The sequence below is a fragment of the Mizuhopecten yessoensis genome, unplaced genomic scaffold, assembly GCF_002113885.1.
Source record: "Mizuhopecten yessoensis strain PY_sf001 unplaced genomic scaffold, ASM211388v2 scaffold11183, whole genome shotgun sequence".
NCBI lineage: Eukaryota > Metazoa > Mollusca > Bivalvia > Pectinida > Pectinidae > Mizuhopecten > Mizuhopecten yessoensis.
In genome coordinates this window covers 930,241-1,054,711 of record NW_018408921.1, presented here as the reverse complement: position 1 = coordinate 1,054,711, position 124,471 = coordinate 930,241, and the positions used below count along the sequence as shown (strand labels likewise).

At 38.0% G+C, this 124,471-nt stretch overlaps 4 protein-coding genes and 1 long non-coding RNA gene across 6 annotated transcripts in view; 4 read left to right on the top strand and 1 right to left on the bottom strand.

The window, feature by feature from the left end:
- Positions 1 to 8,237: 8,237 nt before the first annotated feature.
- On the top strand, positions 8,238 to 51,973 carry LOC110440504 (neuropilin-2-like). Its single transcript, XM_021483622.1, has 6 exons — positions 8,238 to 8,304; positions 19,369 to 19,444; positions 44,783 to 44,946; positions 48,247 to 48,387; positions 50,488 to 50,629; positions 51,471 to 51,973. Exons 2-6 carry the CDS (start codon positions 19,390 to 19,392, stop codon positions 51,725 to 51,727), a joined length of 759 nt encoding a protein of 252 aa, XP_021339297.1. The 5' UTR covers positions 8,238 to 8,304; positions 19,369 to 19,389; the 3' UTR covers positions 51,728 to 51,973.
- A 21,971-nt stretch (positions 51,974 to 73,944) lies between these two features.
- Positions 73,945 to 75,890, top strand: LOC110440485. Its single transcript, XR_002461742.1, has 2 exons — positions 73,945 to 74,002; positions 75,802 to 75,890. It is a non-coding gene; the product is annotated as an uncharacterized LOC110440485 (long non-coding RNA).
- Positions 75,891 to 78,608: 2,718 nt separating this feature from the next.
- LOC110440474 lies at positions 78,609 to 86,453 on the top strand. The gene is made up of 7 exons (XM_021483579.1): positions 78,609 to 79,022; positions 79,752 to 80,084; positions 80,358 to 81,140; positions 82,632 to 83,201; positions 84,693 to 84,944; positions 85,293 to 85,781; positions 86,424 to 86,453. Exons 1-7 carry the CDS (start codon positions 78,609 to 78,611, stop codon positions 86,451 to 86,453), a joined length of 2,871 nt encoding a protein of 956 aa, XP_021339254.1.
- A 3,864-nt stretch (positions 86,454 to 90,317) lies between these two features.
- The window catches only part of LOC110440512 (neuropilin-2-like), a 65,595-nt gene continuing 31,441 nt past the window's right edge, over positions 90,318 to 124,471 (bottom strand). For both annotated transcript variants that reach the window (XM_021483634.1, XM_021483633.1), the window contains exons 2-6: positions 122,933 to 123,008; positions 99,909 to 100,075; positions 95,074 to 95,214; positions 92,101 to 92,242; positions 90,318 to 91,081 (exon numbers count right to left, since the gene is read on the bottom strand). In XM_021483634.1, the coding sequence (XP_021339309.1) occupies positions 90,843 to 91,081; positions 92,101 to 92,242; positions 95,074 to 95,214; positions 99,909 to 100,075; positions 122,933 to 122,987 (744 nt within the window). In that variant the 5' untranslated portion in view covers positions 122,988 to 123,008 and the 3' untranslated portion in view covers positions 90,318 to 90,842. The remainder of the gene's footprint in view (positions 91,082 to 92,100; positions 92,243 to 95,073; positions 95,215 to 99,908; positions 100,076 to 122,932; positions 123,009 to 124,471) is intronic.
- LOC110440511 lies at positions 102,545 to 109,616 on the top strand. Its single transcript, XM_021483631.1, has 9 exons — positions 102,545 to 103,123; positions 103,790 to 104,044; positions 104,677 to 104,814; positions 105,471 to 105,861; positions 106,219 to 106,389; positions 107,072 to 107,156; positions 107,500 to 107,631; positions 107,837 to 107,996; positions 108,258 to 109,616. Exons 1-9 carry the CDS (start codon positions 102,646 to 102,648, stop codon positions 109,004 to 109,006), a joined length of 2,559 nt encoding a protein of 852 aa, XP_021339306.1. The 5' UTR covers positions 102,545 to 102,645; the 3' UTR covers positions 109,007 to 109,616.

Genomic DNA, 124,471 nt, shown 5'->3' with positions numbered 1-124,471 from the left:
CTAATTTGAAAGAAAAAACAAAAAAAACAAAATGTTTCCTTGTGGTTTAACGTCATCGCAACAGCCAAGCCTGGGTCATATGCGGACAGGTGCTGAGGAGTCATCGCCTACAAGACATAGCAGATAGAAAGGAAAGAAAGTTGACAGGGAAGGTAAGGAAGGAAAAAGATTCCACGTGTCATTAAAGGACGTGCCTTGATGGCATCAGCTCCGCGCTTTCACAAGGAGGGAAATACACCAACATAACATATCTCCGGCACACATACACAAAACACATGATTGAACGTCCTTAGCTTAACATTAACAAGCAAAACAACCCATGTGTGTAATGTATACGTGTATGTGTATCCTGGATGTGGTATGATGGCATATTTGTCTCCTTACTACAAAAGCTTAGATCTGATGCCAACTTTTAACTTCGCTGAAATACCATGCCGAAGTCACAAACAGGTAAGTTATCTGTTGAGATCAGTCTGAATGCTGAACGTTTAGAAGGGATTAACAACTACTATTATCTAAGGACTTGGTATGTCCCGGCCTAGCACAAAACCCATTGCCTTCCCTACTCGGGCAAAGGTTGAGTCACAATTACAAAAAACAAATTGTCTAGTTTACGAATGCAGAAAAAGATGTATTTACAGAAAAGACGCAACATAGTCCTTTATTAATTCTAAACGTGTCATTAATTATGATTAGTATTTAATTCTTAACGGCCCATCAACACAGAAGGGGTCATTAATGTTAATAATAAGTAGATAGAATTACACCAAACGAATATTAAATACAGTGTCTCCGAACACAAGGCTATACTCATTCATTTGTCTTGCATTCCATTACATGTATCTGACAAAATCACGATTTGCATGTTTGCACATTTAGTGGAGCTATAAACCTTGGCTCACTGGGTGAACCACTAGTAAAGATGGAGTAATAGTTAGTTATTGGATTCTTAATATCAACACAATTCCGTCTTTTCGTATTGCAGAGTTATCTGCTCTTGTGAGCAGGTATTGATTGTAACGTCATTTGTTTGTGAGAGTAACATCATCAATGTTTGAGAAAACGACGTAATTTTCTTACACAATCCAATGACGTAACAATCAATACCTGCTCACAAGAGAGGATAACTCAGCAATACGCAAAGACGGAATAGAATGAGTTGTAAACGGTATACCACACATAAACACTGTATACAAAGGGCGAAATTCACAGTTGGCAAATGCTGATTTTACTTGTAAAAGGCGACGGAATAACGACGAAAATTCACCAGTGTATAAAGTGTGTTGAATACAGAAAGTACTACAAATGTTGAAGGCAGCTGGATGATTGGCTTGGTTTGCTTTTATTTTGTTTAACGTCCAACAGCTAGTCATTTATATACAACTAACACACCGGAAACAGTTAACCTGTTTATTACTCTTGTTAGCAACATATTTACATACAGTAATACATTTGGCGCATCAGGGGCTACTCACTCCAACAGTTTTTACTACCATATATTTATGCTACTATTTTTTGAATAAGCTAGACTCCGGGGGTATTGAGAGAAGCAGCTAGACTCTGAAAATGTCTTCAGAGAAGCACCTACACAGCCCAGAGAAGTGAGCAGCTAGACTCTGAAAATGTCTCCAGAGAAGCGACTAGGCTCTGGTTGTGAACACCCTAGAGAAGCCATGATGAGAGCAGCTAGACTCCTGTAATACAAGAGAAGCAGCATCCCCACACTAATATAAAACTATGTTGAGATTGGGGGTGAATTCTCCTAGAATTTAAAGCTAGATTAGAACTGAAGAGAGAAATATAATAACCTAACTGAAGTGAGTAGCCCAAACAACCTAAAAGAGAGCAATACTACCTGTCACAGGCAAGTATAAATGATACATGTAAAAATGACGTTGCACAAAAATACAATCATGAGAAAAGGAACAGCTGCTAAATACAGGGAAACAACAAAAGATAAGTACTACATTACAATTGGCAGAACTTATATGCATATATGAAACTTGGCATGTAGCTGGGAATGGTGGGTGGGTACACATAAACATCCGTGGTTCACTGTAGCCTTCCCGGATGAAGGGGGCTGCTACCAATTTAGGAGACCCCTATAGGGGACAATATACTGCTCTGTGATTGGTCAATTTCTCATCTATTAATTACCATACATTCATTAACATACTAAACAAACAGCCCATGCCATGATCATGACTGAATAGGGAAACATCATGAGTTGGATATAAACTATACAAAACAACTTATATTATTATAACGGCTAAAACAAAAGAGGAGCTGGCTACATCGTTGTATATAAATTATAATTTAATATATTAAATATCAAATAATCATGTTAATGACATGCCTCCATGTGTGTTATGTATGAATGCTTGTGTGTATATGTGCTGGAGACAGGATATGCTGGTGTTATTGCCTCCTTGTGAGGGCGCGGACCTGGTGCCAACTTTTAAGTGCTACCTTACTGAAATACCATGCCGCTCAGCACTCAGCACAGCATTGAACATATGATAGTTTACATAATAGCTACCTCTTACAAAGATGTAGGCTGATAAAGACGACGGGCAAGTTTTATTGTCACCATCGAGACCATATTGGGACATGCTCTTTTTTGTGTGATATGTTTTTAAACGGACAATTTAGTGAAGTATTTTTTTTTTATATAGTCTAGTTACATTTTTTTTTAAATGAAGCGGCAAGAGAGGGAGAGAGGGAGACATAACCCATGTCACTCCGACAACAATTCGTCACATGGTCATGTTTAAACGACCTGTCATCTCATCGTAGTTTTTTCAAACATTCGGAGAAACTGTCGCCAAATGTCCATTATAATTTTTCTGCAACATTGCCTGGAATAATTTCAATTGATCTAACTCTCCAAAAGGGTCACGTTATTTAACAGAAATATGCATCTTTTCAAAGTCGTTATACAATATGGTATCCGATTGTAGTCGCAAAGGTAATTGTAGGGATTCACCTGACGTATATTTATAATTTAACGTTATTTAAAAAAAAACATTTTAATCAATTGAAAAAGATTTACAGGTAGTATATATATTCATCTTGTATGCGTTGTTTTTTCCAGATGCAAAAATACATATCTGCTTATTTTGTGGAAAAACTGAAGAGCTCTTCCGGCACATATTGTCACGAAAAAAGACATCAAAAGCAAGCCCCATATAAATGCATACCATATACCACCTGATCAACCTGTTTGCTTTGGCATAAATGTAGGTAGCACATGAGTTAAGTATTAATTAGGGATAGGTGACCTTGTCCTGATTATGTAATCAGATTATACACGACGTATGTGCGATATATCGTCCTGATTTACTGGTGCTCCGCCAACGACTCAAATTCACCAATGGCTGCACACGGTAACTGTGTTTGGAACTCAGCTCGGGTACATGCTCAAAGGTGTTCTGGGAGGTGTAAAAACATTAAGGATGCGTAGTCACAGATTCTGTACTTATACGCTTCAATCTCATATTTAATCAAATACACAACAGTATGACAATACACACGTTTCTGTTTTGTCTATAATGCGACGTCAACGTTCCGCACTCCGTACTGATAGGATGTTATGCATGGTCGAGACATAAAGTTGTATAGCTGGCGTGTACGTGTTTTCAATTTGGGTTGGTTTCATTTTGTTTAACGTCCTATTAACAGCTAAGGTCATTTAAGGACGGCCTCCCCTGTGTGCAAGATGCATGCGTGTGGTGTATGCCCCACCCGGTCACATTATACTGACAACAGGCGAACCAGTCTTCCCACTCCTAATTTCCTGAGCGTTAAGCAGGAGTAGAAACAACCATTTTTAAAGACTTTGGTATGTCTCGGCCAGAGGGCAGCCACGAATCTCAACCAACGTTAAAATGTGGCATACTTATGTACAAATTGTCCGTTACAGTTAAATACGATTGTCACACATTATGAATACAACCCGTTACCCAATTATCAAGTCCCCCAAAACAAAGTTTTGGGGACTTATTGTTTTTACTCCGTTTCTTATTATTATTATTAAGTCCCCCAAAACTAAGTTTTGGGGGACTTATTGTTTTTACTCTGTTTCTTCTTCTTCTTCTTCTTCTTATTATTATTATTCTGTGTTCTTCTTCTTCTTATTATTCTTCAGCCATGAACTTGTCCAGAGGTTTTCTCAGAAACTGCTGGGCGTATCATCACGAAACTACACACATATACTCATTAGGGGGTATAGGTGTGCAACAAGCTATTTTTATCTCGACCGGAAGTCCAAGATGGCCGCCATGAATTTTTGAAATTTTTGGGAATTTAAAATTTCTAAAGGTGTTCGCCAAAGATAGCCTATGCCACCTATCCTATTTTACATGTTTTACATATATTTCCCAATGCATTCCAAATTTGGCATGTAGGTGTATGATGGTACCGCGAACTCAACTATGACATCCGTTTTATAATTAAACAAAATGGCTGCCATATACTGGTTCTGATTGGTCGAACTATAGATGTTGTCTGATTCTGCCCGGAATTGGTACATAGGGGTTTTGAGGGATGCCGAACACAATGGTAACAGTTTCGAAAAGTTTAGTTGCCATGGTAATGAAATAGAGGCCTTTGATTGGTCGAAATTTAGCTGTGGTCTAAATCTGCCCAGAATTGGTACATAGGGGATTGAAAGGATGCAGAACACAATATTAACAGATTCGAACAACTCAGTTGCCATGGTAACAAAACGGAGTCCTTTCGTTGATCGCAATTTAGCTGTTGTCTGATTTTGCCTAAGTCCATCAGGGGTCGTTGGGGGACTTCTGTAACGGCCATCCGTTACAATTAGTACTAGTTAAATACTGTTTTTCTTGTGAAAAATGTGTTCGAACTTTCCGCCGACTCTTATAAACGTAAGGTTTACCGCATTTGATCAGAAGCTTATGAAGCTCGACATTATTCGCAATAATAATAACCTTTGTGTATTTGGTAAGTCATATGGGTCTAATGGGAATACATATATACAAAGTCAAACGTTTTCCTCTGAGAAACCAAAAGGTATAGAATCATGATGTTAGGCAAGTAGCTTAATTGGATGAAGTGCAAAAAATTATTGACCTTGACCTGTACTATATTTGCTAAAAAAAATCAAACGACTTCTGAAAAAACACCTTCTAGCATAGGTTTGTGATGTATTGTCAACAGCGTGCTGGGATGAATTGTTAAATTAGTTAAGATAAGTGTCCTTTATCTGCTTTGAAGATCACATATGTAGGATTTGTTAACAGCATTGTAGAAAACAGCTATTCAGGCCTAGAACGAATGCATTAAGAACCATAAATGTCTTTGATAAAATGGTGTAATTACAGTGCTTTATTTCCCGTATTGATCCTTGTGCATTCTCCCTTATATAAAGATCGTCTGATATGAATATCATATCTGTGTTACTGATCGGGTTTTAGATAAGCACAATAATCCGATTGGCTACTTTCTTCAATAACCGTAGTTACATTAATTCGTATTTATTCTTCAGATGCAACATTCATAAGGAGAGAGCTTCATTCATTTGCTGCACCTTCCAAAAACTATATGTCACTCAGGAGGACCTGGACAAGCACGAGCAGTTTCATAGTGATCCGTAGCACAAATGTGACATTTGCTGTGCTGCATGTCACTTAAAGAGTAGACTGCAAGGACATTTAGACACAAACACACCTGGTGATAGACGACAAGAATGTGACTGTGGAAAAACTTTACCGACACGAAAGTAACTGGTATAGACACTGGTAATAAGTTGTGCAAGCTAGTTCAGCCACAGTTGTGTTTTCTCTGGTAGAAAATATACCAAATTAGTACAAAACCATTTCCACATAATTTGAAAGTATGTTTTATTTGATGACAGTGCTTGACATTTTGCTATATGTAATTAATGCAGGAACATTAGACAGTGCTTGACATTTTGCTATATGTAATTAATGCAGGAACATTAAAATACATTGTAGGCGTGTATCGTCATGACATGTCTTTCGTCTTTAGTGACAGGCTGTTGAAATCACGTAGCAAATAATAAAGATGAAAACATAGTCATACCTTGTCAGTTGAATAGATTACCAAATATTTGCTTCTATAGTAAATCACTTTACAATGCGGCATTTTTAAGTATGAGGATTATCAGATTTCAATGATATTGATATGTTAACATGAAATCAATTTCCACAATACGTGTAAAAATCAATCAAAATTTTGTTTATTGTTATAGAAATGATGGATCTCGATATTAGTGATTTTTTGTTCACCGAGGAACGAGAAATAAATGTATTCTTAGCCGTATTCTAATTTCTTTTGAACATTTATATTATTGACTGCATTCATTTTTTTTACATTTCTTACATTAAAATGTTGTTACACTTTTCGTCTTCGTTGGTTTACTGTTGGCATATGTCTTGTCTTAAACGTCTCTCAATCCCATGTTTTTGTCTGGTAATATTTTTGACTCATTGGTTCTGGCTTTTACCCACCGGACACCCAAAGACCGTTTTTGCAATGTATTTCTGTTAGACGATACAGTGTCTTCTTTACGTCGTTCTGAAAGCCACCTCCTTTCTGCTGTGTCAAATGTGTGGTCGCTGAAATATAGAAGGAGCTTTTAGAACAATAATTGGAGAGCATGATTTTTCTACAACTTACCATATCAGACGCTAGACTGTTGCTTTGATGCAAGCACACGCGACAGGATATTTCATGGTTGTCGTTGGCTTCGATCGACTCCGTTTCATCCACCCTGTGTTGAACAGAAAAAACGATAATGTTATACATGTACGAGTCTTTGCAAAGTATCAATAATATCAACAACTATTTTTGAGTGGTCAGCTGTCGCAGTGGAAAAACTTGCCTTTCACCAAGGCGGCCAGGGTTCGATTTCCTGATTGGACGAAAAAATGTATGGTGTCACCTGGGTTTATGGGTTTTCCCCGGCCACTCCGGTTTATCCCAAATTAAGACCCCTGCATGCCCACATACGGGCTAATAAGAGTGATTTTTGATATGAGTTGTAATAACTTGTTTCATAATTGGTGTAAAATAAATAAAGTATGAAAAAATATTTTTGAAAACATAAAATGGATTAACAAGAGTATATATCCCCGTTCCCTTTTACTGCGTTGCCCGATCATGTCCCTGCAGGTAAGGGGTAACAATTGTACCTGCTGCCGCCATTGCATGATCGTAAGAGGCGACTAAATTTGGGATCTTATCTTTTCTCTTCTTTCCAAACAACTTTCTTCTTCCTAATGTAGTCTCGGCAGGTACATGTAGGGCGTAAGAATTGTACCTGCTGCCCCCATTGCATGATCGTAAGAGGCGACTAAATTTGGGGTCTTATCTTTTCTCTTCTTTCCAAACAACTTTCTTCTTCCTAATGTAGTCTCTGCAGGTACATGTAGGGCGTAAGAATTGTACCTGCTGCCCCCATTGCATGATCGTAAGAGGCCACTAAATTTGGGATCTTATCTTTTCTCTTCTTTCTTAACAACTTTCTTCTTCCTATTGTCTCTCTTGACAATGCCTCACTTTTAGCATTTAGTTGAGCAGTCGCCCCTGTGAGGAAGGCTTTGAGTTCTGTCCCCTGGCCGAGACATACCAGAGTCTGTAAAATGGTAGTTTCTACGTATACTCCTGCTTAACGCTCAGCAATTTAGGAGTGGAAAGACTGGTTCGCCCGTTGTCATTATAATATGACCGGGTGAGGTGTCCTGCTGGGTGTCGTTGGCAGTATGTTTCAGTGAGGTAGCACTATAAAGTCACAAGGACACAGACGCGAACATATCGCAGCCTCTCAAAACACACGCATGCACTACACGCAGGTATCTTATACACAGGGGAGGCTGTCCCTAAATGACCATGCAAATGTAGCTGTTGATAGGACGTAAAACAATACTAAACCAACCTAACCAAACATAAGAGTTGTAACAGGACGAGTTGATAGATTATTAATAATTTCACTTAAAATAAACCATATAGTACATTACTCGTGCTGATTACTTTTTTCGTACGTCGTCTCTATTTGTGAGCCTTTTTACTTTTTCATTTGGTTGACGTTATTTCCTGTTTTTATTGCATCGACCATTTATTGGCCCTGCTATGTTGGTGTGCTGTTAAGCATATAATTAACAAAATTTATGTATTCATGAACAGTACATGTCAAATTGCCTTAGGTTTGAAAGTTTGTTTGTGGTTTAACGTCCTGGCAACAGCCAGGATCATGAGGACGGGAGCCTAGGAAGACATCTCCTGAAACAGAAAGAAGATAGAAAACAACGAAGACAGGTAAGAAATGAAACGACAAATATGCCAAGTGTTGCAATGGGGGCAGCAGATCAATTTTGATCTGTTCAATGTCCTCTAATTAGGAGACAAGGAAGACACCATTCCCGGTTCTGTAGGGGGGTATGCAACTTAAAATCGATGAGTTGTCTTCTAGTTGTAGCGAAAAAAACTCAGTAACGAGGTTGTCGATACATTGCGCATTATCATTCATTGGAACACAAGGTTACAGAATTGTCCATCATAAAGGTTTTCATCGAACTCAACCAGATTTTAGCTTTAAAACCTGTCTGTGAACAAGAGTACCGCTATGGCAGAATGAGTTTTAAGCAGCATTTTATTTTCTTGACAATGGAAGATCCAGTTGAATCATGAATTATATGCGCATGATTGATTTAATCACATCATGAATTTAACAAAACAAATTATATTAAATCATTACACTTAGGTTCACTTGGGAAATCATTACGCCTAGGTTCACTTGGTAAATCATTACGCCTAGGTTCACTTAGGACATCGATATACCCTGCTTCTAGCAAAAAAGAACACAATATCGCATTCATCCTAAAATGACCTAAGCTGTTAATAGGGCGTTTAACAAAATCAAACTCAAAGCATGCAGGTTTATTATGCGCTCGTCGTTTTAAGTCGTGGGAGTATTCATGAAATGTTTACATTTAAGGTTTGAAATGCATCTTTGCAACATTGATGAGGGTATGCAACACAGTTCCGTTCAAACATATTCCATGATGCGCGTTAAATGTTAAAAAGATGCATTTCAAACCTTCTATTATTGTTCTATTATGTTTACTTTCATTATTTGAAATTCAGAAAAAGTAGGGGTTTTCACGTAAAACAGAAAAACGCCGTCCTGAAAACAATATTAATTGAACAGCCTTTTTCGCGGGAAAAATGATGCGTTGTCAATAGTGACAAAATAAACAGTTGAGCAATAAACAAATAGTTCCACTTTGCACATTTTAAATACCAGCATGTTTGAAAGCAATGATTATCTTTAAAATTGACAATAGACCTTAATTTGAAACAAAAATACCCTGTAAAATATTTTAGTTACAAAAAGTCAATCCGTACTGTTCGCGAAGTTAGCTGATCGATAAACAACGGCTGTGCAGCGGCTAAGCTCATCAGGTCACGATGCGGTTGGAATGTCAACGGGCTGGGTGAATTCAGAATTAGACGAGCAAGACTTGGAGAGTAGAACTTTATTTAAATGGAGGAATGGATATAAATATCAGTTTATGAAAGCTATAAGAGTTCATTCAGATAGCTTGAACAACTCGGTTGTTATTACTGAAGAATTAAATCAAGACTCTATTGATACCTGTGTTGATAATTTTACAAAAATATTGAAAGGTATTATGGAACCCTTCTTTCTAAAGAAACCACCTGATATTCGTATGACCAAAGCCACGCCCCCTGTTAATGTAAATGTTACTGTTGCCAGTAGAGATAATAAACCCTGGTTTAATGATCATGTAAACAAATTGCGTAAGCAGTATTTGGATGCATTGCATAGTTTTAATAGTAACAAATGTCATACTAAGTTTACATGCTGGAACATATGAGAAAACACGATCCTAGGTATTTTTACAGAAAGTTTGCCAAGAAAAAAGGTAATTCGCCATTATTGACAGGCGAGCAACTATATGATCATTTTAAAAATGTGTCAAATATACAAAACGATGATGACTCAATTCAACAGGACAACATTTTCATTGATAAAGATACTGTGTATGATGAACTAGATGCACCGATTCTTTTCCATGAAGTAAGATCTGTTATTCGAAATTTGAAATGTGGCAAAGCGCATGGACTGGATGGATTGTTAAATGAATGCTTTATTAACTGTGAAGAATTACTCCTTCCCAATATGTGTATGTTGTTTAACAATATTTTAGAAAACGTGTGTTTTCCTGCAAATTGGTCATCTGCTATTATTATTCCTGTTTTTTCGGGGCATCAGTTTAATAAGCTGTCTTAGTAAAATGTTAACTGGTATTGTATATATTTTTATGTTTAATACATGTATAAACATCTGCTGAGCATGAAGATTTGGATACAGATGGATATAAAAAATGAAATATATTTGTACTTCATAATTATATTCTGTATAGTACCTTTATATACTGTGTATACATAATCCTATCTTAACATTTTCTGTACACTACATTTTGTATTTTTTAATTATCTATGTATATGAAGTATCTCTTAGGACTATTTTCAATTATATATCATCTAATTGCTGTTGATTTTACTGCAAATAAACTTACACTATTTGATTTACCTCATAAAGAGTCATCACTTATTGAGTATGAGTATCCTCTATATACAACAAAATATATTTGTTCCTGTTACATGTTTGAAAAAATACGGGTAGGTATAGATAGGTAAAAAAACAACATTTTTCATATATTTTTATTGAGCCTATACATGGCCCAATATAGAGCAAAATAAGACAATTTCAGCTTAAAAAACTACCCTTTCTTAATGACTTTACAGATTGTAGCATATCTCAAGTCTAAAAAACTGGGACAAAGCAGTCATAGAGGAATTTTTGGTGTAAAGCTTTATGTACTTTAAATGATTTCCAGGCATAGCCTGAATACATCCATGCTAACAAGATTGGCTCCAGTGTCCTGCCTTGCCCATGATGGCTTATTCCCCAGGTCTTAACAGGAAATCAGTTCAGATCCCTTTCATATGTTGCTTGCCATCGGAGAAAAAACACTCATGCTATCAAGTCCTTAATAGAGCCCAACCAATCCCTGAGTACTTCCTCCCTGGGTCATAGCATGGAAATTGTTGAGATCCCCAAGCTCAAATTTCTTGTATGGTAAGAGGTAATCTTAACAACCAATAAGACAACTCTTATATATGTGAGGTATAATAATCACTTACCTACAGTGAATAGGGACCTGAAATGCCCTGGTGTATAGGAGTTGTACACCTGATGTAAAGGAGGTTTATACCTGATGTATAGGAGGTGATACCTGATGTATGGGAGATAGTGGAGGTGGTGTATAGGAGGTGATACCTGATGTATGGGAGATAGTGGAGGTGGTGTATAGGTGGTGATACCTGATGTATAGATGGTGTATACCTGATGTATGGGAGGTGTATACCTGATGTATGGGAGGTGTGTTCCTGATGTAAAGAAGGTGTTTACCTGATGTATAGGAGGTGTATACCTGATGTATAGTTGGTGTATACCTGATGTATGGGAGGTGTTTAACTGAAGTAAAGGTGTATACCTGAAGAATGGGAGTTGTATACCTGATGTATAGGTGGTGTATACCTGATGCATGGGAGGTGTATACCTGATGTATAGGTGGTGTATACTTGATGTATGCGAGGTGTTTAACTGAGGTAAAGATGTATACCTGAAGAATGGGAGGTGTATACCTGATGTATAGGTGGTGTATACCTGATGTATGGGAGGTGTATACCTGATGTATAGGAGGTGATACCTGGTGTATTGGAGGTGTACAGTGTACATCTGATTTATAGAAAGTTTACATCTGATGTATAGGTGTATATCATATGTTACTCATTCACCGGTATTTCTTTTTTCATTTGCAATTGAAAATAATTCAAACTTGTCATCATGTGCATCACCAGGGCCTGAGGGGTGGAGCCCAAAGGGATCAAATTAGATAAAACTTCAACAATTTTCTTCTTCATAACCTGATTTGCTAGTATCAAAGCCTCAATGGTGTAAATTTCCTAATGTGCTGCATCAAAATGTGAATTTCACAACCCCTGGGACACCCATTATTCCATGGGGAGGGTTAAAGTTTGCTTACTACATTATTTCCCTTTTATCTGACAATTACCTGATATACATATGTAATATTTGTTTTTGTCAAATCACAACAAATAGCATTTGTATTACAGTTCAGGTGACTGTTAAGGCCCATGGGGATTTTGTTTTAATGTACTGTAGTGAACCCCTACTGACCTATTAGATGTGGGTTACAGGAACTTGTCACATGCTAAAGATGCATCGCAGTATATATTTAAAGTACTATATATATATATATATAAATATACACCGTGATGCCCAATTATTTTACATCGACATGTCCTATGATGTAGGTCATGGATTTATGTACTATAGAAAGATTCAAATGTCAAAATGTTCATATCAGTATTGATTGAATGTCTTTGTTTTAAAAAGACTTTAAAAAAGAACTTAAAAAGAAGATATGACCAGACAATATCAAATTTGGAGTCTCGACAAACTGGATTAAATTTAGGTACAATTAATTATATTTCGTTATAAATGTTCTCCATATCTGTTAGATTTAGTAAATTGCAAGATTCTTTATCACCAGGTCTAAATTAACAAAGGACAATCCTCGGAAAAAGGGACACAATCTAAGCACTAAACTGCTTGGGATGGGTGGGGAGGTAAACTTAATTTGATTAGTGTTGGGGGAACACTGAACAGTTGTGCATGTCCTTTATTTGTTAACTCACAAAATACTCACAAAATACATGAGCAAAAACTTTAAGAAATGAATTTATACAGGCAGACACATTTCATGTCACGGAAACCAGGCAAACTTGTTAATAACTAACAAATCACTTTATATTTGAGTATTTGGTGACTCTAATTATATAAAGTCTGCGCTCTTATCGAGTTTGGCATCATCATCACAGCTGCACTAGGCCTACTGGACACACAACATGAAAGTACTAAGAAAACTACTTTAATTTTGTTCACTCTGTTGAAACAAACGTGCGAAAATCTGATGAATAATAGTTATCCTCGCCAACAAGAACAACTTCTTTAAGGCCTGTTTGAATAAATGAATCCAGCAACTTCACAAATATTTTATAAGTCCAAAGGCACCTTCTGAATACTCGAGTTCATTCGGAAAAGTTTATAACTCGGGATTATTACAGCTATTTTAGTATATAGTTATATGTGCTTTCTAATACTGTATCGCTCATCTGGATAATAAAGCAAACATGGGAAATTAGTCTTATTATTTATCCCTCCAATGGTGCAGAAGAGGAAAGATTTTAAACTTTTAAACCTCTAATTTCCCTATTTGGCCCCGCAACTCTCAGCCCCCAGGGAGTCCAAATCCAACGTTTATACGTAGAAGGATTTCAAAGGTTTTACCTCTATTTCCCCTATTGGACCCCACCTCTCTGTCCCGAAGGGGGGGGGGGGGGGGGCACATCCATCGTTTATATAACATTAAGCCCCCTTGACCCAACAATGCTCTAGATCAAATAAGGATAAAATCCCTTTTATTTTCCTTTCCCTCTCGGGCCCTTCAACTCTGTCCCCAGGGCGTTCAAAACCACCATTTATACAAAATTGAGTCCCATTGGCACAATAATGCTCCAGACAAAATTAGGATAAAATCCTGTAATCTCTTTGGTTGGAAAAGGAACTTAAAAGTTTACCTCTATTTCCCAAATTCGGTCCTACCTCTCTGCACACTCACCATTTATACAAAATTGAGTTCCATTTGCCCAAGGGTGCTGCACACCAAATAAGGATAAAACCATTTAATCCCTATGGTAGAAGACTTTTACTTTTATGCCCTTGACTAACATCCTTAAATGACCTTAGCTGTTAATAGGATTTAAACACAATTAACCCAAACCAAGCGTGGGACCACAGTTAACAGTTACTGTACGACGTTGAAACGTTTTCATAAATGTTTTACCATGACTGTAAAAGACCATATGGGACTCTACCGCGAGATGAAAACATAGCAGATTAAATACACCCGTGGCGTACATATCCGTATGCATTTAATTAACTTAACAAAAATCATAAGTAACCTGCCGAAGCATAGGTAGCGTGAAGCGATGTAGGTATACGTAGCAGACAAGTGTTTTTTTTATCAGGACACTGGTTGGAAGAGTTTCTTATTTGTTGGGCCCCAACCATTGTTCATACGAGTATTTCATGTATATTTATTAGCGATTTAATTGGTATTATTTTCGAGAACAATACATGACTGTAATAGACATTATGGGACTCTACTGCGAGATGAAAACATACCCGTAGCGTACATATTCGTGTGCATTTAAATAAATTAACAAAACACATACGTAAACTGCCGAAGCATAGGTAGCGTGAAGCGATGTAGGTATACGTAGCAGATAACGGAATATTGATTAACACTATGATAGTATATCGTTGATTATTCATGTAAGACTAGCAAGGGATTCCAAATAATCATATGGAGAGAAAAAATACCGTGTTTTTGTTCGGAATTTAAGTGCCCCGCAACAGTGATTGTCACACTAACACAGGTCGAAGGGAGCCACAGCATGAAACAAGAGGCCCATGGGCCTTAACGGTCACCTGAGTCATACAGTATTTATTTTTGTTGTTGAAATATGTACCAATTTGAGTTTGTCAGGACCATGAGCTGATCTTTTCTAGACCGATTTTCAGTTAGATCGGCCTATTAGAACTTGTTTTTAAGTATGAAATAGGTATTTTCAAAATAGTGTCCATGGCAGCCAAATTGTATTTCTGATCGACCCAAAAAATAACAAAACGTTGTCAGGACCACGAGTCGATCATTCCTACAAAGTTTCAGTTCAATAGGCCTAGCAGCACTTGACTTTAAGTTTGAAACAGTTTTTCAAAATGGCGGCCGTGTCAGCAATATTGAATTTCTGATAAACCCGCAAAATAACAACACTTTGTCAGGACCATGAGTCGATCATTCCTACAAGGTTTCAGTTCAATCGGCCTAGCAGAACTTGACTTTTAAGTTTAAAATAGTTTTTCAAAATGGCGGCCGTGGTGGCCATATTGGATTTCTGATCGTCCCGAAAATTAACAACACTTTGTCAGGAGCATGAGTCGATCATTCCAACAAAGTTTCAGATCAATTGGCCTAGCAGAACTTGACTTTTAAGTTTGAGATAGTTTTTCAAAATGGCGGCCGTGGTGGCCATATTGGATATCTGATCGACCCGAAAAATAACAACACTTTGTCAGGAGCATGAGTCGATCATTCCAACAAAGTTTCAGATCAATTGGCCTAGCAGAACTTGACTAAGTTTGAAATAGTTTTTCAAAATGGCGGCCGGGGCGGCCATATTTGATTTTTGATCGACCCGCAAATTAACAACACCTTGTCAGGACCATGAGTTGATCATTTCTACAAAGTTTCAGTGCAATCGGCACAGCAGAACTTGTCTTGAAGTTTGAAATAGTTTTTCGAAATGGCTGCCGTGGGGGCCATATTGGATTTCTGATCGACCCGAAAATTAACAACACTTTGTCAGGAGCATGAGTCGATCATTCCAACAAAGTTTCAGTTCAATTGGCCTAGCAGAACTTGACTTTTAAGTTTGAAATAGTTTTTCAAAATGGCGGCCGTGGTGGCCATATTGGATATCTGATCGACCCGAAAAATAACAACACTTTGTCAGGACCATGAGTCGATCATTCCTACAAAGTTTCAGTTCAATCGGCCCAGCAGAACTTGACTTTAAGTTTGAAATAGTTTTTCAAAATGGCGGCCGTGGCCCACGGCCATATTGGATTTCTGATTGACCCGAAAAATAACACTTTGTCAGGACCATGAGTCAATCATTCCTACCAAGTTTCAGTTCAATCTGCCCAGCAGAACTTGACTTTAAGTTTGAAATGTAAAATGAAATGTTAACGGACGACGCACGACGTACGACGGACGACGCACGGCGACGGACGAAGACGGATAGCAATAGGTCACTTGAGCTAAAGCTCAGGTGACCTAAAAATGAAGAAATATACACTTTCCTTTTCGTTTTCTGATTGGCTAACCCGAGGCAGACATTGGTGCATGTTGATACTTACATTATGTCAGGTGTTGTTTATAAATAACTATAGTTGGACATACATTGGTTATAGCGATAGCTGGGCACACATTGCCAGATAACAGTATCGAAGGTAGGCATAGTGTAAAAGTATCTAAATGTTATTTAGTGTAAGTTCTGTATACTTATAATCCTGTGTGTGAAGCTATTGTGTTTCTATCTTGCCAATTATTGCTTTGATAACTCAATTGTGAACAAATTCAATTATTTGCATTTATAATTACACGTTAATAATAAACGGATTCTAAGCCAATCGTCATCAGATGGTGTTGTATTCATATTGCACTTCGTTCGTGGTCCGTATTGGTAGCGCTATTTTACAGATTGGTTTGGTTTTATACTGTTTAACGTCCTATTAACAGCTAAGGTTATTTAAGGACGTACCTCCATGTGTGTTGTGTATGTGCTGGTTTATTTGCCTCCTTGTGATAGCGCGGTTCTACTGAAGACTTTAGAGTGCTTTTCACTGCAATACCATGGCGAAGGCACCCAGCCCACCATTCCGCCCGGTTACATTATACGGACAACGGGTGAACCCTGAACGTTTATTAGGGAATGTGTGTGCAAAATGCATGCGTGTAGTGTATGCATGAGTGTTTTGGGAGGCTGCGATATGTTCGTGTTTTTCTCCTTGTGATAGCGCGGAACTGATGCCGATTTTATATTGTTACCTCACTGAAACATACTGTCAAAGACACACAGCAGGACCTGGCCACATTATACTGACAACGGGCGAACCAGTCGTCCCATTCCTAAATTGCTGAGCGTTAAGCAGGAGTAGAAACTACCATTTGTATACGCCCGTCAAATTTTACGGAAGTATAATGGTATGGGGTTGTCCGTCCGATCTTTTTGAAACTTGGTATACATTATAATCATATGAAGTTGTGTCTCCCCTAAAATAATTTTTATTCGACAATTTTTCCAAAGGTTAATTCCCTTTGTTCTTTTCAGTATTTTATTTTTTGTCCGGAGATCTTCTCCTAATTTATTAAACGGATTTCTTGGAAACTTAGCAATCTAAATATTCATGATATGCTGTTGTGTTTCCTTGATAAGAATTTTGATTCAACAACTTTTGCAAAAGTTATTGCCCTTTGTTTATTTCAATATTTGATTTTTGTCCGGCAACCTCCTCCTACATTTTTCAACGGATCTCTTTGAAACTTGGTAAACATTATAATCATGAAATGATGAAGTTGTGTCTACCCTAAAATAATTTTGATTCGATAATTTTTGCAAAGGTTATTGCCCTTTGTTCTTTTCAGTATTTGATTTTTTTGTCCGGAGATCTCCTCCTACATTTTTTGACGGATTTCTTTGAAACTTAGCAATCTAAATAATCATGATATGCTGTTGGGTTTCCTTGAAAAGAATTTTGATTCAACTACTTTTGCAAAAGTTATTGCCCTTTGTTCATTTTAGTATTTGATTTTTTGTCCGGAGATTTTCTCCTACTTTTTTATAGCATGTCAGCTAGCCACTCTTAGAATGATGCAGATCTTATTTCAATGTAAGAAAGGATATAACACTATATGGCATTCGACGGGCGTATATTGTTCCGCCCCGCGGTACTCTTGTTAAATACTCTAGTATGTCTCGGCCAGGGTACAGAACCCAAAGCCTTCCTCACAGGGGCAAACGCTCAACTAAAGACCAAAAGTGAGGCATTGTCAAGGGAAATATTAGGAAGAAGAAAGTTGTTAAGAAAGAAGAGAAAGATAATATCCCCAATGTAGTCGCCTTTTACGATCATAAAATGGGGGCAGCAGGTACAAGTATTACGCCGTACCTGCAGGGGTATCTTGTAGATCTTCTCTTATTTACAATGTTAAAAACTTAGTTTTGGGATCATCCAACNTTCCCCCCCCCCCCCCCCCCCTACACACACCCGAAATTACAATCAACCTCGGTCTTTTATGGTGCATGTTTACTTTTGAGAGTGATGGAATTCACAAAAAGGTTGACAGCCGGATTGTTTGGATTTGCTTATTCTCAGAAAGTACTGGACTGTTGAGGGATCTTAATCTCGTAGGTTCGCCAATTTTGAGAGTGGTCATAAAAACAAGATGGCTGAAGTAAGAACTTAACAGTGAGGTAGCACTATAAAGTCGGTTTCAGTTCCGTGCTGTCACAAGGAGAAAAACACGAACATATCGCAGCCTCCCAAACACACACGCATACACTACACGCATGCATCTTGCACACAGGGAAGGCCCTCCTTAAATGAGCATAGCTGTTGATAGGACGTTAAACAATACTAAACCAAACCAAACTGGGATTTTTTGTCAACAATGAAAGACATATCGTGCTCGAAAATTTGAAAGCTTGGCATGTTGATTTCAATTAAGAACTACTTTTTGTGTTAACGCACAATCTTCGTTAGACCTCAACACAAACATTTTCTAGACATATGCATCAAATCCAGCAATAGGTATTAATTACTTGATTCATTTTTCCTCATTTTTAAGAAATTGCACTTCATTATTTTGCCCGATTTCTTTGTTACATTGCTTCCGTTCATTTTGAAACATTTTCAAATTGCCAATTACACACTTTATATGATATCTTTTTAGTTACTATCCCCAACCCTCACCGCCTAATCCTTCTACCGTTCTCAAACCCCACCCGCCTATCATATTTATTAGGTCTCTTTAACGAACATGTATGTACATTATTTGTACAATATGTAATTGACAGAGAACTAAAGTAAGTTGAAATTACTTGTCGTCCTATCTCTTGGTATCATTGAACAATACGATATGTTTAAACTTAACCTCCTTCGATGACTGTCTGTTGATGGAACTTCATCCCAATTAATTCAAACTACATATTGAAAAAAAAGCAAATGAGTATCGTAAAGGGCGACTAATGTTGGGCACCCTGCAGAAATTATTTTTGCCTGTCTGCTGCGTGAGGGAATTCGAAGAGCCCAAAATTGATCTGACGGTTAACAAACACAGAATCGATACTATCGTGTTGACTCCTTGGTTCATGCATTCTTAATAATGTGTGCTTATTTACTAAATAGTATTTCTCTTTACACAGAGACAATATATAAGGACTTCAGCATAATTATGAACTATATAAGTGCAGGGTTCACCCGTTGTAGATATATATAGATATATATTAGTGAAACATAATTATGATTTTTTTTATAGTTTCAATCCTTAGGTGGATAATACGTTTCGTTTGTTTAAGGTGCAGCTAGAAAGAGGCGATATGAAGATACAACTGTGGATTGTCGTATATACACTGATGCATATCAAGAAAGGAGGTAATGTGTAAATTTGCTTTCAACATATAACTTTGTTATTTGCAAGACCCTTTTCAGTATTTCTAGTTTTCCTTTTCTATTATTTACAAGCTTTGTGTTCTGTCTGCCAACAAATGGTTCACTCGTAAGTATAATGCGACCGGGCGGAGTGGTGTGCTGGGTGCCGTCGCCATGGTACTTCGGTGATATAGCACCACAAAGATCAGATCCGCGCTACCACAAAGCGGCACATACACCCCATACCCCACTTCCGTCACACATACACATCTGCGAGCATACACAATATACACGAAGGCGCGTCCTTAACTTATCTTAGCTGCTGGCAGGACGTGTGTATATTAACACAATATAACTAAACCGATTCCGAGTCGAACATCTGCAATATTTTCTAAGCTCATTTGGCCCAAAGGACAAAGTGAGCGTATGCCGTGGCGCGGCGTCCGTTGTCTGTTCTGTGTCATTTTTTTTTTATCTTGAAGCGATTTCTAAATAAACTAGAATTATGTCAGTGTGACATTAAAGCCGCTCACCACTTTAAATTTAATTACTTCAGTAACACGTTGAGCATCAATATCTACTATAATACCTCAGATATGTGTTTTGTTTACTGCTAATTGAAAATCAGGTCATGTGACGATGCTGCCTTTGGAATTTCCAAAATCTATCACCTCTTAAATGATGCCTTAAAAACATTCTCCCTCTCCTCTTTTTTCACCTTCTTTAGGTGTGACGCATTGTTGTAATTTTCATTAATTAGCATCCTCCGATGATGTGACATGAGCATTTACGTGCATAATGGCAATCGGTGAATGGATAAAAAAGAAAAGGTGCATTTTGTGCTTGTGAAATGAAGGACAATTAACAGTAGTGGGAAAAGATGCATGGAGAAAAGAGACGTACTCCTTTTATTTATTTTTTATTCATATTGATAATAATTATTAATATATGTAGTGACTTTATTAACTGTCATTGAATTATTCAAAATCTCACAATTGTTCTTGGAATATATTTGAATTATATTTCTCAACTTTACCAAAGTAAGAACTATTTCCCTTACACTGGATTGGATAATATTTTGACACGGCGCGAATTCTTGTCAAACAGCAGCGGCAGTTGTTTTGTGTTCTTAAATTGTTACATTTTCATAAATAAATACACCAGAAAAAGCATACTGTGTTACAGAAATGTTTGATAAGCATGTATGCGGTTCACATATTGTCTCGTCTCAGAGCCATTACCGTTATGAACCTAACTTCCTAAGCACGATATGTCCCGTTTGAAACCTCAAAATAAAGGTTATACTTCATCACTCACACGGTTTATAAGTATATAGACAGTGCTTGACAGTCTTCACATGTGCTTTCTCGAATCATATGTGTTTCACACGCGTAAACCTCCTCAGACCTCAATCCGAGATGCTAAAACGCTCAAACCCAGTGCACGAATTTCACCACCACAATACTCGTAGAATGCACCGGAGATAAACATTTTTTCCCCAGCAATTATTTAAAGTATGGATCATTATTTAGAGAAGAGTATCAGACGACTTTATTTCATTATCTGGACAGAATTAATAAGCCGCTCGGCTCTCGCCAAGAGCGGCTTAACAAAAGGTCTAGGGTTATGAAATTTGGCCAATAGTAAGCTTGGATGAAGGGCTACAAAGTTTGGTCAAATGAAAAACCTTCACCCACTTTCAAGGTCAATGGGTTAAAAAATGTAAAAACAAATATTTAAGCATCTTTTTCCGACTTTCCAATAGACGACATTTGGTCAGTAGCATTCAAGGATGTGTAAATGATTGAACATCGATCATATTAAAGGTCACCAGGGGTCAATTGCCCTTAAGAAACATTTTTTTTTTAATAACAACAATGCACAAAGTGATGATACTTGGCCAGTAGAATGCTTCGATAATGGGCTATCAAGTTTGTTCAAATGAATGCTCTTCTGCTCTATTCAAGGCCACATATGTCAATTGTCTTAGAAAACATTTGAACAACTTCTTCTGGATAACGTTTAAGTAAAGGGTGATGATATCTGACCAGACACATGCTTGGAAAAGGGCTACCAAATTTGTTCAAATGAATTGCCTTCTCCCACATTCAAGGCCACAGGAGGCATTTGTCTTAAAGAATCTTCATAGAACTTCTTTTGAATAACCAAAAGGCCAACGATGTTAATGTTGGCCAGAAGCATGCAGGGATGAATGACCATATCCTATATTCCAGGTCACAATGTTCAATTGTCTGAATAAAATCTCAAAACTACTTTTTGTGAATAACCAAATGGTACAGGGAAATGGTATTTGACAAGTAACGTGCATGGATGAAAGGCTACCAAGTTCACATGAATTACCTTTACCCATTGTCAAGGTCGTTATATTTAAAACGTTTAACAACTTCTTAGAATAACCAGAAGTTATAGGGTGATGAAATTGGCCAGTGGTATGCGGGGAGCAAAGGCTAACAAGTCTGTTTAAATAAATGACCTTTAACCATATTCAAGGTCACATTGGTCATCTATAAAGGTTCAAGCGACCTCTTCTGACAATTAAACTTTTAGCATGCTCAGTTAAAGGGATAATTAAGTGCTCCTTATGAACAATTCATGTCGAGAAAGTGACAAGTCGAGAAAGTGACAAGAGACAATATATTCTTGTCGTTTTTAATCAGTAATGGAGAAATCCTTATCTATGCAGCCGTACGTTTTAGTGGCAGCTGTTGGTGAATTTCTAGCAAACAAAAATGTCTTTCCAGCCGAGGAGAGAAGGTACTTTCTCGCTTTATTCACCTAGCTTCTCTGGAGTACATGCATTTATTCTGAATCAAAAATCATCTTCCAACATCATCTAAATCTCAAACCTCTTTATAAATGATCGAGTGATCTATTGATATCGTACTTTCTGCAACTTGAAATTCTGTGGCACCCTCTCATTGCGTGTATGCTATAATTTAACCTGTTCGTTTTTATTCAAATCCAAATATGAACAGAAATATCTTATTAGAGGTATCTATTATGATACTTATACTACTTACTTGCTATGTATTGTGTAAATTCAAGAATGCGTTATGTGTGAACTCAGACTAGCAACTGGCTCTGTGTTGTCGATCGACAGCGTAGTGCTGTGCATGTTTACTTCTCACTAAAAGGCCTGGATATTGCGCTATTTCTGTCGTAGTTATTTTTATCACAGGCTTTCCCAAAAGATGAAACTGACCACACTGGACGTTGGCGTCATGTCAGGTCATAATCAACTACGTTAACTGTCGTTAGGAGATACATATTTTCAGTATCGACTCGATTTTCAGGTTTGTTCAGGTGTTTATTTTAAGGTTTCAAAAAGGAAAGTAGTACCAGGTGAGCGATGCAGGACCATTGGGCCTCCTATGCAAGTAATGTAATTTGTTCCTTGGCAGGGACAAAAACGTTCTGGAGGGCTTTCATCACATGGGTTGGCAGAAACTATTTTGAGAGTTTAATTTTATCTAGCAAGCTACATGTAACCACAAACAACGTTATCAATAAAGTGACTGGGGATAAAATGTCTGATCTGCACGCGACATTGTATGTTTGTCATGGTTCCAAAGATTTACGAAAGTACAAAGGTAAAAACTCCAAATATGTCTGCAGGACAATCAATACACACGCAGATCTTCAAATTATCAATATTCTAAATGTTTGGATTGTTTTCATTTTGTTTAACGTCCAATTAACAGTTAAGGACGTGCCTCCATGTGTGCAGTGCATGTGTGTTTGAGGCAAGGTACATGTATGTATGAAATACTATACCGAAAGCAACCACCACAGTATTCCATTCGGTCACATTATACTGCCAACGGGTAAAGCAAGTGTTGCGAAAACACTTAATGATGGACTATAAACAGGGTATAACAATTACTATGTTAAAAGAATTTTGATAGGTCCCTTGCCTACTTCACGTGGGCGAACGCTAAAGAGGAACGAAAAAAGTGAGGTATTGCCTAGCAAGACACTAGGAAAAAAGGTTCCAGAAATCAAATATTGATTGATAAGGGTTAAACGTCCTATTAATATCTAAGGTCATTTGGAGACGTGCTAGAGAGGCAAGGCATGTTTGCGTATTTGCCTCCTCGTCATAGCGCGGATCTGATTCTAACTTTTTAGTGCCATCTCATTAAAATGCCCTGCTTAAGACACCCGACACAGCATTCCGGCTTGTCACATTATACTGACAACGGGTGAACCAGTTGTTGCCATTTCCCTTAATACTGAACGTTAAGCAGGTTATTCGAAACTACCAATTTAAAGGAATTCGGTATGTCCCGGCCAGGTGACATACATTATTAATATATTGCCTTCTATCTGGGCGAACGTTCAACTATAAAGCTAAAAGCGAGGTATTGCCAAGAAAGTCGCTAGGGAGTATAAGATAGTAAAAGGTAGAGATGTAAAGATACTAAATATTGTAGTGGTTGCGCAAACATCCAATTTTGAATGGGTTCCCACATTAATCCCTTCTTACGAGACATGCCGTGGGTGATTGCAGGTCTATTTTTTCCTCGAATTCCAAGCTTCAGCGAGGCAGCAGCATAATGTCGTCATCAGATCCGCGCTTTAGCGGGGGGCAAATACATCAACATACCCTGTCTCCAGCACACATGCACGCATACAAAACACATGTAGGCATGTACGTCCAGGGACATCACGGTGAAGCATTTTTGTTTTCAAATACTACATAAAGATATTAAGTGAGTCTCATTATGGAAAATAACGGTCGGATTTGCTGATAAATATTCATTAAAATAAATAATTTTAAGATATTGATCAGGATATCTACCCGTCTGACCATCGATTTATTCAGGGATTCCTCTGCATCAAAGCTTCTAATGCATGCGAATAACACGCTATTTCATTGTAAACAAAATGACTGACCTTAGGAAGTGTAAACGAGTGAAAACCTTTACCGCATTAGTTACGTAGCGACAAGTTGCCAAGTGGTCAAAACATATCGCAAGAATGACGTTACGGAAGCATGATTGCAGATGGGAAGCATTCAAAGGAGAAAATAACTGCCCTTGTATTTAGTACGGTGCAGGTATTCTTTCGAATAGCCGATTCAAAGTTAGATAAAGCTGAAATGGAATCGACAGAAATGCTGTTATGTAATGAATAAATATTTTAAAATATTGATCTTTTTAGTATATTTGTCTAAGTTTTTATGTATCGGAGAGAGTTTACTTTGCGTTTTTGTATACTAGTACAGTAGTTTATGCGAAAGGCATGGATAGGTGACTGGTTAGTTTGATTTTGCTTTGGGGCCCTCCAAGCGATAACTGTTGTGATGTTGTACAGTTAACTACCGCGTCAAGCAAAAGGGCCTGTTTCAAGTAATGTTAATTCTCCATAGGAGCCTGCCCCCGTATAATTTCTTATCTAGCTCAACTACTGTTTTTTTCTTTTCCGAAGAATAATTTTACACCTTTCCGACACCCAGATTTCATAATTTCAGTGAAAATGTATTTTTATAAAGTTGTCAATTTCAGCATCAAAGACATAAGTTCGTAAATAAAAGAAGGTTATCTCGAAATTGTAATTCGCAACATAGTATAAATTTCTTTTGATAAATATTTCCAAAACATCGTGTTTATTCATAAAACATAAAAAAAAAAATTTCTCGGATGAAAATGCACTTGCAGAGACACAATTATGAAGAAAAATGCCATAAAATTGCAATTTTCTCCCGTTATATAGTTTTGGATGCAAATTTCCATCAGAAAATCGGATAGAGCTTTACTTGTTTCATATGTGTACCAAAAATCAGCTAATTCCATGTGGTGGAACGTTCTCATATCGCCGCCTGAATGTGGTTGTAAATTGAAAGAAAAGGGGAAATGAGTAACAACCTTGTCTGAAACCCTATTATATAGCTTATTATATACAAACTTTTATATTGAATATCAGAGCGGATATTTTCATGACAGTTTTATGATGTGTAACGACTAAATAAACAGTATCGATATAAAGATTTACACTGAGGACACCCTGATACATGAATACTGTTCTATCTCAAGTTGTCCTCTTCTGAATTTTCTGATCGTGTGGCCTTGTACATTTATCCGTATCTTCTTGTCTTTGTCTATACGTTTACGGAATCATTGACTCGACGCTAGCTATTCTTGTCTCACTTTCCTTGTTTTATTGTCCCATCTCCAAAGCGTTGTGGCTCTGTCAGGGTTGGGACCCTGACTTGTCTCACTTTCTTTGTGCCTGCCGACCACGCCACATCGAATAGATAGATTATCCATATGAAATACTTTATTTTGTTCTAAGTAATCAATCAATTCTGCGCTTCTTGGAGGTATTGAATGTGATTTATTATATTGTCTTGTTATTTTGTGTAATTAGTTGTTCGTTATTTATCACACATTTTCGCATAATTGTACCAAACTACTAAGTATTAGCTGTTTACAGCAATCATCGGTGGCTTGCTATTTTGTTACTTTATCGACGCTTCATAAACCAATCGTTATTGTTTCAAGATGGAGGGTAAATGTGTTGGAGAAGGGTGTCAAGTATACTTCAAGAAACGTAGTGGCAATAAGAACAGAAGTGCACGCAATGTAAATAGTCCACAATATAAATGGCTCCTAGATACGCTGGTGCAACAAGGATTGATGTCAGCAAAGGAACAAGCACTTATTTGCCAGAAGTGCTACATGAAGTATCTTCGGAACAAAAATCAGCCTGAACCTGAACCCGAGCAGAACCAGGAAATAGAGGAAGAAGACGACTCCCCGTCCCATATCCTGCCGTTGCTGACCCTTCATGATCTTTTGAATGGATCATCTTCACACAAAAAATGCTGTCTCTGTCTTGTTACCTTTGCAAGAAATGGAACAAAATCATCAGTCTTACCAAAACGTGCAAGACATCACCTGATCTATTCACACAAACTGTGGTGTCCCACCTCATCCCGCGTCTGCTCCATTCACCTTATTGGTAACGACTTAGATCCGTCTACAGAGGTTGTCCTTGATGGTAGAGGTTCCTTGGAATCTCAGTTACCATCAAAATCGTCCGAAATCATTAATGACCTCCTAGAGGTGTCGCACGTCCTTTCACAGAACCAGTCTGCGTTTACAATAAGCTTTTCTTCTCTTGATGACTCGGCATGCATGGCCTGGACAGGTTGGTCCAAAGATCAGTTCCTCGAAATCCACTCGCACTGTTCCCCATATCTTTCATCTGGTATATATACCAAGACTACACACGATGCTCTATTACTGTTCTGGGTAAAACTGAAAACCGACATTTCCTGGAGTCAGTGTTCTTCTCTTTTTGGAATTTCCAAGTCAAGTGTGTCCAAAACTTTCCACTCCATAGTACAGGCATTAGACACATCGATAGTCCCACAATTTCTAGGTCCGGATCACTTGACAAGAGAACAGTTGCTCGGGCACAATACTGTCTTTTCAGAAGCATTTTTTGGAGATAAAGCCACTGCCATATTAGATGGCACCTATATTTATATCCAGAAAAGCTCCGACCACAAGCTCCAGAGAATGTCCTACTGTGGCCAGAAGAAGAGAAACTATCTCAAATTCATGAGCATCGCCTTACCAGATGGCTACATTCTGGACACAGTAGGACCATTCACTGGCAGCGAAAATGATGCTACAATTACAAAAAAAGTCATGGACAAGCTAGTTACTTGGCTACAACCAGACGACAACGTTGTCGTTGACCGAGGTTTTAGAGATGTCCTACCAGTTCTCGAAGCCTCTGGCCTCAATGCTAGCATGCCGTCATACCTGAAACCCGGTCAAAGTCAACATTCTGACGTCCAAGCAAATCTTGACAGAACTATCACCAAATCGAGGTGGATTGTGGAATCCTATCATGGTCGTCTGAAACACTGGACGTTCTTCCGAACGCAATTGGTGTCTAACAGCTTTATCAATGTCATCGAGGCTTTGCTTCGAACCGTCACAGCCTGTCTGAATGGTATTAGAGGACCGATCTACCAGAGATCTCCAGAGAGAGATGCCAAAGATAGGCTAATGGCTGAACGTATGAAGGACCGTTTGACAACACCGAATGGTTTAGCTCAGAGAGTCAAGACAGATCCGGATCTATCTAGACGGGCAAGGTCCGAGTTTGTCAAGATGGATGCATCTTCCGTACTGTTTCCCCGTCTCGATCTTGATTACTTGAGAACCATTACGTGTGGAACGTATCAGATATCTCTGGCTCCTGGTTACATCGCCGAACATTTAAGTGATGACGGAGACTATGAGGTGTGGCTTTACCAGCACTCCCCAGACCTTCTCCGATGTCAAATACATTCTCGACACAAAAGCCAAACGAAATATAACGTTTGGATACGGTTCACCGTTTCACCCGATGTTGAGGCCCCAATAAAGGACTACTACTGCCAGTGCCCAGTTGGAGAGAGAACGATGGGAATGTGTGCGCACATCTCCAGTATCTTGTACTACCTTGGGTATTACAGGACGCTGGAAAACCCTCGACCATTACAACCACAGGTAAAGAAATTCCGACAAAACTTGAAATAGTTTTCCATGCGGCAACGGAGTGCATATGTCGAAAGTATGTTTGGGGCTCGATATGAAAGATCCCCGTTACCATGTGACTAACCAAACTTATAAATATAGGTATTATACAATCGCCCGTAGCTATGAACACTCCCGTAAATGCGAAAACCAACCAAAATCATAAGGAACACGTTTTGTTTGTTGTTCTGTCTATTTGTCAGCCAATGTCTTCAACCACGGGGACTTGTGAAGTAGCCATCTTGGATTTTTTTTATGAAAAAGTGTTTCTCTCACTTTTTTTCATATCTGTGTACATATTCTCAACATACCGAGCAAATACTCTCGTTTTTTTGTTAATTATCTAAAGAAAGTCGAAAATCGGCAATTCAACCATAGGCTAATTCAACCCAACATTTGAAAATGTTCCACCACTTACATTTTGATGATTTTTCCTCTCATCAATAGCATATTACGTACTGTTTAATAGGATAAAAATTGGTTTGCATCCAACGCCCATAAAAGGGTGTATTCTCTAAAAAACACAGTTTTTGTGTCTAAAATGTTATCATCGAAAATGGCATTTTTGAGATTGTTTCTTCCATAAAACAGCCAAATGGCGCGATGGAAACATGATTTTTTGTCACAATCATGCCATGAATGTATTCTTTACGGTGACCATCATTTGATTAGATTTTCATTAATATTTTACATAACATGCACATTTTATCAACACTTAGACAGCTTCTAAAAGGTACAACTTTGAGGAGCCATAACAAACAAACCAAGTGACCTTAATCTTTATACTTTATACATTTGTGACCACAACGGCATGGGCAATGCACCACCAACAGGAAATTTGAATCAGAGAAGGGGCCGTTTTGGAAACCGGCCCTTTCTGTTCTCTCCTCTGTCGAAACTCGGGTCGCATGAGATGCGTGCGCTATTAGATTTACAATTATGTTTTATAATATTCACGGGTCCAATAAAAGTGTATGATTGAATTATATTGCTGCAGTAAAAGTGCTTTTTTATTCACATGCAAGATGTAAATATATCAAAATGACGGTTCAGGTTTATAACAACTGAGGAGGAACAACTTAAATGGGTCGAATAACAAAAATACTTTTAAATCTTAATTGTATCACAAGTTCATGTTTTCACATGAAGTTGACTAAGAATGTGTGATTGTGCAATAATTTTTTGGTCTATAAAAAAATCAATTTTCGACTTCAAATAGAATCGGAATGCGTTTTGAAAAAGGAGGAAAAAGTATTTTTTTACGTTGTAAAATTGGCGCGTGCGGCCGAGTACTACAGCTTTTGTTTCGGACAAAAGTAATAAGTTGATACAAACATGCATAGATAAGCTTCTATTTATACCAATTCCAGAGATTAGTGACGAGACAATATGTATTAACGGGATGCGACCGGTACTGAATCTGTTACTAAAAATAATTGTCCTGGGGTCCTTAACAAAAATAGAGAATTATACTTGCCCATGCCTGCAGTTGTGTTAAAAAATCTATTTCACAAGAGAATAAAAAATTGCCACAAAGAAATGGTATCTCGACATAAAAAAGTTTATTTAAAGAAATTTGGGAAGAGAGTGTACAAGAATATATAATGAATAGTCTGGACAAAATTGACACCGAATTGTAATAAGAAATTTCACAAACATTTCTCTTTATATACATGTACTTGTCAATACATACATACAATTATGAAACATCTAAAAACAAAAGGGTATTCATCTCGTGAATATTCCTTTTTTACAGAGAAGGTTGGTCCGATGGTTGAAGGGAGGTGTTAGCACCGTACCCATTTGTACCGGTCTCATTCCGGTAATAGATATTTCCTGGTGTCTATAAACAATGGAGAGATGCCAACAAATATTTCTGCATTTTAATATTGGCATGTGTGCAATTAACTTCTGACGAAGAATAATAACTGCATAGCTGACTCATTAAGTTTCAACACGGACTTCGAATCTTATTTCATGGTTTTCATAGTGCGGTAAGAAGTTACTGCCTCGTTTCAACACCTTTACGAGACGCTATCGGCGCTATTTTAGACAGGGCTTTCCCAAACAATTCGAGTGGTCAAACTGGTCATTTGAAACGGACTATGAATATGGGGATAGCAAGGGAACATAATTGGTGGTACAGACAACACCTACATTCAATAAATGATCTTATATATGTTGATAGGCAATACAATTGTACACAACCAACGAACTAAAATGTTGCATTGATTGGGAAGCAGATCAATTATAGTTTCGTCGCTTATAATCCTCTCCCAACGAAAGTTCGAGGGGATATAGGATTCCGCCCGTACTTACGTACGTATGTTACACTCTTTGGCATCGCTCTAGCGACTTTATTTCTCAACGGAATATCAAGATACTACAAACAATTGTTTGGTATGACAATACCTGCGTTGAAGTTCAAGGTCACTATTACGGTTTTTGGAAAAACAACTTTGTCATCGCTGTATCGACTTCATTCCTCAAAGGAACTTTATGAAACTTCATACAATTATTTGCCATGACAATGTTTTCAACGGATGCAGTCGCTAGAGCAGTAACTGTTACATCATTGAACTTTCTATTCGTTTCCAGCACGTCCTTAAATGACCTTAGCTCTTAATAAGACATTAAACAAAATTAAACCAAACCAAAACCAATCCTCATATATATGATACACAAGTGTGAATGCGAGATGTTTTGTATCATTTTTGTTCTCTTTTGAAACATGGAGTGTGATTGGGACTGCAACGATACATCGTGCGACGATATATCGCGATATTTTGAATACGGTACGGTTCACAATGTGTTTTTGGGTCATGATACAACTACGATATTTTCTAGATTTTGTGTTGTCTGAATTTAGGTTACTCATGAGTTCCAACATGGTGAGTGAAGTTCCAGCTCGGCATGCATGTCGGAAGGTGTAAATTGTATGAAACATTTAAAGTCATGCCCATTTTGATCAACTGTATTTCCAGTAGTAATATTGCCATTCAAATTTTGCAACATACCTTTTTGCTTCGCTTCTACTGTTACTATGTGTATCGTGAAACGTATCGTTAGCGTGACTACAGCATCGTGATCCGTATCGTGTCGTCATGTTAATGCATCGATGCAGCCGTAAGTTGGATACTTTCATACATTAGGCATATTATTTCTCAGAACAAGCTCGGTAGCTTCTTGGTACCCCTGCTGGTCAGAGATCGAGAACAATATGCCGGAGATTAGATGGGATGTTCGGGTAGCGTAGTTAATAGCGCACTCGACTTTAAGCAGACTCCCCTCTAGGCCGTGAAGAGTTACTGGGTAACATGCCCGACCACGATTGTTTTCTTAGGGTACTCCAACAATTAGACGCCCTGCGCCTCATCCTAGCCATCAAGCTGAGGGTGATCAACAGAATGTAATAAACCTTATTTCATAATTGTTGAAAAATAAAATTGATATGCAAATCCATATTAAAACTTATATAACATAGATATATAAGTGCAGTTTATGAACTAAGACAAGTTTAGTTTTTGTCATGCGCTCTACTGGTTCTATATATATATATGCAAGTAAATATACGAGCGCTGATTGGTCAGTCTTGTCACGTGAGTGGTCACAGTTTTCAGCAACTTTCAGCATCTCGGGAGTTTATTTTTGCGCCAAGAATATTTGCTATTTTATTTGGATTTTCTGACGTTCTTTCAACTACTTAACCGCTCCCATGGATGTTTTATAAACGGGGACATATTAGTGTTTAACTTTTAGTTGTTTTGTGAGTCTTTACATAAGACAAACTGGATTGATTCGTGATGAAGAGACAGTGTCTACTTTTCTGATTTCGGACAATGGCTACTCGGGAAAAACGATCGAGATCGATCAGTACATCGTACGACATGGAAAACCCAGGTAACTGGACAGTTGGCATTTACAGACAGAAATTACAGGAAATTGGAATATGGATACCGGCATCAAGGCAAATTTAAAAGTGTTGTATTGTGAGAACGTGAAGCGACAGGCCCAAACAGTTCAGACGGACCAAGTCCAAGGCGAGACCGATATTTCGGGATCTATTGACGGAAATGGGGAAAGTATGCAACGAGGTAGATCTCGGAAACGACGCACAAGGTCGACTAGAACTTGAGTACCTAATGCTGGGGACGTTTCCAGTACGGACTTGGCCAGGTCTACAAACGCGGGATTCAGCGAGACGTGGGCGGAAACGGATCGGGAAGCTTCGCCAGACAGAGCTGCGCGCGCACCGCCATCAAACATGGCCGCCGCCAGACATCAACAAATCAATGTGGTGGATCAGTTGCAGACGACATTAAATTTGTTGCTGCAGCGCGCGATCGAGCGTAGCTTACAATCTGCTACCACTCCCACAGAAACAAACAAGTTGGAAACGGCCATGGCGGAACTGTCACGAAATCAAATGGCGGCCAGTAACCAAGTTCACACAGCAACAGGTGCGTACACAAACTTGTCTTCCGTAATGAAATGGTATCTCGCCCGACAGTTTTCCCCGACTCGATCTCGTGTCGGAGCCTTTAAAAAGATAGATACTCGAGGGAAGAGATGTGAATTTGGCCGCCCTATTGATCCCCGATTACGAGGTGGCTAGAGACAGAAAAGTTTATACAGAGGGGGTACAATTTAACATCAAGACCCCAGTTGACCCACGATTAAACAAAACACTCACAATCAGTGAGTCTATCACCGCTTTTGGGAAGTTTAGGAGGATTATGTGTTCGAGACACCCAAACCGTCGCGACGAACTAGATCACTATGAGGCGAACATCATAGAGATTCACAACTTGTATGGGGCTAAGTTCTACGAGTACCATAAACTTTTTTCCGTGAGAAGTTCCTTTGCTTTGCACCAGTTGAGCTCGAAGGTGAACTGGTCGTTAAAGGACAACAACCTACTGGCCATGCTCATGGCAGGAGCTAAAACGTACGCCTGCTCGTGCGGGGCGAGTTCTCACACTGCAGATTTCTGCCCCACCCTACTCGGCACACAGCCATACCAAAATAAATATGCGTCAACAAGTAATCGGCAGTATGACAAACTGTATTACAGAGGCAATCAGCAGGCCGTGCAAAACAATAGGGGAGTAGACGACAGATAGTCACAGCCGTCACTACAAAAGGGGGTGATGATAAACACGGAAGGTCAAGAGTGGTAATCGAGGGAATAGAACTGTGCAACAACTACAATAATGGCAGGTGTTTTCGGGCGTCATGTATTTACGGACATGCATGTAAAAACTGTTTAAATGGGGCACACCCGGCAGTGTCTTGTCCAAAAAACAGGAAGTGACTATCTTGTGACGACTTTGATAAGCAAGCCTCAACACCTGTCAATGTGAACAGTTTAAGACAAGAATTAAGCAACCACCCAGATAGAAAATTTGTTGTCTCTGCACAGGGTTAGATCAAGGTTTTGACACTATGTTAAGAACTGACGATATGCCTTATAAATTTAAAGAGTGTAAAAATCTAAGATCAGCCATGGACGAAACCGAGGCTGTTACAGAGTTGGTAGTGAAGGAAGTGAAGACCGTTCAATGTTCGAATAAGTCCAATTGGTCTAGCTACAGAAATACTTATTGCGGATTTATCTGCCCCACACGACGACAGCAATAATCCTAGCGTAAATGAGATGATAGATAAGGAGGAATGTTCTCTCAGCTACGTTAGGATAGAGGATGCAGTCAAAATCATTCAAAGTATTGGACCAGAAACAATTATGTGTAAAACGGACATAACAGACGCATTTAAATTAATACCTATTCATCCATCTCAATGGGATCTGTTTTGCGTCAAGTGGGAAGATCAATATTATTTCTACAAGCGACTAGCGTTTGGATGCCGATCAAGTCCAAACATTTTTGACACTCTTTCTACGGCGGTTTGTTGGATAGCAGAAAATAACTACCATATCGGGAACATTTTACATTTGCTGGATGATTTCCTAACAATCAATCCTCAATGCGTAGATGGACATCATACCATGAAAACTCTGAAATACATTTTCGAACGATTGAACATCCCCCTGGCTGTACATAAAACTGAGGGGCCAAGCCGTGTCATTGAACATTTAGGAATTATTTTGGATTCCAAAAACATGGAAGTCAGATTGCCTAGGAATAAACTAGAGAGAATGTTAGGTATGATCCAGGAGTTTCAAGGTAAAAAGTCATAACAAAATTGTCAATCGCGTTCAAGTAACTTTATCCCATAGTGGTAGATTGTATGCTATGGGGTAGTTACTGGGCAAGAAAAAGGGTGCTATTTTGGTGTGACAATGAGGCTACCGTTGAAATCCTCAATAAAGGCAGGTCTAAAACGTTAAACATGATGCCGTTAAGGAGGAAATTGACATTATGCGCAGGGCAGTACCAATTCACAGTGCTGGCTAGACATGTACCAGGAGTGCAAAATAACATTGCTGATGCGTTATCTCGTTAACAGATAGTGCGATTCCGGAAACTGGCCACCGGAGCGGACCTGGTGCCACACACAGTCCCTCCACAGGGTAGCACAAGGTTTGTGGGGCGTGTCAGTAGCACCCCAAAACGAAAACTTCTTTTTTTTTTTTTTTTTTATTCAAAATTTTTTGTTGTCACATTCAAAACATACAAAAATATGTAATATCAGTAAGAATAATGAAAGGCCACTGTACGTATGTTATCTATATCTTTGAACAGAACTTGCATCCATAAAACTTTATTACAACAAATACAAATTCATACTGCTACATTGCTACATTAATTTTGACATATTTCATGAATGATTTAACTCTGAAGATTGTATACAAAAAATACAAGATACAATCATGTATCCATATTTAGCATTCTGTCAATGAAAATCCATTTTTGATTTACCATAATCTTTTTTTTATTTGAATATGTATCAAGTCCACATTCTTCTACTTTTTTATAAAACAAGAGGCCCAATGGGCCTGCATCGCTCACCTGTTATTAATCTAACACTTGTAATCTTAAGATTTCATAAGAACCTATTAAAAGATTTAAACATATGACGCCTCCGTCCTTGATTGTCGAACAAGGACATTAGGTTGAAAGTGGATCAAGGTCATTCATTTGAACTAACATGGAAGTCCTTCATCCCAGCATGCTACAGGCCCGATTTCAGTACCCTGGCCCTTTTGCCTATTGAAAAGAAGTCGCTTGAAGATTTTACGACATTTGACCCCTCTGACCTTGAAAGTTGGTCAAGGTCATTCAGTTGAACAAACTTGATAGTCTTTCATCCCAGCATGATACAGGCCCAATATCAGTACCCTGGGCCTTTTGGTTATTGAGAAAAAGTTGTTTGAAGATTTTAAGACATCTGACCCCAGTGACCTTGAAAGTGAGTCAATGTCATTCATTTAAACAAACTTGGTAGCCCTTTATCCCAGCATGCTACAGGCCCAATATCAGTATCCTGGGCCATTTGGTTATTGAGAAGAGGTTGTTTGAAGATTTTAAAGACATCTGACAGCAGTGACCTTGAATATAGATGAAGGTCATTTATTTGAACAAACTTTGTACTTTGTAGCAATTTATCTCAGCATGCTACTGGCCAAATATCATTACCTTGGGCATTTTGGTTATTGAGAAGAAGGTGTTTGAAGATTTTAAAGACATCTGACACCAGTGACCTTGAAAGTGAGTCAATGTCATTCATTTAAACAAACTTGGTAGCCCTTTATCCCAGCATGCTACAGGCCCAATATCAGTATCCTAGGCCATTTGGTTATTGAGAAGAAGTTGTTTAAAGTTTTTAACATATTTGACCCGTGTGACCTTGAATATGGGTGAAGGTCATTCATTTTAACAAACTTTGGAGCCCTTCATCTCAGCTAGCTACTGGCCAAATATCATCAGCCTGGGCATTTTGCTTATTCAGTAGAAGTTGTTTAAAGTGTTAAACATATTTGACCCCTGTGACCTTGAATATGGGTGAAGGTCATTCATTTGAACAAACTTGGTAGCCCTTCACCCAAGCATGCTACTGGCCAAATATCATCTCCCTGGGCATTTTGGTTATTGAGAAGAAGATGTTTCAAGTTTTTGACATATTTGACCCCTGTGACCTTGAAAATAGGCGAAGGTCATTAGTTTTAACAAACTTTGTAGCCCTTCATCCAAGTTTGCTTCTGGCCAAATATTGACACCCTAGGCCTTTCGGTTATTAAGAAGAAGTCGTTTAAAGTAAAATATTGACGCCGGACGACCGACGGACGGACGCCGGACGCCGCGCCACGGCATAAGCTCACTTGGTACTTCGTGCCAGGTGAGCTAAAAACATGTAAGTTTTCCATTCAGTAATTGTAGGGGGTTTCCTCCTTAATTTGCACCAATATATGTAATATTTTAATATTAAAATCAAGAAATTTATTTCATTTTCAGTTTCAGTTTCAGTTTCAAAAATACCAATAACATGGTTACTGGGTCTCTTGCTACGTCTATTTCAAATTGTGACCTCAAGAGATACATAAAGGATGACCAAAGAGATTGTACATGACAACATTCCCATAATAAATGTATTAATGTTTCTCTTCCCACACCACAGAATGTGCATCTTTCTGTTTCACTCAATTTACATTGCATTAATTTGGTATTAGTATATAGAATTCTATGAAAGAGTTTGAACTGAAAATTCTGAAGTTTAGTGTCATCTGTAATAAATTTCCTGCCATGCATCTTGACTTTTCTTTGGTATTGTTGTGACTGATTTCAGCATAAATTTATAAAAATAGTTTGCAACCTTTCCATGTTTCTTCAAATACTGAATGAATTTACTTTGTTTTGCCTCAATTGGTTCATTTCTTTGAAATAAAATTAGTTTCCATGACCTTGGTATTGCATTTAAAATTCCCAAAAATTCAATGAAATTAACAGCCAAATTGAATTTCTCACAAAAGTATTTATGTGTTAAAAAACTATTGTTTTCAACAAGATCCCCAATAAAAAAATGTCCTTTTTACACCAATGTTTATAAATAAAAATCTTATTATCAATTTTAATGAAGTTATTATACCAGATCGGCTCAGAAGCAACAGTGTCTGGGGTTGTGGGGAGTTCATCACCAGTTAACTCTGCCCATATAGTGAATATTTCTCTCCAAAAGATATTTAAGAATTTGGAAATTTTTAAAAGCCCTTCTTTTTTCATTTTAAAAACTTTATCTCCCCCATATGGTTCAATTTTATCTAATATCAGTGTCTTCCAAGGTGAAGTATTTAATGGATCCAATATTTTTTAATCCAGCACATTTTTAAGGCATGACAAAAAGATATAATGTGTGGTACACGTAAACTTCCCTCATTATGATCCCAATACATAACTGTACGTTTTACTTTGTCTACCTTTTCGTTTCATAAAAATTCAAAGAAATATTTCTGTAGCTCTTTGACCATTTCTAAGGGTGGGTCTGGTAAGACAGTAAATGTTTGAATAAAAATGGGCAGAGTTTTTATAACAGTTACTTTGCCAATATATGTAAGGTTTCTAAATAACCAATCATTTAGTAGCTTTTTGACAGTGACTAACTTTTGTCTGAAATTATCTTCCAAAATATTTTCCAATTGAAAGTTATAAGAGATACCTAATAATTTAAAATTTCCTTGGTGATTCCAATTCAAATTCCTATCTGGATGTATTTCCTCTCCACAACCCCGTTTTGCCCCAATCCAAATTGCCTGTGTTTTTTCAATATTTATCTTAAGACCAGAAACATTACTAAAATCATTAAAATTTCAAAAACAGAATTTAAGGAATATGGATCAGATAAAGTAAAGGAAGTGTCATCTGCAAATTGATTTATCAGGTATTCTGAATTATTTACGTTAATACCCTTAATATTAGGATTTACTTTTATTGCTGAACTTAACATTTCTACACATAGGATGAAGATATATGGACTAATAGGGTCGCCTTGTCTAACTCCACGGCATACATTAAAAAAATTGGAACAGTGTCCATTGTTTATTACACAACATGAATTCTCATTATAGAAAGTTTTTATCCATTGTAAAAGAGAAGGACCAAAGCCGTAAAAGGAAAGCGTTTTAAAGATAAAATTAAATTCTAGAGAGTCGAAGGCTTTCTCAAAATCTATAAGTAACAATAATCCAGGGATATTTTCTTTTTCAGTATTTTCTATTAAATCATAAATTAGTCTAGTGCATTCTCCAATATATCTTCCTTTAAGGAAGCCTTTTTGTGTTTCACTTATTGTACTGTTTAAAACTGTTTTAATTCTATTTGAAATAACTGAAGAAACAATTTTGTAGTCAACATTAAGTAAGGTAATAGGCCTCCAATTTTTTACATATAATTAAGATTTACCTTCTTTCGGAATACATGCAATCATACCTTGACGTTGTGTTATAGATAGAAGTCCCTCGTCATATGCTTGATTAAGTGAATTAAGTAAAAACCTATTGATATCTGTCCAAAAAAACTCTACAGTAAATCCATCTATTCCAGGAGATTTATTATTGTTCATATTTTTTTAGGGATTTAAGACATTCCTGGTAATGTATTTTTCCTTCTAACTGGTTACTTTGTTCCAGGGACAGTTTATTTATAAAGGGATTGTCATTATCAAAAAAGAAGTCATTTGCTACATTTACATTTGTGTATGAGCTAGTATAGAGTGTCTGATAGAATTTTTTCTGTTCTCCTAAAATGTCTTGTATATCTGTTATTTCTTCGCCAGTTTCTGTTATAAGCTTTGGAATTAACTTTTCTTGATAATGTCTTTTTTCTAAATTGCAAAAAAACCTGGAACTCCGTTCACCTTCAACTTTCCATCTTGCTTTTGCTCTCAAAATAACTCCTTTAATTTTACTGTCTCAATCAACTTTAACTCATTTTCTACTTCTTCAATAGCCCCCAACTGCCTATCTTCTTCCTGCTGTAATTTTTCCAGTTTTAATTCTAGATCATTTTCTAATTTATCTCTTTCCCGTTTTTTATATGATGAGTAAGCAATAGTTTTCCCTCTAATCATTAATTTTAAAGTCTCCCATAGCAATTTATCACTTAGTGAAAAGGAAATAAGGTTTATATCTTCCTCTTCAGAATTAGTAGCATATATATCTATAAAATCTCCAATACATTTTTTGACAAGACCAACATAATCCAGATCATTTAACAAACTATTATTAAACTTCCATGTTCCCTTTCCCTTTTGCTGGTCAATACATTTTATAGATAAAGAAATTAGGGAGTGATCCGACCTATAACTTGCACCAATACCGGTTTTACCCAAAACGAAAACTGCTTACGAGTCAGGATACAATACTTACCTTAGTTTCCTGTTGTTGCAATGTATCATTGCCGATCTGTTGCCACAGCACGCTCCGCCAGTCAGTGAAGACCTATTGGTCTTGTTTATGGCTTATTGTTACGAGTGTTTGAAGTTAAATCACCATACAATTACGATATACATTTGTGGCATCAAGCATATGTGGAGTTCACAGACCTGATGTTGGAAACCGCTTGTACCATAGACTTTTTTAGTTTCCTACGATGTGGTGAGTTTACATGTACTCAAACTTTTGACCCGAACGTTAATCTATGTGATTACATAGTTGTGCAGTTAAAATCTTCTCAGACTGACCCGTTTCGCAAGGGTGTGTCCGTGCACATGTTCCAAACAGGGAAAAGAGTGTGCCCGTATACAAGTATGAACAGATATTTAAGTGTCCGCAAAAGAAAACAACACAAGAATGTCAGGCGCTATTTATAACACAAAACAATGCAGCGTTAAATAGACAAAGATTTATAGACTGTTTAAAGCGCACACTTACAGCTATAGGTTTGAACTCTGACATGTACAACGGACACTCGTTTCGCATAGGTGGCGCCACCACAGCTTCCGTTAACAATATTCCGGATCATTTAATTAAGACATTGGGACGTTGGTCCTCTGACACCTATTGTAGGTACATAAGAACGCCTAAAGTGACATTGGAAAAGGCACAAGTGGCAATGGCTAACTCATTACAATGATATAAGCTAACTAGTACGTAGACAAATATTGATATCAGAAAATGAATAAAGGGGCATCACGCTGAAGTAACCTTTTTTGTCTTTTTTTCAAATACTACATAAACATATCAAGTGAGACTCCTTATGGAAAATAACGATCGGAATTGGCTGAAATAAATTCATAAAAATGATTAAATCTAAGATAATATCGGTATTTCTGCCCGTCTGACCAACGTTTTGTTCAGGGATTTCCCTCTAGTAGCGAATGCGCATTGCACGCCATTTCTTTGTAAACAAAATGACTGGCCGTGTGAAGTAAGCCAAAGAAAAGTGTTGTACCGTGTCAGCTACGAAGCGAAAAGTTGCCAAATGGTCAAAAGGTAGCGCAAGGAGAACTATTACAGGTGGGAAGTATTAAAAAGAGAAAATAACTGCCCTAGATGTTAGAATGGTGCATGCATTTTTCCGAATAGCCGCAGTTCAGCTGAAATGGAATCGACAGAAATGCTTGCGCTGTTTATGTTATGAATAAATATCTAAAACTATTAACCTCGCTAGTATCTTTGTCGGAGTTTGAACACAGATGAACTTAGTTTAATATATCAATGGGCATGTATCGGAGAGAGTTTACTTTGTGTTTCTATAATCATACAATGGTTTATGCGAAAGGAAGGGATAAGTGACTGGTTAGTTTAATTTTGTCACGAGGCCCTCCAAGGGTTAACTGTTGTGATAGCCACGGTGTATTCTGTCTTGTCGGTTCTCGTGATCGGGGTCAAATGAGATACGTGCGCTTTTAGATTTACATAATTTATAATATTACAGGGTTCAGTAAAATGGTATGATTTAATTATATTGCTGAATTAAACGATTTTTTGTTTGTTTTTACATACAAGATTTGAATGAGTACTAATATGAATCAAGAATGTGTAGTGGAATACACGGCTTCCTCTGGCGCAACGACGCAATATATAAAAAAAATATCTCGTCGTCAGAAAGCTACATTATCGCAGCTAGATTCAAAATGTCAAAATGACGAGCCAGGATGAATAACTGAGGAAAGAGAACCTACTTCTAGTAAATAGGATCGCGTAATTTTTTTTTTTAAATCGTAATATTTCAACAGTTCATGTTTTCATATGTTGTTGAGTTAGAATGTATGATCATGTAACAACCTTTTCTCTATAAAGAATTGATTTTCGACTTCAGATAGAATCGGAATACGTATTGAAAACAGGGGAAGAAACATTTGTTTACGTTGTAAAAATGACGCATGCTGCCGATAACTACGGCTTCTGTTTCGGACAAAAATGAAATGATTAAAGAAAAGTTGGCTCAACATAAAAAGGGTCCATTGACAAGAATGCTTTAATCTATGAAAAGTATTGAAAAAATATAATTATCAAGTAGCTCAACACGTCCCATATCTGACACATACTCTACATGTACACGTAGTGGTTTTGCCATACAGTTTAGTGTGTGTGCTTAGTGTGTGTGCTGGCTAATATGACTTACTAAGTGTTAGCGTATGGAGACAGTGAAAGTGGGAAAGAGAGTATACATACATTGTTATGCATGGTATAGAAAAAAGAATTGGCCAAAGATATTGAGTTTTACAATGCAATAAAAAAATCACAAACATTTCTCTTTTTTATACGCGTGTAGTTTGTTATTGCATATATGCACTTTATGAAAACATATGAAAAGGGATATTCGTCTCGTGAATATTCCTTTTTACAGAAAGGGTTGTCCCATTGTTGAAGAAAGGTGTTTAGCCCCGAACAGATGACACATTCCGGTACTAAATTCAATATATATTTATATATATATACCCTATGTTTATGCCTATTATCATTGTTGACATTTAATTGTAAATGTATGACGGGAGAAGGCTGTGATAAATTGTAAAAACGTGTGACCCATCCCTTGTTCAATTTTATTGGCAACAAATATGTTGAAAGCTAAGTAAATTTAAATTCTTAATATTGGCAAGTGTGCAATTAACTTCTGATGATGAATAACTACTGTTCAATAAGTTTTAATACGGACTTAGAAATCATATTACTTGGTTTCATAGTGCGGTAAAAAGTTGCAGTTGCCTGACGCCCCTCTCTGGGGGCCCCTATATAAACCGTTACTGCCTAGTCAGGTGACGTTATCGGCGCTTTTTTTAGCAGGGCTTTCCCGAACAATTCAAGTGGTCAAATTGGACATTCGGAACGGACTATGAATATGGGGATAGCGAGGTAACATAAGTGGAAGTCCATACAATACATACATTCATTAAAAAAAAAATATGGCTCTTAACGTGATGTCCCTTTAATATGTTTGAATGTTTTGTACTGGACTAGTTTACATTATGGCAAACTTTAGTAAGAAGTTAGGCAAACTTTGCATTTGGTGCAAATGTAAATAGGTTAGCAGGTAATCACAGTTACAGTATATAGTCTGTACCACTTAAACATAAACAATAGCTTTGGAAGCCGCTGTTACCGAGCCACTATTGGGTACATGTAGCTGTTTTTACCACTTTAACAGCTAGGAAGTTGATAGTCATGTCGCAACTTAAACAGCACTTTAACTGTATGTAGTAGGTAACCGCAGTTACCACTTTATACTAGTCTAGTCATGCTCTGCCACTTAAACTGTAGTAGGTAGCCGCAGTTACCACTTGTAGATATAGTCTATTCATGCTCTGCCACTTAAACCGTAGTAGGTAACCGCAGATACCACATTAATATAGTCTATTCATGCTCTGCCACTTAAACTGTAGTAGGTTACCGCAGTTACCACCTTATAATAGTCTATTCATGCTCTGCCACTTAAACTGTAGTATATAACCGCAGTCACCACCTATTCTTAGTCTATTCATGCTCTGCCACTTAAACTGTAGTAGGTAACCACAGTTACCACCTGATAAAAGTCTATTCATGCTCTGCCACTTAAACTGTAGCAGCCACTTAAACTGTAGTAGGTAACCGCAGTTACCACCTCATAATAGTCGATTCATGCTCTGCCACTTAAACTGTAGTAGGTAACCGCAGTTACCACCTCATCATAGTCTATTTAGGCTCTGCCACTTAAACTGTAGTAGGTAACCGCATTTACCACATCATATATGATATTCAGGTTGTGCCACTTAAACAATAGAAGGTAACGCAGGTACCACAATCTTTTGCCACTTAAACAGTAGACGGTAACAGCTGTTACCACAGTTAGAATATAACCATCATTATCATACACAATAATAGTATGAATGCGTACTGCGTGGTGACTAATTAATGCCATATTCATTATAACAAACTGATATGTGTGATATAATGAGTTCTACTAGTGTATGTGATTGTATGTAAGTAGTCAATATTATAATTATAAGTTGTTGAGGGGATGAGTTAAATTGATATTGATCTGTATGATCATAAGAGTAAACAGGGATCATTGGTTAGAATTAGAAGGTTAAATTTATGTTTATGTTATATCTGACCATGTACATCCTTGTATCACAATTACATCACCTGGTCTGGTCATAGTGGTTATTATGTGTCATTAGCAGATATAAATATGTAGAATACTAGATAGGAACCAGGGCAGTTGTACTAAGTATATATATATTAACCCGCCCAGTTGCGTTTCCTAATTAAACAACCATGTGTTTTTACTAAACTTTTGATATTATATACCATGTATATACTATAGTATATATTGTATAAAGAAAAATTCTTAACAACGAGTCTATAGTACTTTCATTTCTTCTAGGAGATTCTTCAGACTGTTTATTTTAAGTATTGACGTCATAAACTATGACGTCACCTTATAGTTCGCTATAACGACGTCCGCCATATACGTACCCGCCATAACGATAGCACAGCATATATATATATGACGTTTGATAAAAACTTTTTTTTTTAAAGTTAGCAAACATATGCATCGATGTTCTAAAGATGATTTTCATGTGTTACCTATTTACAAACTGAATAGCGACGATGTAGTTGCAAGAGAAATTAAAGAAAATATGTTTATAAAAGTCCTCAAACCCAGCCTGAATGCACAATGATTTTTGCAATGTATTGTATGTAGATGTTTTCTTTGTCTTGGTATTGTTTGTGACGTCACTATGCTTGTTTATTTATGACGTCACTAAAATTGTTGACTATACAAATATTGATGACGTCATGTAACCAACGGTGATAAATAAACATCAATCCGCCTGAAGAAGCCCTAGAAAGCAGAAAGGCCTAGCGGACGATCTGAAAAATTTGTTTTTATTCTATATTTTCCTTCGCAAGGACTTATTTATTTATTATCTACTATATATAGTATATATATACATTGTATGTACGTATGTAATAACACAACTTGGCTAATATTCTTGGGGGTATTTCAGCTGTGGCATATCACATCTTCATTTGGGCATTTTACATCATTAAGTAATTCGTAAGTCCCCCAAGAATTTCATAATTCATTCATACTAATAATACGTATACAGTGCTTCCTTCAAGTCTCTTGGATCGGCCATCTACAAATGATACGCACACCTTGACTTGATTATGCCTAACAGAAGGCCGGGTCAAATCTTGAGTAGTTTTCATACACCACAGCTGTTATGACCCTTTAGCCCAAAATTAGTATAAATTGTTTAATAAAATTCAAATGATAATGTTATTCGTAATCGCCTTCGAATCTTTTGTTCATAAATCGTAAAAGGTCAGGTAATGCGCTGACAAAGACGCACCTTATTAGCGTCAAAACGTACAACTAGTATCTTTCTTCTGTTGTAGATTGCGAGTGTATTGACAAACTGATTAACGGAACGAATGACGATTCCCTTACAGCGTCTTCTTTTTACGGTGGCGGCTGCTCACCCCGATTTGTCAGGATCAACACTAATGACATAAACAAGGCTTGGTGTCCTGCCACGAAATCAAAGTCAGAATACCTGCAGGTAAAGTCAAATGCTATCCACTACACCTCATTCATATCGACATTAATCCTGAAATGTGAAAGTTGTCATTCCTGCTTAACATTCAGCAATTTGGACATTGTTTGTTTGTTTTGTATTGTTTTACGGCCCATCGAAAATTTGAGTCATTTAGGGCCAAACAACAGTGTAAAAATAGACATTCACAAAGAACTAAATACATAACAAGAGGCCCAGAGGTATCACCTGGAAATGTAAGCAAAATTGAAGTAAGAATAGCCAGATGTTACTGAAAGTGTACATGTATTACATAATATCAGGGGTTATATTCATATGCAATTGGATAAAATCCTGTCATTCCTAAAGTAAAAGGAGTACGTTTACCCTACTGGGCCCCGGCCCTCTGCCCCGAGGGGGGATCAGACCCATCGTTAATACACAATAAGGTTACCTTCACTCAAGGATGCTTTAGACCAAATATGGACATAATCCTGTCATTCCTACAGAAGGAAAAGGACTTGAAAGCTTTTTTTTTTCTATTTTCCCTATTTGGCCCTGCCTCTCTAACATAAGCAATGTCAGACCCACCATTTATACAAAATTGGTTCCCCCTCACCCAAGGCTACTTCATCGAAAATTTAATCAAAATCCTGTCATTTATACAGAAAAAGAAGGATTTTGAAGGATTTGCTGTTTCACCTATTGGGCCCCGCCCTTCAGGCCACAAGAGGTTCAAACCGCCCGCGTATACAAATTTCCCTTCCATATAGGATGCTACTGTTCAAATGTTTGTCAAAATACCTTCATCCCAACGGAAGAAGGATATTTAAGCTATTCCTCTGTATCCCCTATTTGGCCCCGTCTCTCTGCCCCCAGTGGGTCAGACCCACCGTTTATACAAAATGGGTTCCCTTCACCCAAGGATAGATACTTCATACCAAATTTGGACAACATTCTGACATTCCTACAGAAGGAGAAGGATTTTGAAGAATTTGCTATGTTTCCCGTATTTGGGCCCCGCCCCGCCCCCGCCCCCTGCACCCAAAGGGGCCACACTCAATGTTTATACAAAATTGAGTCCCTTTTACCCAAGGATGCTCCAGACAAAATTGGGATGAAATCCCTTAATCGCTATGGTAGAAGAAGGATTTAAAAGATTTACCTCCATTTCCCCTATTGGGCCCGCCCCTCTGCCCAATGGAGGAGAGGGCACACCCACTGTTTATACAAAATTGAACCCCCTGGGCCCAAGGATGCTCCATACTCCAATTATAATTAAATCCCTTTTCCCTATAGTAGAAGAAGGATTTTAAAGGTGTTACCGCTATTTCCCCTATTTGGGCCCCGCCCCTCTGGCCACAGAACGGCTACACCCACCATTTATACAAAATTGAGTCCCCTTGGCCTAAGGATGATCCAGACCAAATTTAGATAAAATCTACTTGGCCGTTCAGGACCAGTAGCGTTTTAAAGGAAAAGTTGACGGACGGACGCTGTGGTATGGCATAAACTCACCATGGTCCCGTACCAGGTGAGCTAAAAACAAGAAACCAAAGGTTAAGATGTGTAAAGATGTCAAAATATATCGATAGCAAACGAATGTTTATAAAATATAACATATCTTATTAAAGAGATTAATTGAATGTAAATAATCATAGATTGATTGCACAGGTTCCTATGCTTTTTGCTACTCATAAGAGTGGGGCATATGGAGAGTTGATATAAACAAAGCAACAGTGATAAACTGCCCTGTCCCTGTGCTATTTGCTACTAATAATAGTCGTTCATATAAAGGTACAAATTCACATTTTTGTGGTATATGGATACTCTACCCTCCGGTGCAGAATTGGTGTCAGAACCTCGGTAACGCCTAAAAAATTTATATTTTCTCCCACCTCTTAACCAAAAGTTTTATAAAACAGCATACAGGCCATGCAAATGCAATACAATGGTTAAAATGACTTGATAGTTGTCTGACCCTTCAACAAACTTGTTTTGTTTCGATGTGACCTTGCATTTACTGCAAAACATTTTCTTACAATCATTGTCTAGCCAAGTTCTGTTTTTCCTCCACTCCGGCCTAAAGGACCTTACGCGATTCTTTTCATAATTTTGCTTTCGTGATAGATAATCTTTTTCTGTCTGTCCACGGACAGACTTAGCTGGTTTTGAACCTTTCCTCCAGCTTAGCAACATTGCCATGGTTGGTTTAACATGGTTATAAACCGGAAGTAATGTTCAGTAACTACTAAAATCCGGAACCAAGTCTCTCTCATCGAAACGCTTCAATACGACGAATACCTTATTTTACGATAGGATTAAAACTTGTGATAAGCTTTATTGTGCGAAATGTATACAATTTAGAATATTTCCATTATTGTGGAGAAAAATTGCCAATTGTCCAGTCGGATTAGATAAATATTTTTAATACTAGTCCAGACTTAAATTTACTAGTCGTGGGCACCGGACTAGTGCCTAACGTCACAGACTGCACATAGACACACGTCCTTGTATGACCTGAACTAGAACGTTAGAACGTTTAACAAAATTGTACCAAACAAGGAAGTTTGATAGACAATTACCCTTTGCTGGGTAACAGGTTATGTTGAAATTAGTGAAAATGAAAAAGCTAATAAGGCGACAAAATCTACACTTTCACAACACGTAACCGAAATTAATTCAACATATTTATGCATTGTCATTAAAACAATATCAAAGAAACGGTAGTTTAGAACGGGACATACATGCATTAACCATGTACACTCGTGATCATACACTCGCTACTGAACATTTTATGAGCACGTGTACCGATCTTTAAACATTTTTTTACGTGCAAAACATGAAAAAAATATTTACACACAGGGCTCTATGAAATAATGCAGCTTTCACAATTCCCCGACAACTTCAACCTTTAAGGCCAAAATGACATTTTGCAAAAAACCCAATTACTACAAGAAAGGTTTCATTGTACCATAATTTATCGCAAGTGGTCACTCATATGGGACCTACTGCCGAATCCGAGTTTCCTTCAACGTCTTCCGCTAAAAAGACACTGAAAAGCAAAAATCGATATCCTGCCCATCCCACCCCCTATTAACACTTTGAATGTCTTATTCGATCTGACTTACTCTTACTTTTGGTGATGTCACTCTAGCTTGCCATATGCTTCATATGCTATTGACTGTTTCGAGGACAAAAAATCCAAAACACAACCGAATTAAAGAACAAATCCGAAACAAACCTTGTTTCCCCGACTCTACCTCAGTTGATTTTTATGTGCTGAATGATTGATATGCTTTATTAATACATTATTTCCTTGCATAGGTTGAATTCCAACACAAGTCTGCTGTGACGGCCCTCGTGTTCCACGGCAGGATAAATCAATATTTAACATCCCTCACAATGAAAACAAGTCAGGACGGAATCAGTTGGAGTGACGTCACCGACAATCTAGGAAATAAAAAGGTTGAAACTATTTTATCATGTGTGTATTAGTTTAAACTTCCACGTGTTGCACTGTCTGATCACCTCTTGTTTACTTTAAGCATAACGGCCTAACGATACGGTGAACATCATACACATTTACTTGTATAAGAACATGGTTGTGAAATATATTATCTTATTACAAATATCAATTGAGTCAAATGTGAATGTATTCATTGCAAAGAAACAATATCAAAAATGTTTTGTATAGTGCATACATTTTAAAATTTGGTAGGTCGGCGGTGCAGTAGACATTGCACTTGCATATAGACCTTCCGTTCGTGCAAACAAGCGTGATTGGTATCAGTTGAAAATCATTTTTCATAGTTTATGCAAAATAGTTAATTTGTGACGCATTTGTTTTATAAAATGTTAGAAGCAGAAAGAAAGATAAAAGATTCCAAATATTGCAATTGGCACACCAACATTTATTGTGGTGGCTTTTGTATCCCCAAATAGAGGACACCGAAGCAAATCCCCAAATCTGCAGGAGGTTGGCGCATTAGTCGCCTCTTACGATAATGCCGTGGCCAACAGCAGGCGTCACTTTTCGTATGAATGTTGAGCGTTCGCCCAGATGAGGAAGGCAATTGGTTCTCTCCCAAGGCCGGGAAATACCATAGTCCTATTAGCAATGGTAGTTGTTATTCTCTGCTTAACGTTCAGCATAAAGGGTAATGGCAAGAACTGGTTCATCCGTTGTCAGTATAATGTGACCGCAGGGAATGCTGTGCTGGGTGCATATCGGCAAGGTATTTCATTGTGATAGCACTATAAAGTCGGCATCAGATCCGCGCTTCAGTTGTTGCCATTCTCTTAAATGCTCATTGTTAAGCAGGGAATACAAAACTATCATTTTAAAGGATTTTGATATATCCCCGCCTGGGGACAAACCAAAAGTTTTCCTTACCTCGGCGAAGGGATGAGGGCAAACAAACACGGAGGCACGTTCTTAAATGACCTTAGCCGATACAGGGACCCTAAACCATATCAAATTATACCAAACTCGAGGCGTCCGTCTTCATATGAACTTAGTTTTTGAAATATACCACATGAAGTCGCTAACGGCGGGTACATATAAATATTTATAATATTTTATATATTATATTGTATCCCTGTAATATATCCAGACACATTTATCATACATGTTGTCATGGAGGCAGCAGATATTTTGGTCTCTTCATTTTCCTCACGGGAGAAGTGATTCTGCTTTAACCACCTTTTCTTTCTCCGCCGTTCCCTTAATAGAAACCTTTAGAACCTATTCCGTCTTTGCGTATTGCAGAGTTATCTTCTCTTGGGAGCAGGTATTGATTGTAACGTCATTGGTTTGTGCGAGCAAATTTCGTCGTTTTCTCAAAAATTGATGACGTTACCCTCTCAAACAAGTGACGTAACAATCGATACCTGCTCCCAAGAGAAGATAACTCTGCAATACGCAAAGACGGAATACAGATTGGACAAAACATATTGGAAATTAGTTTGAAAGCAGTTATAAGTTTAAATGTTTAATAAAATGAGACAGTCAGTTGTTACGTTCAAGGAATCATCAAGTAAGTTAACATATGAAAGAATGACTTAAGGTCTAACGACGGTCTGCTCTGCAAAATTCTTTATTAAGGCTTTACGGTCTCTCGACACAAATATTAACGCGTTAAACATCATGGAGTATATAAGAACGGATGTCTAGGGGGACACAGTCATAAAGATAGATAGTAGAAAGGAAATACAGGGAAAAACGAAAGATAATAAACGAAAACAACCCCAAGAGAGGACAGCTGATTACTTTTGGTATCTTACATGTCGTCCTCTTAAATTATTGGAAGACACAGAACAGAAACAAAGACACAGGTCTTTTCTTGTCTTCACCGTCCTTTAAACAGAAGACATTCGGGGGCTGGGTAGGAGAGAAGTAAGTCAAAATAAGTTACATAAAAAGCAAATAAGTAGATAAATTTTCAAAAAACAATAAAAATTGTGCGAGAAATGTAAACACTTTATTACATTAAACAGGCTGAGCAGAGACCACATATAGTTGTCATTTATCTTGTTTTTGAGGTTATGTTTGTTTGTTTTGTTTAGATTTACCAAGCAGCCAATGACTGGACGACACTAGTGACTCGTGTTGTGAACGAAAACATCCTGGCCAAATTTATTCGCATCCATCCGGAATCGTGGTTCAGCTATCCTTCCTTTCAACTTGAGATTCTTGGATGTCCAAAATGTATGTTGTTTACAAAGTTTGTTTATATTGATTTTGATTAAAAATAGAACAGCTCATCAACATTGAAGGTCATACGGGTATGCAATATTAAACGAAGTTTAAATATTCTTTTGTTTTTATGTTGCAGGCCTAGCATTGGTCTTCTGCTGTAATCAATTAAAGTTGAATCACTCAGTAAGGTGATGCTTCACAAACGCAATAAAACCGTTGTTCTTGTCTACATTATTCATAAAGGCTATATACAGGGGTTCTACAACACTCCCATATGCCATACTCCCATATTGTCAGAGGTCAGTGTGGTTTGGAAACAATAATGTATTGCATAAATGATTTCTTGTTTTCAAGTAAGGTGGACAGGCAGGGCGAAGTATTGGGAATATAGTAAATCCTACCCCCTGCAGGCCGGGGATCGAAAAATGCACCTGCTGTTTCTCATTGCATGTATCTTAAGAGGCGACTTAAGCAGGAACCCCTGCAGAATTGGGGATTTACTTTTGTGACCTCTATTAGAGAAATTAAAAGCAACCAAAATTAATCTTTAACTCATCGTAATATTTGGGATTTGAGTGATTTGCTTGGCAATACCTCACCATTGTCTCTAATGTATAAAAGTAAAGAAAAATACGCAATCTGCATTAGGTTCACAAAATAGTCATTACTTATAAATTATGCAGCGAGTTTGTAAGAGCAGGTAGTTTTTTGTCAATCCCCCAATAAGTAAGCGGTTCACCAGTTCTATTCTTTCCCCCAACCTGCACAGGTCAACGATGTTAATAGAATGATGTCCGATCCAAGTTTTACATATTACTTTTCGTTGTGTCTAATAGTCTTGTTATATTAGTTTTTGGTAGAGCGTGTTGGATTAGGAAACTTGGTATTCCGGACAAAGTGCTTCCTGTGATACACCAAACAACGGCTCCTAACAACATACAGTGTGGGAAAGTGTGTTACAAGTACCAGTCCTGTGGAAGTTTCATGTTCGATACCGATACTACAGAATGCCACCTATACAGTATCGAAACATTCAACATGACAGCACATGTGTCGACGCTGAGCCGAAAAGTATATTTTGTGAGAGAATTTGACTGCATTCCTTGACTTGACTTGTGGAGTTTTGATTACTGTGTAACATTGATAGTGATATTCAATGGGGTTACGGATCCAGCACTGTTTGTTCATGTGTGTAACGTATACATGCTTGTGTGCATCTGTACTGGAGGCATGGTATGTTGATTAATGTGCCTCCTTGCGATAGGGCGCTTACATGCCAACTTTAGAGTGCTACTTTATTAGAAATAAGCTGTAAAAATGTCAGCATGAGATTAGGTAACTGCGAAAACTAATTATTCCACGTACACAAAGTATTGCAAATAAGATGTAACTAAACAAAAATATAAGATAAATCAATTAAAATGTAAAATAAAAGTTTTACTTGGGCAACAAAGTTATTCTTAGTTAACAATGTGAGTCATTTAGGGCAAAAAACACTACACAAAGAGACATTCACGACAATAAACACACCAAACCAACGTTTAATAGCTTAAAATATGTAAAGGATTAATGAAATACATCGATATCGAACAAATTGATTGCACAATATATCATATTTTGATGTAAAGATCAATAGTGTTAATATTCAAATATTAATTAAACAAGCAAATTCGTGGAATTTATATCCCCCGCTTAAAGGACAAATCGCAGGTAAACATTTTTGAGGTTAGATTTAAATATGTGAGTATCGTGTTGTTGAGACCTCATGTATAGCTTGAAACTCGAAGAAAAAAAGCCTTATACAGAAACTGTAGCCAATGACGTTCTTTGTTTATCAAGGGGCCAAATGGAGTCCGATTAAAGTGGTTGTCAAACTAAGCCGAGCCCCTAATGCGTTGAACCCTGTTAATAAGTTTGTAGACAATCGGATAATATTTGCGAAAGTTAATCAACAGAAACGGCAGATAATGACTTGGCCGAGCCCTTAAGGAATTTAACCCTGTTACCAAGTTTGAAGAAAATCGGTTAACATTTGTTGCAGTTATTGCACGGAAACGAAGCGTGAAAGACAGACCGACAAACCCAAATTAATATCCCACGTTTCGGTGAAAGCGGGGGATAATAATCTTTTCATAGACTGTACATCATAAAATTTGTCACGTATTTGTTTGAAATCAGCGCATTCAATCAAACAGTGTTTGACTGAAAATGGTTGATCGCATGCATGACAATAAGACTGGTCTTCCTTACGCACAATGTAGCCATGTGGGATGTAGGTATGACCAATGAGCAGTCGCGAGAGGACAATTTCCTCTCTGCGGTCTGCTCTACTTGTTGCACATGAACCCACATTAGGTTGAATTGCAAATAACTTGCTGTTTAATTCTTCAGGATATTAAATCCGTTAAATCAAAATGTACACATTGGTATGTCTGTTGGCTTAATATCTAAGAAATTTGTGTTATCATGTCTTGTACATTTAGTTAGAAAGTGACGGTATTATTGTTCTATTAGTGTACACGAATTCACATTGAATACTTTGAGATTGTTATATTTCATTAGACTGTGTCATTCTATATACGTATGCTATTTATATTCATAATGTGAGATGTTCACATGACCAAGTCCTTCATGACCAAGATTCGTATGCTGAAAGCTTACATAGTCCGATATGAACACCAAATCTATTCTCTTAATGTTACCGTAATTTCGTCTGTAAATGATCTCATATTGTTGTATTTCATTATTTGTATCATAATACAAGTATTCAATCCAAATACGATCGTAGTATCATGTTGTGAGTATGTTAATTAACGATAGAAGTGTTTCAATGCAAGGTGAAGTCTGTGCATATTGAACCAATGTGTATGAGCAGACGACAAGTCCACGCGTGTTGGAAATTTGAAGCAATATGAATTGGCAGCCAGGAGATTCGAAGTCTCTGTCAATTTGTCCTCAAAGAGAGCAGGCAAAGCAAGCAGTGTCAATTTGATCTCAAAGAGAGCAGGCAAATCATAAGTGTCATTTTGACCTCAGATAAAGCAGGCCAAGCAGGCAGCGGAAATAATTAATCAAGCAGAGATGGAGAAGACGCAGAAGGCTGGAGCTAAGGTAAAAAAACATATCAGAAGAAAATAAGGAGAAATATACTAAAAGCAATTTAAGAGAAATGTACTAGGAGTACTTCGGAGAAATGTACTAGGAGAAATATACTAGGAGAAATGTACTAGGGGAAATTAGAAATATACTAGGAGCACCAATACTAGGTGCAACTAAATGGTTTAGTAAAATAATCTTGAACAAAAGAAATGAGGAAGCTTCTGTCTGAAACATGCATTTAAGATTGTCATATTCAAAAAACCTGTTCATTTATTCATAATCACATTGTCAATGAATCGAAAGGAGACAACTCAGCTTAACGTAAATTAAATTGTACAGGTAACCTCTCAGGCCGCTATGGAGTGTACTTTTGTATTGTAAACTTGTCACTTGAAAGTCCACAAATAAATTCCACTTTAACTTGTACTCTTTTGTTGAGTCGTTCTTGAAGAATATGCCACAAGCCAACAACCAGACATATCTGTTTATTAGATCACCTGAGACAAAGTCTCAAGTGACCTTTTGCGATCGCCTTTTGTCCGGCGTCGTCCAGCGTCCGTCCGTAAACAATTGATATTTTCGACTTCTTCTCCAAAAACCCTGAACCAATTTTAATGAAAAATTGCAGAAACCTTCCATGGCCAAGGGTCAACAAAAATAGTGGCCGGTTTGGTCCCCAGCCCCCAGGGGCCTGAGGGGCGGGGCCAAAAAGGGTCGAATTGACTGAAATTTCAAAAATCTTCTTCTCAAGACCCAGATATGGTAGAATCACATACTCTTATAGATGGAAGGGTCTTAAGGTGCTTTACCAAAATTGTGAATTTCGTGACACTGGGGAGGGGGTAAACTTTACTATAGTTTATATAGGGGAATCACATTTTGGACCAACATTTATTTAATTTCCATTGGAAGTAATACAATTTAGGTTAGCATTATCAGTATTAGGTAGCAGTTTGATAGCATGCAGATATCAGCCCTGACTGACCCCCAGGGGCTGATGGTTGGGGCCCAAAAGGATTGAATTGACTAAAACTTCAAAAATCTTCTTCTCAAGGCCCAGATATGGCTATAGTTTATATAGGGGATAGATGGAAGGGTCTTAAGGTGCTTTACCAAAATTGTGAATTTCATGACCCTTGGGTCTCACGTTTCGCCCTTGGGAGGGGGTAAACTTTACTATAGTTTATATAGGGAAATCACATTTTGGACCAACATCTGTTTAATTTCCATTGGAAGTAATTCAATTAGGGTTAGCATTATCAGTATTGGGTAGCAGTTTGATGGTATGCACATATCAGCCCTGACTGACCCCCGGGGCTGATGGGTGGGACCAACAAGTGTTGAAATGACTAAAATTTCAAAAATCTTCTTCTCAAAGACCCAGATATGGTAGAATCAAACACTCTTCATAGATGGAAGAGTCTTAAGGTTTATGACCCTAGGGTCTCATGTTTACCCCCTGGGGAAGGAGGGGGCAAAATGTATTATGGTTTGTAATGGCAAATTATACTTTGAATATGACATGGTAATATCTTGATTGAAATTATAACCCTGAGTTGACAGTTTGATACTTAGCCCCAAGGGCTGTAGGGTGGGTCCCAAAGGAGACAGTGTGCTAAAATTTCTTCATTTTCCTTGTTTAGAATCAGAGGTGCTAGTTTCAAATACTTGTTAGTCTTAAATCTGTATGCTAGATATTGAATACGATGGTTTTATTGTTTTTTGTCACTTTGAATAATATTTCATTTCGAGTTAAAAACAAAATCAACTCTCTGTATAAATATATCAGGTGACTGTTAAGGCCCATGGGCCTCTTGTATACTATACAATGCATCGTCAGGAAAGATTCTCGGCCGGACGACTTTAAAGTCTTGAGTACCTGACGGTCGGCATTGCATTGGCGTCGTCGACAGGATTTGAGGGTTTATAGTCTTGAAATCAGATATAACACATTTCTGAGATGCTGGTAGTAGTTGCAGAAAAGTTGATTGCTGAGAAGCAGGCTTTTGCTGTAGTCAGTGGTAGTATCTGAAAAAGACAGGGTAAGACCTCATATTGAAATCTGGTGTTGGTGGTTCACATTATAGTGATGATGGAGATAATATTGAAGTAGTTGAGGAACAGGCATATAATGACAACCCTAGGGTAGAGAACAATTTCCAAAACCAACTTGTTAGGGTTATGGAAAGAATAGAAAACAATATGACTGGATTTAGGAGTGAATTGTAAAATATACATCAGGGACTCGAGAGGTGAACTAAGAAACATTGTTAGAGAATTAAGGTGAGAAATGAAAGACCATACCGGAGATATGAAGAAAGACATGGAGAATATTAGGGAGGAATTTAGTCAGAATCAAAATAGAAATGATAACTAAGGTTTAGGTGAGAAGAGAAACTATGATCGAGACGAGTGGCGTAATATCAGACCAAGGGCTATTTCTCCTTATATAAATTCCCCCAGGAGAATAATCATAGAGAGACTACGAAGCAAATGAGTCGAGATGAAACCGTTACCATACAAAGGAAAAGATGACTGGGAAGACTTTATCGCGCTGTTTGAAATAGTAGCAGAGCTGGACATGGACACCTGGACATTCTATGAGAAATATCTTTCTGGAAGCTTGACCGGTGGTCCTGCAGCTGTGCTGAATGGCCTAGAGGAGTTTCACAAGAGAGATTTTGATAGTGTAGCGGCAGCATTAAACAGAAAGTTTGGATCATCAAATAAGGCAGAAATATTTAGATTCCAAGTTCAGACCAGAGTCAGAGGTAAAGATTATTGATATGGCACAGTCCATTAAAAGATTGACCCGTAAAGCTTACCCATAGATGGCAACAAAATCAACAAATGTCTTAGCTTTCGATTTCTTTACCCAGGCCTTACCTGATTTCGAGTTGAGAAACATATAATAAGAACTACGAGGAAATTGATGGAGAAGAAAATGTCGCTGTCCACTTTGAGACGCATCGATTGGCAGACAAGCAGAGGGGCAGAAAAAAGTTCGGAAAATAGGTCATGACAAGGAGAACAAAAATGTTGAAGTCCAAGATGAGGAGACAGAAACAGTGAGAAAATTAGCAAATAAAGTTAATGAACTAAGTGATTGGAAAGAAAAGAGGAGACAATAAAAAGACAAAACAAATCCTTACCAAGGACAACAGAGTAACTAGTACCGAGGACAATCACTTTCGATATGGAAATAACTCGCATAACTACGGTCCAATGAATCAATAATTGGCAGTACACGGGAGATTACCACAGATAACAGGACAAGGGAAACTGAGTTCAGTGGCACAACTCGGCAACAGATAAACCCAGGCCCGAAACACAACTAGAAAATGGATTAAAGGTTTACGCTGCTTATGATGAAGCGTATTTTGTGGCAGCAAAAGTACAGGGTATACCGATAACAATGTTGGTAGATACAGGTTCAAATGCAACTATACTTAGGAGCAAAGAATGCTGACTGATTTGGTTTGATTTGGTTTTATTTTGTTTAACGTCCTATTAACAGCTAAGGACATTTAAGGACGGCCTCCCCTGTGTGCAAGATGCATGCGTGTAGTGTATGCGTGTGTATTTTGGGAGGTGCGATATGTTCGTGTTTGTCTCGTTGTTATAGTGCGGAACTGATGCCGACTTTATAGTGCTACCTCATTGAAGCATACTTCCGAAGACACCCGGCAGGACGCCCCAACCGGTCACATTATATTGACAACAAGCGAACCAGTCGTCCCACTCCTTAACTGCTGAGCGTTAAGCAGGAGTAGAAACTACCATTTTTACAGTCTCTGGTATGACTCGGCAAGGGGACAGAACCCAAAGCCTTCCTCACAGGGGCGAACGCTCACCTAAAGGCCAACATTGAGGCATTGTCAAGGGAGAGATAAGGAAGAAGAAAGTTGTTTAGAAAGAAGAGAAAAGGTAAAATCCCAAATTTAGTTGCCTCTTCCGATCATGCAATGGGGGCAGCAGGTACAAGTCTTACGCCCTACCTGCAGGGACGATTGGGGATGTACATGTAGATATTAACCTCAATCTTGTCATAACCAATACATACATGTTTAGGCAGCTCTGGCAACAGAACTGTGTTGTGTTTACCAACTTTCCTTCTCTCTTTATCTTGATTCGACGAACATGTGTGACAGGTATGCTCTCCTCTCCGAAATACTTCAGGATGTCATCCTTTGTCATTTCGTAGGGAATGACACCTAATGACACTACAAGAAGAATTCAAAGAGGCATGGGGAACGACTTTTACTGAACGGCCACATCAATCTGTTGTTGTCAGTAAAATCCGTGTTTGCTGGTAACGGTAAACTTAGATTAGTAATGTTCCAGATATCTGTGGCTTTACGTGTCCGGCAATTCCGTAGAAACCGTTCTTAAAAAGAAGGGGGGGGGGGGGGGGGGGGGGGATATCGCTGAAGCCGTTTTGCCCGGTGTCGTGCAAACCATGGTCAAAAATCAAGGTAAGGACTTTGATGAAACATCATCCTCATCTTCCGATGAAAGGTCAGAACGCTGTCGTTTGTTTTTCGTGTTTGAACCCATATTAAAAATAAATGTATTCATTACCCATGTTCCCCACCCACCACGGAGTCCAACTAGAGGAAAGTAATAAGGCGTGGGTCTCCAGCACCTAGTGCCAGGGTTTAGTTATTGGTCTAATGCATGACGTGACCAGCCGATTGAACAATGGGAGCCGCAATGACCACCCGTCTTACTGAGTTAGAGACCAAAGTGATGTGTTAGGGAAAATCATGCCATGGGTTACAGATACAGAGTAAGTTGTTCACCATCCATATGATTTCTCCCTAAATCATAGGATCCTTTCTCCCAGGTCATCACGGGATGCAACCACAGCAAACAGGTTGACCCTTTTAGTGGACTTATACCACATGTAATGGGACACAGCCGATATATTCTCACCCCTATCCGCAGGGTGTATGCTCAAAACTGTTTCCCCGCAAGGCCAACGGGACTCGCAATGACCAAGAGGGAGAAGTGTGCAAGGGTACAGTGTGTTTGTGTGTGCCACCGGATGCGAGCAGTAAAGGAAGTTCTTGTAATCAGCTGGACAACTGGAGGAAGACGGCTTTCCAAAGTCTGTGGAAGTCAGCGCCAGCAAAGGGTCAGAGGAAGCGACGCCCTTCCAGAAAAGATTCACCCTTCACAAGACGGCAAAGCCAGATATTGTTGCCAAGTCGTTCCCATCCTTACCTCCTCGCCAAAAGTTTCCATGGATGCAGCTTCTTTGTCATGATCCACTCAGCGTCTCCGAAGAAGGCTGCAAGAAAGGTCAAGTCCAAGGCGGTTATTTCAGACTCATCATCGCCATCAAATTCATCATGTGAGTCATCGGACAACGTGTCATCTTCACCAGTCCGTACAGTGGTAGGTGGGAAGATCCAACCCCCTGTAACACCCAAGAAGACCACACCCTCTACATCTCCCTCTTCTTCTTCTTATCGATAATAGCAATCCTTCACATACACTGAAGATTACGTGCTATGCGCTGGGAAATTTACAAGTTTTGTTTTAGATTTTTGACATGTATAGATAAAACTATTTACAGGGTACAAATTTAGAATGTTGAAGACAGGTATGGCACAGGGACAGCAGACTTGAATGCTTCCACTGTGTCAGATGATACTGCTGAATGAGGGAGATGATTCCATTGACTGATGGTGCGAGGATAGAAGGAAAATTTATACGTATCTTTTGTGGTCTGTATGTGTTTGATCTGGTTCTGCTGTCGGCTGGTATTAAAAGGTTGGTTGGATAAATTGCTACTACATTATTCAAAATCTTGTAAAACATGACCAGTCTGAAGTATAATCTGCGAGTGTGAAGGGGAGGCCAATGTAGTGTTTCCATCATTTCAGTTACAGATCTGGTGTTATGATATCCTTTGCAGACAAACCGTGCAGCGCGTCGTTGGACGTTTTCAATTTGGTTAATTTGGTTGTTGTTTTGTGGGTCCCAGACAGGTGAACAGTATTCAAGTTTTGAACGGATAAGGGTTTTATAGGCATGATGTTTTTTACTTTGGAGGAATTTATTTTCAAGTTTCGGCGAAGAAAACCCAAGGACTGGTTAGCTTTAGCGGTCATTGAATTTATGTGCTTCTCCCATTTGAGGTTTGATTGTAACCTGACGCCAAGGTTTTTGCCGAATCAATAATTTCCAGAATGTGACCATGAAGTTGATAATTTGAAGTAAATTTACTTTGACGACTGTTGAGAACTTTTAGTACTTTGCATTTATCAGGATGGAAACTCATTAGCCAATCTTTTTCCCATTTACCAGCGGCACGCAGATCTGATTGTAATTTCTCAACATCATCTTGTGTTTTTATGGTTTTATAGATTATGCTGTAATCGGCGAAGAGGCGTAGAGTGCTGAATTTGATATATTCTGAAAGATCATTAATATAAATGAGAAACAGGATAGATCCGATGTCCGTACCCTTTGGGACACCTGGATTTACTCCTGCTTAACGCTCAGCAGTTAAGGAATGGGACGACTAGTTCGCCTGTTGTCAGTATAATGTGGGGATTGATGTTGTTTAGTAATTTTTCAATGCCATTTACAGTGATATGAATGTCTTCCATGGTAGGGTGGGGACTGGGGCCTTTCAAGTTTGTCTGGGATTGGTGTATTGGTATCAGGTGTGAAATCCTTCTGGAATTGTCCGTTCAGTATATTCGCTTTTCAGATGGTTCATTGTATAATTGTCCATTATTTCGTAGTGGTGGTATGTTAGGGCTTCAGTTTTTTGTGATTTTATGTAGGAGTAGAGGTTTTTAGGGATTACTTTGGACCATTGTTGATCGCTTTCTGGAATGTTTAATATCATATTTTCTATAAAGAGATGGAGAAGACCGTGAAAAGGGAGTTGGAGAGAGCCCACAGTGAATACACCACCAAATTCCTGAACACCAGCGCCTCAGAAAATCCCAAGAAGTAAGAGAAGCAGCAGTAGTAGGATACCATCCCTGAAGGAGAACGGGGAACGGGGAACTTTTATCAACACCCAAGAAGAAGGCATCAAAATCCTGAATAGACAGTACCAATCAGTGTTCACCAACGAACCCCTGGGAGATGTACCACGCAAGGAAGGAGCACCCTACGGACCAATGGACAGGATTTACTTAAGAGCTGAAGGAATAGAAAAACTTCTCAAGAACCTGGACACGAGCAAAGCGAGCGGCCCTGATTGCATCCCTACAAGAGTGCTGAAGGAAGCAGCTAGAGAAATCTCACCATCGCTTTCTCTCATATTTCAACACTCGTACGACACTGGAAATGTACCGAATGACTGGAGGAATGCCAACATCACCGCGATCTTTAAGAAAGGAAGCAAGACCGACCCGAGCAACTACAGACCAGTGTCTCTTACCAGCGTGATATGCAAGATGATCGAGCACATCATATACCAACAAGTAATGAACCACCTGAACCAAAACAACATCCTGGTCAAGTATCAGCACGGCTTCCGGAAAGGTCACTCTTGTGAGACGCAGCTACTCCAAACAGTGGATGAGATCTCCAGAGCCATGGACAACAGGAAGCAGGTCGACGTTATGATTCTGGATTTCTCTAAAGCGTTCGACACCGTGCCACATGGACAACTATTGTAGAAGTTGTCCCACTATGGGATACAGCAGGAAACCCATGGATGGATACAACACTGGCTTACCAAGAGATCGCAGAGAGTTGTACTCGATGGAGAATCGTCAGCTGAAGTCCAAGGAGAGTCACGGGTCCCCCAAGGGACAGTCCTGGGTCCCCTGATGTTCCTTCTATACGTCAAAGATATCGGCGCAAGAATCACCTTTGCTGTCAAGCTATTCGCAGATGATTGCCTCCTATTCAGGATCATTGACTTCGTCGCAGACACCCACCAGCTACAGGATGACAGCCAAAATGGTCAGCTGGTCGAACAAGTGGCTGATGAAATTCAACGCCAAGAAGTGTTACACGATGAGGAGCCGACTATAACATCAATGGTAGTACACTCTAAGCAGTAGAGCACAACACATACCTTGGAGTGGAAATAGCCAACAACCTGGACAGGAAGCAACATATCAACCAGATGACCACAAAGGCCAACGGATTACTATCCTTCCTGAGGCGCCACCTTGGAAAATGCAAACAGGAAGTGAGAGAGAAGGCCTACCTGACCCTAATCCCACCAAACCTTGAATATGGAGCTTCAGTCTGGGATCCACATAAGAAATACCAACAGAAGTCAATAGAAAGAGTCCAGCGGCGAGCAGCTCGATTCACAACCGGCGATTACTCGCGTTACAGTAGTGTAACCGAGATGTTGATCGAGCTACACTGGCCACCCCTACAGCAGAGACGGAAGGAAAGTCGACTAACCAACCTCTACAAAGGCATCCACAACACCAACGCACTGATCATACCACCATATATCAGTAGTAACGCCAGAAGTGGAAGGAGACAACATAACCACGGCTATATCAACATACGATGCAACATCGACACCTACAAATACAGCTTCTTTCCAAACACCATCATGGAATGGAATGGACTACCATCAGAGGTCGTCGAGCAGCTGACTGTGGAGGCATTCAAGACCTCACTCCACAGTCATCTTGCAGAGTGAATGTGGATCCTGTAAATAGTTTTAACTTTTTAACCTGTTTTTAACGAACTTATGTGGAAGCCACGCCACACAAGTCTACCTGCAAGTTGATGCTGTTCGACGGCCCTTTGCAGTATCGCTGTAAATGTAAATGTAAAAAATGTCCAGTAAGCTGATCGAGTTTCCTTCTGTATTTCTAATTTTAGTGCCCTTAGGACATTGCATTTGGTGTCTTTCCCTTTTTGTTTTGTTTTATTGTACATCCTTTTATACTTTATTATTTTCTTCAATAAGCAACCCTTGATCCAGGGGGAGTTCTTATTTTGCTTTAATAATTTTTGGGGGATATTTTCAGAGATGGATTTTGAGAGACTGGTTTTAAAGGTACTCCATAGTTCATGTATATTTTCAGTATCATAGGCTTCTTTTAGAGTTTGCTAGATGGTCTTGAGGTCGTCATTGATGTTTTCCCAGCTAGCTTTTTTAAACTTCAGGATCTAACGGGGTTTGGTTTGGATACGTCTGAGTGATGTTGATAATTCTGACAGTACGATATCATGGTCGGCCTCGCCTATGGGTGGGATTGTTCGGATGTTGTTGATGATATTGGGATGGTTAGTTAGAATAAGGTCTGAAATGTTGTCATTTCTAGTTGGGATATTGACAAGTTGATGGAGGGAATGGTCATTAATGATGTCAATTAGTTGTTGGTGGGTGTTTGGCCAGGTATCACACATGGGATGTTCCAGTCAATATGGCCCAGGTTAAAGTCTCCTCCCACTACGATGATCGATTTTGAGTTGGGAGATATTCTGCCAAGGGAAAGGGATAGTTGCTCTAGGTAGGTGCTATAATTTTCTGCTGGGGTCTGTAGTAGGAACAGACAAGGATTTTCCTGGAGTTATTTATTAAAATATCAGCCCATACAATTTCAGCATTAGTTTGCAATTCATTTGCAGCTGAGGACTGGCATTTGTTGCTGGCCGCAATTAGGACGCCTCCATAGGATTGCCCGTTCTTATTTGGGGGTCTGTCCCTTCTGTACACGTTGTACAAATCTTTATCAAAATAGGATGAGGATACTGATGGTGAGAGCAAGGTCTCTGTGCCAATAATTATTTCAGGCTTTACTGTTTCGATCAAGAGGTCTAATTCCGGTTTTTTGTTTTTGATGGATTGGAAGTTTACATTAATTACCTTAAGTGGACGGTTAATAGTATTCTTTTGTTTGGCATCTGTATCAGTACTGTGTTCATCGGGGGATTTCGAATGTGATTTTTCAGGAATGGGTGATAAACAAGACGAGGGTATGTCGGGGCTGTCTGGAGTTCCAAGGACTGAGAAGATATTTGGTGATGACAAGTTTTGAATTGTGTCCGTATTGTTGAATAAAGAGCTCGAGAAGTTTGGAAGGCCACAGTTTAGGCAGTACCAGAATAGATTACTATTATCCATCATGTTGTATATTACTGATGACATGCCTTGGCAGTTGATGTGGTACCAGGTGTTACAAGTATCACACTCTAGGTTAGATTTCCATGTGACAGTTTTACCACAAGACCCACATGGCCAAAGAGTTTTGGGGCCAGGGTTAATTTCTACTTGGTTTACTGAGTAGTATCTTCAGAAGTAGGTAATAATTCTTTGAAGATTGATAGTATGGTTTATAGTAAGCTCCGATTCTTTGTTTGTGCATAAGAGTGGCATATCCGAAAACATTAAGTTGTGTATAGCATCGCCAGGGCCATATCTAAAGGCCAGTGCGGATTGAGTGGTTAGAATTCCACTGCTAGTACATGTTTTGTCAGTGCTAAGCGAGATGTTGCAGACAATGAGTATTGATTCTATATGTTGGATGGGCGACATTTTGTATCGTGTAATAGTGCTGTAACGTTGGGACGATTTTGTGGTTGACTACGGTACAGAATCGTGCCCGAGCTGGAGCGGTGAAGACAAATACACAGGACGAGTGTTAGACACAGATGCAGGATTATAAAGTTCGTCCCCTGTGCAACCCAGAGGCACTGATAAACAAACAAATGAGCAATATTAGTACATAATTTAAAGAGCATAGACTTACATGGAATGATTTCTGTACCGAAGTGAGACCGAGGACAACACCGGAAGTTGTGTTGACAGGTGGCGGGAGTTTGAACATACACTTGTAAACACGACAGTACAAAATAGGTACGTATTTTTGGGAGGAATAATAACAAATATAGCGACAATAATAGTAAGGATATACACTCAAACCAGAAAAATAATTAGGAGAATAGGCACAACAGGCGAATTTACAGTTGTGAAGAGAGCTCCCTCAAAAGTAGAACCAGCGCACGAGTCCGAGACTGTAGATCCCTCTCTAGGAGCGGCTAGGGAATCGGTAATTAGAGCTCTTCCGGATGTGGTCCTCATCCTGACCTCTTTAGAGGAGAAACTGAGATTGATACCAACATTGCCTTTTGACGGCACCGAGGATTTGTTGGAGTTACAGGGGCCGAGGAAAAGCAACTTGTTTTAAATATTGATGGGAACGAATTCCGAACATCCAGATCTACGTTGTTGAAGGACCCCCTCTCTAAGCTTGCCTGTACATCGCCAGTCAGAACTGACAAGGATGGGAAGTATTTTCTAGACAGAGACTCCCATCACATTAGATGTATACTAAATTACCTCAGGAACAACTGTAAATTGAATCCACGCCTTTTACCAAAGGACATTAGATACATTAATTAAATGCTACTGGACGCAGAATCTTACAGTTTGTGAGGACTGGTGAGAGCCATTAACACCCGCTTGCACGGTTTATATGCCTTGGAATGACTTTGAAATGAATAATTGTGTAAAGTGTTTCTGTTCCTGTGTAGCAGTGTTCCAGTGTATCCTTGTTCATGTATAGGTGTGTTCCAGCAAAGTAAAGTGTTGCTGTGTAGTCGTGTTCCTGTGTTCTCATGTCGCAGTGTTCCAGTAACGTGTTCCCATGTAGCAGGTTCCTGCGTTTCCATGTCACATGCTTCTGTGTAGCAGTGTTCCTTTGTCACAGTTTTCCAGTTACATGCGAAAGCTCAGGTGACCTAAAACCTAAAAGAACAATTTGTTTGAAGTCAAAAATAAGCACTGTGTGTTAATTCAGGCCACGCTATTGTGTTGTGCCTTTAACGTAATAACTTTATGTATGTTTATTTCTGTGGAAAAGCAGTTTGTATTATCTTTGATACTTACAAATTTACACGAAATGGTACATTTTTGGTATTGAAGATTATCATACTTACCTCATTCTGTTTACATGTGAAATGCATCTGGTATCCAAGTACAGTTTACTTCAATTTCTTCTGAACTGGAAACCAAAACATGTTTAAATTAAAATCTTTGCTTGGGCTGTTAAAATTTAGAATCAGTGATAGTATTAAGCAGAGTCAGCTCTAGACATGTAGAATGGTGTGAAGTTGCAATGGTTCCCGCCGCGACACTACTCACCAGGGGGAGGGGCGGTCGGCGGGGGCACAATCCCACCGTCTTCTTTCTTTTGATGTCCTTCGTCTCGGAATTGATGATTATAAACGTGTTAGGGGATAAACAACAAAATTTGATTAACATTTACTTTGAGGGTTTTTGCCATAAGATAAAGAGTTTTACATAAGGTAAAAACGGCGTTATTTAGTTGTGTATTTGTTGGAACACGGCCAGGATCTATTTGATCACAGGAATATGCATAAAGTTATTTTGAGTAATGTGCAACACCGTATGATTAAGAAAACATTCAGGGATAGAATCGTCCCTCTGAATAGCAGTATGCATGAGAAATGTGTAGGTGAACTATAATGTTCTCATCAAAAGATATCAGTATACAAAAAGATGTATAGGAACACCGGGGTTCAGAGAACAATTTACATAATATATCTGTTTGGACTGTATCTGTAGAAATGACATTCATATCAAAACTTTTACAGATTACTGAAGAAGGTGCTCGGGAGTTGGAGACCCTAACCAAATTCCAAGTGAAAAGTAAAACAATGGGTGGAGAAGAGACAGTGGAGGATTTCTGCATCTAGGTTTGGGGAAGTCACACATGCTATCTGTCGTCAAAACATGGGGGAACTTTGTGAGAGTCTTGTTTCATCTTTGACTCTTAACACAAAAGCCATTCAGCACGGACAAAATTATGAAAAGAAGGCGTTAACCAGATTTGAACAAACGATGATGTTACATGTGAAGAGGGCGGGACTGTTTGTACACCCAAAGTATCCATATCCTGGGGCTTCACCTGATGGAATCAACGATGAAAAGGTTACACTTGAAATAAGATGTCCATTTGTAGGTCGCACATTATTTATCACAACCAGCAAGATGTTTCCGTTTCTTATATATGATGTACTTTGTTGTACATTTATATACATGTACTTTTGTAGACATGCTTGTCCAAAAGATAGAATTTGACACTGAGTACTGTGAATTCAGTCCGTTACCCACACTAAACCTATATTATGTGAACATTTCATGACTTACATTGCTTGTCATATGTAAAAAGGTCAAGGTCAATATCCTTGTTACTTTCTATAGATTTTTATTATCATTATTATCATATTTGCTATAATTAGCAAAAAGTGCACTAAAAATTGGTTGAAATGGGGTTCTACATCATATTTGCTATCATTTGCAAAAAGTGCACTAAAAATTGGTTGAAATGGGGTTCTACATCATATTTGCTATAATTAGCAAAAAGTGCACTAAAAATTGGTTGAAATGGGGCTTAATCATATTTGCTGTAATTAGCACAAATGACACTCAAAAATTGTTAAAATGGGGTTCTTATTAGGGTAATAAGACAAGAGCTTAAGCAGAAAAAAGGTTACTTGTACTATATATATAATCATGATCATTAGAAAAACTGTAACAAGACAGCATTCAAGTCCCTTGTTGTTTTTTAAGACTTATTTGTGAGCATCAAATCCATAATCCATGATCACCAGGCGTAAATACCTCCTGAAAAAGGGGAGGGTTACTTATTGAGTGTGGAGCATTAATTATGGCAAAGATGGTAATGAAATATCTTAATGGTTGACAAGATATATATTCATTTAATATACACATGTACGTGTATCTAAATTTGTCTTGCAATAAGTCCAAATCAATGAAGTTTGCAGTCACCAAACATAAAAGTACATTTTTAGCCCACCATCATCTGATGGTGGGCTATTCAAATCACCCTGCGTCCGTGGTCCGTCCTTAAACAATTCTTGTTATCGCTATTTCTCGGTAAGTTTTAGAGGATCTTTCTCAAATTTGATATGTAGGTTCCCCTTGGTCCTTATCTGTGCAAGGCAAGTTTTGAGACTGATCGGATAAACAACATGGCCGATAGGCAGCCATCTTGGATTTTGATAGTGAAAGTTTGTTATCGCTATTTCTCGGGAAGTACCGGAGGGGTCTTTCTTAAATTTTATGTGTAGGTTTCCCTTGGTCTCTCGTTGTGCATGTTATATTTTGAGACTGATTTTAAAAACAAAATGGATTAAAAGAAGAACTAAACAGATCTTTCTGCAATGATCGATTCTATTTCTTAATTAAGTACTGTACTAGAAAATATGTAAAATGACAAACTCACTTTGAATATTGGCTTTCATACACATCAGTATTAAATTTAGATCAAAAGTTACCTCAATGTGCATTAACTGCCCTGCAGGTAGGGCGTAAGAATTGTACCTGCTGCCCCAATTGCATGATCGTAAGAGGCGACTAAATTTGGGACCTTATCTCTTCTCTCCTTTCTAAATAACTTTCTTTTTCCTAATGTCTCCCTTGACAATGCCTCACTTTTGGCCATTTGTTGAGCGTTCGCCCCTGTGAGGAAGGCTTTGGGTTCTGTCCCCTGGCCGAGACATACCAAAGTCTTTAAAAATGGCAGTTTCTACTCCTGCTTAACGCTCAGCAAATAAGGAGTGGGACGACTGGTTCGCCCGTTGTCAGTATAATGTGACCGGGTGGGGCGTCCTGCTGGGTGTCTTCGGCAGTATGTTTCAGTGAGGTAGCACTATAAAGTCGGCATCAGTTCCGCGCTATTACAAGAAGACAAACACGAACATATCGCAGCCTCCCAAAATACACACACATACACTACACGCATGCATCTTGCACACAGGGGAGGCCGTCCTTAAATGACCTTAGCTGTTAATAGGACGTTAAACAAAATCAAACAAACAAACAAACAAACAAACAAAATTTACTGTTAACATGACTCGGATCAAACAGATTAGAGGAAAGAAGAGAAAAGATCGAACTGACAAAGAACTAATGAAGATGGTACAAAGGTGGGCGCCAAGATCCCCCTGGGATCTCTTGTTTATGTATTTTACAGATTGCTAAAAGTTTTCTCGATTTGGAGACACAAATTAAGTCCAGTATTGAACTGCTTTAGCAATGTTACAATAGTTACAAATGCTACACATTCCACATTCACCAATGTTATATTGGGTCCCTGTATGGACCTCTGTGATTGAACTATCCTCAACAATTTCTTCAGTTTGCAGTTTATCAATATTGCCTGGTGGCAGCTCCACTTCCTGCCACCAAATGGTTCCACCTTCTGGGACTGTGTGTGTGTGTGTGTGTTGGGGGCTGATGTCTTGGGCTGGCTGGTTATTGGTGCGGCCATGAAATTGAAGGCACAACTCCATCCTTAAGGCGTCTTCGTTCCTCTAAAATATTAAAGTATCAGTTATGCATAGTATAACATTAATCAAAGTTAGAAAACAAATTCTTGTTATCACTATTTCCAAAAAAATACTGTACAGATCTTTGTCAAATTCCATACACAGGGTCCCTTGGTCATTGGTTTTAAGACTGATCAAGGGGGAAAAGATGGCCACCAGACACTGGCAGCCATTTTGAATTTTGACAGTTTCAAGTTTGTTTAATATTGGTATATATATGTATCCTTAGTAGTAACTATTTGGTTATATATAAGTGTATCAAACAATAGTGCTCTTTATCATGAATTCATGCATAATACATGTTTGAAATTGAAAATTAACCTACCTCCTTCCAATTCTTCTACGTAGGTGTCATTTTGTCAATGTCTCTGAAAAGAAAAGAAAAGAAAAACCACAAAGCAACACGAACAAATGTAACAAATAATTCATAAAACAAAAATAATTAAAGATCCATGTCCGGCTGCGGCAGACAAAACACTACAGAATTCTACTGTATTTAGATATATATAACAGTAGCGTGACTAACATGGGCCAGACTACATATGTTGATCAGGTAGCTCAATAGGTTTAGTATACTGATCTGGGGTCTGGAGTTGAAGTCATGAGTACATATTTATGAAACTATTCTTTAAGTCTTGCTAAAACCGGATTTTGTACTCCAGTCCAATTAAGTATTTCTGTGTTAATCACAATTTCCCAGTGATTATGAAGAATTGTAGAGAGACTAATCACTTCAAACCAAAAACTGCTTAAGATCAGAAGAGCTTATTCTTGAAATAAGAATGTTGGTTTGAGCACAAAAATGTTTTCATGATTTACCAAAGATATTTACACATACCAAACAAATAAATTTCCTATATATGGATAGTTCCAGTTTTTGGAAGTGCTACAGGGAGGGATCCTTAAATGATAAAAATGTTCAGGGCTTTTAGCTGAATCTTGGCATTTAACAATTTCAGAAGTAAAATAGAATTCTTTTTGAATTTTTGAGTGTCAAAACATAGGTCAAATAAACCTGTCTTTAAAACCAAAGAGTCAAATTTTATTTTAGAGAGTCAAAACATGCTCTAAAATATCAGTCTAGCATCAACTGAAAGCCCTGGTAACTCTGTTTCATACTTCCTCTACTTGTACAGCAAAACGTGCTCAGTTTCCATAAGTACACTGTGAACAAGTTGAGCGATTTTTCTATTATTCAGTAACTGTTATTTTAAAAGCAACGCAATTGCTATTCGCTAATTGCTATTCGCTAATTTGAAAAGAAGCTGCATGATGCTTGTCGCTTTTAAGTGTGGCTGCCTGACTCTGAGTTGTCATATGCAAAAATAATAAATGACCTTATCAAGTGTCCTGCCCCTTGCAAAGTCATTCCTATGTTTCTATGCCAATGTCTGCCCCTCAAACATGTATTAACTGTTTTAAATATTAGGTCTTTTTTTCTGTTACGATAGGTCAGTTATTTGAAAACTTTAGAATGTGTTTTCGAAGAATAGTTTGAATTGAAACATATTTTTATTGGATTGAACTGCCAGCCATTTTGTGGAAGGTAGCTCTAAGGCCATAATAAGTATTTGGAGAAACAAATTTCATACTCGCATAGAGTTTGTTTAAAATTTAAACCCCGCAAACAAAATTACCATGTTCTACTTTCTTTCCTCCAGATGTTTGAATAAATGTCAAAAGTTCATTCCCGTTGACGGAGGTTCAGGGGATTCACAATTAAATATTTACAAAGGGATTGTCTAATATTTTATAGAAAATCAGGAAACTAGTAGTGCAAAGTGTTGAACTACTAAGTCTTTGTCTTTGGCTAATTTTCTGCAGCTATGATTGGGATTTATGCATAGACTCAATCTACGTTGGTTATTGACAAGTTACATATATGTTAACCGACTTTACATAAAATAACTAAACGTTAAAACAATTCATAGGAGAAAGCTATCCCTCATTCATTTATTTACTGTAACCTGATGTTGTTTATGCAAGCGTGAAAAATGGCTCATATAACAGAGTTGATATAATATCTGTAATATCCATTTGAAGGATTTCTTAAAAAATATAGACATTTATGTTACAATGTATGGAAGTTTATGATATTGGTCATATTTGAAGAACAATTTTCCATATTGAAGTACCTTGAATGATTTGCTTTGTATGCTTGAATCATAGACAAAACACAATACTTTTTTTGTTTGTTTGTTTAACGTCCTATTAACAGCTAAGGTCATTTAAGGACGGCCTCCCCTGTGTGCAAGATGCATGCGTGTAGTGTATGTGTGTGTATTTTGAGAGGCTTAGATATGTTCGTGTTGTTTTGGCGTGTGTAATTTCTTTCAAGTTGTTAAATGGAGTTTCTGTGGAGTGTTTAAATGGACACGTGCAGAGGAAGAGAATTTTGTCAGAGTTGAAACATTTACAAAATTATTCATACAGGACCTCTATCGGATGTAGGTAACGGTCCTGAACCGGTAGATCTTGGAGTTCCTAAGGTGATAGGAAATATTCATGTCTCTATAGACTGTCAACTGGTACTGAACTATTCCGAGGACAACACTTGGTACTTCCACTGTTTGAGCTATCAACACTTGCTGGTATAGATATAATGGTAAACAATAAAATCATGCTCTAGAACAGAGCTGTGTCTTCTGGTTATATATACTGAACAAAAAAGAAACGCCCCTTGCAGTACACCATAGCTGTAAGGAATTAATGGAATATTTGGTCAGGTATTACATCAAGAACGATCTCCCTTCTCAACAATCTACCCTAAAATCAGCCAAGCGTGACGATGTCATTGTGCAACTTTGTGAGCTTCTTAAGTCCAAATCACACGGCGTGATCAAGCCAAGCCGGAGTTTTTCAAACAAATAATCTCAACGGATACTCCAAGTTCAGCCACATTAATTTTCCACGTTGGCATTTTGATTTCGCCATTGACTGAGATGCCACGCTTAACGCAAATTCAGAGGGGTAGAGCAATTGCGATGTTGATGGATGGTCATAGCCAAACTGCTGTCGCACGGCAGTTTGGGGTTGGCCCGTGTACAATTAACCGTCTCTGTACATGTTTCCGTGCTCCTGGGTTAGTTTCCGATCGTCCCAGGAGCGGTCGTCCGCGTGTAACGACTGCACAACAAGACAGGGCTATTTGATTGTAGCACTTGCGCAACATATTCAAGACTGCTGTAGAGACTGCGTCGCATACCTTAGGTACTCATGGCAGACCCATTAGTCCTCAAACTGCCAGGAACCGCTTGCGTGCCGAGAGAATCATTGCCCATCGACCTTATGTCGGGCCACCTCCGACACCACGGAGACGCCCAGTGCATCTTGACTGGATGCGCAGACATGGCCCGAATAGGTTTTGGATGCGTCGATGGAGGCGTGTGATGTTCACCAACGAGTCTAGATTATGTCTGTATCGCTCAGACGGAAGAAAAGGGGTATATCGCAGACGCAGTGAGCGTTTCATGCGTGCGTGGTTGAACCTGATAGATTCGGTGGGGCTTCTGTAATGGTTTGGGGAGGCATCTCCCATGGAGTAAAATCCCCCTTAGTGGTCCTGGATCAAAACCTCAATGCCGTTCGATACAGAGATCAGATCCTCCAACCACATGTCCTTCCACTTCTCAGACGTCATAACCTAATTTTCCAGCAAAACAATGCTCGACCGCATGTTGCCAGAGTCTGTCGTGATTTTCTCATGACAAACAACGTCCAGCCTCTTGAATGGCCGTCATATAGCCCCGACATGTCTCCCATTGAGCATCTGTGGGATGATCTGGACAGACATATTAGGAAACGTCAAAACGCCCCAACTAACCGCGCCCAGTTGATCGCAGCATTAACACAAGAATGGAACAACATTCCCTTAAGGCGAATTAATGTTCTCATGAATTCAATGCACATGAGAATCTGATGACACGAGTGACGACACACAGACTTTTCTTCTACAGTATTGTAAAGAGAAGACTTGTCCCTTCATATTGATATAAATTTTTGTAAAAATTTCCCAAAATATCATAGGCTATTGATTGCATAATTTAATTGTGTTTTTAGTCACCCCTGGGGGAACCCCAGCGGGGACTATTAATTTTGGTTTCAGTCCCAGATTTTGACCTCCACTGTTTCAGCTTTCGGGTGTTTGCTTCTGTCGCTAATTACAAGCTTTTGGATAACTCCGATATCGATTTTAGGAATAGATCAACCAAAAGGCGTTCCGAATTTCAAACTAAAGATGTTCCGAATATGAATCAGTCACCTTTGAGGTTCCCGAAGGGGCAGACTGTTATATTATATATTGCTATTGATTGATTGAGATCTTTATGTCTGACCAATGACTATATTGGTAAAATTTCTTTTTAAACCAAATTAAATTTTGGAATAAAAAGTTCAGGTAGAAAAGCTAAATAACGTCTCTTTTTCTTTATCATCTATTCACGCAATGACAAAAGAAAACGTCACCTAGCAAAAGGGCAAACTTGATTTGACATGCCGGGTTTGTGTTTGCCACCGGCACACTACATTAAAGCATACGCGCAATTTGGCGGACACAAACAACATTTTGTATCGCATTGCATTTCTCTGCAGTCCGGCGAAACTTCTAATCGAACGGCAGGTGCCGAATATGCGGGATTTAAGTGACATTCGTAATCAGTAGGAAGGTGCCGCCTTCCCGGCGGTAAACGGCACGCCTGAATCAAGTTCGTCCAAAGTAAAATTTTTACGACATTTATGGAAATTGTTTTATTTTTTTAATTTACATACCATTTTCAGCCGTCACATTATAATTTCAAATGGTGGTATGTTATAAACAAATGCGCCATCATTCAAACAAATATTTCGTCAACATTCATATCCCGCCTGACAACGTTTACAACTTTAGGACACTTTACGACATAACACGTTACGGCAGAACTTGAAATGGAAAACCGGAAGAGTGCAGGGTCATGTAAGGTAAGTAGAACATTGCCATATTCAGAATTTATAATAAAAGCGCTCGACACCGTTTAATATTATCGTTTCTGCGGTGTGGTGGCAGTGGTGACCTCGAGGTACCGGCAAAACATGGTATTGACATTGTATTCGTTTTGAGCAAGATAAAAAGGTGGATTAAGCAAAACTGCATATTTATGCATGTTTTTTTAATCGATGATTAATTCTTGTTTTCCGGACGAAGTTCCGGTAATTTTTGTGTCAGTTTACAGACGATGGCCAAACGTCTAAAATATCTTTGTGTTGTGTCCAGCAGGTCACATAGTAATGAGATAAAGCTTGAAAAAAAAAGAAATATATAACGGGCGGAAACCGTTTTACAAACAAATAATTTTTACTGAGAAGTATCAGCTGATAATATGGAGTTAAATAACCACGAAAACAATACCAGTACAAACTGGTGATAGGGATTGGAAATTCCTTAATTATCAGCCTTTAGTTTTGGTGAAAATGATTTGCTCCAATATGCATGTTCAGTTCTCTTATATCATTTTTAAGCCGCTCTTGGCGAGAGCCGAGCGGCTTATTAATTCTGTCCAGAGAACGAAATGACGGACCCACTTCCGTTCGGGGTGCGTGCGCATAATTCAGTATTGCATGCTTCCGCTATATAGTTTCTCTGACACTCACCTGTGGGTTACATAAAATCTTCTGATACTCTTCTCCAAATAATAATCCATACTTTAAATAATTGCTGAAAACAAAATGTTTATCTCCGGTGCGTTCTACGAGTGTTGTGGTGGTGAAATTCGTGCACTAGGTTTGAGCGTTTTAGCAACTCGGATTGCGGTCTGGGGAGTGTTACGCGTGTGAAACACATATGATTCGAGAAAGCACATGTGAAGACTGTCAAGCATTGACGCTGTCTGTAGAAGGAAGAAGTAAATATATAAACTTATAAACCGTATGAGTGATGAAGTATAAACTCTATTTTGATGTTTGAAACGGTAACGTATATATGCCATATCGTGCTTAGGTTGATAACGGTAGACTAATGGCTCCGATACGAGACGATATGTGAACTGTATATGCTTATCAAACACTTTTGTAACACACTATGCTATTTCTGGTGTATTTATTTATGAAAGTGTAACAATTTAAGAACATGACACAACTGTCGCTGCTGTTTGACAAGAATTCGCGCCGTGTCAAAATAGTATCCAATTGGGTGTAAGGGAAATAACGTTGGTAAAGTCGCATTGGGAAATATAATTAAAATATATTCCAAGAACATTTGTGAGATTTTGTATATTCAATGACGGTAAATATAGTCGCTACAAATATTAATAATTTTCACTAATATGAATAAAAAATAAATAAAAATAAAAGGAGTACAATGTCTCTTTTCTCCATGCATGTTTTCCCACTACTGTTAATTATCCTTCATTTCACAAGCAAAAAATGCACCTATTCTTTATTATCCATTCACCGATTGCCATTCTGCACGTAAACGCTCATGTCACATCATTGGAGGATGCTAATTAATGAAAATTACAACAATGCGTCACACTTAAAGAGGGTGAAAAAGGAGGAGAGGGAGAAATGTTTTTAAGGCATCATTTAAGAAGTGATTGATTTTGAAAATCCTAAACGCAACATCATCAGTTGACCTGATTTTCAATTAGCAGAATACAGAACACATATCTGAGTTATTATAGTAGATTTTTATGCTCAACGTGTCACTGAAGCAATTAAATTTAAAGTGGTGAGTGGCCGTAATGTCACACTGACATAATTCTAGTTTTTTTTCATTTTAACAGATGAACTATCTTATCCTGGCACTTTGGCATGTTTGAATGTGGAAGGCCTTGAAATTGGGATGAAGAAGGCCAGGGAATGTCACAGAAATGAAATTATTTGCAGTGTTTGTGTTTTATGGTCATAAAACATGGAACATTTTCTTCAAGTAAATCAACCACATGCTTTCTTATTATATCCTAGTAGGTTGGCATGGTTACCTAAACAGCGTGTATGCATACCTGGTCATTGTTAGACCATTTTGATTGACAGGTGGAAATATGTCAGTTGTAGCTTGGTCAATGATTTATTATACTGAAATAATCATACAGGAGATGGGGTGACTTTCATGTCATTTTGACATATTTCTAGTTTTTTTATATGTTCAGTATACATATATATAAATATATTGTTACTAGGAGGTGGAGTAGGTGGATGTCAGGGAGTGGGTGTTTGAATGTCATGGGAGTGGATGTTTTGGTGTCAGGGAGTGGGTGTTTGGATGTCAGGGGAGTGGGTGTTTTGGTGTCAGGGAGTGGTTGTTTTGAGGTCATGAGTGGATGTTTTGATGTCAGGGAGTGGTTGTTTGGATGTCGGGGAGTGGATGTTTGGATGTCGGGGAGTGGGTGTTTGGATGTCAGGGAGTGGATGTTTGGATGTCGGGGAGTGGGTGTTTGGATAACAGGGAGTGGGTGTTTGGGTGCCAGGGAGTGGGTGTTTGGATGTCAGGGGTGGGTGTTTGGATGTCAGGGAGTTGGTGTTTGGATGTCAGGGAGTGGGCGTTTTGATGTCAGGGAGTGGGTATTTGAATGTTAGGGAGTGGTTGTTTGGATGTCAGGGAGTGGATGTTTTGATGTCAGGGAGTGGGTATTTGAATGTTAGGGAGTGGTTGTTTGGATGTTTGGATGTCAGGGAGTGGGTGTTTGGGTATCGGGGAGTGGATGTTTGGATGTCAGGGAGTGGACGTTTTGATATCAGGGAGTGGGTGTTTGGATGTTGGGAGTGATTGTTTGGATGTCAGGGAGTGGGTGTTTGAATGTCGGGGAGTGGGTGTTTGGATGTCAGGGAGTGGGCGTTTTGATGTCAGGGAGTGGGTATTTGAATGTCAGGGAGTGGGTGTTTAGATGTCAGGGAGTTGGTGTTTGGGTATCGGGGAGAGGGTGTTTGGATGTCAGGGAGTGGGCGTTTTGATGTCAGGGAGTGGGTGTTTGGATGACAGGGAGTGGGTGTTTGGTTGTCAGGAAGTGGGTGTTTAGATGTCAGGGAGTGGATGTTTGGATGTCGGGGAGTGGGTGTTTTGATGTCAGGGAGTTTGCGTTTTGATGTCAGGGAGTGGGTGTTTGGATGTCAGGGAGTGGATGTTTAGATGTCAGGGAGTGGTTGTGCGGAATCAAACTCAAAACTGACTGTGCTTTGGACACATGTTTTTCTTCTCACTGAAAGGCCTGGATATTCGGTCGTAGCTATTTTTATCGCACGCTTTCCCATAAGATAAAACCGACCACACTGGGCATTCGCTTCAGGTCATGTCATTATAAACTACGTACATTTTCGCTTGGGGATATATATTTTCAGTATCAACTTGACTTTTAGGTTTCCATTAGACTAAATAGCCCTTTTAACACTGTAAGTAATAAAATATAAGTGGTTGTTGCTTACACTGGAGAAAATGTTTTGTTGTATAATTCATGTTAAAAAATGAATTAAATTTTAATTTTGTTAGGTACTTGTGTAAAATGGGTACTGTATCATGACAATAACATACACTAAATAATGACATCATTGATGACTTGTTACCATGGTGGTATAAAACATGGATGCCCATTGGGGTTTAATGACATAAACAGGACAGTGCTGTAATTGGTCATTAACCGTCGTTAATGACGTACTACTAACACTTATCTCTAACAGAGTGTGTTATAGGGACCAATGGTTGATTGGAATGGTCATGCCTGATCTAGTCTTTACCAGTGGAAACATTTAAGTTGGTTTATCTGTTGAATTGTTAAAATGTCTGCACTAGAATTCTTCGCCCTATTTTGGATACACACATATATTAAATGGTTACTGTAAAAGTACGCTTCGCCTAGCCTTATTAGCCAATGGTTTTGGAGTAGAAACATGTACCGAGGTATTTCAAAAAGGAATTTATTCATCTTTCTGAATACCAAATAGTTGAACATGACAAATATTGAATTTGTTAACTAATAACTTATATGAAAATGAGTCAATGTAAGAACAAACTGAAAAACAAAAACTGATTTCATTTGGGGATCACTGTACCACTTTCAAAACCTCTAACTATGCATTAGTAAGCGTTTTTATCTGACATGACTTAGGCTTTGATAAAGCATTTCTGAAAAGAAAAACCATATACTTTGCAGGACTTTTATCAAAAAATAATACAAATGAAATTAACACAATACAATCAACAATAGGGTTCCGAGTGTAAAAATTTAGCAGGGCTGGACCGTGATTTTAACCATAGACTTCAGAGTTTTATACTATTATGCTAACGGATTCAGCTACCTGCATGGTCAACGGAAGTGTCATGACCGAACAGTGCTACAGATATTTCCAAACGGAAGTTAAAGGAATGTTACTGTATATATGATACGGAAAACCACAGTGCACTGGCCATAGGAAAGGAATTTAGATATAATGTAAACAGAAATACATGTAGTAACTATCATCTTGGCTTGTAAACGTTTTCCCCAGGCATTTTTCCTGGTATGATCCTCCATCTGACATCCCCATCTCTACCTTCAATTCAACATTCACCACCTCAGTCGGACATCTCTACCCATCACCCTACTCCATTATATACATCATGAAGATTAGTAGTAAATACCTCACCAGCTCAGTCGGACATCTCTACCCATCACCCTACTCCATTCTCTACATCTTGAAGATTAGTAGTAAATACCTCACCAGCTCAGTCGGACATTTCTACCCCTCACCCTACTCTATTATCTACATCTTGAAGATTAGCAGAAAATACCTCACCAGCTCAGTCGGACATCTCTATCCCTCACCCTACTCCATTATCTACATCTTGAAGATTAGTAGTAAATACCTCACCAGCTCAGTCGGACATCTCTACCCATCACCCTACTCCGTTATCTACATCTTCAAGATTCGTAGTAAATACCTCACCAGCTCAGTCGGACATCTCTACCCATCACCTCACTCCATTATCTACATCTTCAAGATTAGTAGTAAATACCTCTTCAAAAACAGCTCAGTTGGACATCTCTACCCATCACCCCACTCCATTATCTACATCTTTAAGATTAGTAGTAAATACCTCACCAGCTCAGTCGGACATCTCTACCCATCACCCTACTCCATTATCTACATCTTCAAGATTAGTAGTAAATACCTCACCAGCTCAGTCGGACATCTCTACCCATCACCCTACTCCATTATCTACATCTTCAAGATTAGTAGTAAATACCTCTTCAAAAACAGCTCAGTTGGACATCTCTACCCATCACCCTACTCCATTATCTACATCTTTAAGATTAGTAGTAAATACCTCACCAGCTCAGTCGGACATCTCTACCCATCACCCTACTCCATTATCTACATCTTCAAGATTAGTAGTAAATACCTCACCAGCTCAGTCGGACATCTCTACCCATCACCCTACTCCATTATCTACATCTTCAAGATTAGTAGTAAATACCTCACCAGCTTAGCGGGACATCTCTACCCATCACCTCACTCCATTATCTACATCTTCAAGATTAGTAGTAAATACCTCACCAGCTCAGTCGGACATCTCTACCCATCACCCTACTCCATTATCTACATCTTCAAGATTAGTAGTAAATACCTCACCAGCTCAGTCGGACATCTCTACCCATCACCCTACTCCATTATCTACATCTTCAAGATTAGTAGTAAATACCTCACCAGCTCAGCGGGACATCTCTACCCATCACCTCACTCCATTATCTACATCTTCAAGATTAGTAGTAAATACCTCACCAGCTCAGTCGGACATCTCTACCCATCACCCTACTCCGTTATCTACATCTTCAAGATTCGTAGTAAATACCTCACCAGCTCAGTCGGACATCTCTACCCATCACCCTACTCCATTATCTACATCTTCAAGATTAGTAGTAAATACCTCTTCAAAAACAGCTCAGTTGGACATCTCTACCCATCGCCCTACTACATTATCTACATCTTGAAGATTAGAAGTAAATACCTCACCAGCTCAGTCGGATATCTCTACCCATCACCCCACTCCATTATCTACATCTTGAAGATTAGTAGTAAATACCTCACCAGCTCAGTCGGACATCTCTACCCATCACCCTACTCCATTATCTACATCTTCAAGATTAGTAGTAAATACCTCACCAGCTCAGTCGGACATCTCTACCCATCACCCTACTCCATTATCTACATCTTCAAGATTAGTAGTAAATACCTCACCAGCTCAGTCGGACATCTCTACCCATCACCCTACTCCATTATCTACATCTTCAAGATTAGTAGTAAATACCTCACCAGCTCAGCGGGACATCTCTACCCATCACCTCACTCCATTATCTACATCTTCAAGATTAGTAGTAAATACCTCACCAGCTCAGTCGGACATCTCTACCCATCACCCTACTCCATTATCTACATCTTCAAGATTAGTAGTAAATACCTCACCAGCTTAGCGGGACATCTCTACCCATCACCTCACTCCATTATCTACATCTTCAAGATTAGTAGTAAATACCTCACCAGCTCAGTCGGACATCTCTACCCCTCACCCTACTCTATTATCTACACCTTGGAGATTCGTAGTAAATACTTCACCAGCTCAGTCGGACATCTCTTCCCATCACCCTACTCTATTATCTACATCTTGGAGATTAGAAGTAAATACCTCACCAGCTCAGTCGGACATCTCTACCTATCACCCTACTCCATTATCTACATCTTTAAGATTCGTAGTAAATACCTCACCAGCTCAGTCGGACATCTCTATCCCTCACCCTACTCTATTATCTACATCTTGAAGATTAGCAGAAAATACCTCACCAGCTCAGTCGGACATCTCTATCCCTCACCCTACTCCATTATCTACATCTTTAAGATTAGCAGAAAATACCTCACCAGCTCAGTCGGACATCTCTATCCCTCACCCTACTCCATTATCTACATCTTTAAGATTAGTAGTAAATACCTCACCAGCTCAGTCGGACATCTCTACCCATCACCCTACTCCGTTATCTACATCTTCAAGATTCGTAGTAAATACCTCACCAGCTCAGTCGGACATCTCTACCCATCACCCTACTCCATTATCTACATCTTCAAGATTAGTAGTAAATACCTCTTCAAAAACAGCTCAGTTGGACATCTCTACCCATCACCCTACTCCATTATCTACATCTTTAAGATTAGTAGTAAATACCTCACCAGCTCAGTCGGACATCTCTACCCATCACCCTACTCCATTATCTACATCTTCAAGATTAGTAGTAAATACCTCACCAGCTCAGTCGGACATCTCTACCCATCACCCTACTCCATTATCTACATCTTTAAGATTAGTAGTAAATACCTCACCAGCTCAGTCGGACATCTCTACCCATCACCCTACTCCATTATCTACATCTTCAAGATTAGTAGTAAATACCTCACCAGCTCAGTCGGACATCTCTACCCATCACCCTACTCCATTATCTACATCTTGAAGATTAGTAGTAAATACCTCACCAGCTCAGTCGGACATCTCTACCCATCACCCTACTCCGTTATCTACATCTTCAAGATTCGTAGTAAATACCTCACCAGCTCAGTCGGACATCTCTACCCATCACCCTACTCCATTATCTACATCTTCAAGATTAGTAGTAAATACCTCTTCAAAAACAGCTCAGTTGGACATCTCTACCCATCACCCTACTCCATTATCTACATCTTTAAGATTAGTAGTAAATACCTCACCAGCTCAGTCGGACATCTCTACCCATCACCCTACTCCATTATCTACATCTTCAAGATTAGTAGTAAATACCTCACCAGCTCAGTCGGACATCTCTACCCATCACCCTACTCCATTATCTACATCTTCAAGATTAGTAGTAAATACCTCTTCAAAAACAGCTCAGTTGGACATCTCTACCCATCACCCCACTCCATTATCTACATCTTTAAGATTAGTAGTAAATACCTCACCAGCTCAGTCGGACATCTCTACCCATCACCCTACTCCATTATCTACATCTTCAAGATTAGTAGTAAATACCTCACCAGCTCAGTCGGACATCTCTACCCATCACCCTACTCCATTATCTACATCTTTAAGATTAGTAGTAAATACCTCACCAGCTCAGTCGGACATCTCTACCCATCACCCTACTCCATTATCTACATCTTCAAGATTAGTAGTAAATACCTCACCAGCTCAGTCGGACATCTCTACCCATCACCCTACTCCATTATCTACATCTTGAAGATTCGTAGTAAATACCTCACCAGCTCAGTCGGACATCTCTACCCATCACCCTACTCCATTATCTACATCTTCAAGATTAGTAGTAAATACCTCTTCAAAAACAGCTCAGTTGGACATCTCTACCCATCACCCTACTCCATTATCTACATCTTTAAGATTAGTAGTAAATACCTCACCAGCTCAGTCGGACATCTCTACCCATCACCCTACTCCATTATCTACATCTTCAAGATTAGTAGTAAATACCTCACCAGCTCAGTCGGACATCTCTACCCATCACCCTACTCCATTATCTACATCTTCAAGATTAGTAGTAAATACCTCACCAGCTCAGTCGGACATCTCTACCCATCACCCTACTCCATTATCTACATCTTCAAGATTCGTAGTAAATACCTCACCAGCTCAGTCGGACATCTCTACCCATCACCCTACTCCATTATCTACATCTTCAAGATTAGTAGTAAATACCTCTTCAAAAACAGCTCAGTTGGACATCTCTATCCCTCACCCTACTCCATTATCTACATCTTTAAGATTAGTAGTAAATACCTCACCAGCTCAGTCGGACATCTCTACCCATCACCCTACTCCGTTATCTACATCTTCAAGATTCGTAGTAAATACCTCACCAGCTCAGTCGGACATCTCTACCCATCACCTTACTCCATTATCTACATCTTCAAGATTAGTAGTAAATACCTCTTCAAAAACAGCTCAGTTGGACATCTCTATCCCTCACCCTACTCCATTATCTACATCTTTAAGATTAGTAGTAAATACCTCACCAGCTCAGTCGGACATCTCTACCCATCACCCTACTCCGTTATCTACATCTTCAAGATTCGTAGTAAATACCTCACCAGCTCAGTCGGACATCTCTACCCATCACCTTACTCCATTATCTACATCTTCAAGATTAGTAGTAAATACCTCTTCAAAAACAGCTCAGTTGGACATCTCTACCCATCACCCCACTCCATTATCTACATCTTTAAGATTAGTAGTAAATACCTCACCAGCTCAGTCGGACATCTCTACCCATCACCCTACTCCATTATCTACATCTTCAAGATTCGTAGTAAATACCTCACCAGCTCAGTCGGACATCTCTACCCATCACCTTACTCCATTATCTACATCTTCAAGATTAGTAGTAAATACCTCTTCAAAAACAGCTCAGTTGGACATCTCTACCCATCACCCCACTCCATTATCTACATCTTTAAGATTAGTAGTAAATACCTCACCAGCTCAGTCGGACATCTCTACCCATCACCCTACTCCGTTATCTACATCTTCAAGATTCGTAGTAAATACCTCACCAGCTCAGTCGGACATCTCTACCCATCACCTTACTCCATTATCTACATCTTCAAGATTAGTAGTAAATACCTCTTCAAAAACAGCTCAGTTGGACATCTCTACCCATCACCCCACTCCATTATCTACATCTTTAAGATTAGTAGTAAATACCTCACCAGCTCAGTCGGACATCTCTACCCATCACCCTACTCCATTATCTACATCTTCAAGATTAGTAGTAAATACCTCACCAGCTCAGTCGGACATCTCTACCCATCACCCTACTCCATTATCTACATCTTCAAGATTAGTAGTAAATACCTCACCAGCTTAGCGGGACATCTCTACCCATCACCTCACTCCATTATCTACATCTTCAAGATTAGTAGTAAATACCTCACCAGCTCAGTCGGACATCTCTACCCATCACCCTACTCCATTATCTACATCTTCAAGATTAGTAGTAAATACCTCACCAGCTCAGTCGGACATCTCTACCCATCACCCTACTCCATTATCTACATCTTCAAGATTAGTAGTAAATACCTCACCAGCTCAGTCGGACATCTCTACCCATCACCCTACTCCATTATCTACATCTTCAAGATTAGTAGTAAATACCTCACCAGCTTAGCGGGACATCTCTACCCATCACCTCACTCCATTATCTACATCTTCAAGATTAGTAGTAAATACCTCACCAGCTCAGTCGGACATCTCTACCCATCACCCTACTCCATTATCTACATCTTCAAGATTAGTAGTAAATACCTCACCAGCTCAGTCGGACATCTCTACCCATCACCCTACTCCATTATCTACATCTTCAAGATTAGTAGTAAATACCTCTTCAAAAACAGCTCAGTTGGACATCTCTACCCATCGCCCTACTACATTATCTACATCTTGAAGATTAGAAGTAAATACCTCACCAGCTCAGTCGGATATCTCTACCCATCACCCCACTCCATTATCTACATCTTTAAGATTAGTAGTAAATACCTCACCAGCTCAGTCGGACATCTCTACCCATCACCCTACTCCATTATCTACATCTTCAAGATTAGTAGTAAATACCTCACCAGCTCAGTCGGACATCTCTACCCATCACCCTACTCCATTATCTACATCTTCAAGATTAGTAGTAAATACCTCACCAGCTTAGCGGGACATCTCTACCCATCACCTCACTCCATTATCTACATCTTCAAGATTAGTAGTAAATACCTCACCAGCTCAGTCGGACATCTCTACCCATCACCCTACTCCATTATCTACATCTTCAAGATTAGTAGTAAATACCTCACCAGCTTAGCGGGACATCTCTACCCATCACCTCACTCCATTATCTACATCTTCAAGATTAGTAGTAAATACCTCACCAGCTCAGTCGGACATCTCTACCCATCACCCTACTCCATTATCTACATCTTCAAGATTAGTAGTAAATACCTCACCAGCTCAGTCGGACATCTCTACCCATCACCCTACTCCATTATCTACATCTTCAAGATTAGTAGTAAATACCTCACCAGCTCAGTCGGACATCTCTACCCATCACCCTACTCCATTATCTACATCTTCAAGATTAGTAGTAAATACCTCACCAGCTCAGTCGGACATCTCTACCCATCACCCTACTCCATTATCTACATCTTCAAGATTAGTAGTAAATACCTCACCAGCTCAGTCGGACATCTCTACCCATCACCCTACTCCATTATCTACATCTTCAAGATTAGTAGTAAATACCTCTTCAAAAACAGCTCAGTTGGACATCTCTACCCATCGCCCTACTACATTATCTACATCTTGAAGATTAGAAGTAAATACCTCACCAGCTCAGTCGGATATCTCTACCCATCACCCCACTCCATTATCTACATCTTGAAGATTAGTAGTAAATACCTCACCAGCTCAGTCGGACATCTCTACCCCTCACCCTACTCTATTATCTACATCTTGAAGATTAGCAGAAAATACCTCACCAGCTCAGTCGGACATCTCTATCCCTCACCCTACTCCATTATCTACATCTTTAAGATTAGTAGTAAATACCTCACCAGCTCAGTCGGACATCTCTACCCATCACCCTACTCCGTTATATACATCATGAAGATTCGTAGTAAATACCTCACCAGCTCAGTCGGACATCTCTACCCATCACCTTACTCCATTATCTACATCTTCAAGATTAGTAGTAAATACCTCTTCAAAAACAGCTCAGTTGGACATCTCTACCCATCACCCCACTCCATTATCTACATCTTTAAGATTAGTAGTAAATACCTCACCAGCTCAGTCGGACATCTCTACCCATCACCCCACTCCATTATCTACATCTTTAAGATTAGTAGTAAATACTTCACCAGCTCAGTCGGACATCTCTACCCATCACCCTACTCCATTATCTACATCTTCAAGATTAGTAGTAAATACCTCACCAGCTCAGCGGGACATCTCTACCCATCACCCTACTCCATTATCTACATCTTTAACATTAGTAGTAGATACAACCGATTCACTTTTAAGTATAAGAGGTAAAATCAATTGTGATTCATTGTTCGCTGAATACGAAATATCGGTAGTTGGATTTTATCAGAAGGCTACTTGTAATCTTAACAGGTATGGCTGATCACAAGTCTTAAAATGATGAATGAGGAAAGAAACCACACCGGATTACTTTCATTGCACATTAAATATTTCTAGTTGAATTGTAAACCCCCAGAAAATCTATATATACAAACTGAGTTCGGATCAGCTCATGTTGAACTAGGTGAGAGTTTCGTGGCAGTGAGCGTTTCGAACAAGACTACGTGGTGTGTGACATCGATTGCCGTACTGGTGTTAGGTGTATCTGTTCTTCAGAATGTGGAATTCAACGGTGTGTCCCAATAACAATGTCTTCCTTTATTTTAAGACATTTGACAGGATCCATTCATCAATTTGGATGTAATGGGGCCTTTATATTGTAGAATTAATACTTCACAGTATCATAATCAGTCCTCCTCGCCTTATAATTCTACCGACAATAACGGTGTGTAGCAATCTAGATACACATCTAATACTAACAACTGCCCATGTGACTAATGGTGGAACCGAATGATGCTTGTTAATATAATGAGTTCGTACATTATTTATATCTCTCCTACATTGTCTAATGATTATATTGTATTATGCACACACTGTTCAATATACATTTACAGTGTACAGTGAAACTTGAACGAATTTCAATGGGATAGCTTTGACTGATTTGATCAGATAACTTAACGTTGTATTTCTAGACACTTTGTTTTATGGAAATTCAAAATTTGCATATATTGGTTAGTTATCACTTAAAATCACTTGGATTATAACAGTTCAGATTAAATAGGTTTGGCTTCCTGCGACTTCTGATCGGTGGTCTGTTCTGGATTCCTGCTGTTGGTGCTGTGTCTTTGATAAATACAAAATTAATAGCGACCGCGGTGGCCAAGTGATTAAGGCATCTGACATTATGCTACAACTGACCATCCACCACTAGGTTGCAGGTTCGAGATCTACGTGGGGCAGTCGCCAAATACGGACCGTATGTCTCTAGGAACTCTAGGCTTTCCTCCTGCCACGTCCTTAAATGACCCTAGCTGTTAATAGGAAGTAAAATACAAACAAACCAAAAGTTGATTGATACACATTATCCCGATTGTTACAGTGTAAGTTGATGTAAAATGGGGTACCAGCAACCATGTAAAAAACTGGCATATTTCAAGTTATGTATGATTCTCTCCTTGCAACATGAAATAGGCTACATGGGATTTCTATCAGCCACAGTGTAGGGTTCAGAAGTTACTCTATAGGCTGTAAAAGGGTAAGGCACAATTGTTGATGCACACCTTCAATCCCCCAATATTTCCCAGGTAATCAGATCAAGAGTATTGCTTATGACCGAACACTTCATCTGGTTATTTTGTCAGTCAACCTGTAATTGAATTACAAAAATAAATGCATGATGTGATAAAATGTTGTGAAAAGTCATTCAGTGTACTGTATTACAATCAGTGATTGTAAGGACATGGAACATCGACTTTCTTACCCTGGACAGCTGTTGCCACACTTTAAATGGTGTGAGATATCCTTATCGCACCCTTGGGTTGTGACAGGGGGATTCCCCTATTCATAACAATGGTGTGACGTCATGTCAACACTATCACGACGTCACGTCAACAATCCATCAATGTCACGTCAACCCTGAATTTATCCGGTTACTTTAAAATAAAATTATAATTCATATGATTCATAATGGGTGAACAGGGTCAGAGAAAAATAATATCTCATCCCCTTGAGGGTTTGATGGGGAATCTCTACCCTCGGGGGAAGATTCTTAAGCTGCCAAACACTCGACAAAGTCTCGTGTTTTGCAACTTAAGAATCTTCCCCCTCTGGTTGAGATTCCCCTATCACACCCACAAGGGGTGGGGGATTCTATTTATCTCAGCCAGACTGAATAATTTGAGGATGTAGGACATCTGTTCTCAGAATGGATAACTTTCTAAGGGACATGATAATTTAAGATTTCGTATCTGTTTCTTCTGTACATTTATATTACCATTAATATGTAATTTTATTAGCACACCTGGCCGGACGGGTCATATGAGCTTATGCCGTACTGCGGCGTCCGTCGTCCGTCCATCCGTCAACTTTTTAGCTCACCGGGTCCGAAGGACCAAGGTGAGCTTATCCCATACCGTGGCGTCCGTCGTCCGTACGTCAATAAGTTTTTTAAACGGCCTAGGTGGTGGGGATTCAAAATTGTACAAATGGTGACAAATTCTTCAAGAATGACTCAACAATTTAGTACAAGTTAAAGTGGAATTTATTTGTGGACTTTCAAGTGTCAAGGTTACAATACAAAAGTACACTCCAGAGCGGCCTGAGAGGTTACCTGTACAATTTAATCTACGTTGAGCTAAGTTGTCTCCCTTCGACTCATTGACAATGTGATTATAAATAAATGAATAGGTTGTTGATTATGACAAAATAAGTTGTATCTCTTAAATGCATGTTTCAGACAGAAGCTACCTCATTACTTTTATTCAAGATTCTTTTACTAAACTATTTAGTTGCACCTAGTATTTATGATCCTTGTACATTTCTAATTTCTCCTAGTACATTTTTCCTAGTGAACTCTAGGTAAATTTCTCCGCAGTACTCCTAGTACATATCTACTAAGTACTCCTATTCCATTTCTCCTAATATATTTCTCCTTTTTACCTTAGCTCCAGCCTTCTGCTCCTTCTCCATTTCTGCTTGATTAATTATTTCCGCTGCCTGCTTGGCCTGCTTTATCTGAGGTCAAAATGACACTTATGATTTACCTGATCTCATTGAGGTCAACTTGACACTGCCTGCTTTGCCTGCTCTCTTTGAGGACAAATTGACACTGAGACTTTGAATCTCCCGGCTGCCAATTCATAGAAAGTGCTAGCCAATCATATTGCTTCAAATTACTGACACGCGTGGACTTGTCGTCTGCTCATACACATTGGTTCAATATGCACAGACTTCACCTCGTATTGAAACACTTATATCGTTAATTAACATACTCACAACATAATACTACGATCGTATTTGGATTGAATACTTGTATCATGATACAAGTAATGAAATACAACAATATGATATCATTTACAGACGAAATTACGGTAACATTAAGAGAACAGATTCGGTGTTCATATCGGACTATGGACGCTTTCGGCATACGAATCTTGGTCATAAAAGACTTTAACAACATCTCACATTATGAATTAAAATATCATACGTATATAGGATGACACAGTCTAATGAAATATAACAATCTCAAAGTATTCAATGTGAATTCGTGTACACTAATAAAACAATAATACACTTTCTTACTAAATGTACAGGACATGATAACACAAATTTCTGAGATACATGTATTAAGCCAACAGACAAACCAATGTGTACATATTGATTTAACGGATTTAAAATCCTGAAGAATTAAACAGCAAGTTATTTGCAATTCAATCTAATGTGGGTTCATGTGCAACCAGTAGAGCAGACCGCAGAGAGGAAATTGTCCTCTCGCGACTGCTCATTGGTCATACCTAAATCACACATGGCTACATTGTGCGTAAGGAAGACCAGCGTTGTTGTCATGCATGCGATGAACCATTAACAGTCAAACACTTTATGATTGAACGCGCTGATTTCAAACAAATAAGTGACAAATTTTATGATGTACCGTCTATGAAAAGATTATTATCCCCCGCTTTCACCGAAACGGGGGATAATAATTTGGGTTTGTCGGTCTGTCTGTCACGCTTCGGTTCCGTGCAATAACTGAAACAAATGTTAACCGATTTTCAAACTTGGTAACAGGGTTAAATTCCTTAAGGGCTCGGCCAAGTCATTATCTGCCGTTTCTGTTGATTAACTTTCGCAAATATTTTTGACAACCTCTTTAATCGGACTCCATTTGGCAGAGGTATGGCTCCTTGATTAACAAAAAACGTCATTGTCTACAGTTTCTGTATAAGGCTTTTTTTCTTCGAGTTTCAATTTATACATGAGGTCTCAACAATACGATACTCACATGTTTAAACCTAACCTCAATAATGTTTACCTGCGATTTGTCCTGTAAGCGGAGGATATAAATTCCACGAATGTGCTTGTTGAATTAATATTTGAATATTTACACTATTGATCTTTACAATAAAATATGATATATTGTGGAATCAATTTGTTCGATATCGATGTGTTTCATTAATCCTTTACATATTTTAAGCTATTAAATGTTGGTTTGGTGTGTTTATTGTCGTGAATGACTCTTTGTATAGTGGTTTTGCCCTAAATGACTCACATTGTCGATGGGCCGTTAAACAATACAAAAACAAACAAAACAAAACAAACGTTTATTTTATAACGTTGTTGCCCAAGTAAAACGTTTATTTTACATTTTAATTGATTTATCTTATATTTTTGTTTAGTTAAATCTTATTTGCAATATTTTGTGTACGTGGAATAATTTGTTTTCGCAGTTACCTAACCTCATGCTGAACTTTTTACTGCTTATTTCTAACAAAGTAGCACTCTAAAGTTGGCATATAACCGTCATATCGCAAGGAGGCACATTAATCAACATACCCTGCCTCCAGTGCAGATGCACACAAGCACGTATACGTTACACACATGAACAAACAGTGCTGGATCCGTAACCCCATTGAATATCACTATCAAGGTTACACAGTAATCAAAACTCCACAAGTCAAGTCAAGGAATGCAGTCAAATTATCTCACAAAATATACTTTTCGGCTCAGCGTCGACACATGTGCTGTCACGTTGAATGTTTCGATACTATATAGGTGGCATTCTGTAGTATCGGTATCGAACATGAAACTTCCACAGGACTTGTACTTGTAACACACCTTCCCACACTGTCCGTTGTTAGGAGCCGTTGTTTGGTGTATCACAGGAAGCACTTTGTCCGGAATACCAAGTTTCCCAATCCAACACGCTCTACCTAAAACTAATATAATAGGACGATTAGACAGAACGAAAAGTAATATGTAAAACTTTGATCGGACATCATTCTATTAACATTGTTAACCTGTGCAGGTTGGGGGAAAGAATAGAACTGGTGAACCGCTTACTTATTGGGGGATTGACAAAACACTACCTGCTCTTACAAACTCGCTGCATAATTTATAAGTAACGACTACTTTGTGAACCTAATGCAGATTGCGTATTTTTCTTTACTTTTATACATTGAAGACAACAGTGAGGTATTGCCAAGCAAATCACTCAAATCCCAAATATTGCGATGAGTTAAAGATTAATTTTGGTTGCTATTAATTTCTCTAATAAAGGTCACAAAAGTAAATCCCCAATTCTCCATGGGTTCCTACATAAGTCGCCTCTTAAGATACATGCAATGAGAAACAGCAGGGGCATTTTTCGATCCCCGATTTTTAGATATTTTCCCTCTTGCAATGGAAATAAATTGTGAAGAATGCAAAATTTGTCTTTTCCGGTACATATCATAAATACCTTTACAAAACATTCTAATTACATGAATCAAGTTGGTTAGTAATGCCTTCTGCTTTTATCTAAAAAAGCACGTTAGTCTTACTTGAAAACAAGAAATCATTTATGCAATACATTATTGTTTCCAAACCACACTGACCTCTGACAATATGAGAGTATGACCGTTAGTCTTACTTGAAAACAAGAAATCATTTATGCAATACATTATTGTTTCCAAACCACACTGACCTCTGACAATATGGGAGTGTTGTAGAACCCATGTATATAGCCTTTATGAATAACGTAGACAAGAACAACGGTTTTATTGCGTTTGTGAAGCATCACCTTACTGAGTGATTTAACTTCAATTGATTACAGCAGAAGACCAATGCTAGGCCTGCAACATAAAAAAAAGAATATTTAAACTTCGTTTAGTATTGCATACCTGTATGACCTTCAATGTTGATGAGCTGTTCTATTTTTAATCAAAATCAATATAAACAGACGTTGTAAACAACATACATTTTGGACATCCAAGAATCTCAAGATGAAAGGAAGGATAGCTGAACCACGTTTCCGGATGGATGCGAATAAATTTGGCCAGGATGTTTTCGTTCACAGCACGAGTCACTAGTGTCGTCCCGTCATTGGCTGCTTGGTAAATCTAAGCAAAACAAACAAACATAACCTCGAAAACGAGATAAATGACAACAATATGTGGTCTCTGCTCAGCCTGTTTAATGTAATAAAGTGTTTACATTTCTCGCGCAATTTTTATTGTTCTTTTTGCAAATTTTATCTTCTTATTTGCTTTTTATGTAACTTATTTTGATTTACTTCTCTCCTACCCAGCCCCCGAATGTCTTCTGTTTAAAGGACAGTGAAGACAAGAAAAGACCTGTGTCTTTCTTTTTATGTTCTGTGTCTTCCAATAATTTAAGAGGACGACATGTACAGTTGTTNGTGTGCACGATGGGCGAACGATAAAAAGCTGGACGATCATTGCTTGCGCACATCTGTGCGCACGATGGACGGACGTTGTGCGATAACAATCGTGGTTGGTGTAAATTGAGGAATGCCTTAACAATTTATACGGTTTCATGTTTAAACATATAAACTTGATGTTTACGTATGTTTCTATATTCTAGCAACATCTATAAACTTATCTTTCTGTCTATACATTCTTATATTTAGAAATTGTTTTGTCTGTGTTTTTAAACAAACTTAATCGACACATGTAAAATTACAACTCGTCGGGTAAGGCCGAGGGTGTGAAAATCCAGGTGAAGGGGAGCTATAGGCAAACAAATGCAAATAACAAATACTATTCATTACGGTCAAACGGTATCGCATATCAGCTCTGTGTGTCAGCACTGGTCAGGTAAAACTCCGGACACTCATCAAATTGTTATTTACCTGTTCTGTTACCTTGGAGCCAAACCCATTCTTGACAGCCTAATTGTCGCTGTAATACTGTGTAACACGCATTGTGAAATTGTATAATCTCAATTATTGTGATGAGAAATTACAGATATATACATCGCGTACAAGTGAAGCCTTACGTATCTTTGTCATTCCGTAATTTTGATCTATAAATGATACCAAATCGCACAGTTGTGCGGAGTGAAGCGCACAACTGGGCGAACGATTGCTAAATCGCACAGTTGTGCGCACCATGTGTGAACGATGTGTGCGGACGGTGTGTGAACGATGTATGCACGGTGTGCGCACGCTATTTTTGGTGCGTTGTGCGGTCCCACAACTGTAAGATACCAAAAGTAATCTGCTGTCCTCTCTTGGGGTCGTTTTCGTTTCTTATCTTTCTTTTTTCCCTGTATTTCCTTTCTACAATCTATCTTGATGGTTGTGCCCCCTAGACATCCGTTCTTATATACTCCATAATGTTTAACGCGTTAATATTTGTGTCGAGAGACCGTAAAGCCTTAATAAAGAATTTTGCAGAGCAGACGTTTGACCTTAAGCCATTTTTTCATATGTTAACTTACTTGACGATTCCTTAAACGTAACAACTGACTGTCTCATTTTATAAAACATTTAAACTTTTAACTGCTTTCGAATTAATTTCCAATATGTTTTGTTCAATCTGTATAGGTTCTAAATGTTTCTTCTAGGGGAACGACGGAGAAAGAAAAGGTGGTTAAAGCAGAATCACTACTTCTCCTGTGAGGAAAATGAAGAGACCAAAATATCTGCTGCCTCCATGACAACATGTATGATAAATGTGTCTGGATATAATACAGGGATACAATATAATATATAAAATATTATAAATATTTATATGTAGTACCCGCCGTTAGCGACTTCATGTGGTTTATTTCAAAAACTAAGTTTATATGAAGACGGACGCCTTGAGTTTGGTATAATTTGATATGGTTTAGGTTCCTGTCATCGTTTAAGGTCATTTAAGAACGTGCCTCTGTGTTTGTTTGCCCTCATCCCTTCGCCGAGGTAAGGAAAACTTTTGGATTGTCCCCTGGCGGGCCTATATCAAAATCCTTTAAAATGGTAGTTTTGTAATCCCTGCTTTTCATTCAGCATTTAAGAGAATGGCAACAACTGTAGCCAGCGGAATGGTGACTCCATGTGTGCAGTGTATGTGTGCTTGCGTGTGTGTTTGCAGGAGACAGAGTATGTTGGTGTGCTTGCCTCATTGTGATAGCGCGGATCTAATGCCGACTTTATAGTGCTATTCTAATGAAATACCTTGCCGAAGGCACCTAGCACAGCATTCCGCGCGGTCCCATAATACTGACAACGGTTGAGCCAGTTGTTGTCATTACCCTTAATGCTGGACGTTAAGTAGAGAATAACAACTACCATTGGTAAGGACTTTGGTATGTCCCGGCCTTGGGAGAGACCCATTGCCATCCTCATCTGGGCGAACGCTCTCAACATTCAAGCCCAAAGTGACGCCTGCTGTTGCCCACGGCATTATCGTAGGAGGCGACAAATTAGAACCCCCTACAGAATTGGGTATTTGCTTTGGTGTCCTCTATTTAGGGATACAAAAGCGACCACAATAAATTTTGGTGTGCCAATTGCAATATTTGGAATCTTTATCTTTCTTTCTGCATCTAACATTTAATAAAACAAATGCGTCACAAATTAACTATTTTGCATTAACTATGAAATAGTTTTTCAACTGATACCAATCACTCTTGTTTGCACGAATGGAAGGTATATTTGCAATTACAATATCTACTGCACCGCCGACCTACCAAATTTTAAAATGTATGCACTATACAAAATATGTTTGATATAGTTTCGTTGCTATGAACACATTAACATTTTGATTCAATTGATATTTGTAATAAGATAATATTACATTCTACAACAATGTTCTTATACAAGTAAATGATGATTATGGTGTTCACAGTATTGTTAGCCCGTTATGCTTAAAGTAAACAATAGGTGATCAGACAGTGCAACACGTGGAAGTTTAAACTAATACACACATGAAAAAATAGGTTCAACCTTTTTGTTCCCTAGATTGTCGGTGACGTCACTCCAACTGATTCCGTCCTGACTTGTTTTCATTGTGAGGGATGTTAAATATTGCTGTACCCTGCCTTGGATCACGAGGGCCGTCACAGCAGACATGTGTTGGAATTCAACCTATGCAAGGAAATAATGTATTAATAAAGCATATCAACCATTTAGCACATACAAATCAACTAAGATAGAGTCGGGGAAACGAGGTTTGTTTCGGATTTGTTCTTCAATTTTGTTGTGTTTTGGGTTTTCGTCCTCGCAACAGTCAATAGCATATGAAGATTGGTGGCAAGCTAGAGTGACATCACCAAAAGTAAGAGTAGGTAAGAGACAAAGTCTGATCGAAAAAGACATTCAAAGTGTCAATAGAGGGTGGGATGGGCAGGAGATCGATTTTTGCCTTTTCAGTGTCTTCTTAGTGGAAGACATTGAAGGAAACTCGGATTCGGCAGTAGGTCCCATATGGGTGGCCTCTTGTAGTAATTGGGTTTTTCGCAGGTTAAACGGCCTTTCGACAAAAGGTCATTTTGGCCTTAAATGTTGAAGTTGTCGGGGAATTGTGAAAGCTGCATTATTTCATAGAGCCCTATTTCTGTGTGTAATTAAAACTTGTTGTCACTGTGATTTTTTCATATAGTTTTTTCATGTTTTGTACATAAAACATGTTTAAGATCGGTACACGTGCTCATAAAATGTTCAGTAGCGAGTGTATGATCACAAGTGTACATGGTTAATGCATGTATGTCCCGTTCTAAACTACCGTTTCTTTGCTATTGTTTTAATGACAATGCATAAATATGTTGAACTAATACGTGTTGTGAAAGTGTAGGTTTTGTCGCCTTATTAACTTTCACATTTTCACTAATTTCAACATAACCTATTACCCAGCAAAGGGTAATTGTCTCTCAAACTTCCTTGTTTGGTAAATTTTGTTAAACGCTCTAACGTTCGTAATCAAGTCATGCAAGGACGTGCATATATGCGTGTACGAGTGCTTGAGGCAGGGTATGAAAGTATTTGTAATTGTATTGTTTAACGGCCCATCGACACATTTGAGTCATTTAGGGCCAAATAACAATGTAAAAAGGTTTAAATGTGTAAAATATGTCAAAATATATCAATACGACAATAGCAAACGAATCGTTTAAGAAATAGCTTTTAATAATTGAATGTTAATAATCATAGATTGAATGCACAGAAACTATATCAAATAAAAGTTTCACAGATGGTTTTTGTTTTTTGTTTTTTTGTTTTGTATTGTTTAACGGCCCATCGAAAATGCGAGTCATTTAGGGCCAACAATACTGCAAAAAAGACATTCACAAAAATAAACACATCAAACAAAAATTTGATAGCTTAAAATATGTAAAGGATTAAAGAAATACATCAATATCGAACAAATTGGTTGCACAACATATCATATTTTATTGTAAAGATCAATAGAGTGTAAATAGTCATATATTAATTGCACAGAAACTGTATAAAATAATCTTTTTATAGACGGTACATCATAAAATCAGTCACGTATTTGTTTGAAATCAGCGCATTCAATCATGAAGTGTTTCACTGTAAATGGTTGATCACATGCATGAAAATAAGGCTGGTCTTCCTTACGCAAAATGTAACCATGTGTAATGTAGGTATGGCCTATGCAGTCGCGAGAGGACAATTTTCTCACTGCGGTCGGCTCTACTTGTTGCATATAAACCCACATTAGGTTGAATTCCAAATAAATTGCTGTTTAATTCTTTAGACCATTTATTTTGCCAATTCGTTTTAATACAATTTGTTATAGAAGGTTTAATATCAGAAAAGGGCAGTTTAATATCTTTTGGATGTAGGTTAAGGGCTGCTCATGTCCGTTTATTCCGACATGACCTGGTATCCAAATCAAGATCAGGCGGCAAAACAATAAAAATCTGTTAATAAGAAGGGCGATGTTTTGTATGAGAATGTTGTTCAAATTGCATTTTTTAATACTTTGTATTAGTGAAAGAGTAAGAACAAATTATTGCTGTGTTAATTTTATTATTTTCATCCAAAGCCAGATCAACGGCAGTAGTTTCAGCAGTAAAAATAGATGCATTTTTTTGGTAATCGACAGGAAAAAGATACGTTACCATCAACACATGCTGCTGTAACTTTTTTTCAAATATAGAGCTGTCCGTATATAAAAGTTTATGTGAAGTAAATCCCGAGATGAACTCGGAATAAAAGCTCTTGTATTGAACCAGGAGAGTGCCAGATTTTTTTTTATTATTGTGTAATTCTAAATTCACTTCAGGCAGTCAATACGTATTGTCCATGGTGGAATATCTGGTATTATAGTTATTTCGATTAATGATAGGTCTGAATCCGAATTTTCCAGTAGTTTTTGAAGTCGTATTCCAAAAGACGGGATAATTTCTCATTTCGTTCGAAAAGCTGTGTATACTTTGGATAAAATACTGATTGGAAAGCTGGGTTTTCTGGATTTGATTTTAACTGGTAAGCAAATTGTAGACATAATTTTGTTCTTTTATCACTAACATATCGCAGCCTCCCAAAACACACATGCATACATCTTGCACACATGGGAGTCCGTCCTTAAATGACCATAGACGTTAAACAATACTAAAACCAAAGCAAATCAAATTTGTATCAATAAGTGACGGTGCATTTGCTTCAACGCAGAGCTTGCAGCTGGTGATGTGCGAAAAGCACCTAAAACGAGACGAAGCTCCTGATGATGAAGTGGGTCAATAATTTGCAAATATGACTTGCGGGCTGACCCAAATAATGTTATAAAGGAACCATAATCAAGCTTTGAGCGAACAAGTGTGCGGTATTGAACCGGGAGAGTGCGAGATATTTTATAATAGTGTAATTCTAAATTTATTTGAGGTAGCTGAATTGTCCATGGTGGAATATCAGGTATTGAAGCAATGTCGATTGATTGTGGGTCTAAATTTGAAGATTCCAGTAATTTTTGAAATCGTACGCCAAAATGAATTAACGGTATTAATTAATTATAACGTTCATAATGTATTTGCATGAAGGCACGCACCCGGCAAGTATTCAGTAGATAAAGCTGGCAGCACTTAACCTCAATACGAAAGATATTAAACTGCCTTAATTTTATTAAAACAAACTGGCAAAGTAAATGGTCTAAAGAAAGAAACAATAAGATATTCGCACTTCAACCTAATGTAGATTCATGTGCAAAAGGTAGAGCAGATCGCAGAGAGGAAGTTGTCCTCTCGCGACTACGCATAGGGAAACCTACATCACACATAGCTACATTTTGCATGGGGAAGAACAACCTTGTTGTCATGTCTATGACCAACCATTTACAGTCAAACACTTTATAATTGAACGCCCTGATTTGAAACAAATACGTGACAGATTTTATAATGTACTCTCTATGGAACGTTTATTCGATATAGTTTCTGTGCAATCAATATATGATTATTTGGCAATCAATTTCCATAATAAGATATGGTATATTTTATCAACAATTCGTTTGCTTTCGATATCTTTTGACGTCTTTCAACATTTTAACCTTTTGTTTCTTTTTTTTAGCTCATCTGGTCTGTCAACTTTTCCTTTAAAATGCTACTAGTCCTGAACGGCTAATCAGATTTTGAGAAAATCTGGTCTGGAGCATCTTTAGGCCAAGGGGACTCAATTTTGTATAAATGGTGGATGTGGCCCTCTTGTGGCCAGAGGGGCGGGTCCAATAGGGGAAATGGAGGTAAATCTTTAAAATCCTTCTTCTACCATAGGGACTAAGATATTTCATCCTAATTTGGTCTGGAGCATTGTTGGGTCAAGGGGACTCAATGTTGTATAAAAGGTGGGTGTGGCCTCCCTGCGGGCAGAGAGGTGGGGCCCAAATTAGTCTGGAGTATTCTTGGGCCAAGGGAACTCAAGTTTGTATCAACAGTGAGTGTGCCCCCCCCCCCCCGAATTTTGTCCAAATTTGTCCAAAGTCTGACCCCCTGGGGGCAGAGAGGCGGGGCCTAAAAAGAGATATAGAGGAATAGCTTAAATATTGTTCTTCCGTTGGGATGAAATTTGAACAGTAGCATCCTATTTGGAAGGGAAATTTGTATACATGGTCGGTTTGAACACCCTGGGGCCTGAAGGTCGGGGCCGAGCAGTGGGAAAAAAATCCTTCTTTTTCTGTAGAAATGATAGGTTTTGATTACATTTGGGATGAAGCAGCCTTAGGTGAGGGGGGGGGGAACAATTTTGTATAAACGGCGGGTCTGACCCTGCTTGTGGAAGATAGGCAGGACCAAATAGGGAAAATAGAAAAAAAGCTGTAAAGTCCTTTTCCTTCTGTAGGGATGATGTCCATTTTTGGTCTAAAGCATCCTTGAGTAAAGGGGACCTAATTTTGTATCAACGATGGCTCTGACCCCCCTGGGGGCAGACGGGCGGGTCCCAATATGGTAAACATACACCTTTTACTTGAGTAATGACACGATTTTATCCAGTTGCATATGAATATAACCGCTGACTAACCATGTAACACTTTCAGTAACATCTGGCTGATCTATTTTGCTTACATTTCCAGGTGATACCCCTGGGCGTCTTGTTATGTATTTAGTTTTTTGTGAATGTCTATTTTTGCACTTTTGTTTGGCCCTAAATGACTCAAATTGTCGATGGGCCGTAAAACAATACAAAACAAACAACCAAACAAGCAATGTTCTAAATGCCGAATGTTCAGCAGGAATGACAACTACCATATTTCAGGATTAATGTCGATATAAAGGAGGTGTAGCGGATAGCATAGGTTCTTAAAAAATGTAAGACTGCATTGACTTTACCTGCAGGTATTCTGACTTTGATGCCCTGGCAGGACACCAAGCCTTGTTTAGGTCATTACCGTTGATCCTGACAAATCGGGGAAAGCATGTGCCGTCATTGTAAAAAGAAGACGCTGTAAGGGAATCGTCATTCGTTCCGTTAATCAGTTTATCAATACACTCGCAATCTACAACAGAAGAAAGATACTAGTTGAACGTTTTGACGCATTACCTGACCTTTTCCCAAATGGATTTTCCTCACTCTTGCATATCAATTTTATTCTTCAACAATAATGAAATAAGGTTTTAACGTTCTGTTAATCACTCTTAGCTTGGTGGCTAGGATGAGGCGCAGGGCGTCTAATTGTGGGAGTACCCTAAGAAAACAATCGTGGTCGGGCATGCTACCCAGTATCTCTTCACGGCCTAGAGGGGAGTCTGCTTAAAGCCGAGTGCGCTATTAACTACGCTACCCGACCATCCCATCTAATCTCCGGCATTTTTTCTCGATCTCTGACCAGCAGGGGTACCATGAAGCTACCGCGCTTGTTCTGAGAAATAATATGCCTGATGCAACGATACATTAACATGACGACACGATACGGATCACGATGCCGTGGTCACGCTAACGATACGTATCACGATACATATAGTAACAGTAGAAGCGAAGCAAAAAGATATGCTGCAAAGTTTTAATGACAATATTACTACTGGAAATAGAGTTGGTCAAAATGGGCATAACTTTAAATGTTTCATACAATATACATCTTTCGACATGCATGCCGAGCTGGAACTTCACTCACCATGTTGGAACTGATGAGTAGCCTAAATTCAGACACCACAAAATCCAGAAAATATCGTAGTTGTATCATGACCCCAAAAATAATTGTGTACCGTACCGTATTCAAAATATCGTGATATATCGTCGCACGATGTATCGTTGCAGTCCCAATCCCACTCCATGTTTCAAAAGAGAACAAGGCATCACAAATTGTGTACCATATATGAGGATTGGTTTTGGTTTGGTTTAATTATGTTTTTGCTGCGTTTCTTATTATAAAGTCACCCCGAAGGAAGTCCGGTGACTTGTTGTTATTGTTCCGTTTCTTACTTACTCTTATTATTCTTGTTTTTCTTCCGCCGCTTTTATCCGCGCTAAATCTCAGGCACTACTAATAGGATCCTTATTAAACTTTGCATACATAATCAGTACGATATCTAGTTGTGCATCTAACTCTTATTTTTCCGCGTCAACAATCATAGATGGCCGCCGCTGCTCTGATTGGCCGAAATCATATCCAGTAATAACATTCGTTCTATTTAACAGAACATAACGACACTTAGTGAAAAGGATGATAACGTCACACCGATCGTTTTCGACAAAAAATATTTCACTTTGAATTAAAAATGGCGGCCAAATGCAGGTTTCTGATTGGTCGAAATTTAGATATATTTTGATGAAATTTGGTATGTAGGTGAAGTGATGCACTACGAACAAAACTGCGGTGTTTGTTTTGTATAAAAACAAACTGGCTGCCGTTTCCTGGGCTCTGATTGGTCAAAAATTCATCGCGAAATCATATCACCAGTAATAACATTCGTTCTATTTATTCGAACATAATGAAACTCAGTGAAAGGGATTATAGCATCACAGCGCTCGTTTTCGACCAAAAAATAAATGACTTTGGATTCAAAATGGCGGTTAAATGCAGGCTTCTGATTGGTCGAAATAACAATATCGTCCAATTTTGATGAAATTTGGTATGTAGGTATAGTATGGCACTACGAACACAACTGCTGTGTTCGTTTTGTAAAAGAACAAAAATGGCTGTCATTTCCTGGCCTCTGATTGGTCCAATTTTCGATATTGTCTGATTTCCATGGAATTTGGTATGTAAGTATATGATGGGACATCGGTCACTTTCGTAGCCTGAGTTTCATATTTCGACAAAATGGCTGCCATTTCCTGGCCTCTCATTGGTCGAAATTTAAATATCGTCCAATTGTGATGAAATTTGGTATGTAGGTGAAGTATGGCACTAAGCACACAACTGCGGTGCTCATTTTGTGAAAGCAGGGGGGGGGGGGGGGGGGGGGGGGGGACTTCCGCTATTGCTCGCAATTGCAATTCTAGTTATTCTTATTATTATTTTCATTATTCTTATTTCTTCCACTTTCTTCTGCCGACGAGGTTTCCGATATTTTCTCGAAAACCTTACATGAGTGTTCGTGTATGACAGGCGTTTGGCAAGAGTATTTTTATTTTGGTATATAGGGATATTAGGGGACTGTGAATTGAACTGCATACGTTTGGTTGCCAGAGCAACCACACAGAGGATTCTGATTGGTTGCAATTTAGAAATTGCTCGATTTTGATGAAAATTGGTATATAGGGATATTAGGGGACTGCAAATTCAATTGTATACGTTTCGTTGCCAGAGCAACCACACAGAGGATTCTGATTGGCTGCAATTTAGAAATTGCTCAATTTCACTGAAATTTAGTATACATACATGTAGGTGTACTATAGCAATGCGATCCTTTTCTGATGCATCTTTGCGACTATGGGGGCATTTTGGGGGACATCTGTAATGGTCCCCCATTACAATTAGTACTTGTTTTGTTTAACGTCTAGTTAACAGCTAAGGTCATTTAAGGGGAAGCAGGGTAGTGGTCACGTGATTTTGAAAAATCACGTGACCGCAATCATAAAAATAGAACCGGAAGTACAAATGTCAGGAAGCCGAGGTAAACAAATATGGCAGACGACAGATGCGGTAGTCGCCGTTATATCAGGGTAAAGGGAAGACTGGCAAAGAAAGGGACTGTGAATAGGTCAGAAAATATGCGTTTTTTGAACGAGAAGAGTTACAGTACCAGCAACCAAGACCACGATTATGTGGCGATTCCACAACACAGACTTGACAGTACTATTTCATCACACACCGTTCAAGATCGCGATATTCATGTCAGCGAGAACGTGGAAATCGGACCAACGAAACCATGGTTTCAGGGACGAAGGGTGGTTGAGCTAGCAGTGCTGTCCGAAAATATGAATTGTGCCAAATGCAATTCGTGGCTTAGGTTTGTTGACATTGTTGACGAGGTAATTTACGGTATGGCAAGTTACCTTTACATATCATGTCCGAACAGTGCATGCCAGCATGTCAACTTGGTACCCACAGGAAAACGAAATTCAAACAAAGGCTTTGACGTCAACTCCAAAGTGTATCTAGGTAAGTAACAAAACCTAATCTTTCTTGATTTCTTTTCTTTTCATGTGATTTCTATCTTCTGTGCAAGACGATTCGGTCCTTTTCCAGTTTGGCCTCAGCTTCTCTATTATAAGATATTTCGCCCCAGAGAGAGAGAAAGAGTTTCCCCCACTCAAATTATAAGTTAGTTTAACCACAGCTGGCACTTGTATCTGGTATTTAATACCTGAGCTAAAATCCAAAATCCACTATGTACACAAATACAACATTGGCATTTGATTTTAGCTCTGGTATTAAATACAAGCTACAAATCATAAAATCATGGGTAGGTTGGTAAGGAAATTATTTTATTTTTTCAATTTTATTTTTATTTATATTGTAAGTAATTAAAATTCAAACAGAATACATGGTGAGATTTTTTTTTAAACAATTAACAAATATAAAAAAGATATCTTTCTGGAAAATGTCAGTACAATATTTTTCTGTAGGGGCTATTTTGGTGGGTATGTAGCTATAGATAGAGGAGGAAACAAACACTATTTTATGTATGGCCTTATAATTATATACACATAAGTATAACAATTGTTTATACATAATAAGCATGTTATTCAAAATGCTGATAATCCTTCTAGATATTTACAGTATGATTAAATTTGAACTAAATTAATATAACCTTCCATTTTTCAGCTATGTTAAATGCAGGAATGGGACCCAATCAAGTGGTTAAGTTTCTTTCTGGTTGTAACATACCTCCTGTAGATGCCTCTACACTACGCAAAATACAGAAGAAACTTGCCCCAGTAGTCATAAGTGCTGCAGAAACATCTTGTAATGATGCACAGAAGGAGGAACTTGACTGTTCAGTCTCTGATGGATTGGAAGTCAGCTTTGATGCTGGTTGGCAGAAAAGAGGTTCTGGATGGCAATATAACAGCCATACAGGTAAATGATAAATATATATTCACGAGAACTCTGTTTTTATAAATATCAAACAAAAAAACAGACTACAAGTTTAAATTGATTTTTGCATGTATTTAAAATAAAATTTCAGAACTCAAATTTTATTGAAAAAGCTAATTAGATTGGGTGTAGCAGGCATCCTCCCCACAAAATACATCAAATGATATGGCTAAGGTCTACTTATTATTTTTTATGTCTTCACTAATACTCCTATGCTATGCTATTTTTTACTTGGGGTCAAAATCAAAAGGTCAATGTCATATACATGTAATAATATTAATCTGTATAGTTTTGGGGTTGGGAGAGTCATATTAAGATGTCACCTAGTTTTTGTCATCCAACTTTTATTTCACTTTCATTAGATGACAGTGACAGTTCATTTCAATAATTGTTGTAGATGCAATGATATTCATGTTAACAAAATTGTGTTCTTTTTACCAGTTATAATTCAAAATAGAAGTTATTAATCTGTATTTTGTTTGGTTTCGCATTGAACTTTTTTTATCAAGGCAGTTCCCAAGTTGTTGTGAATGAAAAAGTGGGTCAGTTTTATTTCTTTGAATGCTTGAGTTTACAAAATAAAGGGAGATAACTTATAATTGACTAAATTTCAGGTCATGCAAGTCTTATTGGGGTCAACACTGGCAAAATTGTGGATTTTGACATGAGAACAAGAAGCTGTAGTGTGTGTCAGTATCACCAGGGAAGGACTGAGACAGTTCCAAATCATGAATGCAATGTAAATTGGACAGGTTTGTAGAATTAATCATAATTGTATGATACATAATGATAACATTTTGCATCTCCAATTCTCCATCAAACCCACTGGTACCAGTAATTTAAATTACAGGTAAATTAACCAGGTCAACTCTCTTCCTTAGGCCTCCATCATTACCTTAATTTTAAATATATTTTAACATAGATTAAAATGTGCAAGTCTTTGTCATCAATTATTATTTGCACTAATATCTTAATCATATTATGCATGTATTATTATGCATGTATTGAAATATTTACACTAGTGTTTTGTTTTTAATAAACACTGTATAAAATCATTTTCTATAATACAATTACTATAGTTCTTTCTGGGATGTATAAATTGTGGCATAACTAATTAGATTGTCATGTCATAATTGGACATTTTCCTGTACATGTGGTGTTCTTTAAAATAGTCATAAGATAATATTTATTATGCTTTGGAAATATCACATATTCATTTTTAAAGTGTAAATATATGGAACACCTGTAAACCATTTTGGGGATTATCAGTGACTTTGTAAATTATATTACCACATACTCAAATTGATGATATCACCACATTACATGAAAAATGGACAGTTTATTTCTAAAATGTGTGTGGTTGCGAGCAGATATTCGATTTTGACACATTATTTTATAATGTTTTTAGGATCAAGTAAAGGCATGGAGCCAGACATGGCATGTTCAATGATAAAAAGGATGGCAGATAAAGGATATGAAGTTGGTACTCTGCATGCTGATAATGACACCACAACTCAGTCCAGATTGCCCCCTTCCATTAAAAAGAAAGATGACAAAACCCATGTGAAGAAAAATCTTTCATCACGTCTATATAGCCTCTCCAAAACACATAAACAACTGAAGGCAAAAAATGTCATCCCTTATATCGTCAGATGTTTCATGTATACAATTTCAAAACATCAAAGCACAAAAGAGATCATGAAGTCAGAACTAGAAAAAATTGTTCCCCATATATTTGGAGACCACAGTCTGTGCTCACCATCCTGGTGCACATATAATAAGGATCCAGCAAAGTTCAGGTAATAATTATTATATTGTTTACATTTTATATAGTAACACCATTTTATAGGAATTTATCTACATCTTATTTATTCTGAATGGTTCTGCAGTACTTTCCTTTTAAAAAAAATCAATTTTTTTTCACCAATATATGACATAGCCACCACGTTATAGAACATGGTTATTTGAAAATCGTTTCAAAAGCTACATTACACATACAGTTATTATTAATACAACAGTAATTGATGGATCATCAGTGTATTAGCTTGTCTAAAAACGTTTTATTGCATCTTTCTTTACATATACTTATAGTTCTTGACTCATAGAAATGAAATAACAAATTTATCCTCTATCGTTATATTCAATACGCCTTACAGATACAAACATTTACCAAATGGAAAGGCACTATCTGGAGACATGTTGAAAGAGGAATTACAAAAGCTGACACAGATATACAAAGATAGAACAGACAGGCTTCTAAACCTTGGGTCAACACAAGCAAATGAAAGTTTTAATAACAGCGTTGCGAGTTTTGCTCCTAAAAACAGGTATATCATTTTCTTTAAAAGAAAACTGTTGTGATGATTCAGTTTTTATTATACAGAAACTTTTTGTTACAAGCACATATTGGTTTACTCCTATTACCATGAGACTGCATGGTGAGAAAGACCCGGTATATTTATACCCCTCGTTACAAAGTTAAGGGGTGGGGGGAGGGGGGTATATATACTTGAATCACTCTGTCTATACAAATTGTACGGGGTATTATAATTAGTTAGTCTATATGCGGCAATTCAACCTTCAAGGTGATAAATTTTCATATTGTTTTTGGTCAGGTTGTCTCTATGTCTATCTCACTGTTTGTCTCCAGAACTGTAACATTGGTCAAGAATAAAACACTTCATGTCAGATCAGGGTTAGGGTCAAGGGTGAATTTGACTATGATAGGTCTTTGCCACAGTTAGGGTCATAGTGTTTAATTAACACATCTCCTGTTTTCTTAAAAACCATATTGTTTATACAAAATCTATTGAACAGGATCTAATGTATGTTATTTTGATATAAAAATGCGATCATTGTGTCTTATTTTGAGGAACATTTTGATTTGTAAATAAAAGGAAACATAACATACACTTTCATGAATTTTTATGTGGTGAAAAATGGGAAAGTTGAGATACAAGCTAAATGTAGCCTGAATTGTTTTTAATTCTATATTGTGTTGTTATTCAGGTTTTATGGTGGTACCAAGTCCTTAAAAGCAAGAGTATCTTCTGCTGTGATGCAAAAGAATGAAGGCTATGGTTGGCTGAGCAAGGCAAGTGTTGACAACATAAAATAATCTCAATTTAGTTAAAAATGTCTTAAATTTGTTGATGCACTTTTCTGATAAAAAAATGTCTAAATTATACTAGATAGTGACTTAATTAATATTTTGTTAACAGAAAAGTCAAGGTCAAAGCTTCATATTTTGTAAGGGCTAGGGTCTTTGTAAAGGTCAAAGGTCAAATTTGCCATGATAGGACTTGGCCAAGGTCAGGAGCTTAGTGTTTTACTAACATATCTGCAATGGCTAATACAAGTAAATGGGATTACAGCCTTAGCTGTCTATACTACTGTCAATTTGAATTATGTTGACTCTTAATTGTTTTTCTTTCCAGGTAAATGAGAATGTCTTGCTTTCTCCTGGCAATATAACTAAATTACATGGAATACGGAGAGATAAAATAAGGAAAAATACCAGGGCTATGAAGTCTACAGTTTCTTTCAAAAGAAAACGTATCTCAAAAAAGGTATACAATATGCAATTCTAATAAACTTGTTAAAATAGTCAGCCTGACCTGTAAAACAAACTTTTTTTTTTGTCAAACAAACAAAATAGTTAAATACAAATGTCTAGTTTTGAGTGAATTGTACCAAGACTGAATACACCATTTTCCTGCATATTATTTTGACGAAATGTTTGAACAAAGTTTCATTTTTCTGCATTTTACAAAGATTCAGAAGGTTTGCCATGATAAGGGAGAATCTGTGAAGGAGGGCGATACTTATGGAGTGGAAATCGAAGTCCAAGGACAAATAGATACAGAGACAATTCCTTCCAAGATCAAACTTACTGGTGAAGAATCTGCAGTAGTGTTTGATTTAGAAACAACAGGTAATAATAAAGACAAAATATTGTGCTTTATCATATTTGTATAAATGAAAGGACCATGTGAGTTATATTACATTCAATCCATTATTGTTGTCTGTTGAATTTAAAAAAAAAAATCATTCTCAATCCCTCCTCCCCTCTCCAAACTGCTTTTTACCATGCATATAAACCAGGCACCATAATATATATCTGGCTTGTTAAGTAAAACCTACCCTGTGTGCTATCATAGTAAAACAAATTTATGTTCCATTGTTTCTGTTACAGGTTTATCAAGGAACTCTGACATTACTCAGCTGGCAGCATACGACGGCAGCGACATTTTTAATCAGTACATAATGCCATGCCAAAAAGTATCTGCAACAGCTTCTTCTATAACAGGATTGACTTATGATTTCCATTCAAACCAGATGTATCATCATGGAAAACCAGTCATCAGTAAAGATGTTCGTGTTGTTTTGTTGGACTTCATCGAGTACCTTAGTAAGAAGAAGAAACCAATCCTTTTTGGTCATAACATTGCAGCTTATGATGTACCAGTTTTACTGAAAAAGTTACAAGAAAGTCATTTGCTGTCAGAATTTCTTCAACATATAACAGGCTGCATTGACACATTGAAATTAGCGAGAAGAAAGTTTAGCAAAAGTGAAGTTGGAAATTACAAGCAACAGAATCTTGTTTCAAAATTACTTGGCAAAGAATATGATGCACATGATGCAAGTGCTGATGTAACAAGTCTTCATGAACTTCTTGGACAGCTGAACTATTCTGAAAAAGATATTTTTGCTTTCAATGTGACAGCATTGACGGACACTTTCACCCCATTAATGAGAGCATCTCTTATCACCAAACCAACAGCTAGGCGATTAGCACAATGTGGACTTTGCCTGAGACACCTTCAGTTAGCATTCAAGAGAGATACTGAAAATGGACTGAGATATGTGTTGTCAGAGCATGGATTTAATGCAAAAACTGTCAAGGCTGTCACAAGTTTCTTAACAAACAAAGAGGAATGATAACCTAATATGTATATTGGTGTCTAGCCCAAATAATTCAAGAATGGCTACACCTCCTGCTTGAAATCTGCTATGAATAGTTTATAATAAGACCACATGATCCTATGGTACACTTGTAATAATGTATTGTTAAAATCAGTTTTTAACATGTCAGAAATGAGTTAATGAAATTTACATTGGGTCCATCCATTCCAATCTGCACTAGCTTACTTGCAGTTGCATTCAGTTCACTATGAATAACACCTTCTTGAGTTACATGTCATTTGCTGTGGCATGACCAGGAAATTGATAATCAAAATATCTTGTTTTTAGAAAATTTTCCTCTTCATCCAAAAATCAAACATTACATGCATAACCATGTGTTTATTAGCCTGCGAGTCAAGCAATTTGTCAAAAAGAACTGAGTATTTATCTTCTGATCATTCACTAACAAATGCTCTGCTGTTCTGAAGGCAGCTATAATATACATGTGAATTTGTTCGCAATGTTACCGTCAGGAAACATGAGGGGAAATAATTTAGAAATGTCAAAGAACTGTTTTACTGTTTGCAAATCAAGAGTCAAAAGTGTTTCAGCACGTACATGTTGAGTATTAGCAGGTTTTACACACTCTGTGGGTTGAGCTATATAGCTGTAAAGTCCTACCTGCTTTTTTTTAGCTATTTTCATGAAATGCAACCTCAATAGATGTTTTATGCGACTTTGCTGCAATTTAATGAAAATTCAAATGTGAAATCAAAAAATAGCACAATGCAGCTATAATTTAAATATGGATATAGCTATATAGCTCAACCGACAGAGTGTACTGGACCTAATTATTAAGAGCGACAAAATCACTTTGTCACCAGCAGCACGAGCATTAGCTGAAACCGAGAAACGTACTTAAAGCATTCGCTGTAGTTTCGGGGGTTTTCGTAGGCTGAGTATTAGCGTGTTCCTTTAAAAAAAAACGAATCTGGGCTCGAATCGCTTGCCCACAGAATGGTTTGTTTGTAGCAGTAATGCATGCTCCCCCATCTTGCCTAGGTTGCGAACGATACATTTTGCCACGTCCTTGACGCCTTTAAATTCTCTGGTCGGTCTGGCGAACCATTGATCGCAAGCCACTTCCGATTAAATGCACACTTTCCCTATTCTGACCGTACTGTTCGTTCAGAATGCGGCTCGTCCAATTGTTTTTTCCTAATCTTTATCGCGAAGAAGCTTCAAATTTAAAGTATGTACACCGAAGGTATCAAACGTAATAATGACCCGGAATAGTATCAGTAGTATTGGAAACAGAAGCCGGTAGATGATTTCCGGAATATTATACCCCCTCACATTTTTGTTTGTTTTTATTTTGTTTTATACATTTTACGACCATTTATTCATTTCACGACCGTTTATTTTTTAAATATCTTTAAATCTTATGCACAAAGTGGCATCATAACCTTGATATAACAGTGTTTTCATTAGTTTTTAGGGTTTGTCAAGACAGTTACTGATTTTTAAGGTTTTTAAAGGCTTTTTACATAGTTTTTATTTAATTTTTTTATTTTGACATCTTTTTCAATGATAATTAAAATGTGTGCGAACCATGTTTTCAAATATATTGATCAAAGTAATATTTCAAGTTTAAGGTTATATCTCGATACATGAGATAGAGACTTCAAATTTGGTCAAGTGAAAGTCAAGGTCAAAACTATATCAGGTCAAGGTCATATTTCAAGATTTAAGGTCGTATATACTACAGAAGTACTTGTCCTCCTTGAAAGGGACTGTGTTGGCAATACACATCTTGTTCATATGTACAATTGTAACTCATTCATATACAATCTGTTCTAAAAATAGCACCATTCCAGCAGCATGTCTTTATATTCCCAACTCTGTAGACTAAAAAGTAAGAAAGAAACATGATCTCATATTCCTATCAAATATTTACAATACAAATGACTTTATAATTTTAGTGTTTCAAAAACTATTAAATGACAGATTTTCAGGATATATTCAAAATAATTGCCAGTTTACCCTGTTAGAAAATGCAAAATTTGCCAAATTTTGTCATTTTTTTCCTGTTTTGGTAGATTTACCAAAATCAAAACTCAAATTTATCATTTTGCATTTGAAAAATATGTCTTCTGTCCTAACTTTCGAAAAATGTGTTTGAAAATTTTGAAAAATAAATTTTATACAGTTGAAAATGACTTTGTTGTGAATATTGAAAATTTTGTGACAAGGGAGATAACTAAAATTGAATTACCTCCCTTATATATCAAGAAAGTGACCATAATATTATAATATGTTACAGAGGACAACTAAATGTATGTATGTGGAAAAAATGAAAAATATTAATTGACTAGATTTTTTTACAAATAACACATAACACCCTGTTCCTCCTTAAGGAGGTGCTGGAAACTGAATAGAAAACCCAATGATGTAACAGTAACTGCTTTAGCGACTGAATCCGTTGAAAACATTGTCATGGCAAAAAACTGTATGGAGTTTCATAAAGTTTCTTTGAGGAATGAACTTGATACAGCGATGACCAAGTTTTTTCCAAAAATCGTAACAGTGACCTTGAACTTCAACGCAGGTATTGTCACACCAAACACTTGTTTGTAGTATCTTGATGTTCGGTTGAGAAATGGAGTCACTAAAGCGATGCCAAAGAGTGTAACATACGTACGTACGTACGGGCGGAATCCTATATCCCCTCGAACTTTCGTTGGGAGAGGATTGTAAGCGACGAAACTATAATCGATCTGCTGCCCAATCAATGCAACATTTTAGTTCGTTGTGAACAATTGTATTGCCTATAAGATCATTTATTGAACGTAGATGTTGTCTGTACCACCATATAGAGTACACAATTCATAGTCCGTTCCAAATGACCAGTTTGACCACTCGAATTGTTTGGGAAAGCCTTGTCTGAAATAGCGCCGATAGCGTCTCGTAAAGGTTTTGAAACGAGGCAGTAACTTCTTACCGCACTATGAAAACCAGGAATAAGATTCGAAGTCCGTGTTGCAACTTAATGAGTCAGCTATGCAGTTATTACTCTTCGTCAGAAGTTAATTGCACACATGCCATTATTTAAATGCAGAAATATCTGTATCTGGCATCTCTCCATTATTTATAGACACCAGGGAATATCTATTACCGTAATGAGACCGGTACAAATGGGTACGGTGCTAACACTTTCCCTCAACCTTCTCTGTAAAAAAGGATTATTCACGAGATGAATACCCCCCCCCCCCCCCCCCCCCCCCCCCCCCTTTTAAAAAAAAAATATTTCATACATTGTATTGACAAGTATATAAAGAGAAATGTTTGTGAAATTTCTTATTACAACTCGGTGTCAATTTTGTCCAGACTATTCATTATATATTCCTGTACACTCTCTTCCCAACTTTCATTAAATAAACCCTTTTTATGTCGAGATAACTTTTCTTTGTGGCAATTCCTTATTCTCTAAAATAGTTGGACATCGACTTTTTAAACACAACTGCAGGCATGGGGCAAGTATGCTTCTTTATTTTTATTAAGGACGCAGGACAATTATGTTTAGTAAAAGATTCTGTACCGGTCGCATCCCGTTAATACATATTGTCTCGTCACTAATCTCTGGAACTGGTATGCATAGAAGCTTTTCCTTGCATGTTTGTATCAACTTATTACTTTTGTCTGAAACAAAAGCTGTAGTACTCGGCCGCACGCGCCAATTTCACAACGTAAACAAATCACTTTTTCCTCCTTTTTCAAAACGTATTCCGATTCTATTTAGTCGAAAATTAATATTTTATAGACCAAAAAATTATTGCATAATCATACATTCTAAGTCAACTTCATGTGAAAACATGAACGTGTGAAACAATTAAGATTTTAAAGTATTTTTGTTATTCGCCACGATTAAGTTCTTCCTCTCAGTTGTTTTCAAACCTGAACCGTCATTTTGATATTTACATCTTGCATGTGAATAAAAACAAAAGACTTTTACTTCAGCAAGATAATTCAATCATACAATTTTACTGGACCCGGGAATATTATGAAACATAATTGTAAATCTAATAGCGCACGCATCTCATGTTACCCCGAGTTTCGACAGAGGAGAGAACAGAAAGTTTGCTTTACGCGGTGGTTAACTGTACAACATCACAACAGTTATCCCTTGGAGGGCCCCAAAGCAAAATCGAACTAGCCAATCACTTATCCCTGCCTTTCGCATAAACTACTGTACTAGTATACAAAAACGCAAGGTACATAACAACTTAGACAAATAAACTAACAAGATTAATATTTTTAAATATTTATTCATTACATAATAGCATTTTTGTCGATTTCAGCTTTATTTAACTTTGAATCGGCTATTCGGAAGAATACTTGCACCGTACTAAGTACAAGTATACTATAGTATTTGAAAACAAAAATGCTTCACCGTGATGTCCCTTTAAGGACGTACATGCCTACATGTGTTTTGTATGCGTGCATGTGTGCTGGAGACAGGGTATGTTGATGTATTTGCTCCCGCGAAGCGTGGATCTGATGACGACATTTTGCTGCTGCCTTACTGAAGCTTGGGATTCGAGGAAGAATAGACCTGCAATCACACACGGCATATCTCGTAAGAAGGGATTAATGTGGGAACCCATTCACAATTTGATGTTTGCGCAACCGCTACAATATTTAGTATTTTTATATCTCTCTCTACCTTTTACTCTCTTATTCTCCGTAGCGACATTTTTGGCAATACCTCGCTTTTAGCTTTAATGTTGAATGTTGTTACGGCACGATTTTTCAACCCGACACGATTTCTTACCCGGGTGAGAATTATTGTTAGGAGTAGGCATATTATCCGGTATCATGGCGATTGTGGTATATTAAGGCTTTTTTATAAAGGAACTATTTCCAGCTATGTTAAAATTACATAGGAGCCTACCCCTCATAAATTTTGTTTCAGAAGTGCTACGAGATTTATGCTGTTCTTTTATTTTTTTTAAATCCCTTATACATCCGATGTTAATACTTTGAACCACTCTTCTAAATATTTAGATGATTAATTAACCTTCTTACAGCATGGGGTCGAAAAATGGAATATCAGCTTGAAAGTATTTTTCTGTAAAATAATCTTATTTTTTGCGTCGTATCACTCAAGTCGAACATTTTGTGATTTTTTTATGTAAAATATAGGATTTTCAATCTTATTATTCTTGTATACCAAAAAATATCATAGTATGAAGAAGTGGTGTTATTTCAAATATGTTTGCAAAAATTTAGTCCAAAAATGTGGTGAAAAGTATTCATTTCGCACAACAAAGTACCCAGTGTGCCCAAAACGGTGAGGGCCTGAGACACATCCCTGGCGTCCACTTAAAAGCAATGCACCTAATAACAGGTAATTGGTTACGAAATTCGTTGCAAGCCTACAATACATCTTTCAGTGCATGTTAGGTCACAGACAATTCCAAATTCCAATCGATTTCATCACTTGGCGTGATTTAACAATCAATTTTGAGATCAAATGTTATTTTCTTGTCCCTTTTTAGAATTTGTTCTGATACATTTTTTATTTATTTTTTATACATTTTATCATTAGACTTTCGTTTTTACATTGCTTTTAGGGGATATTTCATACTCAGTTGTTAATATTCATCTCATAATGAAAAATGTATTGGTGAAGGTCGCCATCCTATCTTCGAGAAATATCAAAAATGTAAAGGTACACGAAATGTAAAAAAAAAAATCAATCTAAATTGGCTTTTGGATATACTGACTTAAGGGGACTAAAGAGAATTTGAAACAGAGCATTTTGAAGCAGAAACCACTAGTAGTTTTGTTTTCGTAACAATCAAGGACCTGTTTTACGGATCCTGTTCACATATAAAATGTTGTCTTTGTTTTAACAATATTAATCAATTTTATCTTATTGTACCATTGTACACAGGTTATCCTAAAAGGAAGAGAGTCTTTGAAGTCTCAATCATGAAGGTGGTAATCTGAAATAATTGGTGACCTTTTAGAAGTGTCGTACATCTTGTCATAGAATCAATCAGCCTTCATTCTCAATTGTTGTATTTTGGATGACCCTGGCTGCAAAGCTAGAACAAGTTGGTCAAAGAACATTTTCTCAAAATCCATATGTAATTTGCCCCATTTCTTTCTTCTTCAGTATATAACAAAACTGCACAAAATGCTCTTTTACTTTTTTGGGTTGTTTGGTTCGTTTGTTTTTATTTCGTTTAACGTTCTATTAACAGCTAAGGTCATTTAAGGACGGGCTCCCCTGTGTGCAAGATGCATGCGTGTAGAGTATGTGTGTGTATTTTGGGAGGCTGCGATATGTTCGTGTTTGTCTCCTTGTGATAGCGCGGAACTGATGCCGACTTTATAGTGCTACCTCATTGAAACATACTGCCGAAGAGACCCAGCAGGACGCCCCACCCGGTCACATTATACTGACAACGGGCGAACCAGTCGTCCAACTCCTAATTTGCTGAGCGTTAAGCAGGAGTAGAAACTACCATTTTTAAAGACTTTGGTATGTCTCGGCCAGGGGACAGAACCCAAAGCCTTTCTCACAGGGGCGAACGCTAAACAAATGGCCAAAAGTGAGGCATTGTCAAGGGAGAAATTAGGAAGAGGAACGTTATTTAGAAAGGAGAGAAGAGATAAGGTCCCAAATTTAGTCGCCTCTTACAATCATGCAATTAGGGGTAGCAGGTATAATTCTTACGCCCTACCTGCAGGGGGAAAATAAAAAACTGATATCTGTTGTAATTAAGTGTTTCGCTCTTGGCATTTCTCTGCCTAGTATTCCAAAAACCTATCAGTCTGTAGTACAAGCATTGCATAAATCTGTAGTTCCAGTTATCCTTCGTCCTGACCATTTGAGTAGGGAACATATTTTCATACAATCCTGTATTCTCAGAAACATTCTTGCGAGACAGAGTGACTGCCATACTAGATCGTACATATATATTTATATTTAAAAAAGTGCTCTCAATAAGCTTCAGAGAATATCTTACGGTGGCCAGAAGGAGCATAAGTATCTTAAATCCATGAGCATAACTCTACCGGATGGCTACATTTTGAACACAGTATGACCATTCTCTGGAAGCCAAAATGATGCAAGCATTACAAAAACATCATAGACAAGCTCACATGGTTGGAGCAAGACGACAATGTAGTCGTTGGTCGTAGCTTTAGAGATGTCCTGCCAATGATAGAGATATCTGGTATTAATACCAGTATGCACGCATATTTTAAGACAGGCTAACATTGACAAAACAGTTACTAACTCCCCATGGATTGTCGAGTCTTTTCATTGCCGTATTAAGCATTAGATAGTTTTTTGAACTCAATTAGTATCGAATTGCTTCATTGATATACTTATGGCAGTGCTAAAGATTGACTGCATGTCTCAATTGGATACGGGGACCAATTTATCAAAAATCACCGGACACTTGACAGAAAAGACAGAGAACTCGCACATCAAATGAAGATTCATCTCACAGAAACAAACTGTTTGGCTCAGAGGGTGAAAACAACCACCTCTCTCCAAATGAACAGTCAGAATTCGTAAAGATTATGAAATATGGGTGAATCAGCACTATCAAGACCTCATCTGTTGCCAGATTTTTGCCAGACACAAAAGCCATCCGAAGTCATTGGTAACGGTCAGATGCGTGGTGTCATATCATTGCAATGTAGTATACAAGTGTGCCGGTTGAAATAACGCAGTGAATCAGACACACTCGGTGTTTCCTTTTAGGGGATGTGATTTTAGATTCTGCTTAAGTGGGGTTTCCTATTTTTCTCATCTTATTTACCTCCTGTTAGATAACTATTACTTCAATCATATCATGTGATAATTAGTTTTATGCACTCGTGTATATACTCCTACACATGTACATTTCTGTATTAAACATTGAACAGAAACGTGTGGTAAGTACATTGCAATATATATAACTATTAACAATGACTATTGAGTTATAAATTATGTATATTGAAATAAATTGACGTGACCTATTACAAACATCATAGATGTAAAAACGAAAGAAATATGTGATACATCTGTATACAAAATCTTTCATTTTCAGACATAAAAAAAGATGCGAAAAAACCTTGAATTCTATTTTTTTTAAATATGTAGAAGTTCACCCAAATACTACAAAATTGACACGAAAGATCTCTAGAGAAAACAAGGCTAGTTAAGTAATTTAGTATCCACAGCCTAAGCCCCTTAACTTATTAATATTGAGACAGGTATTCGTTTAAGTCATATCATTCTCCATTCTTCACCGAAATTCATCTAATTGGGGGGATAGATGTCAGTAACCAAGATGAAATGAAATGAGGATGAAATCGTGAGAATTCTTCAATTCCTGATTGACGGTATTCCAGCAGACTGTTGGTATTCCTTAAATGACCTTAGCTGTTAATAGGACGTTAAACAAAATAAAACCAAACCAAACCACCCCCTCCTCAGGGGCAAACGGGGGCCCTGAGATAAACCACCCAAAGGCCCTTACATCTATGAGTAGTATTTGATTCTAGCATTTCTAGAACTGGATAAGATTTTTGAAATTTCCCTAAATCCCCCCCCCCCCCTTTTTCGGCCCCTAACTCAGCACCCAAGGGGGCCATACCCTTATTTCATAAATCCATTGAGCCCTTGGTCCCAAGGATGCTTCATACCAAATTTAGTTAAAATACAATCAGTCGTTCAGGAGATGAAGGCTTTTTATGGTAAAAATTGACGCCAGACGGACGCCGCGGTACGACATAAGCTCACTTGCCCTTCGGGCAGGTGAGCTAATAAAAACGAACAGGTTAAATTAGAGCAAACACGCAATGAGAGGGTGCCAAAGGGAGAATTTCAAGCCGCAGAAAGATATCAATAGATCACTCTATCATTTATAACGATGTTTGAGATTTAGATGATGCTGGAAGATGATTTTTGATTCAGAATAAATGCATGTACATGTATTCCAGAGAAGCTAGGTGAATAAAATGAGAAATTACCTTCTCTCCACGACTGGAAAGACATTTTGTTAGCTAGAAATTCACCGACAGCTGCCGCTTAAACATACGGCTGCACAGTTAAGGATTTCTCCTATAACTGATTTAAAACGCCAAGAAAATATTGTCTCTTGTCACTTTCTCGACATAAATAAGGAGTATCAAACTATAGAATTATGAAGAATTTTATGACAACGTTATCAAAAAAAATTACTTCACAAAATTGTCCCTTTAACTGAGCATGCTAATAGTTTTAATTTTCAGAAGAAGTTGCTTGAACCTTTAAAGATATTTGACCAATGTGACCTTGAATATGGTTAAGGCTCATTTATTTAAACCGACTTGGTATGCTCCCTGCATACCACTGGCCAATTTCATGACCCTAGAACTTCTGGTTATTCTAAGAAGTTGTTAAAAGGTTTAAATATAGTTCAACCTGTGACCTTGATTATGGGTAAAGGTAATACATGTGAACTTGGTAGCCTTTCATCCATGCACGTTACTTGTCAAATACCATTTCCCTGTACCATTTGGTTATTCACAAAAAGTTGTTTTGAGATTTTATTCAGGCAATTGAACCTTGTGACATGGAATATAGGATATGGTCATTCATTTGAATACATTTTGTACCCATTCATACCTGCATGCTTCTGGCCAACATTATCACCGTTGGCCTTTTGGTTATTCAAAAGAAGTTCTTTGAAGATTCTTTAAGACAAATGCCTCTTGTGGTCTTGAATGTGGGAGAAGGCAATTCATTTGAACAAATTTGGTAGCCCTTTTCCAAGCATGCGTCTGGTCAGATATCATCACCCTGTACTTAAACGTTATCCAGAAGAAGTTGTTCAAATGTTCTCTAAGACAACTGACATATGTGGCCTTGAATAGAGCAGTAGGCCATTCATTTGAACAAACTTGATAGCCCATTATCGAAGCATACTACTGGCCAAGTAGCATCACTTTGTGCATTTTTGTTATTCAGAAAAAAAGTTTCTTAAATGCAATTGACCCCTGGTGACCTTTTATATGGTTGAAGGTTAATCATTTTCACATCCTTGAATGCTACTGACCAAATGTCGTCTTTTGGGAAGTCATTAAAAAGGTGCTTAAATATTTGTTTTTACATTTTTGAACCCATTGACCTTGATTGTGGGTGAATGTTTTTTTATTTGACCCAACTTTGTAGCCCTCTATCCCAGCTCCCTGCAGGTAGGGCGTAAGAATTGTACCTGCTGCCCCCATTTGCATGATCGTAGGAGGCGACTAAATTTGGGACCCTATCTCTTCTCTCCTTTCTAAATAGCTTTCTTCTTCCTAATGTCTCCCTTGACAATGCCTCACTTTTGGCCATTTGTTGAGCGTTCGCCCCTGTGAGAAAGGCTTTGGGTTCTGTCCCCTAGCCGAGACATACCAAAGTCTTTAAAAATGGTAGTTTCTACTCCTGCTTAACGCTCAGCAAATTAGGAGTTGGACGACTGGTTCGCCCGTTGTCATTATAATGTGACCGGGCGGGGCGTCCTGCTGGGTCTCTTCGGCAGTATGTTTCAGTGAGGTAGCATTATAAAGTCGGCATCATTTCCGCGCTATCACAAGGATACAAACACGAACATATCGCAGCATCCCAAAATACACACACATTCACTACACGCATGCATTTTGCACACAGGGGAGGCCGTCCTTAAATTACCCTAGCTGTAAATAGGACGTTAAACAAAATAAAACCAATTAATATTCCTCGCTTGCAGGACATATTGTAGGTTACCAGTATTAAGGTAAGGTTAAAACGTGTGAATATCGTGTTGTTGAGACATAATGTATAGCTTGAAACCAGAGGGCTTGTATCGCTCACCTGAATATATGTTTAAAATGATTGGTATGAAGTAAAGATATAGCACTCCATGGTAGGTGCTGTAAGTACATATGAAATTTCAGAAAGATTCATCCAGTACTTGAGACATAGCAAGAACAAACTTCAAACAGAGCCCCACCCCTATGTCCCTAGGGGTGTCATAGCCATCAATTATACAAAATTGAGTCCCCTTGACCCAAGGATGCTCCAGACTAAATAAGGACAGACCTGGGTTTACATTATTAAGCATATGTGTAATTTTTACTGCCCCAATGTGTATTTTGCTCAGCCAATGTGTATTTTGCAATATCAATAGATTAACTGTAACAAAAAGTAATTCATCATGCTACATTCAGTAAATACGTTGTTTATTGTTATTATGTGTCAATTATCAAACATAATAAAACTTTCAATTCATTTAAAACGTTCTGTTTTAATTTCATGTCTTCATGCAATATCTCTGAGTTCACAAGGCCTGATATGGGGTCCATGTATCGTACCACCAACGGATACTGCTTGCTTGACTCGTCACCTCCACCATCGGTAGATATCGTGAATGGACCACTCTTTATTCTATCAACTAGACTCTTGGCTAAGTCTTGATTAATAGCTGTGGTTTTGTTTCTATCACACTTAATTTCTGTAATTTTATAAAAAAAAAAAAAAAATACCACTTGTACCTTTGATATACTGAGGTAGATCTATTGACTGAAAATTGAAATAAATGAGGAAAACTATGCATCTAATATCTATAATTCTTACATGTATTTATGATTGTTTTTAATTAAATGGATTTAGTATAAAAATAACATTTAGCAGAAGGGATAGCTTTTATTGTTCAATTCATGAAGTTTGCCGCTAGGCAAGCCTACTAATTAAAATTCGAAAATCCAATTACTGCCCACTATTTTTACTTTTGTATACAACTAAGTGTAAGGACATGCTATTTGTTTTTTGCAGGGTATTTTTCCTTTTTCTGAATTTTGTTTAGACAGTAGTTTTAATGTTAAAATGTTTCAAGAACAGTCGATACTTAAAACATGTGATAGTGACCTACCTCGCGCAATCTTGGAGTCCGGGAACATGATTTTGAAGGCACTACAGAGCGTGTTTGCAGTGCTCAAACTAAGGTTTAAATCTGCTAAGCCTAGCACATAGTGAACAAAATACGAAATGTGACCCCTTTTGTGATTTCTCAAGCAAGGGCCATTCCTCACTATGTGTCTCTGAATTCCTGTAGTCGCACAATTTTTTTGGGGGGGTGAACATGGGTCAGCATGACTGTCGTCAGTATGGTTTCGTTTTGACATTGCAACCTTGACTGCCAAGATCAGCATCGTGTTGACGCTTTGACATTGAACACGAAACTATCATCTCATTCAAGCGCTGAGATCACATACACGCTTCATAGCAAAACCTGCATCATTAAAGCGCTCATTTGAGGGAGAACAAAAGCGCTAGTTTAAGGAAGATCACTAATCGTCTTCTCCTTCTAGAAGGTCAATGCGTATGGTGTATTTTGGACCTCTAATTGTGTCCTAAATATGCCAAATGCGTATACATACCCATATACTCCACTGAAAGTGGTCATCGAACTTTGCCGAGCCCTTAAGGCATTTAACCCTGTGCCCAATTTTGAAGAAAATCAGTTAACATTTGTTGTAGTTATTGCACGGAAACGAAACGCAGCAGATAATGACGTTTTTCGTTATCCAAGGAGCCATAACTCTGCCAAAGGGGGTTTGCTGTAATATGGTCATCAAACTTGGCGGAGCCCTTAAGGCATTTCACCCAGTGACCAAGTTTGAAGAAAATCGGTTAACATTTGTTGTAGTTATTACACGGAAACGAAGCGCGGCAGATTATGAAGTTTTTCATTATTCAAGGGGCCATAACTCTGCCAAAGGGGGTTTGCTGTATTTGGTCATCGAACTTGGCCGAGCCCTTAAGGCATTTCACCCAGTGACCAAGTTTGAAGAAAATCAATTAACATTGTGACGTGACAGACAGACGAAGCCAAATTAATACCCCCCGTTTCAGTGAAAGCGGGGGATAAAAATTGACACAGAACAAACAACGGACGCCACGACACGGCATAAGCTCACTTTGTCCTTAGGGCCAAATGAGCTTAGAAAAGAAAAGTGCAAAATATTGCAAATGTTCGACTCGGGATCGGTTAAGTTATATTGTATTTAACGTCCTTTCAGCAGCTAAGATAATTTAAGGACGCTCCTTCGTGTATTTTATGTAAGGTGACAGTACCCAAATCGGATCACCAAACCGTCATTTTATTAACTCATTGAAATATCTTAGGAGGAATTATATTCATTTACGGTTGTATCAAAAGAAGAATATCCACGGGTGTTCTTACAAACGAAATTAGCATCCGGGGTTCACTTCGAGATATTTATAAAACGCTCTGAAGTCGCCAATCACCGTGTCCGTTTTTTGCGAATGTCAGGACCCAAATCGGATCAAGGCTTTAATTTTGCAGTATGTTACGCTTCACATGAATATATTTTTGTCAGCATATTAACATTTTATGATGACCTTCAGAATTTATATAACAAAAAGTATTTCTATAGTGTTAATTTATTCCTATAGTCCAAAACAGAATGCGTAGTCGTCGCACACGCCATTTTTTAATGCAATTCTAGTTCAATTTGAACTAATCATCTGTAGAAAATAAATGTTGCATGGCTATCTTTTCTAAGACTACGTCATTGTTATAACTGATTTGTTGCCACATTTATTCATTTATAAGGATTTTATGCAAAAAGTGATCCGATTTGGGTACTGCCACCTTATACTTGAAGATGTGTATGTGTGTCCGAAGCAGGGTATGTTGGTGGTAGCGCGGATCTGATGCCGACTTTGTAGTGCTATATCACCGAAGTACCATGCCGACGGCACCATCACAGCACCCAGCACAGCACTCCGCCCGGTCAATGAAAACGGGTAAACCAGTTGTTGCTAGACAGAACCCAAAGCTTGTAAATAATAGAAAAGGAAAACTAGAAATACTGCAAAGGGTCTTGCAATTAACAAAGTTAAATGTTGAATGCAAATTAACACATTACCTCCTTTCTTGATATGCATCAGTGTATACACGACAATCCACAGTTGTATCTTCATGTCGCCTCTTTCTAGCTGCACCTTAAACAAACGAAACGTCCTAGTATTATCTACCTAAAGAATGAAACTACCAAAAATCAAAATCATGTTTCGCTAATATATATCTATATATATCTATATATATCTTATTATACTTAACTAATATAGTTAATAATTATGCTGAAGTCCTTATGTCTCTATATAAAGAGAAATAATATTTAGTAAATAAACACACATTATTGAAGGGACATCACGTGAAGAGCCATATGTTTTAAATGAATGTATGTGTTGTATGCACTTCAACTTATGTTACCTTGCTATCCCCATATTCATAGTCCGTTCCAAATGTCCAGTTTGACCACTTGAATTGTTCGGGAAAGCCCTGTTAAAAATAGCGCCTGGCGGTTTTGAAACGAGGCAGTAAACACAGGTGGTCTGGACGAGATCCAAAGGGACCCCCATAGATCTAGTGGGGCCGTTAGGCAACTGCAACTTCTTACCGCACTATGAAACTAAGTAATATGATATCTAAGTCCGTGTTGAAACTTATTGAATCAGAAATTATTCATCTTCCGAAGTTAATTGCACACATGCCAATATTCAGAATTTAAATAAAGAAATATTTGTTGGTAACTCGGCATTATTTATAGACACCAGGAAATATAGATTACCGGAATGTGACCGGTACAAATGGAACGGGGCTAAACACCTTCCTTCAACCAAGGGACAAACCTTTCTGTTAAAGGAATATTCACGAGACGAATGTCCCTTATAAATTGTTTTCATAAAGTGTATATATATGCATTGACAAGTATAAAAAAGAAAAACGGTTATGATATCTTTGGCTTCTTTTTTTTCTAGACCATGCATTACATATATTCATGTATACTCTCTTTCCCACTTTCACTGTCTTCATACGATAACACTTAGTAAGTCATATTAGCCAAAACCACTCTACGTGTACATGTAGAATATGTGTCAGATAAGGAACGTGTTGAGATACTTCATAATTATATGTTTTCAATAATTTACATAGATTAAAGCATACTTGCAATTGAGCCCTTTTTATGTTGAGACTAACTTTTCTTTAATCAGTTATTTTTGTCCGAAACAGAAGCCTTAATTATCGGCAGCACGCGTCATTTTTTACAACGTTAACAAATTACTTTTTCCCTCGTTTTCAATGCGTATTCCGATTCTATCTGAAGTCGAAAATTAATCATTTATAGAGAAAAAAGTGTTGCATGATCAAACATTCTAAGTCAATATCATGTGAAAACATGAACTGTTGAAACATAACGATTTAAAAAAATATTTTTGTTATGCGATCCTTATATTATCAGCAGGTTCTCCTTCCTCAGTTATTCATCATGAACCGTCATTTTGACATATTTAAATCTTGCATATAAATAAAAAAAATCGTTTACTTCAGCAATATAATTGAACCATATCATTTTACTGAACCCGGGAATATTATAAATTATGTAAATCTAATAGTGCATGTA

Coding starts and splice junctions, on each gene's coding strand:
- LOC110440504 (XM_021483622.1), top strand. CDS start 19,390: ATGAAGATACAACTGTGGATTGTCGTATATACACTGATGCATATCAAG. Junction 44,947..48,246: donor CAAAGTCAGAATACCTGCAG/GTAAAGTCAAAT, acceptor TTCCTTGCATAG/GTTGAATTCCAACACAAGTC. Junction 48,388..50,487: donor ACAATCTAGGAAATAAAAAG/GTTGAAACTATT, acceptor TGTTTTGTTTAG/ATTTACCAAGCAGCCAATGA.
- LOC110440474 (XM_021483579.1), top strand. CDS start 78,609: ATGAAGATTAGTAGTAAATACCTCACCAGCTCAGTCGGACATCTCTAC. Junction 80,085..80,357: donor GTAAATACCTCACCAGCTCA/GTCGGACATCTC, acceptor TACATCTTCAAG/ATTAGTAGTAAATACCTCAC. Junction 83,202..84,692: donor ACCTCTTCAAAAACAGCTCA/GTTGGACATCTC, acceptor TACATCTTCAAG/ATTAGTAGTAAATACCTCAC.
- LOC110440511 (XM_021483631.1), top strand. CDS start 102,646: ATGGCAGACGACAGATGCGGTAGTCGCCGTTATATCAGGGTAAAGGGA. Junction 103,124..103,789: donor CAACTCCAAAGTGTATCTAG/GTAAGTAACAAA, acceptor TCCATTTTTCAG/CTATGTTAAATGCAGGAATG. Junction 107,632..107,836: donor GAAAACGTATCTCAAAAAAG/GTATACAATATG, acceptor CATTTTACAAAG/ATTCAGAAGGTTTGCCATGA.